Source organism: Polypterus senegalus, chromosome 10 (assembly GCF_016835505.1).
Source record: "Polypterus senegalus isolate Bchr_013 chromosome 10, ASM1683550v1, whole genome shotgun sequence".
NCBI classification, from domain to species: Eukaryota; Metazoa; Chordata; class Cladistia; order Polypteriformes; family Polypteridae; genus Polypterus; species Polypterus senegalus.
In genome coordinates this window covers 129,200,692-129,318,163 of record NC_053163.1, presented here as the reverse complement: position 1 = coordinate 129,318,163, position 117,472 = coordinate 129,200,692, and the positions used below count along the sequence as shown (strand labels likewise).

Below are 117,472 nucleotides of genomic sequence, written 5' to 3'. Positions count from 1 at the left end.
TGGCGGTGTGGTTCCTTATTTACCTGACGAGGTAAGAAGACGATATCGGGGCAGCCGAGCCGGCGCAAAGATAAAAGATAAGATTAAATCAAGACAACTTGAGAGAAAATGGCGTTATAAACCGTTGGTGCCTTCTGTGATCCTGGGAAATGTAAACTCACTACCAAATAAGATCGACGAACTGGCTGTGCTGGTGAAAAATGTCAGAACCTACAGAGAATGCAGCTTGCTGTGTTTTAGTGAAACGTGGCTAATGTCTATCTTCCCAGATGCTAACGTGGAGCTACCTGGGTTTAACACAGTTAGAGCGGACAGAGACGCAAGTACCTGTGGAAAGAAGAAAGGAGGAGGACTCGCTCTCTATGTCAATACAAAGTGGTGCAACTCAGGACATGTAAACGTTAAAATCTCCACTTGCTGCAAGGACATCGAACTGTTGGCCGTAAGTCTGCGCCTATTACTTGCCCAGAGAGTTTGGACACGTGATTGCTGTTATTGTTTACATCCCCCCCTCAAGCGAACGCGGAGATGGCGAGTGACATCATCCATTCCGCAGTTGCTAAATTACAAACGCAGCACCCTGAGGCTCTTGTGCTAATCGCTGGAGACTTTAACCATGTAACCCTGGACAAAACATTACCTGCCTTCTCCCAGTATGTGGATTGTAACACTCGGGGAAACAGGACTATTGACCTACTATATGCAAACGTTAAAGACGCATACAGTGCCACCCCACTGCCTGCGCTTGGGAAAGCAGATCATAACCTGGTTCTGCTTCAGCCTCAATACAAACCAAGAGTGAGGGCGCTACCTACAACTACACGCTCATTCAGGAAGTGGTCCCTGAGGCAGAGCAGGCTCTGAGAGACTGCTTTGGAACTACAGACTGGGATATATTGCTTGGGTCACATAGTGAGAACATTGAAGAGGCTGTTGAATGCACAACTGATTACATCAACTTCTGTATGGACATTGTAGTTCCAGTAAGAACAGTACGCTGCTATGCTAACAACAAGCCATGGGTTACAAGTGACATCGAGGGCCTTTTGAACCAGAAGAAGAGGGCTTTTAAAGGTGGTGATAAGCATGAGCTCAAGTGCGTGCAGAAGGAACTCCGAGTCCAGCTCAGGGCGGCGAAAGAGCAGTACAGGAGAAAGCTGGAGCAGAAGTTGCAGAACAACAGCATGAAGGAAGTGTGGGATGGGATGAAGATTATCACTGGCTGCAGCTCGAAGCGGGTGCCATCATCGAGACAGACGTGGAGAGAGCAAACCAAATGAACAACTTCTTTAATAGGTTTGATCACAGTAACCCACTCTTACCTCGGAGTACTGCATCCTCCAACCATCCTTCTGCTGATACCAGCATAGGTGAGACATCCCCACTCACAATTACAGCAGCCCAGGGGCCTCATGTATAAACGGTGCGTACGCACAGAAATGTTGCGTAAGAACTTTTCCACGTTCAAATCGCGATGTATAAAACCTACACTTGGCGTAAAGCCACGCACTTTTCCACGGTACCTCATGTCTTGTACACAAGTTCTCCGCTCGGTTTTGCAAACTGGCGGCACCCAGCGTCAAAGCAGTGCTACTGTTCTTGTGTGATTACTCATTATTTTCATGACGCGGCTTTATAAATACACAGAAACTAACCGCATATTGTTTATTAGTGTAATGCATCTGATTGTAATTAACTCGTAACAATATAATGGTCCAGGGAATAGCCATAGTATTCCAAATACCATAACTGCTTTAGCGTTGTTACTCTAACTTCTTCTTCTTCTTCTTCTTCTTCTTCTTCTTCTTCTTCTTCTTCTTCTTCTTCTTCTTCTTCTTCTTTCAGCTCCTCCCGTTAGGAGTTGCCACAGCGGATCATCTTTTTCCATATTTCTCTCACTGCACCACTCTGAGTATTTATATCACTGTATCTGAGTGTGAATCACAGCAGCAGCTGATCGGAAAGAGAATTATCGGTATACGGCATTAAGCACACGCTGTCTCTGCCACCGCAAAACGTTTCAAAGCCTTTCCTGTACGGACCTCGCGGTTCAAAACAGTTTAATCCCAAGAACTTTAAATACAGCCAATCAAGTGCTCCTTATAGAACTGTGTGTACTTATAAGTACAATCACCCCACTGTAAACTTGCACTATAGTTATAATATCGCACAACCTGAGCCACTTTATAAAGCGCGTATTTACATATGATGACGATATCATTTTTAAGGTGAAATGCAGCAAAATATGTTTGTTAAATTATACAGATAAAACTTTAACTTCATTTAAATAATCTATATTCTTCACTGGGAGTGTCTTTAAGGATAGAACAATTAAAAATGTACTACGAAGATATTTCAATGTTCTTTAAACGTTTTGAAGAATCGGCGCTAAACTTACACATGGCTTAACGTCTATTACAGAGATGATTGTATGGCGATCGGTTACTTGGGGAAAGAACAGCACTGACTGCAGTGACGGCTACGCCAATATATATTGAATATAAAACAGAAAGATAAAATAACAACACAGCTCAAAACGCAGCAACAAATTTCGGCAAAAGTTAAATGCTTGTGTCATGAGCACGAGGTGGCTAGTGTCTGCAACATACATGGCCATCCAACGTGCATAACATACTTTACTGACATTGGCGGGCGAAGGAGCCAGCCACCGATTCTTCCTCTGCCCAGTGCCACCACAAGCTTAGAGCCGCCCCTGAGTACTGCTGCAATAAATTATTTCATCGAAGTGAAACATGTTTAATAACGTGCTTTAACTCCTATCATCATGAAAATGACATCACGTATACATCTCAGTATTTTAGTTATTCAGAGAGCTGTAATATCACGAATGTCATGGATTCTGTGTCCAGTTGGAGGAAGAGAGCCAGTTTAAGAAGCAAGTAGTGATTCACACACATAGATCACATATGAGTAGAAGATCAAATACAAAACAAAGCATTTAACGTGCTACTTTAATTACGATGTGATTTTAGAAACTGGTTAATTAAACGATTTTAAGATGAAGTTTTTGATGTTCTACTTTAATGACAAAATAAACTACGTGATTAAAGTGGAAATGTCGAGATTGAAGTTGACATTTCGTGCTTTTTCCCCACCGTGTGGCTTTTTTCTCTAAACCCTAATAAGCTTTCATATGACACTCAGACAGTGGGCTTACAACTCGGCTTTCCACGGCGACTTTGATATGTGACTTCTTTTTTTATTTCCGGCACTGTGCGATTTTGTGAATGTGAGCTTTCAAGTTTCTCCAACACGCTATATCACTCGATCAACTTCATTTTGTTGATTATACCACGGTTTATTTGAACAAATAGTATGTTTTTCCTTTGCCTCCACTTGGTATTCGCTGAAATTCTTATGTTTCCCCCCGTGCTTTTCCCATTGTCTTTTCACAGAAGGCTGCGCTTAAGGGCGATTTATATTGATTTGCATATTCAAATAGGCATAATTCTGGGAGGATTTGGGGCGTTACATAATGCGCGTGCACGAGCGTTAGTTTTCACGCTGATCGGGATTTATGTAGCGGAAGGACGTGGAAGTTGGAGTACGCACAGATTTCTGCATCTGAATTTTTCTGTGCGGAAGCACATTTCGGCTTTTGTGCTTACGCCATGTTATAGTGCGAGTTCTACGCACGGCGTTATACATGAGGCCCCAGGTGAGCAGAGAGCTAAAAAGACTTTGTGCCAGCAAAGCAGCGGGTCCAGATGGTGTATCGCCACGATTGCTGAAGGCCTGTGCGTTGGAACTGGGGAGTCCTCTACAGCGCCTCTTCAACCTGAGCCTGGAACAGGAGAGAGTCCCAAGGCTTTGGAAAACATCTTGTATCACTCCTGTCCCAAAGGTATCACGTCCTAGTGAGCTGAATGACTTCCGGCCTGTTGCTCTGACGTCACATCTGATGAAGACCATGGAGCGGCTGCTGCTTCACCACCTGAGGCCACAGGTCCGCCACGCCCTCGACCCTCTGCAGTTCGCATACCAGGAGAAGGTGGGAGCGGAGGATGCCATCATCTATATGCTTCATCGATCCCTCTCCCACCTGGACAGAGGCAGTGGTGCTGTAAGAATTATGTTTTTGGACTTCTCTAGCGCCTTCAACACCATCCAACCTCTGCTCCTTAGGGATAAGCTGACTGAGATGGGAGTAGATTCACACCTTGTGGCATGGATTGTGGACTATCTTACAGACATACCTCAATATGTGCATCTTGGGAACTGCAGGTCTGACATTGTGTGCAGCAATACAGGGCGCCGAGGGGACTGTACTTTCTCCGGTCCTGTTCAATCTATATACATCAGACTTCCAATATGACTCGGAGTCCTGCCACATGCAAAAGTTCGCTGATGACACTGCTATTGTGGGCTGCATCAGGAGTGGGCAGGAGGAGGAGTACAGAAAGTTAATCAAAGACTTTGTTAAATGGTGCGACTCAAACCACATACACCTTAACACCAGCAAGACCAAGGAGCTGGTGGTGGATTATAGGAGGCCCAGGCCCCTCATGGAGCCTGTGATCATCAGAGGAGACTGTGTGCAGAGGGTGCAGACCTTTAAATATCTGGGAGTGCAGCTGGATGACAAATTGGACTGGACTGCCAATACTGATCCTCTGTGTAAGAAAGGTCAGAGCCGACTATACTTTCTGAGAAGGTTGGCATCCTTCAACATCTGCAGTAAGACGCTGCAGATGTTCTACCAGACGGTTGTGGCGAGTGCCCTCTTCTATGCGGTGGTGTGCTGGGGTGGCAGCATAAAGATGAAAGACGCCTCACGCCTGGACAAACTTGTTAAGAATGCAGGCTCCATTGTAGGATTAAAGTTGGACAGTTTAACATCTGTGGCAGAGCGACGGGCACTAAGCAAACTCCTGTCAATCATGAATAATCCACTGCATCCACTGAACAGTGTCATCTGCAGACAGAGGAGTAGCTTCAGTGACACTTTTATCACCGTTCTGCTCCACTGACAGACTGAGGAGATCGTTTCTCCCCCACACTATGCGACTCTTCAATTCCACCCGGGGGAGTAAATGCGAACATTAATTTTGTTTTAATTTTTTTTTTTTTTTCATTTTTATTACTATTTAATTTAATATTGTTTCTTTGTATCAGTATACTGCTGCTGGATTATGTGAATTTCCCCTTGGGATTAATAAAGTATCTATCTATCTATCTATCTATCTATCTCTCTCTCTCTCTCTCTCTCTCTCTCTCTCTCTCTCTCTCTACTCAGATGTTCCTAGGAAATGAAAGACATACTGCTGTTATCTTTTTTGTTGAAAGTACAGTAAATTATTATGCAGGCTGAGAGGGTTTCCAAACTTTTTCATATGACTGTATGCTAGTTTGGTGTATTATGAGGCTATCCATACACATGAATGTAATCACTGGTACATCCTTAAAGTAAATGTGACCTGAAATGGATTTAAATGGGTAGTGTAGTCAGGTGATTTTAAAGTTTAAAGAGCTAGGGGGATACCCAATACCCCGGATAAAATTCCTTTAGACTGTTCAGGACAAAAGATGTGCCAAGAATATCTATGTTGATTTACTGTGAATGTTGTACCTGTCCAGATGAGTATCTTCATGAGATCTGGTGAGTATATTCATAAAAAAAAAAAAAAAAGCACCAACATGTTGGTTAATAGTCGTTTATTGTATTTAAAGGATTTTTAATTGTCTGCTTGGTCCAGAAGAAGTACATGAAATTCATAAGTGTAATTACCCTGGTTTGTGCATATTTCTTCTGTATTCCTTTTACTTTTGTTTATTTTGAGTTTCCATCATTTGTTATTCATTCTGTTTTTAGTTTTGTTTTGCCTTTATGTAAACTTATGTTTTTTTTTTTTTTAGATGTTGAGCTGTTTAATCATTTCATTTGTAAGTATTGTGTTTTATTTGCTTTACTTTAATTCCTTATGTTTTGTGTGTAGAACCCCTAAAGGTAGTGCCACCCAGACGTCACTGTTGCTAGGACCACCCTCAGCGTTAATTTTGAAATGGCAAAGAGAAGGTCCCAGAATGGGTTTCTTGAAGTTTGGATCATGTGGTGTTGTAAGTGTTGTTTTCATGTGATTTTATTTTATTTTTTCTTTGTGGATTTTTGTTTCTGTTCTTGGGTTTTCCTCTGTTTCTCCTTGGAGTTCCATTTTAGGTAAATCCTTTTGACTTCTTTTTTTCCTTTTTCCAATGTCTTCAATTTCTATGCTGCTTTGTTGCTTACATTTAATTAAAATTGAGAAATTATAACGGTCTTTCTGTTGGTGTTTACCTCAAGCCAGCTATTATATGGCTGTCCTCTCCCTTCAGGGGTATTTTTGGTGCATTTTTGGACCATCTAAAAGTATATCTGAATTTCAAAAGCCAAGGGTCCATTTTAGGCATTTGTAGGATGAACCCTGCTTATTTCTTTGAGAAATGGCTGCCAGGGGTAAGAAAATATTTGGGCAGACCTGTGGAAGTCCTGGCCTGTTTTGTGGACCAGATGCCTTACGCCCCATGTTTGTGCCAACTTTCCACAAAACAGTTGTGTCAACTGAAGACAATTTGTTTGAAGACTGCACTTTATATTTGCTTATTTTAGTTAAGCATCTATGCACATGTCTTAAGCATGTCATTCTTTACAGAAATAAGAATACTCAATGCAAATATGCTGTATTTCCTGACCTGAGAACACTTAGGATACATCAAAATATTTTTAAACATAAAATTTAATATGAGTATTTCAATCAGCACTTTTTTCTAGTTCTAACACAGATTTGTTTGTTCTATAACAAATTAATTATTTAATTAAAAAATGTAAAACAAACTCAATTCTTACCTTTGTGACACCCCAAGATTTTGTGAAACCCAGTTTGAAAGCTCTTCTCTGTTTGCTTGGAAATGGACACCCTTTCCCCTGGACGTTCTCCTCAAGTGGTCCGTTTCTAGACTAATTAAAGAATTGCACATATTTATTAGATTTGCCAATTATAGAAAAATTAATGAGAATTATACATTTTCCTGTCAATGTATCAACTAGGATATTTTTCAGCTAATGCACAGCAACCTTTGAGTCCAATATGAAATTATGGTATAAGAATCAGATGAAGGTGCTGGTGAAGTTTTGTCAGAGAGACTTTCAGATTTCAAAACAGGTCAGCTTGATGCCTTGTTGTCTACAGAATTATCTTCAGCAGAAGGACATTGCAGTATAGATGACTTCAACCTTTTCACAACTAAACGTACTATAGTTTGGCATTGCTTAGAAGGTATTATCATTCAATGCTTATAAACCATCAAAATCTTTGGACTCTGAATTCTGCAAAGTTATCCTGTTTTTACCATTATGGATTACTTTTCATGTTTACCCAAATAAAAGATTTCTAAAGCAGTCCATTATGTTATCAACTGACAATGCACAGCTTGAACTCACATGGAGGGCCCTGTCACATGACAACAAAGTAAGAGAGCCACAATCTTAAACATCTCTGCTGCATTTAATGATTAGGATAAAATGAGCCCTCTTCCAGTTTTGCTGTTGAGTCCCCAAAAAATATTTTTCTTATCTTAACCTGTAAATTTGCTAATTACTGAATCAACTAAGAAAACGTACAGCATGCACAACATCCTTTAGTACAATTTGAAAGTGAGGATAATACACCATATGCATGTGTTTGTAAAGTTTTGTCACAGTGTGTTTGAAATTCCAATGTAGGTTACCACGTGCCCTGTTATTTTCACACTCATGTATGTTGTGATCCTACCACTTAAATGTCATAAAAAAACTGAATGCAAACCTCCAAAACAACCATAAAAATCCAGATTCGCTCCCTTTGTAGGTCTGGACCCTATGAAGATAACCAATGATACTCCTGACACCCTAACACCTAACTCACCTAACTACCTCCTCCTGGGCACTCTACAGTAAAGTAATACAATAAGTGTAATATAACAGCAGAATACTTTCATCTCTCAGACATCATTCAAATGGACAGGAAAACAGCGTGGCAGTAAAGCAGTGTCTGTTTCATAGGAGCCACTAAGAAGAAATAAAATAGACGAGGGTTAGTAATAGTACATAATTATTGTCTTTATTATATTTTGTACAACTGACTTTAAAACAGAGATACAATATGTACTGTTAATCAGGATATGCCATACTAGAGCTATGAGTCTTCAGACTGATTTAAAAGCCAACACTAAAAGGACATCTCCTATGTACATATTCTAGCTTGTTCCACAGCTTTGGGTGAAATTATACATTTTATAATGATAAAATTCATTATTTGGTGTACTGTAGTCAATGATTAGAAAGCTTGTCCATAATTATGTTTCAATCCAGACACCAATGATGCAATTTTTTGCAGGATGTTATTCAGCACATTTTAGCAGTTATTAGCATTAATCTTACCTTCAAAATCCATGACCACACTATGACAAAGGAAAATGTGTATCATGTGCACTTATCTACTTGTGGAGAACTCAATGAAGGACAGTTCATCTGACAAATCACATTCTGTTCCCGGGTCCACTGATTGTGCCGTTTGTGCCACTGTACTCCAAAATCACTTCATACAGTATGGTGTCCTTCTCTGTTGGGACATGGATGTACAGTTCTTCTTGAAACACTCTAAACAGAAAAATAATAGTTAGTTCATGTTAGTTTTGCACAGAGACATGAGAATGACTTTTTCTGTCCAAGATTCACATGGTGTGCCCCCTTAGGCACCGTTCCTCATTAAATAAAATGTAAACACAATATGTTGTTAGCAAATGGGCTTGAAATAAATCCTCTGAAGTCTCATCTTCTTACCAGACTAACAATCATCATTGATCTATCCAGCATTTCCATGCATACTTGGCGTTAGCCTCCACTGGGACTTAAGTTAGGGACATATGATGTCTGGGTGGCATATTTAGAATTACACAAATCAGCAGATGTACTTTACAGTACATGTGAAATCCTGAAGGGTGTCTTTACTTTGAAAGGTTGCATAAGAAATAAAGGTTGTTGAGCTTTTAAATCATAGCCATATCTTAAAGAGATTTTATGAGGAGAAGGAAACAATCTCAGTGCCAATGCAGAAGGCCTCCAATGGTGCAAAACTTACTCATAAATTGTTAAATTGATGTTCAGTCCTTCCATATTCTGATCACAGAATGTACATTACAAGATCATAGAGAAAAAAAAGCTTGTCTTGGCAGCAGGGCCGTCTTAACATATGAGCACAATGGGCACTGGCCGGGAGCCCCAGAAGCACTGGAGCCCATGATGTTTCTGATGCCTATGTACAGTATGTTTCTGTTTTGCTACCAGTGAACTACTTCACTCAGGGGCATATGATGCTGTTAAGACGGCCCTGGGAACATGCCCACACTGGGTCCTCAAATAACCTAACCTGCATAAGGGAATATGCACCTTCTACACATGCCACAGCTGAGCCAAGGTCCCTGGACCTCTGAGACATCAGTAATAAAGACTGTGTTATTCAGCATTTTATAATATCCATTTGAAGAAAAAAAAAAGCTGCTTGTCCTTGAGAGTTAAGACAATAAAAATTCACTAGGCGTGTAAAGTGAGCCAGTGTTCAGCAGAATGTCAGATGCGTGGGTTTCGAGGTCATACCTAAGTGCTAAGTGCCTGTGGTGCTAATCAATGACAGGCTGGACTGGACTCGTAACACAGAGGAGCTATAAAAGAAAAGTCAAAGAAGTCTCTTTTTATCTCAGGAGATTGTGCTCATTTAATGTGAGCAATGACATCCTTTACTTGTCGAGAGTACACCTTATGAGAAGGATTTAGAAGTTGTTGTGGACTCTACGCTGTCAACTTCCCGGCAGTGTTCAGAAGCCATTAAGAAGGCTAACATGATGTCAGGTTATATCACACAATACAAAAAGCACCAGAGCAGGCTATTGTTTGAAAGATGCTCAGGTCATTTAGGACAGATGAACCTGTTGAGCTGCATGGCCTAGTCTCTTCATAATTTGCCTAATGTTCAAGCAACTGGGTATGTTCTACCAGACCATAGTGACACAGTTCTACACTGTGGCTTACTGGGAGCAGGGGGTAATGCCTGCTAAGGGGATACCAATAAGCTGGTCAGGAAGGCCAGCTCTATTAAAGGACTGACCATGGACTAACTGGAGACAGAGGTGGAAAAGAGGATGATGACAAATTTAGATGCTATCTCCACTGATGCCATCAATCATCTCTTGGCACAGGAATATTTCCTTATACAGTATTGCGTGTTGTAATGACATACATTGGATTTTCTTTACTGTTTTGTGTGATGTTCTGTGTTGCTGTTTTACCAAGTGGATTTCCCTTTGGGGGGCTAATAAAGAATTATCCGTATGAGACACATTCCAGCACCACACAGAAGGGCATTATGCTCTCTTGCACATGCAACTTAAACTAGTTTGGGTTCTTCATAAATGACACTCACATGACAAGTCTGCTTTAAAATGCTTTTAATCACACAAATAAAGCTCAATATACAAAGTGAAGTTCATACGCACACCACAGAAAACAACATCTTAAATTACAAACACCCAAAAATTAAATACAGTCCATCACCACATTATGCTAGACACTGTCATTTGGTAAGATTACAAATATTTTATATAAATAAATACACTTGAATAAATGAGTTAACAGAACGAATGTTATCACTACAGTAAATATATTTCTCAAGATGAAATCATTCCTGAGGCACTTTTTTGGTTAGACTTCTAAAGCATTGGGTTTGAATCTCAACTAAAGGTCTGTGGAGAATGAGAAACTTTTGTTGGATTTTTAAAACTAAATCTGTCAGGCTAAGCCATGCCAGTAGGGTATGGGACTTGTTAAGGCTTTAAACCTCAAACCCTGAGGTTGTGGGTTCAGATCTCACTACTGACACTGTGTGACCAGAGGTCTGCGCTCCAACTGGAAAACCAAAAGAAATGTAACCATTTGTGCCATAGATGTTGTAAGGTGCTTTGGTTAAAGGCATCAGCCAAATAAATAAATAAATGTATCCCTTCCAGACAGCTCTTAAATGCCATCCTGGGCTGTGCTTAAACAACACCATTTTGTTTCAGATTCTCATAATCTTTGTACGAAGAGGTTCTTCTGGGTTTCCAACATGATCAAACTCTTTCATTGTCCCCTATACACATAAATATAATGCACATGATATACATAAAGGAATTACATGAATAAAAAGCACTTACTGTGTAACTAATACCTCCTAATGAACTACCTTCTCAGAATTCACCTATGTTAAAGTTTAACTTCCAATTCAATATCAATTCATTTTGCACCCTGCTGCTGCTCTAATTTAACTGGTAATGACTAATACAGTTCCCTGTAACTCTGAATTAATGGCAGGCTTCTGTAAATTCCCTTTATCAAATTCTTGGAAGTGCCCTTTAACTAGGGACACAAAGCACTGCGTGAACGTCATCCACCATAAAACAAAGAGACGTCTACTCGGATGGTTATGCGCAGTGGCACTTGGTGACAATGAGGTCATTGAAAGGTGTGAGCGTGAGCTTGCCATCGCTATTGTAGTGCATGAGCACCATGGGTTCATACTCAGCTGGCACACAGCATGGGGATGGTGTGGCACCATTGGAAATCAAGCTCAGCATGGACTTGATTTGAGTGTGCATGGCAGCCAGTTTGTAATTCTGAGGGCAGGATCCATCACAGTAGTACATGGTGTATGTCTCGGGGGCCACCACCCAGTCTGACCAACCGATTTCCTTGAATGATACCGTTAGAGATTTGCGGCAGCAGTTTCTCTCACTTTTCCAGCATTCTTCCTTGGATGAGGAAGACCTCTTAGTGCGCTGCCTCTTTCCGTGTAGCATTTCAATTTCAAGAGTAACCTGATCGTCCATCAGTGAAACTACAGGCATTTCAGGAAATACAGTTGAAACAAATTCGACCGTCAACCGTAATTCCTCTTCTGAACCTGCCAGCCACTCTTTTACAGTGTCCAGCAGATCCACTTTCAAAGTGCCTGAGTCTAAGACTGTAGAGATGATGAGTGCCAGAGGCTGCCCATTCTCCATAATGGACTGATTTACATAATAAATGTTAGTGAGGACAGCAGAAGACAGACCAGACCCCAAGTGTGCATCGAGTGACAGCTGTGCCCCCTTGATGATCAACGCCTTCTTCATGAGCTCAGTCTTCTTGAAGATGATTAAAAATTTCCAAGAAGCCTTCTGGTCACTTGGGCTTCGGGTGATGTTTTCCACTCTAACTGGAGCAACTAAAGATAGTAAAAATATTTCAAATTAGTTTGTGACTATAAACCTAGAATATAGGATTCTTAAAACACAGATGAATATACTAACTCATGACAATAAGCCTAGTCAGTTAAACTCCAACAAGGTCAAGAACGGCTCGCCTTTGTCCTGTTGGCCTCGTGACTGGCAGATAAGACAGGCCTCCACACTTTCAATTACACTCCCAAGAGGGGTTTGCTGCCATCAAAATACAATCAAATCCACACTGGGTTAGATTTAACTTCCCACACTTTAAAGAACTTAAACTATTATCATACACAGACTGATAAAATGCCAACATTTTTAAATCACTCCTGCTTTCTATATTTTTGTTTCATTCCAACAGATGATTAGCAATGACAATGAAGAGTCATCCTCACCTAGAGTCTTAAGTAGCCTTTCTTAGACCCTTGACAGTAAACCTTTCCAGGGACCCTTTCATTCTCTGTGCAGTTTGGGGGGCCCTCACTGGCCACAGAGACCCCCCCAATGTTCACATGTTAGAAAATGGTCATAGTTTTAATTAAGAATCACATGGACAATTAAAATATAAAATGTAATGATCACAGAACTGTTATTAGTTAATAAACTATACATAATACACTGTCATAAATATATCTCTTATTTAAGACCCTTATTGTACTTTGGAACAATAGTAATTCAAATCCATTCCATCCATTTTCCTAACCCACATATCCAGGGCTCAGTCACAGGGCAGCTGGGGCCTACCCAGCAAACATCGGGCACAAGGCTGGAACAATCCCTGGGCAAGACACTTAAAACTTTTAATTACTGAAAATGAGTGTGGGGCATGTCCTATAATGCATATCAAACCTCAAAGTATTCTTATGGTTATTCATATTAACATTTTTGTAATAAATAATGATACACTTTTATATTTTATCCATCTAATAACCCAAACACCATATTATATCTGCATCTTAAAACTAAAGGATATACAGTGGCATTTACTGGGTTGTGTGGTTCGTCATTGAACTCTTGCTTGACAAAGAACCATTTCATACATTGTTAAGGGGTCTCTGTGTATGAGCTTTGAAAAGGTTCATAGTTTGTGGACAAAACACAAAGTCTTTAATGTCAAATAGGATATTAGCAGATCAAGAAGACCTGAACTTAGCCTCTGTTACTAAAGCAAGAGTCCTTTTAAAGTCATGAACCCAATGGTATATTTCTGAAACCTGTTAACGATCTATTCATGGTTATTTATTGAAACTGTTATGGATCTAAATAAATAAAGGTTAATTTGGGAAACAAACATGGTTTCCCTATGGCACTGCAGTGAAGAACCACTTTGACACCTTTATTTTTAAGAGTGTAGAGAAAAGGCATATACATATGGTGAGCACTGGACACCTTTCTATTTAATTAATCCTTAACATGTTATTTTAGCATAGAATAATATTAAACATTGCATAAAATGTTTAGTAAATATTTGTGCCTTTGTATTTTTCATCATTTTAATCTTTCTCCATCTCAAATCGAATGCTAATTAGTAGTTTATGGTGAGGTAGGATAGAATCGGACGCGCTTTACCTTTTTGCACCTTGGTGTCTGCCGGAACTCCCAGATCCCGCACTTGGCGCTCGTAAAGCCGGTTAAGATGGTGCCGCTGAAGCTCGTCAAGTGGCCTGCTGGGTGTAGGTGGTCTCTCTAGTCCCAGGGTCCCAAGGATGCTTCTCTTCAGAGTCTGCACTGCGACTGTGTCCTGGGTCCACCTGACGGAGGCCTTGCTTCAACCGCCCAAAAGCACAAGGTGTAGATGGCCAGAGCCCTGATTTGAGGACACATGTTGAGAGATTTGGTTGGGACAGGTGGGATGGGACCCGATGGAGGATCAGCTGAATCTCATGGATGAAAGGACGCCCGCTGCTTTATAGGGTTGAGGGGCCACACCCAGTGGGCAAAAAACGAGCATCCGCTTTCTCTAAAGCCTCTATAAACGTTATCTGGAGCGGCAAGAAAAGTGATAAGAGACAGAGGTATGGCGCAACTCCTGAGCCACTAACACGTCACTCGACACGTGTACATAAACACAGATCAGCCTGACATTGAGATTAAAAGCTAGAATTACCTGATGCTTATCTCTGATTGTAAATGCTAGATTTTCAGTCTACCGAAAGTGCCGGACCTTTGCCGTGTTTTCACCTCACAATGTGCGAAGGCAACATAGCGCTATACACTTAACATTACGCTATACGGTATACACATTGACAGGTTTGTAATGTATACAAGCACCATTAACTGGTTGTGTACACTGATTTGTGTTGGCGGAATTTATTCATTTAGGCGTGGGTACAACTAGGATTCCAGCTTCCTCTACAATCCAAATTGTGAGCGCCTTCAATCTAATCAGATAGCGCCATCAGATACGATAGAGTCAACTGTGTGCGGAATACGTGATGCAAGTCAGAGGCAATAACAGAGCGCACGGAGGCACTTTACTTCCTTTTCCCTTTACCATGCTATATGCAATGAAAAAATTACAATTTCATAAATGTAATCTACCTGGTAATAAACACGGGGTTGCGGGGGAAAAAAGCAAAGATAAAACTTGCCTGAAGAAGGGGCCTGAGTTGCCTCGAAAGCTTGCATATTGTAGTCTTTTTAGTTAGCCAATAAAAGGCGTCATTTTGCTTGACTTCTCACTGCATGTAAAACTTAAAATCCTTCTGATAATTTTTACTGTACACACCTATTAGTTTACTGCTTGCCATAAGGGTGTAATCTCCGGCAAGAAATATGGCCCAAAAACGGCCTACAAGATGGGGTTTTCTGGTTTAGAAGATTAGAAATATGGGGGACCCCAAAAATTTCGACGGTCTTGCAAAACATCAAGAGAAGTCGAGCAGAATATAATATGTCGGGGTTTCTTCTACCCGCTAGTCAGGAGGCTCCAGGTGCTTTCAAAGCGTTCGTAATTGTTGCGAATAAAACAGTAAATGAGCCAGAATGAATGGTAAATCTACTGTGGCTTATACCGAGAGCCATCGGCCCAATTACGGAAAAACGCACCGGAACGTACTTGCTCTGTTTACTCAGATGTCAGATAAAACAGCCGAACTTCATTATTTATTTTTTTAGTACCTCGCAAATGATTACAAAGACCCCCAACGAAACGCAAAAGGCCCCCTCCACCAGACATACGCATATGAACATCCCATATGTCAATAATAAATTAAGTACAGGCACTGACATAGAAAACAATATATGTATTTTATTTATAGTCAGTTTCCCTTTTGTTCAAATTACTGATGAGTGTATCTTCGCATCTACCGGAAGTCAACTTTAACCGATATCGCGATTTGGTAACAACACTTCATTTTCCAAAAGCTTATGCCATTTCGTAGCAAACAGGTAATACAGTATTTAACTAGGCATTTTTGGTTCGCATATTTCCACTAAATAAAATTAAAGACCAAACAGGGGACTCCTTCGTTTGTTTTGGTGTTGATTAGTGCGTCTCGTCTCCTTCATGGTTGGGTGAGCTGTACATTGATCCTTAAGCTGACAGATGTGGGGACAGCAGTTTCCTGGCTATTTTGAAGCTGCAAATATCAGCAATTTTAAGGAAAACATCGTCTTTTGCTTCTCTATCATGATTTTTTGGTGCGTTCGCACATAATGTATGAAGCAGCTGTCTGTCTGTCCGCCTGAAACAACTCGGAGCCCCGAGTACCAATTTTGTTGAGATGTGGCACACTTATTCTACAAAGACATTTGTCGACACTACAGTATTCAACTTTTGTTCGCATACATCGAACATATCGCGCTGTAAGAAGTTGTGAAATGTCAAAATCCCCGTTAGAAAAGCATTGGAGAATTTGCGAACTCGTCCATCTTAAAACTGAGAAACCTTCCGTGCGGCGTCGACTACGAATTAGTTTACTGCTTCAATTTCACCTTCAGAGTGATTGCTTGAACTTTTATATTCTGTGTATTTTGTACGTTTACTCGTCTGGCAGCCTCTCGGATGCCCAATACAAATCAATCTGACGCCGTACAGCGCGTGCAAACAGATCACTCCTGCTGCTTTAGGCCAGTTAACCATTAGACTATAAAAGTCACTTCTCTGGAATTTAATTGAAAGAGAAAGCAATTGTGTAAGCATACTTAAGACGGAAGTGAACGTATCTACATATTGTTAGTGTAAAGAACCGTCTTGTCGCTTAAATTGTGTTTGAACTGATCCACACGGTGCAGCTGTTCTACCTGATGTACGCATGCGTGTTCTGAAATGGACAGTAGCGTCGGGAGGTGGGAGGCTAACAGTGGCTTAAGCCCCTGATCTCTGGCGTTCAGACTCTGATATTGCAGTCTCAGCTATACATCGGCAATTGCGCAAGCTCTCGATCTTCTTGCCCTTCGTGTCCCAAATCACCCCTGGTCAGTGTTAAACGTTTAATTTAACGTACTCTTACTACTCGCGCGAAACCCCAACGCAGAACTCAGATTTGTAACAGTAACAGTGTGTAACACTGCGCGACAGTCACATTGGGGGCTAAGATCATAACCCCCTTCAAATCCTACAGGAACCCCTCGAAATGGAACGGCCAATGCTCGCCGCTATTAAAGTAGCGACTGACAAGGACTGCAGTTTTCACGGCGCCGACTTGTAGGTGCAACACACAATGGACAGAGCGCATGATATTCGAAAAGCCGCGTTTGCTTCCGTGTATCTTCACACTGGGATTCAAATCTTTAAAGATTACCGTCACCTTTCCTATTACTGTTATTCAAAAAAATCAGACCCTTTCCAAGTTCTTACTTGTTTGTATAATAACGAATGTATTTTAATGTTAATAGACGGGGAAAATATTTTAGTTCCTTTTCTCCTTAAGGGTAATATCGATACTGATTTTATTCCAGTAATTGGTCAATTTGTATTACAATTTTTTCAATTGCTAATTATTGGATACTACTCTATCTGCTATATTTGATTTAAAAAAATGCTGTGTTTAAGAAACTTAATTAGTCGCAGACCCTCCATCACTAACACACATCAATTAATGCCATTTTTGCATCAGTTAAATTGGAAGTGTAAATGTACGATCTCCTAAAACTTGCCTATTAGCCGCCTGCTCTGTTTGCACCCTAGCCTCTCACATTTTTCTTTTTAAGGTGTTGGTTTTACACGTTTATCATTGTGAGGATTGCAGTGTGTTAGGGGTGTGCACTGCAGGATAGCGGATTGCGGCGAGCAGCTGTAATGTCGATGAAAGCTTTGACGTTTCTTGTTATTAGGCATTTTCGCCTCGCATGTGCTAAGGCGCACTCACCCAAGTCGTGCCCATGTTAGAGCCAGTAATGCTGAACTGGATTAGACAGGTTTAAGAATGCCGTGTGTCATATTAGTTTTTGTTACGATTTTTCGAAATCGCTTCAGCAGAGGAGTTCACCTGAGATTGTTGCCAGCATGCCTCTTGCACTATTAAACTGCACAGGCAGTTCAATTCTGGACAGAATCAAAATGCATTACTTTAACGTGTCTTCTACCTAAACGTCTTTTTTTCTTTCTCGTATACGAAGTACAGGGAAAATATCGTAATCGTACAAAGATTCGATGTCGAGATTTTGATTAATCTCGATGTTTTAGACCTACCTGAGTCCAAAAATAAAATTTCTGGAATTATGTCTGTGTGTACGTCTGCCTGTGTGTCTGTGTGTGTGTGTGTGTGTGTGTGTGTGTGTGTGCGCGTGTGTATGGGTGTGTGTGTGTAAACACGATAACTTATAACATAGCAAAGCTTTTCTTTGTTTACAATGTAAATAAAAATATTCTTTCTGGACATTGCACTGACGTATTTATTGGTAATAAAAATGACTAAATAATAAATCACTTGATACTCATTTGAGTTCTCAAAAAAATGTGTTCTGAGCCTTGGAAAATTAAGGAGGTAATCATCAACGAGCCAATAAATAGAGAAATGAAATTAATGTATGAATAATTGCGCATGTGATTCAACATTGATGTCGTTGTGGAGAAGCTGAAGTAATGAAGTTCCGTCTGTTTAGTTTACATATAAGTGTAGGTAATTGCTTTGTTTATATAAATCAAGTAACTAAAACCCAAAGCTTTCCTTTTATTCCATTAGATTTGCTGTATTTTAAAAGTGTTTATGACTAATACTGCGCTTTTGTTAGTTCTTTATTGTTTCTTTACATTCTGTGCCCCCAGACTTCATCTTTTCATTATCTAACTCTCTTGTAGAGTTCTGAGGGGTCGGAGCCCAAAGCTGGCATCATCGGGCACCTATAGGAACGGACCTCACACACGGTGCAGACCCTCGAACGAAACGGCGCTACCCGTGCTCGAGACTGATAAAGTGCTGCACTTTACACTTCGTCAATGCTCCCTCATTCGTTTAGGAAGTATGAACATTCGTGAAAGTCATTAAATGGCTGATAACGAACCTCCACACCTCTCTGGTAGAGTTACTAGATACGTACTGGCTCATTCAAATCAAGCAGAAACCGATAACCCTCTGTCGCAGATAACCTGCAATAACAAAAGTAGGTGACATAAGATAGTTGTGTACAAATAATCACAGTGATGTATTTACGATCCTATGCAACATCAACATTGTGAGTACCCAGACAAGCATACCTGTGACAGCACAGTATAAAAGTGAAGCTTATAGAGATCTGACCTGCTTAAAAGTCTGGGAACCCCTCTTAATTATTTGGATTTTTGTATTTCATTGGCTGAGCATTCAAAGCAGCAACTTCCTTTTAATATATGACGTGTCTTATGGAAACAGTATAGTATTCTAGCAGTGACATTACGTTTATTGGATTAACAGAAAATATGCAATATGCATCATAACAAAATTACACAGGTGAATAAATGTAGGCACCCCAACAGAGATATTTCATCAATACTTAGTTGAGCCTCCTTTTGCAAATAGTGGAACTGGTGAACTGGTGGTGGATTTTAAGAGGCCCAGTCCCCTCATGGACCCCATGATCATCAGATGTGACTGTGTGCAGAGGGTACAGACCTATAAATACCTGGGAGTGCAGCTGGATGATAAATTGGACTGGATTGCCAATACTGATGCTCTGTGTAAGAAAGGACAGAGCCGACTATACTTTCTTAGAAGGTTGGTGTCCTTCAACATCTACAATAAGATGCTGCAGATGTTCTACCAGATGGTTGTGGTGAGTGCCCTGTTCTATGCGGTGTTGTGCTGGGGAGGCAGCATAAAGATGAAGGATGTCTCACGCCTGGACAAACTTGTTAAGAAGGCAGGCTGTAAGGCAGGCATTAAGCAAACTCCTGTCAATCATGAAGAATCCACTGCATCCACTTAACAGTGTCATCTCCAGGCATAGGAGCAGCTTCAGTGACAGACTTCTGTCACTGTCTTGCTCCACTGACAGACTGAGGAGATCGTTCCTCCCCCACACTATGCGACTCTTCAATTCCACCCGGGGGGGTAAACATTAATATTATACAAAATTATTGTCTGTTTTTTACATGCATTTTTATTACTCTTTAATTTAATATTGCTTTTTTTACATCAGTATACTGCTGCTGGATTATGTGAATTTCCCCTTGGGATTAATAAAGTATCTATCTATCTATCTATCTATCTATCTATCTATCTATCTATCTATCTATCTATCTATCTATCTATCTATCTATCTATCTATCTATCTATCTATCTATCTATCTATAACAGCCTCTAGACGCCTCCAATAGCCTTTGATGAGTGTCTGGATTCTGGATGGAGGTATTTTTGACAATTCTTCCATACAAAATCTCTCCAGTTCAATTCAATTTGATGGCTGCCGAGCATGGACAACCTTCTTCAAATCATCCCACAGATTTTCGATAATATCCAAGTAAGGGGACAGTGATGGCCATTCCAGAAAATTGTACTTTCCATCTTCACGAATGCCTCTGTAGATTTCAAACTGTGTTTTGGGTCATTGTCTTGTTGGAATATCCAAACCCTGTGTAATTTCAACTTTGTGAGTGATGCTTGAACATTATCCTAAAGAATTTGTTGATATTGGGTTGAATTCATCTGACTCTCGACTTTAACAAGGGCCCCAGTCCCTGAACTAGCCACACAGCCCCACAGCATGATAGAATCTCCACCAAATTTGACAGTAGGTAGCAGGTGTTTTTCTTGGAATGTGGTGTTCTTCTTCGGCCATGCAAAGAGCTTTTTGTTATGACCAAATAATTCCACTTTGTTCCAAAATGAATCTGGTTTGTCTAAATGAGCATTTGCATACAACAAGCGACTCTCTTTGTGGCGTGAGTGCAGAAAGGGCTTCTTTCTCATCACCCTGCCATACAGATGCACTGAATTGTAGAACAATGTACAGATACACCATCTGCAGCAAGATTTTCTTGCAGGTCTTGGTTATGACCAAATAACTCAATTTTTGTCTCATCAGTCCAAAGCACTTTGTTCCAAAATGAATCTGGCTTGTCTAAATGAGCATTTGCATACAACAAACGACTCTGTTTGTGGCGTGAGTGCAGAAAGGGCTTCTTTCTCATCACCTTGCCATACAGATGTTCTTTGTGCAAATTGCACTGAATTGTAGAATGATGTACAGATACACCATCTGCAGTACGATGTTCTTGCAGGTCTTTGGAGGTGATCTGTAGGTTGTCTGTAACCATTCTCACAATCCTGCACATATGTCGCTCCTGAATTTTTCTTGGCCTGCCAGACCTGGGTTTAACAGCAACTGTGCCTTTGGCCTTCCACTTCCCAATTACATTCCTTACAGTTGAAACTGACAGTTTAAACCTCTGAGATGGCTTTTTTTAGCCTTCCCCTAAACCATGATACTGAACAATCTTTGTTTTCAGATCTTTTGAGAGTTGCTTTGAGGACCCCATGCTGTCACTCTTCAAAGGAGAGTCAAAAAGAAGCACAACTTGCAATCGACCACCTTAAATACCTTTTCTCATCATTGGACACACCTGTTTATGAATTTAAAGGCTTAATGTGCTAATCCAACAAGTGTTGCAAGTAATCAGTATTGAGCAGTGACATGCATTCAAATCAGTAAAACTACAAGGGGACCCAAATTTGTGCACAGCCAGTTTTTCAGATTTGATTTAATTTTATACAACTAAATACTGCTTCACTAAAAATCAGTACTCAGATGTTCCTAGGAAATGAAAGACATACTGCTGTTATTTTTTTTGTTGAAAGTACAGTAAATTATTAAGCAGGCTGAGAGGGGTTCCAAACTTTTTCATATGACTGTATGCTAGTTTGGTGTAGTATGAGGCTATCCATACACATGAATGTAATCACTGGTACATCCTTTAAAGTAAATGTGACCTGAAATGGATTTAAATGATGTAAAAGAGAAATCAGACACACGCATAAAGGTTTTGGGTTTCCGGCCCCGTATACTGAAAAAGTATCCACAGTATGAAAAACTACGGTCAAAAAATACATGAAAATAATCAGTATAGGCTTGACAGTCAAAGATGGCGTCGGCGGAGTATTTAAGTAGGAGGGGCCGGAAGTGGAGGAATGCTGGGTAGGAGCCATGGTGGATGATGGGATTGATGACGTCATGGTTAGTGGACAGAGGAAGGGCGTAAATAGCGTACTGCGGGAAGCTGTAGGAGGTAGGCTCATGGCAGCGGTGCGTCTTTTCTTCTGTAAGAAACAAAGAGAGAAAGGTTAGTACCCCGCCACTCCCTCCTGGCGTATGTCTTCCCGATCGTATTAAGGTCCGTCCATGGCGAACATACAAGTGACGGCGAACTTGTATGGCTGCAAATCCAGAAACCACCTGGTGACTCGGGGATTCGACTCCTTGTGCAGTGACATCCACTGAAGAGCAGCGTGATCAGTCACCAGAGTAACCTAAATGTGTCACCGCCCATTTAATGGCCAAGGCTATCCTCTCCACTGCCGCATACCTGGTCTCCCGGTCCAGCGGTTTCCGGCTCAGGTACATTACGGGGTGCTCGACACCATCAATACTTTGGCTCAACACGGCGCCCAGGCCTATGTCCGAAGCATCGGTCTGGAGAAGAAAAGGAAGAGCAAAACCAGAGGTTCTCAATACTTGTGCCGATGTCAGGGCCTTTTTTAAGTCACTGAATGCTTGTTCCGCCTTGTCGTTCCATACCACGTATAAGGGAGCGCCTTTTTTCGTTAAATCAGTCAAGGGTGCTGCTCTTTCAGAGAAGCGGGGCTCGAACCAGCGGTAGTACCCTGCTAACCCCAAGAAAGCTTGCACCTGTCTCTTGGTATTCGGACGGGGCCATTCCAGGATGTCTTTTATTTTGGAACATTGTGGTTTCACCTGTCCTCGTCCCACTACGTAGCTTAAATACTTGGCCTCCTTTAGCCCAAAGAAACACTTACCGGGGTTTATGCGAAGGCCAGCCTTCGCTAGTGTTGTGAGGACAGTGGATACCTGCAATAGATGCTCTTTCCAGGTGCCAGAATAGATGACTACGTCATCCAGGTAGGCGGCACTATAGGACTGGTGGGGCTTTAGCACTCTATCCACCAGATGCTGAAAGGTCGCTGTGGCCCCGTGCAGTCCAAATGGGAGGACCTTATATTGCCAATGTCCACTTGGGGTTCTGAAAGCGGTTTTCTCCTTGGCAGATGCCGCTAAGGGAATTTGCCAGTACCCTTTTGTCATGTCAAGAGTAGTCAGATATCGAGCCGTACCCAAGCGTTCAATAAGGTCATCTATCCATGGCATCGGGTAGGCATCGAACTTGGAGACTTGGTTTAGATGTCTGAAGTCATTACAAAATCTCCAGGAGCCGTCGGGCTTAGAAACAAGTACAATAGGACTGGACCAGGGACTATGGCTCTCTTCAATAATATCCATGTCCAACATCCATTGAACCTCAAGTTCCACCTCGGCGCATTTTGCTTCCGGGAGTCTATAGGGTCTCTCTCAGACTACAACTCCGGGCGCCGTGACAATGTCGTGCTCAATCAGTGAAGTCTGGCCCGGTGACTCGCTCACTACTTCGGGAACGGCCAGGATTGCCTGGGTTAATTCCTGCCGCTGTAAGGGTGTCAGCTCGTCACCGAGGTTAAGGGCAGGTGTGCATGCGAATAGGGAGAGGGATCTACGAGTGTCGGGGACTCTTCCCTGTCTTTCCAAGGCTTTAATAAATTTACATGGTAGATCCTCTCGCTCGGCCGACGATTTTGTTGTTTAACCAAATAATCAACGAGCCCCTTTCTTTCTTTAACCTCGTATGGTCCTTGCCAGTGAGCCAATAATTTAGAGTGGGAGGTAGGAACGAGCACCATCACTCAATCCCCCGGGTGGAACTCTTGGAGTACCGAGTTACGATTGTAACACCGAGCTTGCGCACAAGTCACGTGTTCCTTTAGGAGTGGCCTAATTTTATTGAGCCTGTCGCACAGTTGCGCCACATACTCTAATATACTGATGGAGGGTAGGGCATCTGCTTCCCAACCTTCTTTTATTATATCCAATAGTCCTCGGGGTTGTCGTCCATATAATAACTCAAAAGGGGAGAAACTTGTGGAGGCCTGGGGTACTTCCCGGTAAGCAAAAAGCACAAGTGGTAAGAGCTGGTCCCAGTTTCTACCGTCCGCGTTGACTACCTTGCGTAGCATCTGTTTAAGAGTCTGGTTAAAGCGTTCCACCAACCCGTCCATTTGCGGGTGATAGACAGACGTCTTCAGGTGCTTAATACGGAGTAACCTGGCAACCTCCCTGAATGTATCCGAGGTAAAGGGCGTACCCTGGTCCGTGAGGACTTCTTTGGGTATGCACACTCTAGAGAACTGGTTGGCCAATTCCCGTGCGATATTTTTTGTATTAGCGGAGCGCAGGGGAACCGCCTCTGGATACCGGGTTGTGTAGTCAACCATGACCAATATATATTTATGGCCACGATTATAGGTTCCAGGGGTCCTACCAAATCCACCCCTATTCTGTCAAAGGGAACATCAATTAGCGGAATGGGAACGAGAGGAGCACGGTCCCTCCTAGGTATCTGGCAAATCTGACACTCTGGGCAGGACTGGCAGAAACGCCGGACCTCCTCATTAATCCCGGGCCGGTAAAAGCGGAGCTTTATTCTCTCCAAGGTTTTCTCGGCCCCGAGGTGGGCGCCTAAGAGGTGAGCATGAGCTAATTCGCATATCTCCCGCCGGAAGGTATGCGGGACTAGCAGCAACTTCCACACCTCACCCTCGTGGGTCACAACTCGATATAGCAGATCATTCTCCATCATAAAAAAGGGCTTGCGTGGTATGGAATCGTCAGCCTGTTGACTGCTGGGGACAATGATAGCATTCCGGGCAAATCTCAGGGAATCATCATTCCACTGTTCTCTTTTGAATGACGCAGGTGTGGATCAAAACTGATGATCCAGGCTATTCAGAGGTACTTGTGTGTCAGTGACCAGAAGAGTTCCCTGGCTTGTGCCCTCCCCGGCGGATATTTCCGGGTCATGGTCCGTCGCCGGGGAAGCGTCCCTCAGAGGGCCTGAGTCATTAGTGTCTGCCCTAGAGCACGGCGTGAGGACCGCGGGAAGGGAGCCCCGCCCCTTCATAACCAGACCCAATGAGGCCCCGGGAGCGATGTATTTTTTACCACAGATTCTGTGCGACCAGTCCTGTCCCAAAATCACTGGAAAGGGGGGTTCAGGTAACACAGTGACCGGCAAGCGAGTCAGGTCCCCTTTCCAGGGGATGTTGCACTCCGCAGAACGATAAGACCTGGTCTTCCCATGTACACAAGTGACTTGTAGATGTTGGGTTAGCCACTGTCATGGTAAAATATAACGGCGAGCGACAATGGTTATGTTGCTGCCGGAATCAAACAAAGCCATCACCGAGTGCCCATTTACTAACACCACTCCCGTATTAGGACTTGCCAGGGGATGCGACAGGGCACAGTACCTCTCTGTTGTAGCCCAAGTGCAGTCCATAGGCTCCGTGTTTAGCGGGCACGTAGGTAGCAGGTGGCCGACCTCACCACAATTGAAACAGAGTGGGGAGGCCGGCTTCTCTTTGGGTTTCGGCGGCGCTTCCGCAGCGCGTCGAGTGGGCTCCGGGGTGGCGACACATCCCTGTCAGTTCCCGCGAGCTTGCCTTTCTTACCCCCCAGCTCAGAGGACTGCGAGCTGATGCTCGAGGACTTCCAGGAGACCCTGCATATCTTTAAAAGGATGGCGCTGGACCTGCTGGGCGAGGTAACTTGGCATCGCGTTGACCAGGCCCTCACAGGCCACCTGTTCTACCACCTTCTGGGCTTGGGGACCTTCGGGCCATAACCAACGCCCCATCTTGCCCCAGAAGTCGAATGCCTGACCTCGGGCCGGTTTGTCAGGGTCAAACTGCCAGTTCCTCCATTCGCTTGCCTGCTGGCCCGGCGTAATGCCGTAGCGTGCCAGGATCTCCTGTTTTAGGAGGTCATAGTCCGTGGCCTCCTCCTCAGGGAGGTTGTAATAAGCACGCTGCGCGGGTCCCTTCAGGTAGGGTGCCAGGATGGACGCCCACTCGGACCGCTGCCACTGGTTCCGGGTGGCCATCCTTTCAAAGATGCCCAAATACGACTCGATGTCATCAGCTTCCGACAGGGGAACAAGCGGAGGAGGTATCGGTCGAGGCGGATCTGGTCTTACCATCTGCGCGGTGGCCAACCTGGACTTTGTCTCCTCTAGTTCCCGGTTCGTTGCGGCTTGCGCTCTCTGTAGGGACTGGATCTGTGCTGACAGTCCTTGCAGTACGGAGTTCAGGTCCTGTCCTTCTGACATTCTTTTCGGACACTCAATCCAGCCGGCAACGCCACTGTAAAAGAGAAATCAGACACACGCATAAAGGTTTGGGGTTTCCGGTCCCGTATACTGAAAAATTATCCACAGTATGAAAAACTACGGTCAAAAAATACATGAAAATAATCAGTATAGGCTTGACAGTCAAAGATGGCGTCGGCAGAGTATTTATGTAGGAGGGGCCGGAAGTGGAGGAATGCTGGGTAGGAGCCGTGGTGGATGATGGGATTGATGACGTCATGGGTAGTGGACAGAGGAAGGGCAGAAGTAGCGTACTGCGGGAAGCTGTAGGAGGTAGGCTCATGGCGGCGGTGCATCTTTTCTTCTGTAAGAAACAAAGAGAGAAAGGTTAGTACCCCGCCACTCCCTCCTGGCATTCCCGATCGTATTAAGGTCCGTCCGCGGCCCCCTACTCGCGCGTGCATGACAATGGGTAGTGTAGTCAGGTGATTTTTAAGTTTAAAGAGCTAGGGGGATACCCAATACACCAGACACAATTCCTTCAGACTGTTCAGGACGAAGGATGTGCCAAGAATATCTATGTTGATTTACTGTGAATGTTGTACCTGTCCAGATGAGTATCTTCATGAGATGTGGTGAGTATATTCGTAAAAAAAAAAAAAGAACCAACATGTTGGTTAATAGTCATTTATTGTATTTAAAGGATTTTTAATTGTCTGCTTGGTCCAGAAGAAGTATATGAAATTCATAAGTGTAATTACTCTGGCTTCTGCATATTTCTTCTGTATTTCTTTTACATTTGTTGAATTTGAGTTTCCATCATTTGTTATTAATTCTGTTTTTAGTTTTGTTCTGCCTTTATGTAAAATTATGTTTTGGGGTTTTTTTTTAGATGTTGAGCTATTTAATCATTTCATTTGTAAGTATTGTGTTTTATTTGCTTTACTTTAATTCCTTATGTTTTGTGTGTAGAACCCCTAAAGGTAGTGCCACCCAGACGTCACTGCTGCTGGGACCACCCTCAACCTTGATTTTGAAATGGTAAAGAGAAGGTCCCAGAATGGGTTTCTTGAAGTTTGGATCATATGGTGTTGTAAGTGTTGTTTTCATGTGATTTTATTTTATTTTTTCTTTGTGGATTTTTGTTTCTGTTCTTGGGTTTTCCTCTGTTTCTCCTTGGAGTTCCATTTTAGGCAAATCCTTTTGACTTCTTTCTTCCTTTTTCCAATGTCTTCAATTTATATGCTGCTTTGTTGCTTATATTTAATTAAAATTGAGAATTTACAACGGTCTTTCTGTTGGTGTTCACCTCAAGCCAGCGTTATATGGCTGTCCTCTCCCTTTTTGGTGCATTTTTGGACCTTCTAAAAGTATATCTGAATTTCAAAAGCCAAGGGTCCATTTTAGGCCTTTGCAGGATGCAGCCTGCTTATTTGTTTGAGAAATTGCTGCCTGGGGTAAGAAAATATTTGGGCAGACCTGTGGAAGTCCTGGCCTGTTTTGTGGACCTTGTCAGATGCCTTACGCCCCATGTTTGTGCCAACTTTCCACAAAACAGTTGTGTCAACTGAAGACAATTTGTTTGAAGACTGCACTTTACATTTGCTTATTTTAGTTAAGCATCTATGCACATGTCTTAAGCATGTCATTCTTTACAGAAATAAGAATACTCAATGCAAGTATGCTGTATTTCCTGGCCTGAGAATACTTAGGATACATCAAAATATTTTTAAACATAAAATGTAATATGAGTATTTGAATCAGCACTTTTTTCTAGCTCTAACACAGATTTGTTTGTTCTATAACAAATTAATTATTTAATTAAAAATGTAAAACAAACTCAATCAGATGAAGGTGCTGGTGAAGTTTTGTCAGAGAGACTTTCAGATTTCAAAAAAGGTCAGCTTGATGCCTTGTTGTCTACAGAATTATCTTCAGCAGAAGGACATTGCAGTATAGATGACTTCAACCTTTTCACAACTAAACGTACTATAGTTTGGCATTGCTTAGAAGGTATTATCATTCAATGCTTATAAAACATCAAAATCTTTGGACTCTGAATTCTGCAAAGTTATCCTGTTTTTACCATTATGGATTACTTTTCATGTTTACCCAAATAAAAGATTTCTAAAGCAGTCCATTATGTTATCAACTGACAATGCACAGCTTGAACTCACATGGAGGGCCCTGTCACATGACAACAAAGTAAGAGAGCCACAATCTTAAACATCTCTGCTGCATTTAATGATTAGGATAAAATGAGCCCTCTTCCAGTTTTGCTGTTGAGTCCCCAAAAAATATTTTTCTTATCTTAACCTGTAAATTTGCTAATTACTGAATCAACTAAGAAAACGTACAGCATGCACAACATCCTTTAGTACAATTTGAAAGTGAGGATAATACACCATATGCATGTGTTTGTAAAGTTTTGTCACAGTGCATTTGAAATTCCAATGTAGGTTACCACGTGCCCTGTTATTTTCACACTCATCTATGTTGTGATCCTACCACTTAAATGTCATAAAAAAACTGGATGCAAACCTCCAAAACAACCATAAAAATGCAGACTCGCTCTCTTCATAGGTCTGGACCCTATGAAGATAACCAATGATACTCCTGACACCCTAACACCTAACTCAAATCACAGGTTTCTACCTTGCACAGGCCCATATATAGAGCAAAGACTTTTAAAGTTTGAAATATCAAAAAAGTCTTCAAAAGGAGCTGAAGAAAACTATTGCAAACCATTGGTCAAGTACAAACAATAAAAGGTTTCTTCATTTTAACATAATTTATTTATATATTCCAAAAAGAACACGGAAAAACAAGACCAGAACAAAATTAGGAAAAATAGGTTTAAGACAAAACCTAAAAGCAAAAAAAATCAAAATCAAATCAAAATTGAGAAACAGTAACTTAAAGAATAATGTAGGTCCAAAGTCAGCAAATCATATCTTAAAACAAAAATAAGAATCATACATCAGAAATACAGTGGTGTGAAAAACTATTTGCCCCCTTCCTGATTTCTTATTCTTTTGCATGTTTGTCACACAAAATGTTTCTCATCATCAAACACATTTAACCATTAGTCAAATATAACACAAGTAAACACAAAATGCAGTTTTTAAATGATGGTTTTTATTATTTAGGGAGAAAAAATCCAAACCTACATGGCCCTGTGTGAAAAAGTAATTGCCCCCTTGTTCAAAAATAACCTAACTGTGGTGTATTACACCTGAGTTCAATTTCCGTAGCCACCCCCAGGCCTCATTACTGCTACACCTGTTTCAATCAAGAAATCACTTAAATAGGAGCTGCCTGACACAGAGAAGTAGACCAAAAGCACCTCAAAAGCTAGACATCATGCCAAGATCCAAAGAAATTCAGGAACAAATGAGAACAGAAGTAATTGAGATCTATCAGTCTGGTAAAGGTTATAAAGCCATTTCTAAAGCTTTGGGACTCCAGCGAACCACAGTGAGAACCATTATCCACAAATGGCAAAAACATGGAACAGTGGTGAACCTTCCCAGGAGTGGCCAGCCGACCAAAATTACCCCAAGAGCGCAGAGACGACTCATCCGAGAGGTCACAAAAGACCCCAGGACAACGTCTAAAGAACTGCAGGCCTCACTTGCCTCAATTAAGGTCAGTGTTCACGACTCCACCATAAGAAAGAGACTGGGCAAAAATGGCCTGCATGGCAGATTTCCAAGACACAAACCACTGTTAAGCAAAAGAACATTAGGGCTCCTCTCAATTTTGCTAAGAAACATCTCAATGATTGCCAAGACTTTTGGGAAAATACCTTGTGGACTGATGAGACAAAAGGTGAACTTTTTGGAAGGCAAATGTCCCGTTATATCTGGTGTAAAAGGAACACAGCATTTCAGAAAAAGAACATCATACCAACAGTAAAATATGGTGGTGGTAGTGAGATGGTCTGGGGTTGTTTTGCTGCTTCAGGACCTGGAAGGCTTGCTGTGATAGATGGAACCATGAATTCTACTGTCTACCCAAAAATCCTGAAGGAGAATGTCCGCCATCTGTTCGTCAACTCAAGCTGAAGCGATCTTGGGTGCTGCAACAGGACAATGACCCAAAACACACCAGCAAATCCACCTCTGAATGGCTGAAGAAAAACAAAATGAAGACTTTGGAGTGGCCTAGTCAAAGTCCTGACCTGAATCCAACTGAGATGCTATGGCATGACCTTAAAAAGGCGGTTCATGCTAGAAAACCCTCAAATAAAGCTGAATTACAACAATTCTGCAAAGATGAGTGGGCCAAAATTCCTCCAGAGCGCTGTAAAAGACTCATTGCAAGTTATGGCAAACGCTTGATTGCAGTTATTGCTGCTAAGGGCGGCCCAACCAGTTATTAGGTTCAGGGGGCAATTACTTTTTCACACAGGGCCATGTAGGTTTGGATTTTTTTCTCCCTAAATAATAAAAACCATCATTTAAAAACTGCATTTTGTGTTTACTTGTGTTATATTTGACTAATGGTTAAATGTGTTTGATGATGAGAAACATTTTGTGTGACAAACATGCAAAAGAATAAGAAATCAGGAAGGGGGCAAATAGTTTTTCACACCACTGTATAAATAAAAACACAACCAATGCCAAAGCTGCAGTGTTAACTACAGCTTCTACATTTATATTGCTATGTCATCAGGTGGTCCTGCCCCCTTAGTGTTACAAGACATGTAGAATGTCTGAGGGTTGTTGGGAGTAACAATTGAGTAGAAGATTATTTTCTTAGACAAAGACACAATCAGTGACAGCGAAGGGTCAAAATTGGAAGATTAGATTTGATCAGGAAACCAATTGCAAGATTATTGTGCCCAAGCTCTTAACGCACCACAAAATGTTAAAACAGGAGGAAACACAAAAACAGGTCAGAATCCTCTTTGGCCTGCTCCAATATTAGACTCACCCAGAACAGCCTGAACCTATGCAACTGGGTCAGATAGCTCTAAAAATGTCTCACTAGAGGGAGAACATCAAACTTTGGCTTATATAGAGACAAGTCCCACAGGAAACTTATTAAAAATCAGAAATCTGTTGATAAAATAGAAAAATACAAGAAAATGCTGAAAAGTGCAAAAAGGAGTTTCCTGAAAGGCAATACTAAGGTAAACTCCCAATATACTATCCAGAAATCAAAATCCAAAATCAGAAGCAAAATTCATAAACAAAACAAAATAGCAAAACTCATTAAACCACTAAGGGACTCACATTCCCTGCAGCCTGCTTGTTAAGACTGCGGGTGGTCACTTAACTGTGATGTAATGGTGGTCCTGTCCCTTTTGGTTCCACCTACAAAAAAAGAAACATAAGAGTATAATGTCACACACACTATAAAATAAGTGAATAGAACAAAATGAACAGAAAATACATAATTACAATAAAAATTACAATTAACTAACAACAAAAATGAAAATAAAACAGAAAATAAATATAACAAAGGTATTAGAAATCCAGAAAACAATCCTAACACTAGGGCCTACTTGGTAAATAAGGTAACTGCACTAAAGAGAAATGAAGCCTAGAGCATCTACTGAGGGGTGAAATCAATTAAAGATGTAGCATATTAATAATGTCACATTCGTGACATCACAAACACACTGATCAAGGTCACATGACATATCCCATCATTGTCACATAAACAAAAGCAAAACAGTAGTAAAATTAAACATTTCCATACTAAGTCTAAATAAGAAATAAACCTCAAAAATAGCCAAAAAACATAAAGTACAAAAATGCATATACAAGTATCATTTAATACAACACTTAGACTAAGTCCAGATCCCTACATTCTCATTTAAAAATACAGGAGGACTAAAGTACGTGCCCAGCCCTCTGCCAGGTAAGAGTGGTTTGCCCATTTTCCTTCCTCAGAAGAACTGAACACGTCAATCCCTTTTTTTCGCTTTTCATCTCACTCTGTCTCTCTGGCTGTTCTGGCCTCTCTTCCTTCTGCAGATCACCTTTGACCCAAGTCATCTTTCTACTCTTTACTCAATTTCCCTCCTCAGCTTGAGATGCCATTATTCTCCATCAAATTCTACAGTTACTTCCCTGGTCAAAAGTGGCACTACTTTGGCCACAAGGTCATCAAGAATTATGATCTAGTTTTCTTTGCATTTTTTTCTTGCTCCATTTTATTTTGTTTCTTGTATTTGTTCTTCCCATTCTGGATTTTGATTAACTCTGAATCCTAAATTCTAATTCTTAATTTTATGCTTTTGATTTAAATTTGAAATAGTTTAATTATTATCACATCTTCCATGGCAGCATTGTGTACCTGGTATGGGTGCCACCCTTTTCTGGACCCCACCGTGTTGTATTGATGATTGTGAGTGTGTGGCACATGACATCACCATTCCGTCAGTACAAAGGTCAGCACTGTGCTCTTCCTGGTTACTCAAGACTACAGATAAGAACTTGAACTGGAGTGCTTGGGAACTGATCCTTTGCTTTAAAATTCAACTATAACTTAGTCTAGTGTTTTGGCTTAGATGTTTTATAGTACTGACCTCATGGAAATGAACTTTAGCCTAGTATTTCAACAGCGTCTCATTTTTTGGTCCCATATTCTTTAACCTGCCATGAATCACCACCTTGGCAGAACATCAAGCTAACACTAGTTATGGTATTGTTACTTGTACAGAACTCCCTGTAAAGGCTGTGGCACATTGCCGGGGTCATTACTTGGCCAGGATGCCTGGAGGGACTGGAAAAGGACAATAATAGCTTCCTGGTCACGAGAGCGCAAACGCCCTGGACTAGGAGAGGACCACAGGAAAGGAGAAAAAGGGTTCTGGCCTGTTTGGACCCATGGCCACCACCAGGGGGCACCTCAAGCCTCATAGGACCTGGAGAATCGTCACTTCCACCACACCAGGTAAGATGGCGGATGAACCTGCCAGGGATGCCTGGAGTGCTTTGGGGCAAAGGGTAGCACTTCCGCCACACCAGGAAGTGCTGCCGGAAGATCGTCACCAGCCACCTGGAGCATATCTGGGCGGGAATATAAGGCACCGCCTCCTTGCAGTCTGGGAGCTAGAGTCGTCAGTGGGAGCAGGACGAAGCTCCCAGGAGGAAATTGGCGGCTAAGGACTGAGTTAAAGAAGAGTTCATTGTGGGAGATTATTGCTCTGTGCTTTGTGTGGTGTTGGGGACTGAAGCCTGTGTTTATTTGTGGATGAATAAACGTGTGACTTTTATAAAGATGTGGTTTCTGACTGGTGGTGCCTGGGCAAATATCACATGGCCCATTGCATACCTCCAACACTGAATCTTCTTTTAGCTTAACATGACCACATCTACTGGTCAGCCCCCCTGCTGACAGTCCTCTTAAAAGTTCAAAGCACTCTCTGATCTTCCAGCTAGGGATAATGTGCAGCCCTCTCTTGGCCTACAGATTTTCCATCCTAGTTCAAACCATTAATTGTTTTCTTTCCATGTTTATTACTCGAGTCAGCCATCTTTGGCTTGCCCTTAAGCACTCTTCTAGCTGTACTAGTTACGCCACAGAACCTCTGGTGCCACCTGTCCTCTTGTACAACATGGCAATGGACATTGTCACTGTCAGCGCATGCTTCTTTCATTTAAGAGTTTTTTTTAGTGTCTTATACTACCATGTGATGCTTTCCTGCCTGTGTTGCATTTTTTCCACTGACCACCATTCAGAAGTAGAAATACTGTTATCTTCCAATGCATTTGAGAGGTGTTGAAATTTACAATCACTTAGTTCAAAATCTTTAAAAATGACTAGCAAACGTTGGTAGTACAATATTCTAAATTTTAGATCAGTGTCTTAAATAATAAATATTGTTATATTCCCAATTGTATTGAGTTTTCAGAAAATGGAGGCTCTGGCCTCTCTGGACAATGAAGAATTTACTTTCCGAACACCTTTTGCCGTATTTCATGATTTTTTGGACTGGAAAACCACCTTTGAAGTTTCCTATCAAATACCATTTTATTGTAATTTTTGATTTCCTCGTCTATTAGAATTACTGTATACGTATGCAGTACAACAACTGCAACTAGAACATCTGTGGTGGCCTACAAGTAGTGATAATGCTAGGAATGCGGCTCAGATACGGCAAGTCCTGTTGTGTCATTTGTGCCTGTGGACAGCCATGCCGTCATTACAAGGAACTGACCGCTCTGTAAGAATTTGGGTTCAGGGCAGAAAATTCTTGTCCACTCAACAAGAATATTTTAAAATTTTGTGAAAGTGATGGACAAGGAAGGTGAAGGAGTTTGATATTTGAGACTGATACTTTCACATGTACTGTATGAGATGATTAAGGAAGCCTTTTTTGTTAGTCCACAAATCAGACATGTCAACAGTGGCCAGTGGTTTAGAGATCTGCTGGTGAGGCTGGAGGAAATCACACGGAAGGCATGCAAGGGTGCTGTTTAGTTTAGAATAGGCATTTAAATTGAGGAAGCTCCCCTCTTTTACTCCATTTATCTTTATTCATTTATTATTTTATCTATTCATTTATTATTTTATTTATTCATTTGTCTTTACTAACATAAAGCTCTCTTTCTCAGGGGTGGGGATTGATTTGCTTCTAACCTTTTTCTTCTTTGTTTCTTTTTGTAAAACTCGAGTTATGTGTATGGAGTGTTTTTTGATTTAAAAAAAAATCAATAAAATTAAAATATACTTCAAAAAAAAAAAGGATGTTGTTTAAAATTTTGTTGGCAACTACAGAGCACCAAACTATATATAGCTCATTGACACCATGCAGAATGCAAAACCGTGAAGATCAACAAGTCACTAACGATTCAGTTTCTGCATTCACACTTGGACTTCTTCCCTTGGTGCAGTCCATGATGAACATGGTGAAAGGTTTCTCCAGGAAGGAACATTGCAACAATGAAAAAGCAGTATCAGGGCAACTGGAATCCATCAGTGCTGGCTAACTATTGAAACGAGATGCTGAGCAGAAATTAAAAACAGCAGCAAAACATTTTTAGCTCCACTCAACTAATGCAATGTGTCAACATCATTAAGCATGCTAAATTCAATACAAGTTCATTTCATATTTTTCCAGATCTCTAAGTAATACAGTCAATATGATGTTATAATTTTTCAGACTGAAGCTCTCTATCATAATTAGCAATTTTTTTTTTCAGTAAGCAAAACTTTTGAAATGTTTGTTACTCAATGAACAGGCGGGCATGAAGATCACCATGTCCACCTGTGCTCAGACTTCAGTGCATTGTTAGTTGGAACCTCTCAAATAAAATGACTTTTGATTTTGTTTTAAATCTGCGTAACATTAATTGTATTCGCCTCTCCCTCATTCCCCATACAACTGCTCTCCTTGTTCATAGCCTTGTCACCGCTCGTTTCGATTACTGCAATTCCCTTTTCTTTGGTCTTTCTCGCAAATCTCTTTATAAGCTTCAACTGGTTCAGAATTGCATCATTACTAGAACCCCCGCTATTCACCATATCCCTCTTGCAGCAGCTTCACTGGTTTCCGGTTAAGTTCCATATTGGCTTCCAAATTCTCCTGTTAACATTTAAGGCTCTCCACAACCTTGCCCCTCCATATCTGTCCTCCTGTTTGCCATTCCCTCCCGCACCCTTAGATCCTCTTCTTCCATCCACTTGACTGCCCCCTTCGTCCATCTTACCACCATGGGGAGCAGAGCAACTGTGCCAGCTTTGAAACTCATTACCATCCAAGCTTAGAAATATTGATTCATTCTCACTTTTCAAATCTAAACTTAAAACTCATCTGTTTAAGACTGCTTTTTCTCTTTGATTAAAATCGCTCTGTCTGATTTTAATTTTTGTATTTTTAGTTTTGTTTATAATGTGTGTTTTATCTATTGTTCGGTGTCCTTGAGTGTTTAGAAAGGTGCCTACGAAAAAATAAAATGTAATATCCATCCATCCATCCATTTCCTAACCCGCTGAATCCGAATACAGGGTCACGGGGGTCTGCTGGAGCCAATCCCAGCCAACACAGGGCGCAGGGCTGGAAACAAACCCCGGGCAGGGCGCCAGCCCACCACAGAAAATGTATTATTATTAAAGAAAATATTTTTGTGATTCACAGAAGACCTGGGGAGAAATGGGAGAGTTATGTGCATACAGACAGTGGAGACAATTAACAAGCAGTGCATTTATATCAGTTCTATTTAACCGGTTTTATCCATTTTAACTGTAATCGTTTCTGTAGGTTTAAGGCTATTAGTCACTGAAGAAGAGCAGTGCTTCTGCAGTATGATTTTTCTTGCCTTCATCATGTGTTTTGTGTTGTCTTTTAATTATCTGTTAAGGAATTCTCCGCCTGCAGGCGGCAGTATCATAAAGCGACAAATAAATTAGAAGCAGCTAGGGAGACCTGAAAGAAGCAATCTACGAAAAGTAGATGCCAGCTTGTACTTCGCTGTGAGTCGAGCTCCCAAAATAATTCTGATATGGGTTTTAAAACGAGTAAAATGAAGAAGTACACAAAGTAGTGACCATCAAGAAGAGTGGAGAAAAGGGAAAGTCTTTTGAAAAGCGATGCATATATATGACATACATGTCACGTAAAAGGACAGGTGACAGAGAGGTGCAGTGGTTACAGTTTCTGTCACACAGATCCCAGCCTGCATGTTCACGTTGTGTCTCAGAGGGGTTTCTACATGTTTATCAGTTTTTGTTCCATGTTGAGAAGGGTCTGGCTGCAAATATCCATCAGCAGACTCCTTCATGGCTGCATCGACCACAGGACCTTGTGACATCATCCAGGGGCCTGTGGCTGGAGGTGTGAAATGGAGAAGCTTGGCACAGGGCAATGTGTGCACATAAAGGCAGATATGGATGTTGATTATAAATAAATAAACATTTGCCTAAAAAAATCCTAATTTAATAGATTAACAAGTGTACAAATTTAATAACAAACAATAATTTATTATTTCTGCATGTGCACCATACTGGAAATCTCCTTCAAAATAGTTACAATTCTGTGTACATTTAATCAGCTAATATCTAAAAGTACTCGTTAAAGGTTTGGAGCATATACTGATAGCGCATTGACGCACCCACCACTTGATAAACCTCCTGGATTGGGACCCGAGTGCAGGGGGTGACACCTCAGCACCACACTGAAGAGTGTGACTTGTTTTATGGTGGCTGGAGTGCCACTCCTGCCACCAACCCTCACATTTTCCCTGTAAGCTGGAGGACCTGCTTGCAGGGCTGGATGCCAATTAATGTCGTACCCAGGAGCAAAGCAATTGCAGGTTAAGGGCCTCACTCAAGGGCCCAACAGAGTAGAGTCACTTCTGGTGTTTACGGGATTCGAACCAGCAACCTTCTGATTGCCAGCACAGATCCCTACTTAAATATACTGTGTTATTTCTGGGAGATGATAGCACAATTTAATACATACTGTATACTATAATACAGTATATCCATTAAATGATGATCCAGTTTAATACGTGCTTGAGGTATGTAGCCAAGCTCAATTGGGGCCCATATCTCAAAGACATCTGTCTTATTTTAATTAGAATTTTGAAACTGTCTCCTTGTGGGTGTTTCATGTGGTCCTTGCGGTGGACTGGTGTCCAGTCTAGGGATGGTTCTTGATTTACAACCAGTTCTGCTGGGATAGGTGCTGGCCTGGTGGGAAGAGAATGTGATACTGTGGTAACGTCACAACAGTACATGAATGGCAAAAAAGAAGGCCATTACTAATTTTATTTTAAAGTTTTATATAAGAAACGGTGCTTGTTTGATACTTTGCATTCTTCAATTTAAGTTAAGCTTAAATAGCCAGACAACCTAAGCCTTTATTTTCAGTTACACTGCACACAAGAAATGATATTTAGCCACTTTGTCAGGAGCCATTAGAATGAGATGGTGACTAGAGAACTGGAACTTTAACTACAAGGGTTACTGGTTCAACCTCCACCACTGACACACTGTGTAACCTGAAGCAAGTCATTATGTATGTGCTTAAAATGAAAACAAAACACAGATTACGGAAAGAACTCTGATTTTAATCTAATGCAATGCTCCCTTCACAGAAGTACAATATTGATTAATGATTACACTTGATGTCAAATTTTGGCCTTATCTAATGACACCATTCATTATTTTTAATTCTATAGCACCTCCGCCTGTGTGTGGACTAACTTGTTTAAGGAGATGTCGCCACCTGCTGGCAGAGTGACAAAACCTCAAGACAGCAATGACGGGCCAACATGTGGCTCAGTGTCAGGGCCGGATTTCCCTATAGGCTAACTAGGCTTCAGCCTAGGGCCTCAAGATCAAGAGGGGCCTACATTCAAATTGTTAGCAATTTGAACAAACTTAAAAATGGGAGGTGAAAGGGCCTCATAAGTGGAATAGCCTAGGGCCTCTTTTCATCTAAATCCGGCCCTGCTCGGTGTGCTTCATTTTAGGTACACCTAAAATATTTTATTAGATAGTATAGCAGTGTTATGAATCAACACCATATGGTGAGATTTGCAAAAGTATCAGATTAAAAGTGGCACCTTATTATGTGTAGAGTATTTTTGATGAGGGGTGTTCTGAACTATTTATTTATTCCACAAATCCACTTCTACAAAGCCACTTTAGCCAGCCCCCGAAATGAGTAAATCCTTATTCCCTCAAAGTGAAAAAGCATGGGATAACCACCTGTCTTTATTTCACTACTCAAAAATAGCTCTCAGGTGAAGATGGGGCCTGGGAAACATTCTAACTTTATTGTGTATACTGACCTGGTCAAAATCCCCATTTATATTTTTGATTTCATTCTTGAAGATTCAAGTCATATTGCTGCACATGTGAACTACAATATATCATTTTAAAGTAGGATTAATGTAACTATCAGTCATTAAAACCTATTTTTTTATTAGCAATTAATTAACTTTATCCTTTAACTTTTCACACATATTTTCTAATGTTTTTGTAGATGGCACTTGGTTGACTTACAAAAGTTCTTGTATTTTCCGGAGGTAAGTAGGCCAAACCAACAGCCTTCAGAATCCGACCTCAAAGAAGCAAACAAACGGCTGGGTTTTCTACGAAAGTAAAAGGATGTGAAGCTCACACTGTTGAGGGCATGCCAGTCAGCAGGTTCATTCTCTGCTGCACAGCTTTGTTTTGTTTTTTTAGCCTTATATATATACTGTATATATATATATATATATATATATATATATATATATATATATATATATATATATATATATATATATATATATTTTACACTATTTATATATATGCAGTGGTGTGAAAAACTATTTGCCCCCGTCCTGATTTCTTATTCTTTTGCATGTTTGTCACACAAAATGTTTCTGATCATCAAACACATTGAACCAATACTCAAATATAACACAAGTAAACACAAAATGCAGTTTTTAAATGATGGTTTTTATTATTTAGGGAGAAAAAATCCAAACCTGCATGGCCCTGTGTGAAAAAGTAATTGCCCCTTGTTCAAAAATAACCTAACTGTGGTGTATCACACCTGAGTTCAATTTCCGTAGCCACCCCAGGCCTGATTACTGCCACACCTGTTTCAATCAAGAAATCACTTAAATAGGAGCTGCCTGACACAGAGAAGTAGACCAAAAGCACCTCAAAAGCTAGACATCATGCCAAGATCCAAAGAAATTCAGAAACAAATGAGAACAGAAGTAATTGAGATCTATCAGTCTGGTAAAGGTTATAAAGCCATTTCTAAAGCTTTGGGACTCCAGCGAACCACAGTGAGAGCCATTATCCACAAATGGCAAAAACATGGAACAGTGGTGAACCTTCCCAGGAGTGGCGGCCAACCAAAATTACCCCAAGAGCGCAGAGACGACTCATCCGAGAGGTCACAAAGACCCCAGGACAACGTCTAAAGAACTGCAGGCCTCACTTGCCTCAATTAAGGTCAGTGTTCACGACTCCACCATAAGAAAGAGACTGGGCAAAAACGGCCTGCATGGCAGATTTCCAAGACGCAAACCACTGTTAAGCAAAAGAACATTAGGGCTCGTCACAATTTTGCTAAGAAACATCTCAATGATTGCCAAGACTTTTGGGAAAATACCTTGTGGACTGATGAGACAAAAGTTGAACTTTTTGGAAGGCAAATGTCCTGTTACATCTGGCGTAAAAGGAACACAGCATTTCAGAAAAGAAGATCATACCAACAGTAAAATATGGTGGTGGTAGTGTGATGGTCTGGGGTTGTTTTGCTGCTTCAGGACCTGGAAGGCTTGCTGTGATAGATGGAACCATGAATTCTACTGTCTACCAAAAAATCCTGAAGGAGAATGTCCGGCCATCTGTTCGTCAACTCAAGCTGAAGCGATCTTGGGTGCTGCAACAGGACAATGACCCAAAACACACCAGCAAATCCACCTCTGAATGGCTGAAGAAAACCAAAATGAAGACTTTGGAGTGGCCTAGTCAAAGTCCTGACCTGAATCCAATTGAGATGCTATGGCATGACCTTAAAAAGGAGGTTCATGCTAGAAAACCCTCAAATAAAGCTGAATTACAACAATTCTGCAAAGATGAGTGGGCCAAAATTCCTCCAGAGCGCTGTAAAAGACTCATTGCAAGTTATCACAAACGCTTGATTGCAGTTATTGCTGCTAAGGGTGGCCCAACCAGTTATTAGGTTCAGGGGGCAATTACTTTTTCACACAGGGCCATGTAGGTTTGGATTTTTTTCTCCCTAAATAATAAAAAGCATAATTTAAAAACTGCATTTTGTGTTTACTTGTGTTATATTTGACTAATGGTTAAATGTGTTTGATGATCAGAAACATTTTGTGTGACAAACATGCAAAAGAATAAGAAATCAGGAAGGGGGCAAATAGTTTTTCACACCACTGTATATATATACAGTATATACACAAAGTATATTTTCAAACATGTTGAATCTGGTGTTATTGCACTGGTGAAGTTTACAGGGCTTAGCCATTTGAGTGACTGGAGACATGAACAGCAAACACATCATACAATGGACTTTAGAATAAACTCATTATAACTGCAAATTTCAGTATGAAAAGGAGTCTCACAGTCAAATAAACACAATGTTGCACATCAATGTCTTCAGGTTTAAAATATGGAATTACTAGGGGGCTTTGCCCCCTGTTCGTTTTGCTTGCCAACCCCCAGTCCGGTGCTACGCCCTAGCCACTTTGCGGTTCTGCCGCTTACGTATGGGGATGCGGAGGTACAATTTAAACAGATTGTTATTTTCATCTGAATTTTTGCATATGCATAATAGAACTAACTATTTTACATTCTTCTACACATTCACCACCAACTGTTTCAGCATAGTATATTGATACATATTTAACCAATTTGCTGTGTAACCGATCGTCATTTTTGGTGTTAATTTGTTAAAATCGTTTCTTGGTTTCTAGGATTGCCCGTGCACTCATTTTTTCTGTTGATAACCCATGAAATTCTTCAATAAGATTTGGACATAATAAGTCTTCTTTAATTGGGAGCTTAAAATGAGGAAAACATTAAAATTTATAGGAGAGTGCAGGAACTGTGTCTGTCAAAAGTATTCACACGAATGAGAGGCGAGAGGACTGTGGGCGTAGTTGAATATGGTTGAGAGGAGGCCGGGACTTGAAAAAATCTCATTGCCAAAGTCTCATCTCGCGGGATTTGAAACAATTTCTTAAAAAAAGTCTTGTCTTGTCCCAGGATTTTTTTTTTATATAACAGATAATAGATCATGTAAATTTTTAGAAAAAACACTCTATTTTCTATTTCTGTCACTCATCTTCTTATATGATCTTGGAGTAAATTTGGTGGCAAATGTTCAATGTAAAATACTAACGGTGCATTTTAGGTTTTAAACATTAAATATTTTATAGACAGGAGAACACTGAATTAACCTTATCATGGTACACTTCTTGTCACTTTGGATGTGATAGTCCTTAGAAACAGACAATTGGTAGGGAAGATTTTGTGCCAATATTACAACAACAAATCTGACAATCAATATTTGATAATAGAATATTGTAAAAACATTACTGTGGTTGCCAGTAAACAGCAATAAAATATATTTTTATATATACATCTGTTGGGGAAACTAGTATTTTAAATAAAGAAAAGTCAAGATAACTTTACAAATGGCTCCACTTTTATTACAAAAAGCCAAGTAACATACAAGTGCATACATTTTCATAACAGAGTCACATTAGTCTGCACTAATCACTATGCAGATAAATGATATAATCTTTTAACACACATATGTCTTAATATTATCTAAAGGTACTAGAATAGTTAAACAGATTAAAAGCCTTTGGCATTTACTGAATATGATTTCTCATACAAATTTTTATAGAGCAGTGTTTCTTAATCTATGGGTCACTGGATGTCCTATATGGTTCATCAGCCTAAGTTTACAAAAAAAAAAAAAATACACAATATCAGCCATCACTTTAATATTTTTAGGGCGCTACTGATTACAGATTTCAGTTCTCCAAAGGGACATTCTCATTCTGCATGTTGGAGAATTGAAACAACTGACATAAGTCCAGTTATGAGCAGATGACAACCTGTTTTATGCCACACTGCATGCTTCATTAAGAAAGTCAATGAACATGGACAGGTTCTTCAATGCCCCAGCCATAGCATCACTTACTCTCAACTCTACCAATTTTGTTTAAGTCTCACCTGAACCAAGCAGTAATGTTAAAAGAATGTAGAACCCTGATTTTGTGAGGTAAAGGTTTACTTTTACCATAAAGTGTGGCAAGGAATTGTTAAGGTGTGGTATCTGCAGTGTGGTATTACCAAATGAAAACATGTAGCCTTCAGCTATAAATACATTTGGAAACAAAGCCTGCTACTTACAGAAGTTAATCCTACTACTTTTTTTTAAATGAAGCAATGAAAATGCTGAGGCTTCTCAAAACGCATTCTAGTATGTTTGTTTAACAACAATGCAGTCCCTCAAGGCATCATCTTATTGCACATCAAACTGCCAAATATAAGAAAGCATTCACTATTGCAGAACAACTCATCTTACCTCGTGCAATAGGTGTGTGTACTGAAATTCTAGAGGAGTCAGACGCCTAGAAACTAAAACATATTCGTTTTTGTGCTCTCTTCAATTATGGTTGATTTCAGCAACTTTTGAAAATTAGACAAGCCTAGGTTTCATTTTAAATAGACAAATTAAAACTAAATTTGACTCAGTATTAAGGGACCATGTTTTGAGTCTTGAATGAAAACAGTGAATATTTTATCCATTATGTAGCTGTATTTAAATGTTGAAATTATGGGTAATAAAGTGTCATCACTTATCAAAAATAGAAAAAATTGGGTCCCAAATCCAAAAAAAGGTTGTGAACCACTATTATAGAGAAGCGATAAAGAAGTATTAATAGTCATTCTCCCATCATTTCTTTGGTAATGTGCTGGGTACAGTTGTTATAGAATGTCTTAGTTAAACATATGAAAAAGTTTGGAAACCCCTCTTAATTCTTTGGATTTTTGTTTATCATTGGCTGAGCTTTCAAAGTAGCAACTTTCTTTTAATATACGACATGCCTTATGGAAACAGTAGTATTTCAGCAGTGACATTACGTTTATTGTATTAACAGAAAATATGCAATATGCATCATAACAAAATTAGACAAATTAGATAAAGACAGATTAGATAAATATAACAGCCTGTAGACGCCTCCAATAGCCTTTGATGAGTATCTGGATTCTGGATGGAGGTATTTTTGACCATTCTTCCATACAAAATCTCTCCAGTTCAGTTAAATTTGATGGCTGCCGAGCATGGACAGCCTGCTTCAAATCATCCCATAGATTTTCGATGATATTCAAGTCAGGGGACTGTGACGGCCATTCCAGAATATTGTTCTTCTCCCTCTGCATGAATGCCTTTGTAGATTTTGAACTGTGTTTTTGGTTCATTGTCTTGTTGGAATATCCAACCCCTGCGTAACTTCAACTTTGTGACTGATGCTTGAACATTATCCTGAAGAATTTGTTGATATTGGGTTGAATTCATCCGACCCTCGACTTTAACAAAAGCCCCAGTCCCTGAACTAGCCACACAGCCCCACAGCATGATGGACCCTCCACCAAATTTGACAGTAGGTAGCAGGTGTTTTTCTTGGAATGCGATGTTCTTCTTCCGCCATGCAAAGAGCTTTTTGTTATGACCAAATAATTCCACTTTGTTCCAAAATGAATCTGGCTTGTCTAAATGAGCATTTGCATACAACAAGTGACTCTGTTTGTGACGTGAGTGGAGAAAGAGTTTCTTTCTCATCACCCTGCCATACAGATGTGCTGAACTATAGAACAATGTACAGATACATCATCTGCAGCAAGATGTTCTTGCAGATCTTTGGAGGTGATCTGTGGTTTGTCTGTAACCATTCTCACAATCCTGCTCATATGCCACTCCTGTTTTTTTCTTTTCCTGCCGGACCTGTTGAGTTTAACAGCAACTGTGCCTGTGGCCTTCCATTTCCTGATTATATTCCTTACAGTTGAAACTGACAGTTTAAACCTCTGAGATAGCTTTTTGTAGCCTTCCCCTAAACCATGATACTAAACAATCTTTGTTTTCAGATCTTTTGAGAGTTGCTTTGAGGATCTTATGCTGTCACTCTTCAGAGGAGAGTCAAAGGGATGCAAAATTTGCAATCAACCACCTTAAATACCTTTTCTCGTGATTGGACACACCTGTCTATGAAGTTCAAGGCTTAACGAGCTAATCCAACCAATTTGGTGTTGCAAGTAATCAGTATTGAGCAGTGACATGCATTCAAATCAGCAAAATTACAAGGGGACCCACATTTTTGCACAGCCAGTTTTTCACATTTGATTTAATTTCATACAACTAAATACTGCTTCACTAAAAATCAGTACTCAGATGTTCCTAGGAAATGAAAGACATACTACTGTTATCTTTTTTGTTGAAAGTAGAGTAAATTATTATGCAGGCTGAGAGGGGTTCCAAAACTTTTCATATGACTGTATAGTCTAAAACACTTTACAAATTCATACAAAAAGTTTTATACCCTAATAGGTCTTTGTTTTCAAACAAATTAATGAAAAGGAGACCCAGTAATACTGAAATGTGATTGATGAAGATCTGATCGGTAAATCTGAGACACCTGGTCAAAGCTGTAACTGCCGCATAGAGGATTGTGGGGCAAGCGGGAGACACAAGCAGACTGAGATGTTGTTGTTTGTCCAAGACGGCTTTTGAGCTTGTAAAAATGGACTGCTGTAGCAAGCTGCAAACACCTTTATGATAATTTGGTTTAATTTAGTGTGTGTAAAATATATACAACTATTGTTCTCTTTTTAAAGCTCTTCTTTTATAAAAAGAAATCTATTTGATAGTAATGTGTCTTACCTTCAGGCACCATTATACCTGTCATGGCTCAGAATAGAACTGTCTGAATGAGCCTCTCCTCAGCCTCAGCCTCACAACATTATGGCCATTTATCATAACAGATACCAAGAGGACATCAGTATAAACACATGTTGTATAACAATTCAAGCCACATGCAAAAGATTATTAGAGCATATTCTGTAACACTGCAAACCAAGTGCAACAAAATCTCTCTTTCATATCATGTGAAACAATTACAGTAAATAATGGGTCACACAGTATTTTGATGGGTTTGTGAAATCGTTAATAATATCTATAAAATTCACTTGATGCTGAAGCTCATATTAAAACAGCTATTATCACAAAGGTGTTTAGTCTTCTTTGGTATGCTATTTAGCATAAGTCATTATTAGTCAATTTGAATTCAATTAGAATATTATGTCATGGAAGTATTACCACATGATTCATTTTAAATGGGGAATTACAACAGCCTGTCTTTTTGTTCCAATCTCATCCACCTATGGCATCTTAAATAATTAATTGAAGTAAAAAAAAAAAAGAGTACAAGTGCTGATATTTAGGAGACTTAAGATGCTGGGCTGTGTAAGGAAGGTGCCATACTGTATATAACAAATCAGTGTTCCTTTTTGCTTTATGTGTTAGGGAAACTGGTGGATCTGAGGATTGCAGTCTTTTTTCACTGAAAATAAAAATGCTGAGTAAACAAGAACACAAAGAACAATGGCAGGAAACCACGAGAAAATATATCCGAGCCACAAACTAGTGGCTTTATATTTTCATTTGATAAAAAAAATAATCAAAATCTTGTCTACCTCTAAATGAAGAAGTACATATTTACAGTATATTTGTACAGGAGTAGAACTTTAAAAAGATGTTAAAAGGGAAGAACAGTGCAGAGTTATCATCTAAATTGGGCAATGTTATAAGAAATGTTGATCAGGGATCAGTGGTGGAGCAGCTGATCTTTATAATATAAAGAATATAAATAACCAGGAAAAGAATAAAAAAGACAAGCCAGTTAACTTGATGTATGACACTAAAGCAAGTGGAGTTCAGCCAATCTACTGTAGAATCAGTTCAATCATAACAAGAGGACCTGCAGATAGTACAGGTTAAGGCAGATTTGGGGCAGATGAAGTTTAATACACATAGGAAGTAAAATGTTAGGTGTGAATACATAATGAGAGTCTAAAACTCAAGGTACACCTGTGAAATGGACTTAGGAGTTCTAATGGAGTCATCACTGTCCACAGCCTGGCAGCATTTAAAATCAATTGAGAAAACCAATAGGGTGTTAGGTTATAGAACCAATGTGTGGAGTACAAGTCAAGGGAGGTTGTACTAAAGCAACATAATGCAATAGTGAAGGACTCATCTGGAATATTTCATGAAGTACAGGTCTCCATATTATAAAAAGACATAGCAGCACTAGAAGAAGGTCCAGAGAAGAACAAATAGGCTTATTCCAGGCCTGTAGGGTATGAGTCATGAGGAAAGACTGAAATGGTTTAATTTTTTCAGTTTAAGCAAATAGAGATTAAGAGGGAACATGAGTGAAGTTTTCATGGTCTGAAGGGATTAATGCAGTGGAATCTAGATGTTAATTTATAACAAGTTTGTTATGATTAAGAGTCAGAAACCTGGTGAAAATGGGTGTGAGGCTTCTAAAATGCTCCACAAAAAGGCAGGTCAGGACCTTCACCTTCCTTCTCAGAAGAGGCCATTTATAATCCAGCTTACTTCAAACTACTAACTGCTGCATTACAGCCTACCTGCTTTTAAAAATGGAAAACAGGATTAAAAGTTAAAAATGTAAGGAATCCCTGCAAAAATACATCAAGAGCCCCACAAGGAGAAGGATGACCATAAACCCCTATCTTGTGAACAGCAGCAATCAAAGGATCTTTATAAATAGATTTATCAAACCACAAAATATAACAAGAATGCTCAAAACAGCAAAACTAGTTGACTAAACCATTCCCACCCATACAAATTCCACAATGCAATCCAATAACACAGCAGAAATATATATCAAAAACAAGTAAATGCACGAGAAAATATTACTTACAAATAACTCCAAACAACTTCAAAACTCGACTGTTGGGACTAAGATCTGATTAGAAAAAATGGTCTGAAAGAGGACTTAGAAGTCACAGCATCAAGGAGGCCCCACCTCCTGGGGATCCAGTCATAAAAACACTTAATGGGACACAACACAAAGTGAATCTAACAGAAATAATGTAAAAACGTGAAAAATAATAACTCAAAAACAACAATAAAACACAACATACCTAGAAATGAATACTGACACATAGCAAAGTTCCTTAACAAGAACATAGTAAATGGAAGCTGGATAAGGATACAGTTTGCCCAAAAGATAAAAAAGTCTTAACATAGCGAACCATAGAAGTGTGGAATATATTACAAAGCAGTGTGATTGGACAATAGTACCTTGGGAGTCTTCAAATCTCAATTAGATCATATTGTACAAAAGGTAACTGAATAGAGATTGATTGGACATATTGGGTTGAATGGCTTATTCTCACCACATTGTTCCTATGGTCTGATAAAAATGAAAATGAGCCTTGGCAAGAATTTACTTTTAACCAATAACATCTACAAGCAAACAAGATTTTCAGGTGGTTGTCAACACCCTAATGTGTTAAACACTTGCCATGATTAAAGCACTCCACAAGCTACAGGAAGCAGCAGTGGGACTGCCCCTCCAGTAGCACTGCGGGGACTTTTACAACTCTTTGACGAACAGAAAGCCCACCCCAGCAACAGTGAGGAAACCACAGAGCCTGCGATACTGTCACCAGAGTGACAATGTCTGGTTTGAAAGAGCTTTTCTGCCAGTTAAACTCTTTTCTTCTACAGACAGGTTATTGAACACTTAACAGGAATGATTTTAAGTGAATCCAGTCAGCAGCAGGTACCTGATTGATCCTGCACCTCAATGAAGGATTGCTTTCTATTCTAAGATTTATTCATCGTCCAGTCTTTTCAGTAACTGTGACTTGTGAGACAGCCAATTCTGTGTGTATTTGCCATAACAATAGTGGATGACTTTACCACATTTGTATATTGTATGGCCGGGCAGTCTTTTGCAGTTGAAGCCCCTGCAGGTTTACTTTCTCCAGGATGTGCGTTGGCTGGATTTTTGTTTTTTCTCTCCTCCTTGACCATCTGACCAGAGCACTGGGCTCAGACCTTTACTATTATAACTATTAGACATCTAAAAAACTGCATATTGTTATCAGCAGCTTGTGCAATGATTGATCCCGCTAGACTGTATTACTGTGAGTGACTGGGGCTCACAAAGGTAATTTTTGGCTTGTTTTGCTCTTTCCCCCTAAACTTAACATACACCCACAAAGACACCCATATTCCTTATCCAATTAAACACTATGGTGCCTGCACAGTCTGTCACTTCTTAACATGCCACCTAGTAACACACTAACCTCAGCATAAACAACACACAGGTTTCCTCAGATACAACCTAAACCTAAAGGCTTCCTTGGTCCCTGAGATTAACTTAGACCAGGGGTCTCCAACACATCTGGTAGCTCACAACCCCTTTCCAAGTAGTTTGCCAAAGGGTTAATGAATCCTACACAAATTTGAAAACTTGATTAGTCAAATTAGGGGTGAGCGATCTTTCCATAAAATCATATTATGATCCTTTTAACACAAAATCATGATCCACAATCTGAATTGCAATCTATCTTTTCAATGTGACATACACTTAAAACAGTGATGGCAAACCTTTTAGAAACTGAGTGCCCAAACTGCAACCCAAAACCCACTTATTTATCGCAAAGTGCCAACATGGCAATTTAACCTGAATACTGTACTGAGGTTTTATTACAATTACAACAGGAACAATAATTTATTACAATTACAACAGGAACAATAATTTGATTGCCTTGCTAATTTAACACAACAGTAAACTTTACATAAATTACCCACAATGCATCATGCCGCCAGCACTGGCTGCCGGGTCACTACAATATTTAGATATGCTTACATTTAAAATCCGCGATGGAGTGAAGCCACGAAAGTCGAAGCGCGATATAGCGAGGGATTACTGTATATCTTGACATTTTCAGGGACTTTGATGATAATTAGACAATATTTTGCATGCTTTAAAAACATGTTTGTAAAAGTCATTACTATAGCTTGGTCTTGATAATAGGATATTAATTATAGTTTAGATTAATGGAAACAACTGTTAAGGAAAACAGGTCTTATTTATTTACTTAAAACTGAAGTAAAATAACACAAAATATTAAAATCACCAGTCAGAGTACTACTGCGATCAAACACTGTAAGTAGGAGTAAAACATATCAGAGTGGCCTCCAGGATTTACACAAAAAATTACATTAAGGCAAACTATTATAATGAGAGTGTTTTAAAACAGACACAAATACAGTATGTAATATTCGATCATTTTCCTTAATAAATAAATGACCAAGTATAATAATTTTGTCTCATTTGTTTAACTGGTTTCTCTTCATCTATTTTTAGAACTTGAGTAAAAATCTGATGATGTTTTAGGTCATATTTATGCAGAAATATAGAAAATTCTAAAGGGTTCACAAACTTTCAAGCACAACTGTAAATACACTGAAATTTGCCTCATATTGTTTATAAGTGTAATGCCTCTGATTGTAAATAATCAGTAACAATATAATGGTCCTGGGAATGGTCAAACTATTCCAAATACCACTGCACCTTATTTTATTTCTTTCAGCTGCTCCCGTTAGGGGTTGCCACAGCAGATCATCTTTTTCCATATTACTCTCATTGCACCACTCGGAGCAGCTGATCAGAAAGAGAATTATCAGTACACAGCATCAAGCACATGCTGCCTCAGCCATGCTTCCTATTTGTACTGTTTCTCACATGACAAACGCTTCAAACCTTTCCTGTACGGACCTCGTAGTTCAGAAAGAGTTTCATCCCAAGAGCTCTAAACGCACTCAATCAATTGATCCTTGTAGAACTATCTGTACTTATAAGTAGAATTACTTCATTGTAAACTTGCACTACAGTTATAATATTGCACAACCTGAACCACTTTATAAAGCGTGTATTTACATATGATGATGATATATCATTTTTAAGATGAAATGCAGCAAAATATGTTTATTATATTATACAGATAAAACTTTAACTTCATTTAAATAATCTATATTGTTAATAATTAAAGGTTGTTCCTGCTGCACACTGTATGCTTCACTGGGACTGGCGTGAAGGATAGAATAATTAAACATGTACTACGAAAATATTTCAATGTTCCTTAAAAGTTTTGAAGAATCGGCGCTAAGCTTACAGATGGCTTAACGTCTATTACAGAGCTGATTGTGTGGCGATCGGTTAATTGGAGAAAGAAAAGGAAGGACAGGAATTGGAGGTTAGTACGTTTGAAAGAGACAGTACTGCAGGGGCGGACACGCCAATATATATTGAATATAAAACAGAAAGAGAAAATAACGACACAGCTAAAAACACAGCGGCAAATTTTCGACAAATGTTAAACACTTGTGTCATGAGCACGAGGGGGCTATGCAGTGTCCGCGGTGGATGTGGCCATCCGCCATGTATAAGATACCATATAGACATTGGCGGGCGAAGGGGCCACCGATTCTTTCTCTGCCCAGCGCCACCACGAGCCTAGAGCCGTCCCTGAGTACGGCTGCAATAAATTATTTCATCGAAGGTCGCGCACAATCACTGTGCCACCGTGTTGCCATGTGTAATAACATGCTTTAACTCCTTTCATCATGAAAATGATATCGTGTATACATCTCAGTATTTTAGTTATTCAAAGAGCTGTAATATCACGAATGTAATGGATTCTGTGTCCTGTTGGAGGAAGAGAAATCCCGGAAGCACATAGTGATTCACACATATAGAGCACATAGAAGAACACATAGAAAACAAAGCATTTAACGTACTACTTTACTTATGATGTGATTTGAGAAACTAGTTAATTAAACGATTTTAAGATGAAGTTTATGATGTTCTACTTTAATGACAAAAAAAAACTACGTGATTAAAGTGGAAATTTCGAGATTGAAGTTGACATTTTGTGCTTTTTCCCCACTGTGTGCCTTTTTTTTTTCTCTGTACCCTAATAAGCTTTCATATGACACTCGCCTTTTCACGGCGACTTTGATATGTGACAAGTTCTTTTTTATTTCGGGCACTGTGCGACTTTGTGAACTTGAGCTTTCGAGTTTCACCGACACGCTATGTCAGTTGATCAACTTCCTTTTGTTGTTTATACAACTGTTTAAACCAACAAATAGTACATTTTTCCTTCCCTCCACTTGGTATTCGCTGAAATTCTTCCATTTTCCCTTTTGCGTTTCCCATTGTCTTTTCACAGAACGCTGAGCTTAAGGGCTATTTATATTATTATTTATTCTGGGAGGAGTTGGGGTGGGACAGCAGGCATGTGCACGAGCGTTACTTTTCACGCTGACCGGGATTTATGTAGTAGAAGAACGCGGAAGCTGGCGAACGGACAGATTCCTGCATCTGGATTTTTCTGTGCGTAAGCACATTTCGGCTTTTGTGCTTACATCATGTTATAGTGCAAATTCTATGCAGGGCATTATGCATGAGGCCCCGGGTGAATTTATCGCTACTTCATTCCCTACTGTGTGAATTCCAGCTTTTCACACTTCAGTGTAAATAAAACTGAAGTGATGTGCATTGGCTCCAGAATTAATCTTAGTGTCTTTTCAGTCACTTATGAAAGCAATACTCGCCGTGTCCATTCCTGTTTCTGACACCTTGGAGTTGCATTTGTTTAATCCTGAACTATCATTTCAAACTCATTTAAAAGCTGCCTGTAAATCTTCCTATTTTGGAATACCTCTTCAATGGATGATTCAAATTCAACAGCTCATTCATTAACACACATATGACTGTGAGAGAGTGTTACTGTCACATTTTCACTGGCTCCCTCTTAATCAATGCCATTTTAAAATAGCCAGATTCAATTTCTTGACCTGCTTAGTGGACAAGCATGTAACTGTGCTCTGTCACCATACTGAATCTGCAAATTTGTATTAATCTCTGTCTATTTATAATGGTTGTTTATTCCAGTTCTTTGCATGCAAATTGCTCCTAGCTGTGCTTGTTTGTTCTTTTTATTGAAGCTACTCTTTTTATATTTTGGATATAATGACTTATTGTAAAATACCTGCATATTTGTGTAAATGTGCACCCATACAACAACCTTGGCTCGACAAGTGTGGGTGTGTGCACAAGATGTCTTCCCTGTTTAGGACTGCTAGGATAAACGCTAACTCGGAATTTTAATTTGACAAATAAACAAATAGATGGAAAATCTCCCTTCTTAAATGGTGTTTACCTGATGGTGACATTTAGAGGCTGACCATAATTGCTGCCCACCTCCCCTCTTTCTTTTGGAGGAGTGTGCTCAAAGGGTGAAACGGATCTCATTTGGCGTTCCTGAGATGAGACATCAAACTAAACCGAAAAGAAACAAAGAGGCTCTTCATCTGTGCCTGGGCAAGTAAGTCTCTGTCTGGTGAGATTAAGATGAAAGATTCCATGTTGTACAAATCACCAGCCACTGCGTTCTCTTATCACATGAACTGAGAAAACAGTGATGTTAAATGAATCTCGACTTAATAAAGAGTCCCAAAAGGCAACACAGCAGCCTCCCAGGATATTAGGTTGTGCTTCAGAATATTAGCATCTTAACAGAAGAACATAAATGTGAAGAAAACCTTTATCAATTCCCAATCAAGAATCCCGTGGTCACAATATTAAACACTTACCACCATCAATGTCCTGCATTGAATCACACCGCTACTTTGGGCCACAGATCTTCATTGCTGAATTTGTAACATTTGTTCAGGCATATTTTACATCCTAATGCCTTTCACAGCTTTGGAAACCTGGTGGGCTTCATCCAGGGATGGCGCTACAGTGGGTGCAAGTTTAGTTTTTTATGTATTTATTTTTTCAAATGCGACCAGGAGAGAGACTGAGAGAAAGAGACAAGAAGAACGAATAATCATTACCAGTACATTGCCATTGGGGTTTTTCCCGTTCTTTTATATCTAATAGTTATTATAGCTTGGTATGTTTTAAAAAATAAACAGCAGTGTTCTTTTGAAAAGCGCCAGTGTACTCATTTAGGCACACTCCATGAGAATCATGTAACTGCTGTAATGAACTTGCTGATGTGGCAGATAAATGGATCGATTAATTGGAGTAATCATGATGCCACTTGCTGAACGTGAATATGTAAGGCGCGGGTTGCAAGCGCTGACGGGGCCGGATTAAGGTGGGTGCTATTGATGCTGCAGCATTAGGCCCATTCCTGAAATAGGCCCAGATAAAAACTGACGTGAATTTTCCGGAAGCTGAACAGTTTTCCTTTGCTATATTAACCTCAAAATAATTCATTGAGTGTCAACTTCAGCATAAAATATTTTGAAAACTAGAAACAATATCAAAAAAAGTTTCAGATAAAACAATTTCTACATACATTTTTCTACAACTTTCTCGCTTTGACATTTTATGAATCCAAATAAAACGTAGACCTCTCCACTGGTCGAAAATGTTGATATTAATTGCTGATTTGGTGTCATATAGTTTTATATATTCTTTATTTATAAATATTATAAACAATAAACTTAAACAAATTATACATAGTTTTAAACACAATTAAATAAGAAATACTACACAAAAAAATTAAACATTTACGTCACTTATTTCTGCAGATATAAAGAGTTAAAGTTAAAATTTCGATTTTTTTCAAAATTGCCGCCATTTTCAAAAAGATCTCATTTCCAGCTTTTGCAAGAAAATTGAGGCCTGCGACAACCGCTATTATTTTAGTCGGTAAATTTCCTATAGGAAATCCTACATTAGAAAAGTATACCAAAAATGCAGGTGTACATGAAAAACTAAGCGTCATAGAACTGTACGGATCTTCAACTAAGTTGTATACCTACATTTAAAGCAAAAAACGCAATTTTATTTATAATCAAAATTAGTTTATAAGAAGTCTGTTCTAATTCTTTAAAAGGCAAAACAAGAAACAAGTAGTATTATTTAATTTGTATGAGTAGTCAACTATTGCAGATAAATAAATTATAATTTATAAAAAATAATAGAATTTGCTTAGCTGCACAGATCCATTGAGGATTTGTTAGCCTGTTATCAAGAAATTAAAATTCAGCTAATTTTGCTACCCACTACATGCTTGGAAGTAAGTACCTATTAAATACTTTTATATAGTTACAGTATGTGTGTAATTTAAAAACTTTGTAAGTAATTCATTTCCATGAATATTCAAATTCTACATGTATTTTTAAAAAGTCAACTTACCCTTCTTTATTCTCATATATACAGGGTGTTGGTTGAATTGCAAAATCGAACAGAGCAATATACAATATACATGCTATTTTTTAAATTTGTTTTCATTTGTTCTCCAGTATGAAATTTTTGCAATATAACATGTGTGATATATTACACACAAATATCTAAATGTTAATGGCAAAAATATTACTAAAATATCGAAAATATAGTTTAAAATTAATTTTTAAAAATAAATGTTCTACAAATCTAACACTCATTGGAAATTTTAGGTACCTAAGTGACAAAATTTAAAATCAAATTTGGTGTTGAAAAAAGCCCAATTAGAATTTTGAACACAATTTACGAAAAAAAACTTCAAGGTATATTTGCCAATATCTGTCTCGCTATTAAATTGTTTTGTACAGTCCCAGTTACTGTTTCGTCAGCAGAAAGATCGTTTAGCAGATTGGCAAATTCATTAAAAACATGGAAAAGAAGTACAACTAGTCAAAAACGACTTCATCATCTAGCAGTTCTGTGTATCGAAAATGATTGAGCTAAACATCAAAGAAAGTTAGAAAACAGATTTTGCAATAATTTTTGATACTATTGTAAGTTTTTCAGTAGAATATTTACTTTATAAACATATTCAATAAATGTGCATAATACTTCTTGTGTTTTCACATCATTAACCTCGCTTATTTTATTTTAAATCCTATTGGTTATCACTTTTTCTTTAACCCTAGGTGAAGGGCCTGCCAGATTTCTTGGCCTAGGGGCCTGTATTAGAATCTGGGTTTCATGCCCATCACATAGGGCCAATGGCCTTTTGCTGGTAAGCTACAATGGTTTTATTACTCATATCTTTTTCGTTTTTTTTAAATTGTTCATAAATATTACACATGCATTTTCTAATTCTTGGCTAAAAAAGTTTGAGAACTGCTACCCTATAGTTGCTATTCTGGTTTTCCTTTTTTGCAAGTTATTTGGGACAGAAAACATGTTTTTCCCAAAAGTGTGATGATTCAGCTTGTAAAGGTATGCCTGTTCGTTTCGCTTTTCAATAACCAAATAAGTATCAGGTTCCTCTATTATCACTTACACCAGGGGTGCCCATAATTTTTCGGCTTGCGAGCTACTTTTAAAATGACCAGGTCGAAATGATCTACCTACATTAAAAATGCTATATACACTCTATATATATATATATATATATATATATATATATATATATATATATATATATATATATATATATATCTGAACCAATGCATATATTTACGAACCAATCTTATATACTGAGTATACTTTATACATAAAATGTATGTTGTCGTACCTTGCATAACTTAATAACCTTTTATGGCACAATAACAATTCAATACATTTATGGTCACTACAGTATTTGGATAAATAATCTTCATGTGGGAAAAGGCTGACTTGCATTAACAAGTAGAGCCGAATAATGCAGTCAAGGAGCTTTTGAATTCACCTGAGTGAAAAATGACAGCTGTCCGATTAACTGTGATTTTAGTTCCCTCTCCTGTCTCTTTCTCAGATCGCTTTTTGGAAGGAAGTCAGTTTCATAGTTTTTATGAACAGTTCGAAATTGCCTTTCCACATTTTCCTTCTTTGGAATAGCAATGATAGATTGACAGATCAGACAAACGCACTTCGATTGTGACATTGTGAGAAAAAAATCCTCTTCCAATTCCACATCCAGCCCATACCCTCCCCAAACAATTTTTTTTTAATCCCTTCTTCAGTCGACATAATTTGGAAGGCTAAGTAGATCACAGCCGGAGTTTTGCAGTAGCTCGCGCGTTTGATCGTGCGTGTGGGATGACCAGTGGGTTAGAAGAAAAGAGATCTCAGACTGGCCGTCCTGTATGTGAATCAAGTGGCAAATGCCATAGGGAGGATATGCAGTATGATAGACTAACGTTTAAAAAAAAATTTTTTTGAATGCAACTTGATCTACCTGCACTACCTTTGCGATCTACCGGTCGATCGCGATCGACTCATTGGACACCCTTGACTTACACAGTTTATTACTTCAGGTGTGTATGGGCTTCCTGGTAGGCGGAGTTAGGGGGAGACTTTTCTGTTACCTTGCTCCTGGGCCAATGGGCTGGGCAGACACCGCGGTGCGTCAGCTTTCACTTATAGAGGGCTAGTGGAGTGAGGGCCGTTATTTTACATTTATAGGTTTACTAGCAAAATACCCGCGCTTTGCAGCGGCGAAGTACTGTCTCAAAATTTTTATTAAGAAGAAAATTAAACCTTTTTAAACTGAGGGAAAATATAGCCATAATTATTTGTTAATGATCTCTTTGTATACCACATTGTGAGTTCGGCCCTCTGGTTGTAATATGACCAAGCTGTGCGCTGAGCTTACACTTGAGCATGCAACGTACAGTTGGCCATGTGAACAGTAATCTTGTTTCAAATCTCACAGCTTGGATTGCTGCTGTCATAATCGGTTTGAGTTTCATGGTTTGTTTCAATTACGACAGTATTTGTAGGACTTGTGTTGAAGAGACATTCGGCATCTGTCAAGCGTTGTAAGTATACAACCGGTTTCATTGATAACTTCACATCCATTTTTTTTTTAGTTTAAACATTTATACACATCAAAGTGTCCACTACTGAAATCGTCACCTGTGAATCTAAGATGTTTAAGAGGCATTAGCAGTTGTCCAAAGGTGTAAAATATTAGGACATTTCGGTACACTTGAAAGCGACAACCGAACAATTCAGCGACAGCCATCAACTCACATGCAGATCCATAGGTGAAGGGCTTAAGCATTTCACTCTTATAGTGCTCCTGTGTAGTATAATTATCTACTGTACCGTCAGCAGTCCACATCGTGAACCTGTCCCAGCCATTCAATACATAAGACACAATGTTCCTCCAGATATCAAGAGTGAGCCTGATATGGCCGTGCAATATGTAACACTCGGTAAGTGACAGTTCTTTGATCGATGGTGATCACCTCGATAGACATGTTAATGGGGGTACGGTTGGAATGATAAAGGAAATGGGTACCTGAACAATGCAAACTAAGCCTAAAATACCTACACAATAACTATAATCGTAATAAATGAACAATAAAACAGCAGAGAAGCCGTGGAATAAATAAAAAGGCTGTAGTTATCAGCAGGGAGACGTGAATCCCGTGGCGAAGCAAGGAATGTAGAGACTGGAGCGACGGACGGCCTTATATAGGAAGGCAGCCAACAACGTGGGAGGCATTGGGATGGGAGACCCAATGCCGCCTCACACGGTGACCGAGCTGCAGGCTATGGACGTACTGTATATATGTACGTAAGTAGGATTCAGTTAGCATTGGGAACCCGCATACCAATTTTCTTGAAGATGGGCCCATAAGTAACAAAGACCGTTGAAAGGTTCAATATGGCGGCCGACAGTGGCATCATACCACCAAAATAAGTACGTACATTGGTTTTGGTTAGCGCAGGGAAGCCGCCTACCAAATTTCGTGAAGATGGGGCCATAAATAAGAAAGTTCAACATCGCAGACATTGTTGACCGTTATGACCGTTACACGTAGAATTTTGAAATGAAACCTGCTTAACTTTTGTAAGTAAGCTGTAAGGAATAAGTCTGACAAATTTCAGCCTTCTACCTACACGGGAAGCTGGAGAATTAGTGATGAGTCAGTGAGTGAGTCAGTGAGTGAGTGAGGGCTTTGCCTTTTATTAGTATAGATAGGGTCAATACTGTGACAGGTACAGAGCACGGTGAAATTCTTGCTGTACTAATCGACACTCAACTGGTCACCATCCTATATCTTGATTAGAGAGTCTTACTACTTAACCTCAAACTTCTGCCTTCATCATCAAAAATAACTTACCTCAACGTTAGAATTCTAGCTAAAGAAGACCCACCAATCCTTGTTTTACCCAGTTTAGACTGTTCTGATGGCTAACTGGGAAATAATAGTGTTTGGGATATGGAAAGAAAATCAAAGGAGAAAAAGCATAGTGAAACAAGTAGAATATGCAAATATAATGGAGGTTAAATATATCTTCATTTACAGCCATTCAGATGTTTGCAAAATAATGTTTTTATTGTTTAATAATAATTTATAACATTTAAACATAGGAATGAATTCTTCATTCAGTTTAAAGTGAGGCTATATTGTTCTGAAAGGTATATGGTTAGCTAATCCGTCTATGGAACATTTTAATGGGAGTGTCCATGCAATTTGAATATACTTAAAATACATTTTTAAAAAAGTTATGTTTTCTTACAACCAAGTAAACTGCTTTCGGTAGAGCAAAATCTTTTGTGGCCTCTAATATTCCCAATATATTCTCTTAAGGGAGAAACTCTAAAGTCCTAGGCATGCCATCCAGTGTCCTTACACTCAATTTGAAGACCCCCAGTTGCCCACTGAGGCAAACTGCATTTACAGTAGACGGTGCCCAGCCTGTATTTTGGACACAGGAGTCTGACACTGTACGGCAGCAGCATGAACCCATGAGCCACCTTAACTTTGAAAACATATACAAAACAAACTCTTAACCAACTGTCATTGTGGATTTTTGAGAATAGAAGGACAAATTGTGATCCTTAGGAAAACTCCAATTAATGTGGACAGGGTGTGCAGACTGAACTGAGAATGATCCAGCCTAAAATTGAAGTCAGATCTATGGAGCTGAGAGGTAGAAACATTAACCACAGTGCCACCAAGTCGGTCTCTTTTTTAAATTCATTTACAGTATGTGTCACACCTGCTAGTCAAGACAACCAACCAGTATCATTTTTTTTTTAATATTTTAATGGCTAAGGCATCAGACAGAAAAAAAATATGATGTTGACTGTTTAGTCTGTTCAGTCACTTAATCTGCTTGGGCTCCAAATTAAAAAAAAACACTTAACTGTAAACAATTGTGCTGTAGTTTAGATTCTTTACAACATATACTGTAGATTTCTCATTTTTACAACATAGAACCACTGTCTGAAACATGTGTACTTCAATTCAGAAGATCAGATCTGTCAAAATGTAGGAACCAATTCAAGAGTGCTGGTCTTCTGCAGGGCCCTGTCATGTAGACACCTTAATGCAGGGCCAGTTTTGAGTCATTAGTTAACCTAGCATACATGTCTTCTGAATGATGGAAGAAAGCTGGGGTACCCAGAGAAAAATCCACACAGATGCACATATCATGTCCAAACTCCACACAGACACACACTGACCTTGGCAATCACAACCAGGATTTTGGCTCTGAGGTAACTGTGCTGACCACCATGTAACCTCTCTGCCCTGCTTTCATTTATATCATGAATATGTAAGATACGTCCTTTAGAGTCTACTATAACTGTAGTGATCTCTGTGAAATTGATGGAGTTGTGGTTAAAGAGAAATAAAGAACCTATAAAACAATTCATGCAGCCTTCCAGAGCATGAGAAGTTTTTCAAAGAAGAATGAAGAAAAAGTGCAATGTCCACATGTGCAAAGCTGATGGAGACAGACCTGTGCACACAGACTCAAGGCTGTCAGGGCTGCCAAAGGTGCATCTACTAAATAGTGACTTGAAAGGGAAGAATACTAATGTGATTAATTAGTTTGTGTTTTATATATGTAATGAATGTAGACCACTTTACAGAGATCTGTTTTCACTTTGACATTAGCAAGTCTTTTTCTGTTGATCAGTGTCAAAAAAGCCAAATTAAATCGACATGTGATTCAATGTTTTAGAACAATAAAATGAGAAAATTTCCAATGGGGTGAAAACTTTTTATAGGCACTCCAAGAGACACATACATTACCTATAACAATAACAAGCTTTACCTTCTTCTTATTTTAATAACTACTCCGCATACAGTACAGTACGGTAACCACCGAGTTTGGCATTTGGGTTTTCTGACTTTCAAATGGGAATTCTGACTGATGTTTTTTAGATTTGGCAAGGACCCAGTGAAAGGATTTCAGTGAGGGGCTACAGACTGGGCAGTGGGGCTGCGGGATCAATCTGTTGGCCATGTAAGGTGTGCTGAACCGTCCATCCTGGTGTGCAAAGTAAAGAAGCAAAGTCTAATCACTTACCTAACACAAAGGATTCTGATACTGAAATGTAACACCTAAAGCCTAAAGTGAACAATTAATTCTCCTCATGAGCACATCACACTCTTCATGAATGCTTTTACCAGTAAATAACAATTTATATTCTGCTAGTGAAACCACACAAAGAGCTGAAGGTGTGTTTAGTGCTCACAAGGGTGTAGGACTAGGAGGTTGGGAGAGCACTTGACTCTGCAGTATACTCTTGCTGGCCCTATTGAGCACCTTGTGTTGATGCATACATTGAATGGCACTATAAACTTAACTTTATTTGATAGATTAATACCTTCATCTGTTTAATTATGTTGTTCAGATAATCAGTAAAATCCAAAAAGACATTTCCAAACATCTCTGTTCTTCAGTGCTGAACGGTGCCTGTATTGTTGTTATGTCCCCCTCTTCTATCCACATCATCACATATAGTCCTCCTTTGTGAGATGTTTCCTTTTCTGTCCCATTAAACTTTTACTGGACAGCCATTAGTTCAGGTAGGGGGTCTTTAATGCTTTTTTTTTATGTGGAGGGGTGGTACCAAGCTTTTCTGTCCCTTTGGCGTTACTAGTTTCCACACTACTTGATCCTCATCATCCTGTGTTTGTGGTACAGTGACAGCCTTTTGAGGAGTGGAGACATCCACCTGATTTGTTGTCAGCCTGTCCAGCCAAGCCAAGAAGACCTTCCATTAATTTTTCACATGACACAATTCAAGCACCAGGCCCTTTTTGTAGATGGTTGTAGCTGCTCCATCACTTGGTTCTTCACTAACTGGCTCTTCTTCAAACTCAGCATCTTCACTTTGCTCCCAATTCTCTTGGTTCACTGACTGCATGGCATAGTGCTGGCTCACAACTAGTACTGATTCAGACAGGCTTCCCTGGTCTGAAAGCAGATCCTCACTTTCATTGTCTTTAGTCAAAGTCTGGGTAGCATCCACTGACAGCAGGGACATAGCTTCTACCTCTGGTATGACCATAATGTCAGATGTGGCTTCTTCTGATGCAGATACGGCCTGCTGTGGGGGAAGCACCTATAAAGGGTAGCAAGAACAGACAAGATAGAAATTAGGATACTAATTAATGATAAAGACCATTTTAACTAAGTTAATGTAAGTGTATTTGCACAATATTAGTATGTACAATAGCATCTGTTTCAGAAGCAGAAGTGGAAGAGTTGCTTGTGTTCCAAATAGTGTAATTATGCAAGTAGTGTCATTTTAAAGAAATACACCACCCAAAAATGATGTTTTTCTATATGTTACCTTCCCCGTGTACTTTTAAGTTGTGGCCAAGATAAAGTTTTAAGAAGTTTATGACATAATATAAGCCAATAGCAACCAATGCTGCACAATTGCAAATAATGAGATTGATTTTTTTTAATTGAAGATCTTATTCATTCAGTGGTCAGGTGTCCTGTCTTCAATTCAAAAAGTAACTCCCATGAGGCTTTAGGTTTCTTGATTATGTTTACTAAGGATTCCGGAATTAACTTTTTAACAATATTTAAACAAAAAGCATGTGTTTTGCATGTTTTAAGCATGCGTCTGAATAACAGACATGTGAATTTTGCAATGCAAATTGTTTTCCAGTTTTAACTGTAATAATGCACCCTTTTTCTGTTTTATTTTAGCTTCTTCCAGTTGAGCAAGATGAGATGATATACTATCGGTGTTACTACCAGAGAAAGTTAAGGAAAAATAAAAGTGAGAGCTATGCCAGATTATTTCATTAATTACCAGCACATCCAAAAGCAAAACTGATATTAATTTATTGATCAAGTCATCTTTCCTATAGTACCATATTCTAAAAGAATGCTAAGTCACTCAATTCCAAGTGCGTTGGCTGTCATTACTAGCGCTTTGTGCATAGAGTAAAGCTTACAGGGAGAATCTCTTTTCCATGGCTAGCTACGTGAATCCACACTCTTTTCTCTCTGACTCCTTCCATAGCCTCATAGTGCAGATATTCACAGCACAATAGTAGAACTAATAGACAATGAAATACCCCTTCTACATTAGATCTTCAAGAATTAAGTTTTTTTTTTTTTTATCCATGGCCCTTGTGTTCCAAATAAATCAAGTTACAACTGTGTTCAGTGTTTTTGAAATAAAAATATATGTTGATATTTGAATGCAATTGAAAAGCTATTGAAATTTTAAAAGAATATTCTTTTAACAATATTCATTCTCCCTACATAATACAAGGCAAAGAAGACCTGACTAACTGATTAGGACTTCTTTAACATAGCCTAAAAATGCATCAAATTTATATTTGAGTAGGTCTTTCAGTGTTGTCATTGGGGTTCCGAGGTATGTGAAATGCTATGAGACAGCTAGTAAGAACTGGTCAAATTTAAACTAGCAAGCCAATCTGTTTACATGGAAGAATATGCTCTTATTTAAATTAACCTTGAACCCTGAAATTTAAGACAATTATTACAAAGTATTTAGTGTATATAAAATAAATGAGTATATGTGATTAATATGAAGTACCATGTTTTCTTCATAAGAGATATATTTTATTGTAGTTCAGTCCTTAAAATAACCTAACTCTCTGGTCATTTACACAAGTAGACGGCTAGTGGTTCAAAAGCAATGGCAAAAAAAGCTAGTGAAAGAGGGCAACCCTACTCTCGCATTTGTATTCCGAGTTCTCACTTTGTGCGTGCCTCTGCTGTTTCTTAATAAATGAAGCAAGACCTTGTTTTGTTCTGTGACATTAATCCAGGTGATGTGGGATACCAGCATTTTAAGTACATACATGTCTATTTCTGTGTGCATAATGCTTGATACAACATTACTAGGTTCTCAGTTTTATAAGACAGCTGAAATTGGCTGGAGTGTAATATGATCTTAATTCATTTTGGTACAGTGTTTTCAGTTTGAATATTAAGAATGAGCTCTCATGTGCTATAGTAATCCATGCACGAAAGTTTCTTGCATTTTCATTAGTTAAATTCCTGTAGATTTTTTTCTCTGACAAGGGAAGGTACCTTTTAACAAAGCACTTCTGACATTTAAAACGGGGAAAAGGGCATTACAGGATACTCAGTGTTAGTACATGAAAGAGAGAAGATGTGAAGCACTCACCTGTGACTTTCTGCTCACAGAGAAACTCATGGCTGAGGTATTTTCAGGACTGGGGACCTCTGAATTACAGAATGCAATAAGTCTGTAGGATAACAACAACAACAACAACATTTATTTATATAGCACATTTTCATACAAACAGTAGCTCAAAGTGCTTTACATATTAAAGAATAGAAAAATGAAAGACATAATTATAAAAAATAAATCAACATTAACATCGAATAAGAGTAAGGTTCAATGGCCAGGGGGGACAGAAAAAACAAAAAAACTCCAGACGGCTGGAAAAAATTTAATCTGTAGGGATTCCAGACCATGATACCGCCCAGTCCCCTCTGGGACTGGGATAGATCCAATGTTTAGGTGGTTGCCATTTGCAAAAAGCAGACAATTTAACTACTGATCTCTTCAAACATCTGCATGCCTAGCCATATTAAATCTGATAACTGAGGAGGTGCACGTCCATACTGCCTAATTCCCTAAATTGTGCCACCTTGAGGTTATTTTTCTTTGTGCTCTCTTTAAAGATAACATTTGATGACCTCTAAAATTGCATAACAAGTTGCTTATGGCTGGAATATTGCATAATATGGCAAGTTGCCACAAATTATCATAACTACTGGTATATAATATTGGACTGGACCAGACAAGACCAGGCCAGGGAGATCAATTTTGTACACAACAGTTGGGTAATTTCTGTTTTTAGCGAAGTACAGTAGAATTTGGCATAGACTCCTCCTAGGTGGCCCACAATTACCATATCTACTAGCGAATAATATGGAACTAGAAATTAAGTGAAATGTAATGACTATTGCATGTCAAAGATATGTGCCTTTCTAAGTTTCTTTACAAAGTAAATAACACTCTAATCTTTGCTGAGCCCACTCCTAGTAATTAAATGGTATAACTTTAATGTACACTTTTAATCTCCTGATATAATGGGGACATGACAAGTTCATTCACTTTCGCAGCTGAATGTGATGTTAGCGAAAACTGAAAAGACCACAATCACCCATCTGACCTTGCCTACTTTCTTTAAATGGCGTTGTGTGTAAATACTGTATGATGTTGACTGTGACTGAGCAGTCAGCTGGAAGCAGTCAAGTGAGCAAATGTTTTTAATGGCTAAGATACTGACAGACTATTTAAGCCTTTATATAAAAGTAGAGGCCAAGTCAAGAAGGACACAGTGCCATGCTGGGCAGACAAGAAGAGGCCTTCTTGCAATGCTATCTTTTTCTAAGATACTCTGTTTTATGATATAAGCTGGTGTATGAAGTGATAATAAAGGCTTCATGATTTTCATTGATTCATTTATCAATCCTTGTTTAGAATGATACAAATTTAGTGACGCCCCCCTCCATATCAATTGTTCTGGTTTCAATTTACCAAAGAGGACAACAAGATAGACTCTGGAGCTATGAGGCAGTTATGATAACCACTGTCATTGCTCTGCTTCCAGCATCATTTGAGTTAAAAAAGAGGTAGAATTAAACATGAACTTACTTCTTAATGGCTGCACAACAAAGGCCTGCAACCAGGAGTGTCGATAAACTGATTGCTGCTATAATCCCAGCCAGCTCTCCTGGATCTGAAAAAGAATAGCTTGGTTATTACAGTTTTCCTGAGGCAAAGGGTTTATGAAACAGGAGCTGACTAATGGATCCACTTTTTATGCTAAGTCTGAATTTTTTAAAAGATCAATCAACAGTGGATAACATTTGTTGAGCCTTTAGAAAACCCTCTGTTTTGCACAAAATGCAGTAACTTTTATTCACTCCTCCTGAAACGTTAACTCATACGTCTTTTTTTATGAGCTGGCTTATTCCATTACATGACCACCCAGAGAAACCCCATTGTGAACATGGTGAGAACACACTCACATATACAACGACCTGGGCTGCAGTTTTAGCCTAGGTCGAGGAGGCTCTGAGGCAGCACAACGTTGTACCACCATGTTACTTCTTCAAAAAACATCATATAATTAGTTACATAGACATACATGGAGATATACATAACTGAGCCTCCCCTTAGCGTTTAGTTTAACTCAATATGGTACCTTTTTGGCAAAACGGAATGATGAGTGCAAGAGCAGAGTTACAAGAAATTGCCCCTAAAATTTGCTTTGCATGTCATTCGTAATTCATAAAGGTGAAATTTTGTGAGTTTTTGAAACTTTTTGGGTTGAAAAGTAGAAAATATTGCTCCCTAAAGGTAATTCCACAGCCAAAAATCTCCCTCACTTCCCTCCAGTGTTGCCCCAAAGTTCCATAGCTCCTTTTTGCAGCTCTACACAGTATCATTGGACCTCCCGACAACCTCTCAACACACAGTTAAGTGCAGAGGTAACACCATGGGTGACACCATCTGTGTTCAGTTTCCTCAACTCCATAAGCCAATCACCGGCAGCCATACACTCAGGCCAGGGGGCTTTAGCAGCAGCGAAGTGCTTGTTGTTTGGTATTGGCTCTCTAGACCCTCTTTCCTTACTCTGCACCTTAATAAACTGTGCCATGCTGGATGAGATGAGAAAATACTGTATGTGGAAAAGTATTGTCATTTAATTCTGCATTATTCTAAAATTATTAGTCCTACCCCTTCCTGCTGTAAGTTCACAGTTAAATCTAACAAGAAAAACATTTTGAGTTAATTCAACCTCAGCATTAAGACTGAAAATACTCATTTACGGTATGGTATATAATATGCATATTAATACATGCCAAAGTGTCCACACTTTGGTCTGGTTGGTCTTCTGAGATGAGTCATTATGTTTGTAGTGTTAATAGAATACTCGATTTTTATACAGTATACTAATTCTTGCATATTGCATATTACAAATTACATTTCCTTTCCTCTGTAACATAATGAAAACCAAACTGAGCTTAAATACTCTGTGGGAAATAATCGCTTAAGCTGCTACTCCAAAGACAGAAGGGATAAATACCAAACTGCAGTGTTTTGAACTCCGTGGAGTGCTTGGGTCCTTCTCCTTCAGAGGTCCGAGCTGCAACATCCAGCAAGTAAATGGTGTTCGGCTTCAGGTTTTCCAGTTTCCATTCAGACAAACTGCTGTTCACATTAGTAACTATATAAAGGAAAGAAAATAAGAATATATGAAAATACTGTTTCTGTAAATATTAAAAGGAAGAAGATGTCAATAGGGAATCAAAAAAAGTCCAGTCACACATAGATAGTTAAGAATCCTACTGGACTTGAATTGCAGCCTCAGTCTTAGACAAGTAAAGATGCTGTCTTCTTTATGATTTCTGAAGGAGTCTTGTGTGATCAAAGAATCCAGGGAATGGTTAAAGGAAAAGTTTTAAAGACAGTCATAAGACCACCAATGATGCATGGAGCTGAGACATGGGCAGTAAAGAGAGCACAGGAGAAGAAGTTGAATGTAATAGACATGAGAATGTTGAGATGGATTTGTGGAGTTACATAAAATGACATGGAAGAAGAAGAGCAGCAAAGTATTTCAAAGAAGAAAATAAAAATTTCCATTTTTCCATTACTGTTTTAAAACAAATCTGTGAAAATGCTACACACTCTCTTTGATGGAAGAAAGGGGTCCTCAAAAAAGTGACTAGGCTAGTGGAGTGATGTGACTTTTAAAGATTTGATATTTTTTCCCATAAAGGTAGTATTTTGGGAATTTTTTCTCATGTTTAACTTGCAGGATTACCAAAAACAATTTTGATTTTTTTAGGTTCAGTTTCTGGCATTTCACGCTTAAATCTCTGTTGCTGCTTTTCCACTGACATCAAGAGCTACCAGGATCCAGATACAGGTTGCTGGCCTGACTACAAGTGTTTTTTCAATAGAAGCAAGAACAAAAAAGTTATTTATTTAAGATGCATTGTTATTGACACAACACCAGGTTATCTTACTCCAGTGCACTTCATAGAGCAGTGGGCTTTATTAGTATGTGTGAATGAAATATATGAATGTCCAGAAGGAGGATGGCAGCCAGTTGGTTTAGATTACTAAAAATTCTATTTTTCCTAATATACACAGCCATGAATCCCACAGAAATGCTGTTGGCTTGAGTTTGCACTCTTCTTGACACCATTGTGATCTCACCATCCTTAAGCTTACATCAGCAGAAATGTACATTAATATAGCTTTGTTTAGCTGATGTCTAATCCAGGATCATTCTAGGCTTTTGTCCATTGTTGCCAAAGTAGGCTTCAGCTTGAGACATTATAAGCTGGTTAGACAGTGGATGGATGGAACGCTTTGTTAATAGTCCACCCATAAAAATGATTTGTATTTTGATATTTGTTTATCTTGATGTGCGTGTTAATGTTTTTATTTGTTGTAAGGTTAGGCAATGATTGTTTGAAATGACTAACAACTGATGTTTGATCTGCAATATGGAATAGCATACTCTATTAGCATGAACAGTTGCCCTGAAGAAAAGGTAAAGCTGGTATAAAGACTGGCATCCACCACACACAAAGTAGTAGAAGAACCAACAGAAGGGAAGCAACAACCACAATTTTGCTGTCCACTCCTAAACCACATAAATAGGAACAGGAAACATTATGATCCATCATGGCAGGAGTTTGGGATTGCTGCAAGACCCCCAAACCCTGAGAGGTGCCTAAGACATATTTTCTGTGTTTTTTAAGACAAAGTATTCTGTTTCTTGTGGGAAATCTTAAATATAAAATCCTATAGCTTGGGAACTGCCTGACACGTAAGAAGTTATAGGACAGTTCAAGCAACATTTGATGTAACATTTCCATTTTTTAATTAAAGTCAATGTCACCAGGGGGCTTTGGCCTACCTTGGCAACATTGTGCACAAAGGAAACAACACTGGACAGGATACCGGCATATCACAAAGCACACCACATGTGTACCAAAATTGGACCAATTTTGCATTTCCACTTAAACTAACACATATCTTCATGTTGAGGATCACCTGAGTACCCAAATAAAAAAAGTCACTCAGACATGGGAAGAATGTGCAGACTCAGTGCAGTCAGTGACTGGGTATGGGATTCCACCTCACTGCTCCAAAACCACTCTCAAACATGACATGGGGAAGCATGTACAGTGTCCAAGCTTCATTTGTTTCTAAGCTTTAATATGACATGACTGTTACCTGTGGTGACATTCTGTGAGTCAACGAGGTAAATGACATATGCTTCCAAAAAGCCTCGGCAGTCTTTTAAAGGTAATGGGCTCCACTTGACCAAGGCCGACGTCTTTCTGACTTCTGACATTCTGATTTCTCTTGGACTGTGAAGAGGTTCTGTAGTAAAATGAAGAGAATGAGACGAAACTGAGGCTGCCTGCTCCACAAAACTTTACAGTCATTTAAAACATAGATTCTTATGGATGAAGTCACAGTTAACAACTGAGTATCAGTTTATGTTATACATTTTCTGCAGCTGGCCTTCATTTGCAAAGCAAAGAAAGGCTGGACAAGGGTTAAGTGAAGTGGCTCGATTTACAGATAAATGCACTCTTGTCTCACAACTTTAGTCCTAATCTTTAAGAGTCTTAGGTTTTAGTCACTGACTTAGTATCAAATTAAGGGAAAGGAAGAGTACCTCTACTGAGGAGATGGAGGTCCATGTAGGATCAGGACATTAGAATCTGATATATAACCCAAGAAAGCAATTTTCTCAGATTTGGACCCTCATGTTTTCCTGAAGGAAGTTAGTCATTGGCAGTATTCATCTAATTTACGAGACAGAAACCATTCCCACCTCATTAACCCTAATGTGTTGATGTCTTTATGTCACACATTATTCAGGGTCTGATTGCATATCTAGTAAATGGCCTGGCTCATCTTAGGAAACTTTTGAGACTGCAATGTGATGTGGCAATATATGATAAATTGATGAGGCCACATAGTTTGAAATATTAGCAAACCATATAGTGTAACCAAAAGAGTAGAAAAACGGTCAATCCAAAATGGCCAATTAAATATAAGGGTCCTCGAATCTTTGAGAACCGTGACCTCAAGAACAACATCAAGATCATGGTCTACAAGACTGTCTATGTCACTGTTTTTCTGTGTGTCACTGCTATCACCTAAAAACTCTGGACAGATTCCACCAGTGCTGCCCCTAAAAGATTCTTCATATCAACCACACCAATGCCAGCTTCCTCACTGAGGCAAAGACGACCAGCATTGAATGCATAATTCTTTAGAACCAGCTCCACTGGACAGGAATTAGAATACCTGACACCCGTCCCCCCAAATATGTCCTCTACTCACAACTGAGCTGAGGCCAGAGAACTCATGGTAGCCAGTTAAAATGTGTCAAAGATACACTGTAGACCTACCTTCAAAATGGCAACTTCAGCAAAACTAGTTGGGAAGGCCCTGCCAAAGAATGTCCACTTTGGCACCACATGGTCCACCAGGCAGCAGCCCAATTTGAGGCCAAACGTCAAATTAGACAAAAGACAACAAACGGAAAGACAAGGGGAACCTAGTTTTGCAGAGGCCACCTCTCAATGAAGTGTCCTGTCCCCTCTGTTCCAAGGTTTGAAGCTGGAGAATTGGGATCCTCAGTCATCTATGAATGGATGATGAATGTCATACTCATTTTGAGTGACCACTTCCAATAATGACCACATGGATAAATCATGAGTTCATATTTCTGTGTGGATGTACATGCTTCCGTTGTCAATAACACATACTGCACATTTATTACTTGATAATTTCAGTTTTCTTGGAATTTTCTATTGGCTGATCTTTTGAAAGTCTCTATAGATACTATGAGCCAGCACTGTTTTTGAAATACACAATATAAAAATAATTATAGGGGCTTCAACTTACTGTTCTCTTTAAGATATGTCTCAAGTGCCAATGCAGTCCAGTAATCCTTATTCCTGTTCAGACAATGAAAGATGATGTGGTAGCGGGTAAAATTGTTCAGTTTTCCTAAGAAAATAAAGGAGTCAGAAGTGATGTGAATTTACAGGTCAAAACCCCAGGACTAACTGCATGATAATTTTTTGTATCTTTTAAGTATATTTTGTGTGGCACACATCATTTTATGTGCATATAAGTTAATGTATTTTTTAAAACTATATACTATAAACAGGTAGGTTTTTTTTGCCATTAACTACTGCTCAAAAAGCTGACCTGGCATCAGCCCCTCCAACACCAAGTGCAAGTGTAGCCCAGAGGCTAAGAGGTTGGATTGGAAACATCAAGGCCACAGTTTCAACCCCACTACTAACTTGATGTGTGATCCTTTGATGCATGGGCATCAAAATAAGCAGATGAGGGAAGTTTTTAAGGTATATGTCAGACAGTTTAACATCCAAGAACAGAACAGATGCATTGTTAGAATAAAATATGCTAAACACTTCTTAGATTGGCAGATATCTGAATGAAAGGATGTTGAAGTTTGCTGCAAACTGTGTAACACTGGCTGAAATAGAAAAGAAACACAACAAAAACAATGCATTGCCACTTAGACTACTGAACAAGCCATTCAAATACAGCAACCTACCATATTAATATTATTATTAATGTAAGCACGTACAGTAAGAGAAAAGGTTTTTCAAAATGCCTGCCTTTACATTTTTAGCAGCACATTCAAATTAGAAAATAAGATCATATATAACATTTAACTTTAGATTTTTCTCTTTTTTAACAATTGAACCAGGTATCACCCATGACTTTTAATGATTAACTGTTTTTTTGACTTTGCATAATACTTAATAACAAAGGTGCGTTTCTGGACCATACCATTTATCTATGTGCTGATTGGTGAAAATTAAAATATATTCAAATGTGTCAAGTAAATGCACCTACATGAAAGGACAAAATGAAAAGCGCTCTGTAAGATTTCTTCAGTCTGCCATGATGCATTGAACAGACAGATGTGGGGATTCCACCTATAGGAATAAATAAAGGATGACCTTGTTTGGAGTTCATCTTATATAAAAACTAGGGGGCTTTGCCCCCTACTTGCTTTGCTCGCCAACCCCTATGTTAATCAGATATACAATTTTAACTTTCTTTGGAATTGTTTCAATTTCATTATTTGCACTTTTACTTTAAAGCCAAAATATTTTTTGGAAACACATTGTGACAACGCAACGTATAACTGCCCGTGAGTGAATATTGTTTCTGTTTCTCTAATAAATAATCTGAATTTTTCTAATGTTTGTCCCTGTGATTTATTGATTATCATAGCAAAAGCTATTCTCACAGTAAACTGTCAATATTTTAATACAAATGGTATGTCACAATCTCCTTTGGTGTGTAATGTTATTCGCGGAATATATACATTACCTTTTTTTTGCCTGTTAAAATTTGCAACACTTCTCCGTGATCATAAATATACACCTGACTGAATTGTGTATTCTTTGAAATTCAACTTGTTGTTGCTTTAACTGTTCCGGGACCACAGATTCTCATAGCGTATGGTCTATTATTGTGTAAATCCACGTTTTGTGCATTGAATGATGCGAAAGCGAAAAGACTTTGTTGTCTACTCTTTGCCTTTCATTTCTGACCTCGATTTCTCCTGCTCTTTTTTCAATTACACCTAATTCTGATGATTAATCACCGTTTGTTTTGCGGTAATGCAATCTTTTCTATCTTTTCTTTGATACTGTAGCGACTGACATGATAAAGTATCACAAAAGTTTTACTTGAACAATCGCTGACTTTGTTACCCCAAACACAACTTTCTAGCACCTTCTCCAACCCCTCATTCCCCACGTCCCGCACTCCCCTTACCACATCAATCAATACCCCGCTATCAGTCTTCCGTGCTGTACTACACTCTCCCTCAATCGGACCGAACAGTCACTTAAAACCAAAAAGGCCACAACCTGGCTGGGATGCTGCAATACTTTCGAATTTTACTTGTTTCATAATCTCTTATCTGCCCTTTTTCTCTCCAACACTGTGACAATGCGGGTTCGGCTCCATGCTCCCATCACAGTTTGGAAGCGCTTGAACCCAACACCGTCGGTAATGTCACCGATGAGCTAGTCAGTGAAGGCAACAATTAAGCAAGTGGATGGTAAAAAAGTGCAAAAGTGCTTTTATTAAAATAGTCAACAAAACAAAGTGTTCAACAAGTGCAGTGCTTCAAAAATAGTTCCATAAATAAATAATCCTTAAAAGAAATGTGGAGGTTAAAAAATCAATAAATAGAAAAAACAATCCTTAAAACCAGAGGTTAAAACGTTCATACAGGAAACAGTCTTTAAAATCAATAACAAGCCCGGTTTCTTTCACTCCAGCATCTCTCCTGCTTCACCCATCTGAGCCTCGCAATAAGTTAGACGCTCTCACTGCAGCTGACCTGTATACCTGCTTCTGCTACTACTACTACTGCCAGTCGCCTTCCCGATCCTTGGCTCCGGTCGGCTCCCCCTGACAGTGACTTGGGAATTCCACTGTGACCAAGGCTCTCACACAGGGAACACCATGTCCCAAGTCCCGACTCCCGCTACCTTCTGTGGAGAGTCCTGCACCTTCCGATCACTCCCGCCCTTCAAACCAAACTCTACAGGAGCGACCACAGCTTCTCCCAGGTGTTGGCCAAACACCCAGGCTTCCTTCAGCTGCCTGCGAGCGTTTGCTTGCCTGCTTCCTGCTGCACCGACTTGCTCTCTCCCTCCTCACTGCTTCCTGCTCCAACCTCCGTTTACTTCTGTTCTTTTACTTTCCTTTTCTGATCGATCTTTCTATTTTTCGATCTCCTCTCCAACCGACTCGCACTTCTTATATTGCGAGGGGCCATAGCAGCTGCAGCACATTAGCCACGGGAATAATCACGGATGTGGGCAGTTCCTCACCTGTGCACTCGGTGAGAAACGCCCACACCGCAGATCACCGGGCGGCTTGCTACAACCACTACGCCCCCTCACGAAGCCGCCTCGAGTGCGGTGATTATTTATTTAAAAAAAAAAAAACTGGCCTTTGCACAACGAGCTGTGGACCCATAACACCACAAACGCCTTTAGGTCTCTATTCTCCATATTGCCCTTATACACTTATGTGTTGAGAGCATAGGATCGATGTGAACTATGTGCTTTTACACGACTGACTGTTTTTTGATGGATTTGCACTTTTATGATATTCTTTGGTAAGTAGGGCGTGTCTTGCAAGACTCTCATCTTCCATGTCCCCGCGAGACGGCCCTGGCACAGTCTCTTGGCACCAAGTCTCATGTTTACGGTCCCCGCGAGATGCTCTGTGGCAAGTGTCTTTTGTCTCGTGGGTCTTTTAAATGTCTTTCGAGAACTTCCGAGAAGATCACGTATCGTCGCCTTGCTTTTGCTTTCCAGGATTTCTTTTTATAATAGAGAGACATCTACACATGGAAGTGTGTGTCTGTCTGCCTGTCTGGCCCAGAAGTGCGATGTTACAGCATGAAGCTCAAAGAGCCAGCAAGGTGGCCCCAAGGTAACGAGTTGGAAGAAGAAAGAAGTGCGAGGCTATGGCATGAAGCTGAAAGAAAGTGACTCCATCACTAAAGTTAAACTGCCGAGGAAAGACAAACTCATTTTGCCGCTAATACACAAGCGAGGCGAGCACATTGGCAAAACAAAACCTCCAATGAGAGACAAACTCACTTAGCCGCTGACAGACAAGGGGGGCGAGCATGTCCGCAAAATGAAATCGTTAACTCTGCATTTCAATTTGTTTTGACAATTTCAACAGTTTTTATGAGCCTAGGCTTTTTACAGCAAAGGCTTACACAGCTAGTATATTGTTGTGATGTGAGATTTTGCATATAACTTGATAAATGTTTTGTACGTCTTTATTTATAATTTAGGCAAAGCAATGTAATTTAGTGTTACTTTGGTGAGAGGCATTCGTGTTTAACTTTACAACTGTCTCTTTGTAATTTTATGACAGGATTTGGGGATGTGACTTAAACCACTTTGGCAAGTGTTTCTTTGCTAAAGTCTTTCCCTCATCCCCCACATAAAGCCAGGTTAGCTTATTGGCTGTAGAGGTTGGACAGAAATCCTAAAAATTTGCTCAACCACATTCTCTCTCTTACTAACCAACATATGATGAAAGAAGCATCTCTCTTGCTAACCTGTGATGATGTAGAAATATCTTTCTCTTGTTAACAAATGATGAAGACCATCACACCATGAACTGACAAAAGAACAGCACAATGAAGAGCACAGCTTCAGCCATATTGAGACAGGCTTGAGGCCTGTTCTGAAAAAAGCTGAGCACCAACGATGCCTTAACTAGAGACATTTTAAGTAACTACAAGTCTGTGTGCTACCTGAGTTACACATCACCATTTTATCAGGTTGTATGGTTGCCAATATTCAAATGTACTTTGCATTTTGTTATTATTTATGAATATTATCAGTAACACATTATTTTATGTGTAACTTAACTCCTGCTTTTATTTTTACTACATCTAATTGCCTGAGGTTATAGATATAGAAGGGAAGGTGGGGTTAAGTTATATACAATAATACCTTATAAACAGTGGTAAGTCTGTGAGATTAGGCATTCTAATACAATAGGGGAAAGTAGAGCAAAATATATTACTCTACCAAGATAAAACATATATAATAATGGCTCAAGGCTCTTCTTTATTTACTGCATATTTTCCATGACATAGGAGGAAAAAGCTCTGCTGACCAACAGTCAAACAAATGACACAAAGGGTGTGTACAATGATTGAACAGGACATGTTACCAATCGATGTGGTTGACAGCAAATGCTTTTGCCAGCTAATCTATTGTCTTCAGACATTTTACCAAGACAATGCAACAGCTAAAAACTCAGAGAGTCACAATCAATAAGCTAACACTCACAACTGATTTTTAAACTGCAACAACAACCCAGTATTATATAACAATAATATGTCACTGCATAGATGAAGACTGTACTACAGAAACAAAATGGTCCTAAGTGCTGAAAGCCTTGCTGAGAATGTGGGCAAAGTGGTTCTGCATGTTCATATTAATGTATTAAACATTGTTTAAACTAATTCACTCATCACTCATCATTTCCCTACAGATTTTATTTTTTCTCCAGCCGTCTGGAGTTTTTTTGTTTTTTCTGTCCCCCCTGGCCATTGAACCTTACTCTTATTCGATGTTAATGTTGATTTATTTTGTTTTATAATCGTGTCTTTCATTTTTCTATTCTTTAATATGTAAAGCACTTTAAGCTACTGTTTGTATGAAAATGTGCTATATAAATAAATGTTGTTGTTGTTGTTGTTGTTGTTGTATCACCATGATCAGGATCTCGATTGAATCTTTTGGTCATCCACTGCTAGTCTCAGAAAATGACAGAATTAAAGTCTATGGTGAGGGGAAACCTAAGCCCACCCAGATAACTGGTCCTGGGGTCATCAGCAGAGTCCTTCGGGGGTCTGTCCTCAGTCTGTTACTTTTTCTTGTTTATACTGATGATACAGATTTTGGTATAGTTCGTAAACTTGTGAAATTTGCAGATGACACAAAAATTGGAGGAATGTCTGATAATGAGGAGGCAGTAAAAACAATTCAAGAAGATTTGGACAAGCTTTAGAACTGGACAAACAATTGGAAAATATAGCTTATTGTAGAAAGGTGGAAAGTGCTATATGTTAGCAAGCAGAATGTCAATTACAGGTACAAGATGGAGACAATGCCCTGCTGGAAGCAGCCTCTGAAAAGGATTTCAGGTTTTATGTTGACGCATTTTCATCATCTATGCAATGTGCAAAAGCCATTAAAAAGGCAAATGTTAGGTTATATCATAAACACTGTTCCATATAAATCAAAGGACATTATGCTCGACAATATGATGCTCTAGTGAGACCATCCATCCATCCATTATCCAACCCGCTGAATCTGAACACAGGGTCACGGGGGTCTGCTGGAGCCAATCCCAGCCAACACAGGGCACAAGGCAGGAACCAATCCCAGGCAGGGTGCCAACCCACCGCACTCTAGTGAGACCACATCTGGAGTATTGTATGCAGTTCTTGTCACCACAGTACAAAAAACACATAGCAGCACTTGAAGTTGTGCAGAGGGTACCAGCAAAGTGCATCCCAGAATTTAAGGTCATGTCGTACTCTGACAGACTCGGAGAATTAAACCTGTTGAGTGTTGAGCAGTGGAGACTGCATGGAGACCTCATCTCCAGAATTCTCAGAGGTTTTGATAAAGTAGATTTAGCAGGATTCTTTCTACTTAATAGTGAACCAAAGACTAAAGGACACAGGTAAATGTTAAGGGGAAGTGCATTTAGGCCTGAAACCAGGAAGCACTTCTTTATGCAAAAAGTTGTGGGAATCTGGAACAAACTACCAAATTATGTAGATGAAGCAGAAACCTTGACAAGCTTTAAGAAGTTGTGGATGAGATATTGAGACAGCTTAGCTATTAGCTAAAAAAACTGAGCCTGACAGACTAAATGGTCTTCTCTAGTTTGTCAGATTTTCTTATGTTTTTTTTCAAGGTTAATGAATGTGACCTCCACTATGAAATGAGCTCAAAGTTTTCACCCACCATGACAATCTAATCTTTTCACGTAATATTCTGAAAGTTTTCAATTGAAATCATTTCAATGGAATTATTCAAAGTAAAGATTAAATCACAGACTCAAGGACATCTGTGGAAATTGCACTTTAGACAGAAGCAATTCTTCACACAAAGGTTTGTGGTAATTTGACAAACTATTGCGCCACAGAGTAGAGACAGAAACCCTGACAACCTTCCACATTCATGTGGCTAAGATATTGGATGGCTTCGCTATGAGCTACACAAATGAGACGGATGTACTGAATGATCATCTGCCATTTTTCAGTCTATTTATATTTAAATATTACAATAAAAATAACATTACTGTCGCCATCCACCAGATCAATTCTTTCAACCAACCGCATTTTTTTTCAAACTGAGTAACACAAACCATGAAAACAACATGAAGAAATTAAAGAGCGCACCTTCTAGCATTTGTATGTGGAATTCACCATTCTTTATTTTCAAGTGTGATGAGTTCCAAACATCTGCAGCCACATCTCGCCATTCAACACAATATTTTTTACAGGAACTCTGAAGCCGGAAAGCACTGGAACGAACAATTTTGATGGCTTGAAGACAAGAATAAGAGGTAAAAGATAAGTCAGGGTGATAAATCCCAATGAGATGTAGAAATAGTAATGGGCAGCCTGACAAGTGCAAGAAGAATTCCTCTGTAGAACAGTCATGAAAGAGCAGTTTGTTGATTAGTCAATCAGAAATTAGTCACAAATCGGCATAGGTGGGTCTAAAAATCAGTGGATGGATGTGAGACATTGGGCTTCTTTCTTAAGCAAACATACTCATCTTTAGTAAGAAATTAAAACGTATGTGAAATATGAACTCTGAGGGGGTCAGTAGCCTCCAAGTCATTTATCAATTTAAATTTATGAAATTACAGTATAAAAATAATTATTCACAGGCAGTAAAGAGTACTGATTATGGCAATGAACGTGAAACAACAAATGTGCTGATTCATTTCGACACTCCAATGCACTTTTTGACCCTGAGCAAGTCACTTAATCTGCCTGTGCTTCTGACTGAAGAAAATGTATATGCAAGAAATTTAGAAGGTCATTATGCATTTATAATAAAATAATAATAATAGTTATAACAGAATAAAAAAAAACCCAATATCAATCTACCACTCCAAACTCTAGTCTTCATCTACAGCCCTGTGTCTCAAACCTTTACGTATGTCCTTCCTTCACTTCACTTAACCCAAGGTGAGATCATAGAAATCATAATATACAAAACATTGTCAAATCCTTTTATTCCATCTCAGTGTCAGGAAGGGCCATAATCAGTCGATTGAAGGGCAAACCCAAAAACACACCCAGACTCCCAGCAACACACAGTTAACATACATGTCTGGTAATGAATGTGGAAAACCACATTTACTGAAGTCAAAGGTAGACACGAAGACCATGCATACTTCACACAGATCGTAAATTTCCCCTTCGGATTAATTATCTATCTATCTATCTATCTATCTATCTATCTATCTATCTATCTATCTATCTATCTATCTATCTATCTATCTAACTTAATGGACTGAGAAACGAACCAAGGCAAACAGGTGATGAAGAAAAAGACCATTTTCTTTTGCAGTTGAAAGTCTCCCCATAATATCCTGAAGTTTATCAAGCTGATAGTATGTTCAGAGCATTACAATGTCATAATCCCGTAAAATCGATCAGAAATAATTGACAATATGTTTCAAAAGCTGTTCTTACCTTTTATGTTTGCCTGTGGGATTTGAAGAGTTTTTACTGGGGATTGCCCAACTTTGTTAGTAGCTATGATGGACACTTCATGTTCTGCTGCTGAAATGTTAAAGGCATACCATGTGTGTCTTGTTTCCTTCTGCAAATGATATTGTTGGCAGTTCTTTATGTAGATCTTAACAATGTAGCTCAGGTCTCCCAGAGAAGCTGAAAGGTTTTCACTGGCCTACAGGAAATAATATTAATTCAGTACACAAGCCCAGAATGTCCATCAGATTCATCCATCCATCCAATCTTTTAACAAGTTTAGCATTATGAGGAGCCACTACCTATTGAGCAGCACTAGACACAAGCGAGCAACCTGCAGTAAACAGGATGCCAGCCCATTAGCAGGCATACAGTAACTCATAGGGTCAAACACAGAGTCAGCAGTTAATATAACACACTGGTTTTTAGGATGAAGTAAGGAAAAATGGAATACCCAGGGAAAAGCCCTAATAGTGTTAAGGCCAACACCACTGTCTTACTTTATAGAAGTATGGCTTGTCATAAAGATGGGTAGGTGGACTTAAGCAGGGCTGCAGTTTTGGAAATTCGTCATCTTTAAATCATAACACATGAACAATAAGCCCTGGCACCACTTTCAGAACTGTCAGAATAGGATCAAGCCCCAATTGACCATTTAACAGAATAAATGAGTTCAGAACGTATGTTTAAATAGAGGGGTTCATAAAATAAATATATAGATAGGTTGAATTATTAAAAGCACTTTGCTCCTCAAAGAATTCTTTTTTTCCATTTATGGATTGAACTCCTTATGAAAACAAATTGGCACTTATACTATACCTTGAATGTAAGGTTAAGAAGCCGTTTGCCATCCTCAGTCAGATCACTCAGGCTCTCGATGTCAGCCTCTGGCTCAGACTGCAGCTCTGCAACGCAAGTCATAAACTGGTAACATTTGTGAACATCATACATTCTTTATAAAAATGACAGAAAATTAAATATACAGTAATAGCCATGTGGTAATAGAACAAATTGAAAAATATTTCATGTCTCTTGCTCTACGTTTATCCTCATTTTTCCTCCTACACCTTTCCTTGGTATCTTCATGAGTCTCAGCCTCTCTTGCAGGATGATCCCTCTAACTAGTGCATCACTATAAAGCCAATTTCTCAGACCCTGCCATTTTGGGAAACCTTCCTCGCCTCTTATCCACTTTTTTGACGACCACAAATGGCAGACGGGCCACCTCCTGTACTTTTACATTTCATTGAGTGTCTCAGCCTCTCTTGCCCAGTGATCCATCTCTCAAGTGCCTTTCCAGAAAGCTGGCTTCTCAGACTCTGTCATTTCGAGGCACCTTTAAGCCTATGTCCACTTTATGACTACCACTAACGGTAGACAGGCCACCTCCTATGCCTTTACTCTTCCTCATATGTCTCAATTGTTCTGGCATGGCACTTTCTCTCTCAAATGCATCTGACAAATCAGATAGCCCAGTGGGACCAGACACACACATGCATCGTAGCATTTTATTATATAGTAGCTATTAGTGTAAATGTACACTAGGCAGCCACTCTCAGTTTTTAATACTTTGATAAATGAAGGTCTGAAATTGAGGTTTTTTATATAATCTTGCTTGAATGAATCATTTTGCCTGGTATCCTATCTGAATCACTTTGCACATGGTAATCAAGACAAGCTAGATTACAGATAGACGCAAGAGCCTCACACAGTTCAGTCTCTGAGAATGGCTAACCAGGATGTGGCTTCAGCTGACTAATGCTGCAAGTGATGTGTCAGAATCTGGTCCAATTCTCTGCTCCTAACAGAAAGACTTGGTGTTGTAGTGATGTTCTGGCTGCATCTCTTGAGCCCTGTCCCCTATTTAGTGAGCAGAAAGAGTAATGGCCTGAAGTGGCAGTGACTATGGAAGCTGAATTAGAGCAAGCAGAAGCTCAGCTGATGATGGAAGTGGCACACTGAAACACAACACAAGGTGTTAACTCCTTGGAAAGACCAGGTTCAATTTGGGAATCACACCATGGAAAGGTCATTTTGTTTACAGAGTCACTTCAAGACCACAAGATAAATATACCACTATAATAAAAAGTAATCATGACAGAAATATTAATTTTATAAATGGCTTCTACAGTATAAAAGAATCCTTCAGCATACAAATCCATAATAGGAATCTCCCTGGAGACCCACAATAAAAGTCAACAGAAATGAACAGAGCAGTTAGCCAGCTACTTCAGTGCCCAGGCTGTTGTCTTCTCCAGATGTTATCAAAGAGTGCAGAACTTTGAAATGTGGAAAGTTATGGAGAACCATCCTTCAAAAGTCCAAGAGTTGAACAGGTCAGTATCTGTGATGCTCCAGTATGTTTGGGATTCAGCAGTTGTGGGTTCTCAGATGCCACTGTGTATTAATAACTGTATGTAACTTTACAATAATGTTCAGTTATTGCAAATCAATCAGTTTAACCAGACGTTTTGCTTTCTCGTACTAGAAAATCTCTAGGAAAAAAGGACCTTATCATTGTTTCTTCTGTCAAAACTCAAGAAATATTTTTTCCCTGATACAGCATAATAAAAACCAAAGCAAGAATCTATAAAAAAAAAAAAGGCAGAGTACGCAACATAACATAATTCTAATAAAAGGTACAAATTGAACATGAAAGAACTATATTTCATAAGCAAGTTAGTGGAGTTCAAAATTTATTATACTCTGACCACAGTGACACACTGAATTTCATTTGAATTTCATGGTTGTCTACATACATGTAAATATCTAATTTTACAGCATTCTGCAGCTTCAAAGAGAAAAGACTGTAATATATAAGTCACAAATATGCATAGAAAGTTACCTGTTGGAACAAAAACTGTCTGGCTCCATTCACTCCACACTCCCTTGCTTTCATTTTGGGGTCTACGCCTTACTCTAATCCGGTAGGCCTCCTTAGGGTCAAGAACCACAGAACAGTTGTCTGATTGCAGCAGAAAAGATTAGAGAGGATTTAGTAAAAGACATAAGAGTGAGCAACATTTGGCAGAGACATTAGGGTCACTGGCTCAGCAGGCAGGCACAGACATTTGGCCTTCACAGACCACACATTTAATGGAAAAAGGACAGGGTAACTAAAAAGGACAAGAGACAAAAAGAGGAATAACTCAGAGCCTTTATTTTTTCAGGACAACATTATATCCATCCATTTTCTACACTCTTCAGTCAGTTCAAGTTTGCATGAAGCTTATGCCTGCCTCTAATTGAGTGAGTCCGATTTAAAGTTGAGCAGAAATTTAGCAGCGCTCCTTCACAACTATTGGCATCCCTAGGGTTGGCATCACACAGTGTGGTAACCAAGCCCAGATTAAGACCATCACAGGTCGCAGGGTGACTTGATGAATAGAGTCCCTTAACAGAGAGCTGATCGTACTTTAAACAATGCACTATGCAGACACCCAGCCATTTAATACAGCGTGGTAATTGCCCCTATTAGTAATGCACAGAGATTTGATCATTGCATTGGTGGGGTCACCCCCATTTTTGATTTCAGCCTACTCATCTATTTCAATGAGTTCCCTCTCACGAGATCCAACTGATCCCTTCAGTGGTAGAGAGAGTCACCCTTGGTGATTACAGCCAAAACCACTGCACATAAATTATATAGATAGGGTTTAACCCTTCTAATGGTGTCACCCAGTGCAGTCTACACCCCCTAAAAACTCCTAATGACCCCACTGCTCACAGTCACCATCTGTGTAGAGCTGGACTATTCTTCATATTGATTTCATCTCCAAATCTGGTTTACTCCAAAATTAGGTTGAATGGCATAAATGTGAGTGTACGAGTTTGTGTGTAATGCACTGGACTACCAACCCTTCCAGACCTGTTTTCAATATGAGTGAAGTGAATCAAAAGATGAGACCTGAACCAGAAACTTTGTGCTTTGTGTATATATATATATATATATATATATATATATTGTGGCGAATCGCTGGAGCTGCGACCCGGCCGGGACACCTGGAAGGACCGGGAGGTGGCATGTACATCCTCCGGGCCACGAGAGGGCAACTGCCCTGGATCAGAGGAGGACCACGGGAGAAGAACAAGGAGGCTCACACCTATTGGGACCCGTGGCCACAGCCAGGGGGCGCCCTGAGTCTCAGAGGGCCCGGGACTGATTTACTTCTGCCACACCCGGGAAGATGGAGGAGGATCCCTCCAGAGACGCCCAGACTGCTTCCGAGTGTTCTTCCACCACACCAGGAAGTGTCGTCAGAGGGAGCTCCTGGAGCCTACAGTCTGGGAGCTAGAGTCGGGAGTGGGAGTGGGACAAGGCTCCCGTGGAGAGAGGAAAAGCGGTCCAAGGACAGAGAGGAGGAAGACAAGCCCGGAGGACTGGTGATTGGTGTGAGGAGCACAATGTGTTGTGCGGGACTGTATGATGGAGGAGAAAATAAATGTGCTTTTTATAAAGATGCGCTGTCTGTCTGATGATGTTCGGGCATGTCTCACACTATATATATATATATATATGTTACATGATTACTTGCAAACTACTGGGGCTAGAATCTTTATGTTGGTTTAAATCATAAACTTCTGACCTGACATGCTCTGGAAATTCAAAAAATTTAAGATAGTGGCAACCTCAGCAAAATGACCTCTGCTCGCATGTTTCTTATAGGAAAGTGACTGAGATAGTGGCATGACAGAAATATATGCAGAGAGTCAAGCAAATTGCAGAGACTAAGTCCATGATGACGAACACTGTAATAAGAAGAGAAGAATAAGAACAGCACTATTTGCTGAGCACCAGACATCAAGCACATCACATAATACAATTAAGTGACGAAGACCAAGAAAGAATAAGCAGACAAGATGCTTAGACACACAGATAAGCAACAAGTAATCCTGAATATCACCTGGTATGTTCTGAAAAATCAAACAAATTTAGGTAACAGTAACATGGTTACAGTTATATTGGTAAGCAGAAATATTTACAGTAATAACAGCACAAGTCCACCTATTGATAATCACCGAGGGCATAGTACATACATGTTCAGAATTCATAATCATGTGTACTGTAAATATTGTGTTGATTGATCATCCAATGTGATGAAGAACTCCATAATAAGAAGGAAAAAACAGAACAAAATCTGCAGAACATCAAGCACATCACAGCGAATGCTTAAGACAGAACAACTAAGAAGCAGGTAGACACAAAAGAAAGGCAAGACACAATCCAAGATACGTAAGAATGAGAACAAGACAGACGTACTGACAAACACCACCAATGCCTATGAAGCACCATGGTCAAAACTAAATAATGTGTTGCTAAAATGGAAAAGTTCAGCTTGCTCTATATCAGGGGTGCCCACACTTTTTTGGCTTGTGAGCTACTTCTAAAATGACCAGTATATATATACTGAGTATACTTTATACATAAAATGTATGTTGTCGTACCTTGCATAACTGAATAACCTTTATGGCAAAATAACAATTCAATACATTTATGGTCACTACAGTATTTGGATTTAATAATCGTCATGTGGGAAAAGGCTGATTCACATAAATAAGTACAGCCAAATAATGCAGTCAAGGAGCTTTTGAATTCAGCCGAGTGAAAAATGACGGCTGTCCGATTAACTGCGATTTTAGTTCCCTCTCCTTTCTCAGATCACTTTTTGGAAGGATGTCAGTTTCGTAGTTTTTATGAACGGTTCGAAAGTGCCTTTCCACATTTTCCTTCTTTGGAATAGCAATGATAGATTGACAGATTAGACAAACGCACTTCGATTGTGACATTGTGAGAGAAAAAATCCTCTTCCAATTCCACATCCAGCCCATACCCTCCCCAAACATTTTTTTTTAAATCCCTTCTTTAGTCTATAGCCGGAGTTTTGCAGTAGTTTGCGCATTTCTTTGTGCGTGCGGGATAACCAGTGTGTTAGAAGAAAAGCGATCTCAGACTGGCCACCCTGTATGTCAATCAAGTGGCAAATGTCATAAGAAGGATATATGATAGACTAACGTTTAAAAAAAAAAAATTTTAATGCAATGCGATCTACCGGTCGATTGTGATTGGCGCATTGGGCATCCCTGCTCTGTATGAACTGCTCTTTAGTTAGGACTGTATGTCTGCATTCTTCACTAGTTTATAATATAATATAACTAGGGGGCTCAGCCCCCTGCTCGTTTCGCTTGCCAACCCCGAGGTTTGATTAACCAGATATACAATTTAAAGTGATTGTTATTTTCATGGGAATTGTTACATATGCATTATTTTCACTTTAACTTCAGTTAAAACAGTATTTGGAATTAAAATTTCTTCAAGATCACATTAAATTTTGATTCTGTGTTTGGATTTACATTGTGACAACACAATGTATAACTGCTCATTAGTGAATATTGTTTCTTTCTCTCTAATAAATAAATCAACTTTTTCCAATGTTTGTCCCTATGATTTGTTAATTGTCATAGCAAAATCTATTGTCACGGGAAACTGTAAATGTTATTAATGGCATATCAAGATCTCCTTTTGTGTCTAATGTTATTCACATAAAATATACTACATTACCTTTCTTGTCGCCTGTTAAAAGTTTACGTTACAATTGTTGGACCAATTTTTAATACAACTAATCTTGTTCCATTGCATAGTCCATCACTCACACATAAATAACGCAATAACATTACAAAACATTCTTCTTTCAACAGTAATTCGGCCGGTGACTGACTAGACAGTGTTAACGCTTGTAGATATTCTATGGGACATTGTAATTGATGTTTTCATCTTCTGCACGATCACCACCAACTGCTTCAGCACAGTCTATTGATGCACATTTAATCAATTTGTCGTGTAACCAATCGACAATTTTCGCGTTAATTAATTTGACTTCATTGTTTCTCACTGCCATATTTAGATGAATGGGTGATTCTAAACTGGATCTTCGTAAGTGTGTGTGTGTGTGTGTGTTCATAAGTAAGCCCTTTAATGGATTGGTGTCTGTCCAGGTTAATTGCCGGAATGCATCTGATGACTGTGGTCTTGTTTGAAAATAGTGGGTGTGACTTGAAAGAATCTCATGGTAAAAGTTTCCATCTCGTGGGACTTCCTTCCAAAAACTCTCTTCAAAAAGTCATGTCTCGTCACAGGATTAGTCTCACCCCAAGATTTATTTATTATATTATATATTACATTATATTATATAATATGAAGTGATTCACTGTTCACTGCTCCTGCCTCGTCTTTCCAGCGTCCCATTTTCCTATTGTTGTTTGTGTGGAGTTTGCATGTTCTTCCTATACTGTATCGACATGAGTTTTGGAAAGGATCCTCTTGTTTTCCACGCACATTCCAAAAGTTATGTCATAATACAGTATAACTAGCAGAGTCACCCAATGTTGCATGTCTACTGTTATTACTGGAAAGCTTCTTTCTGTTCTTGTTTTTTTCTTCTGGTGCAAAAAACAAATTTCAATAAATATGGCCTGTGACAACATGGCCCCCACCCAGTTGGCCAGGGGACGTGACATAAATAGTGAGGAGGAAAATGGTTGATAAAGATGCATGTACTGGGCAGTAAAAAAACAGGAATTTCTTGGCTGAACGGCATGTGTGGTAGTATTGTTCCATCATTAGAATCTTTGTATTTCTAGTTCTCTGTCAATAGATCATAATGTAGTTTTTCTTCTCCCTTGGTTTGACCCGTAAGCCACCCCTGCTATCTCCAGATGGAAAAGATTGAAAGATTTATGCAAAGAACTTGACTTCTGGTAAGAAGCACTTGTGTGTTAAATTTCAAGTATATGCTATGAACAACAAGGATGTACATAAAGAACAAACAGAGACTGTGCTTTATGAATAAAATCTAGAAATAGAATAGAATCAAATAGAAACATGTAGTTTAAACAGATTTATGAAGGAATCTTCTAACATAATGACATTTTCAAACCTATTTCATGGTCAAGGGTGCCAGAACCTGTCCTGGCAGCACTGGGTACAAGTTTGGAACCAATACCTGAATATTATCGATTTTGTCTCAAAGCCCAATCACACACATATACACTGACTGGGCCAAGTTAGAGATACAACTTAACCTAACCTACACATGTTTGGAAACAAGGGATCAAAATCTGAGTATCTGTGGGAAAAACCACATGATTATGAATGATGAGAACATGACAATGCCGCTTAGACATTGGCACAGGATTCAATTCCATGACACTAACCACTGTGATATAATATAATATAATATAATATAATATAATATAATATAATATAATATAATATAATAATGTTGGACAGTCAGTTCAAACTTGTCTCCTGCTTTATGACCAGTGCTGCCAAGATAAGGTCCAGCTGCATAATGCATAACTCTGCACTGAATTAAGATTTAGAAAATGGATGGAATAATATAATATATGTATTGTTTTTACTTATAGCTTCTTTTCACAGAAGCTATGAATGATAATTATACAGGTAAGGTCTTTTTTACAATTGTGATCCTTAGAACTTATTTGATGTTGGCAATGTGCACAGCAAAAGCTTTTTGCAAAAGCAGTCAAACATTTATTTAAAATAAATAAATAAATCAAAGCATCACTGCTGCCCTTTTAGTTGCTTACAGACTGAGCTGTGCCTTCTTACCATTCTTTGTGCCACCTCCTGATTTACATTTCACATCTTTCTCCAAAACATTATTCTGGGTGACAGAGAAATTATTTGAGAATTACAATATGCACTACATTGTTAAAATTCCATGATGTAAAAGCAGCACAAAGACACAGCAGTTGCATGTAAAGGGGATTCTATCTCTGAAACTGAAGTGGTGCCAACTCTTATACCAACTCTCTGTGCTGACCCATTCATACCAGGATGATTTCTGTGTAGGTTGACTTGACTTTTGAGAATGTGAGAGTTTCTCCAGATGGTACAGAGGACTGGTGCTGCTAAGTGGCAGTGCGGTGGTGAGGTTTGATTTTTGAAGTCATCCTATAACGCATGTTGAAGGTCTTTCTGACACTCACAGAACTAAATGATCAATGGTTGAAAGCACTATAAATAAACTGATATTTTTATAGCACAAACCATCTACTTATTTAACCTACTTGACATTTAAAGTCTTTTGGGTTTACCTTAATTTCCCAGGCCCCTTCTGAATTCATTTCTGTTTTAGTCATCACACAAGAATTTATTGTTGGCTGTTGCAAAATAAAAAAGATAAAGATAAATTATAAAAATAGTTCCTCAGATTGAACTCACCAAAACTTCTCAGGTTCATTCTAAAATGTTTTTGAAAATGATATTAGGCTAGTTAGACTACCCAAGAGTTATCTGTGTCATTATGGTGCCCTATTTCCAATAATGAATCTCTTTGTCTGTATCTCTAAATTACATGGATGAAGTGCATCCTAATTAGTCTGTTTTGTTTTTAATCTCTTGAGTCCCAGGATGCACTGCCATTGAAATTTCAAATTCATATTACTGTCTATGTAGATAAGAAATATATAGCCAGCCAGCCATCAATTTTCTAAAGCTGTTAATCCAAAATGAAAACAGCCATTCATGGACACTGGCACCTGCTGCACCACAAAGAACATGTGGTATATTATATTATCCATCCATTTTCTAACCCGCAGAATCCAAACACAGGGTCACGCCAGAGCCAATCCCAGCCAACAAGGCAGGAACCAATCCTGGGCAGGGTGCCAACCCACCGCAGGACACACACAAACCAAGCACACACTAGGGCCAATTTAGAATCGCCAATCCACCTAACCTGCATGTCTTTTGGATTGTGGGAGGAAACCGGAGCACCCGGAGGAAACCCACACAGACACGGGGAGAACATGCAAACTCCATGCAGGGAGGACCTGGGAAGCGAACCCGGGTCTCCTAACTGTGAGGCAGCAGCGCTACCACTGCACCACCGTGCCGCCTATATTATATTATATTATATTATCCATCCATCCATTTTCTAACCCGCTGAATCCGAATACAGGGTCACGGGGGTCTGCTGGAGCCAATCCCAGCCAACACAGGGCACAAGGCAGGAACCAATCCTGGGCAGGGTGCCAACCCACTGCAGATATTATATTATATTATATTATATTATATTATATTATATTATATTATATTATATTATATTATATTATATTATATTATATTATATTAACTGAATATAAGATATGCATGAATAATCTTTCTAAATCAGCTTTAGTTTCCTCATCAGGCAAATTGCTCAGTAATTTTAATTCTGAGGTTTTCTTTGTACAATTCACTCTCAAGAGACTAGTAAAAGTATTACACTCTGCTGCCAGAGTCTTCCTTCTGACAGAACAACATGAGCACTTGGCCCCTCATGTAGAGAGACTTTTTTTGCTTCCTGTCTGCTTCTGAAACCCCGTTAAGACAAAGCTGCTCACCTTCAGAGCTCTGAAGTTTACTTTCCCAACCTACGCTTCTTACCCCAAATAAAACTTTGAGACTTGAGGTTTCTAGTGGCAACTTTATTGCCATCCCAAAGCCTCACTATATCACTGCCATTTATCTTTGCAACAATTGAACGCCTAAATTTGCATGTGAAGCTCAATTTGTCTTGAAATATCCTATATAAGTGATTAGATACAAATGTATTTATGTAGAAAGAACAGCAGATAATCCTGTAAACTTGTAAAATGAACCTCATACCAGATGCTTCTGTTGAACGTCACATCTTCTGTACTGAATCTCATTCAGTGAGCCATGCGCCTCCTTGGACGGGCTTTCCCAGATTAACGTCAAATTGCTGGCTGATCTGGACATATTTATGTTTGTAGGAGGAATAAACTTGGCTGCCAGTAAAGAAAGAAGATAGATAAAACTTAAAGAAATGTTTTCAAATGTACAAATCTATCAAAAACTGTTTTGGGTCTACAAATTGTTCACAAATTCCTCGTGCTTTGACAATGTAGCATTAAAGGATTATGACCCCTGGAACTCAAATGCTAACACAAGGTGAAATGTAAAGTCTCCTTATACATGAAGTACAGCGACTTCAGGTCAGATATTCCCTCATGACTGAACGTACATAAAGGTGAGTGAGGCAAACACACATTTATTTGGAATGGTTTGTAATATGTCGATGAATATAAAAGATGAGCCCAGGTGATCTCTTGGAATGAAAAAAGACAGATGTTCAGTTACAGTGGAGTGTAGGAGTCAACAGGCAAATTGTTGATATTCACTCAGACTTGACCCAAAAGGAAAGTTAGCTTTTGACAGAACCTCAAGAAGTACAGAAAAATAATAAAGAAGAACAACCTCACTGAAACACAAAAAAGAATATATAAAAAAAAAGGAAGGCGCCCCAGTAGTGTTTCCTGACACACATCTGTTGAATAAATTGTTGGCTAAAAGTACTCAGTGCAAGAGGATGTGCAGCAGCATTGTTCATAATGGCCCTCAATTTTGTTTCCATCCTCTCCTCCTCTTCTACCGCCAGGGGGTCCAGAGTGCATCCCAAAGCTGAGGCCATCTTTTTAATCAGCTTGTTGACTTAGGGCCCTCTCTTGTAGGTGATGTTATTGACCCAGCACATCACACTTAAATAAAAAAATCACACTTCCCATCACAGAGCTGTAGAAAATATAAAAGGATTTTCACTACCCATATTGAAGAATTGCTGCATCCTAAGTAAAAATGTCTTTTCTTATACAGTTGCTCTGTGTTACCAGAGTAGTCCAGCCTGACACTGATGTAGAACCCCAAGTACTTGTAGCAGCGCACCACCTCTCCTTCCACTCCAGGAATAATGAGGGTCTTTGTTGTCGCAAAAGTCAATAACCAATTCCTTGGTGTTGTTGATGTCAATTTGTAGACAATTGTCTTCCCTTAAGAAACAAAGTTCTCCCTATGATTCCTACTCTGTCTCCTCCTTATTAATAAACCACATCAGTGCAAAATTATTTGAGAGTTACTGCACGTGATACGACTTGATGTTATATTTATACAGAGTAAAGAGAAAAGTGTCAGAACTGCTCCTTGTGGTGCTCCAGCATCACTCATACAGTCTTGGAGCCTCACAAACTATCTGTCAGGCACACCACAGTTTTTTATCCAGGACGCCATAAGTTAATCCCCCTACATAGCCATGAGCTTACCCTTTAACAGGGGTGGCCGGATGGTATTAAGGCAATGGAAAAATCAGAAAACGCAAGCCAAGTAATCTTTTACAAGAGGACTCATATAGTTCAGGACCTGCTTCTCGAAGGTATTCAAGATGTGGGACATTAAAAAGAGTGGAGAACACTCTGATACCCAATGAAGGTAACACAAAAAAGCTTTAAAAAGCTGAATGAAAATTAAGAGCAACAAGCCAAACTCAGAAATTCATTTAAAGTTGAGTGACATATGAGCATGAATGCAACAGATGAGTAGATTGTATTGTTATTATATGAGCCAATTTATTTATATAATGCCTTAGTTGTCCAAGGATGAATGAAAGGAAAGGTAAACAAATAAAACCCATGTTCTCATTTAAGATGGAGGGTAAGGCAAGAAGGGAAATAAAGGACAGTAAACCTAGAGCAGCCTGTGGATGAATGAAGATAAACAGCACCAAGCTGAGCTCAGATAATGACTCAAAATGGAATGTCATATAAGAGTGAAGATAATGGATGAAAAGATGAGCTAAGATACTATCATAGGATGAAACATAATCCTATTTCAAAGTAAAGGTCATCCAGGTGAAAACAGATATTCATGTAAGGTGGAAGGTGGTGGACACACACAACAACAAGCTGAACTGAAATGCTTGCATGGGGTTAATGTGAACGGCTCTGATTCAGTAAAAAAGTAGAGATTTCACAATGTCTAGTATTATGTCACTTTGACCTTCTAATAGTTATTATGAAAGCTTGTGGTTAGGTCTTCAAAGCGGAAAAAAAACAGCTTTTGCACCTTATTCTCGTATAGAAAAGAAACCTGGCATGATACATAATCTGCTTCATTTTATATAGTTTTACCGATTCACATAATGACATTAGCTAAAGCTACTCACTGCTGTTTTCCAAGGTGAACTTGTAGATAGTAGATGTAAAATTCTTTTTCCCATTTGAGGCATTCACCCAGAATGTGACTAGATGGCCTTTAAGCAAGTCTTTTCTGTAAATGTGACAGGATGTGGAGTTCATGGGGTTTGATTTGTAGCACTCATAATTCTCTATACTGAGAAAGGAAAGAAAAAAAAGGTGATTTATTCTGAATTGAAATCATAATAGTAATGCTGCTACATTAGTTACATTTAAAATAGGGATTTCATACATTTTTACACTGACAATGAAAACATTACATTAATTGCCAGAACCACAAATGTTCCCATAAGTACTGAACCTGTATAGATAGATAGATAGATAGATAGATAGATAGATAGATAGATAGATAGATAGATAGATAGATAGATAGATAGATAGATAGAAGTGATTAAAGTAGGACCACATTGCTGGTGGTACTCTTTTTAGGACGATACAGTGATATTTGATTGGAGGGTGGTGGGGCTTATTCCCTGATGAAGCTTTGAGCACCAGGATACGTCAACACTCAATTGAAGATCAGGAGGTTGGAGGTTCCTCCACTAAGAAAATGTGCTGGTATGCATTCTGGCCAAAGACCGGAGGATGGCCATAAGATAAAACACAGTCAAAACCAGAAACAAGTTGAAACGATGATGACAAATCCTTTTGCACCAAAGCCTGATTGCTAATCGGAATTCAAAGTCAGAGGGAAAATCAACAGTTCAGAAACCAGAAATTCGAGAAAGTAATTCACACTACAGTATGTTCATTTGAGTTTTCTATCCAAGTCATGGATATGAATGAACCATCGCACAGGTATTTAAGAGGTCGCAATGATGAGGTTACATGCTGCACCTTCTGAAACCACATTCTTTGGCAATCAGGAGCAGCGAACCAGTAACAGGAATGATAACATGGCAGCATCCATATGCAAAACAAAATAGCGATATGGTACCATAAGAAGAGTGACTTGACTGGGCCTAAAGGGGATGAATTATGCAGAAAGATTAAAAGAGCTGAGCCTTTTTAATATAAGCAAAAGAAGATTATGAGGTGACATGATTGGAGTGTTTAAAATTATGAAGGGAATTAGTCCACAGGGTCAAGACTGTTATTTTAAAATGAGCTCATCAAGAACACGGGGACACAGTTGGAAAGTTGATCAGGGTAAATTTCGCAGAAACATTAGGAGCTTTTTCTTTACACAGAGAACCATAGACACTTGGACTAAGTGACCAAGTAGCATGGTATACAGTAAGACTTTCGAGTCTTTCAAAACTCGACTTGATGCTTTTTTAAAAGAATTAAGTGGATAGGACTCGTGAGCTTAGTTGGGCTGAATGGCCCGTTCTCGTCTAGATTCTTCTAATGAAATAAATAATCACTATGATCAGAACAGTATGCTGCATAGTGCACTGCAAACATTACACTGAGGTGTGTGTTGACTACTTAGATTTCAAACCATCTTAGAGGGGTAGCACAGCTAGTTTGGAAATATTCGCATGTGTACCTCCTGCTGTTTATTTGTTTTTTCATTAAACTAGTGACAGGTCCAGAAATTGTTGCAAAAAGCCCCACAAGTGAAAGGATCTGTCAGCCTTCACCTTGTAAAACATAAAGGGCAGAAAAAGAATCTTTATAAAATAAAAGATTTATTTAAAAAAAATGTTCAAAACAAGGATGCTCTGATGAGCACAAAATGTACAAAAAGAGTTGCCATAAACAACAAAGGCAATCCAAGACAAACAAGTCTAAAAACACAAATCCAGAAGGCAAATTTAAAAAGCAGAGCATGAAGTTAAACAAAATCTTGAGAACTAACAAAATATAATAATCAGAAGAGAACTCACCAACTCCACTAATTGCATTCAATGAACCGTAAGGGACTGCTTGTTTCCTCAGCCCTTAATGAGTAATCCTATGGCAATGATAGGCAGGTAGCCCTGCCTCTTCGAAAACCACCCACAGAATTAATGAAATATAGCAGGACAAGCAAAGATAAATAGACTTTAAACCGTTGCCAAAACTGATAAATGCATAGTAACAAAAATAATAAACATTAGTAATAACATTGACATAATCAAAAGAATCAAAAATGAACAAAAAAGACAATTAACATACAACAGAAAAGAAGCCAGTGTCTCAAAAGAGAGAGATGTGGTGAAGACAATAATTTGAGCTGGACTGGTGTGCATGCAGATTTCATCTAACAAACATATTTTACCATGTTTATTTTGTACTTCTTAACTTCTTGTGTTTTTATATTATTTATTTATTTATTTTTGTATATTCTGGCCTCATTTCCATGGTTCTAACAGGAGAGTGCCCTCTACTGCTGAAATCTGTCTGAAAACATTTGAGTAAATGATATGTTTCAGGAAGGCCAGTACAGCACTGTATCCCATCCTTAGATGTTCAGATGTGCCTGGTCTGGGGACTCTTTATTTCACCCATATGCTAAACAAATGCCGTTAGGTTTGTCAGCGACTTCAAGTGCGACTACTTGTAAGTGTGTGTGCTCTGTGAAAGGCCAGCATTCCATCCAGGGTGGCTTCCCTTCCTTAAGATCGTCAGTGCTGATGGAGGGTCCAGATGTCCTGAATGCTGTAGTGGATCAGAGGCTTAGCAAACGGACAAATGAACTTACATAGACCACTCATTTTGACTTACCAGTAGTGTGTTGTGTACATGATACCAGGGTGTTCCAAGTTTGGTTCCCAGCCACATAGAAACTTATCATTGATATCTGTTGTCTTCTTATAGCACCCAGCATTTAAAAATACTTCTGAAATATATTCTTAAACAAACAAACAAAAAAATTAACATTCAAAGACTGAAAAAAAACAGACCTCTAGTGTGCCTTTGCATATTTTGAATGACAATTTCCTTGATACACTCTTTCTAAACTGATTAGTTTTGGAACATATTAATATGCAAATCCTGGGCCATTTTGTCCCTTGTGGTGCCATTACCTCACTGCTACAGCATTACATCCTGTAAGCTTTCTTTTTATTAATGTGTACTTTTTAAGAGCAAATTCACTCTAATAAGGTATAATTGAGGGAGAAGCCCTTGGGTGCAAAAAGAAAACCAACCATGGATGGGATACTCATCCATTGCAGCATCTCATTAAGCAAGATTACTTACAAGTCTATCATGAGCCACAGTTGCGCTAACACTCTGAATTAATCAGACAACGACAACTTAGACTGGCCAGTTAATTGAAAACGAAAAAAATAAGAGAAAGCTTGGATTTAAACCAAGAAGTCTGTGAGGCCTCTGTACCCCCATTGTAGGCATAAACAGGGGCTTTTCTAGGATTTGTAGAACAGCAAAGGATGGTCATGTGATGTCTTACACAAATATAAATTAGAAGACTTGATAAGGGTGATCCCCCTCTGCTTATTTTTTAAGTAGTTGTGGAAGTAGATAAAATTGAGGAGTAAGGTGTGAGATAAAATTGAGGAGTAAGGTGTGCAAGTCAATCATGTATATACAACTAAGGAACTCTATCTTTGGGGTTTCATGTAAGTAAATTGTGTATATTAATTTGACGAGCTCAGGGGTTGTGGGAGGATAGAAGTCCTCTTGGGGTTTCATGTATATTCAAGTAATGGTGGTAAACTGAACATATATGTGATGGGCAAAATGATCAGGAGCATATCACTATTGATTGTGTATATCAGGAACTAAAAAATCAGAGGCTTCACACCATAGTTCTAAGGTTTAAGTCCCTGCAACCCACCCCCACAACACCTCTGAACATGAGCGTCATCATCATTAACATTTTCCTTTCGCTCTTCCTGATTACATTCATAATGGCTATGGGCTGAGATGGGATAACCAGGACTTCCTATCATCAGCAACTTCTTTCAGCTTCTCCAGTGGAATTCCTAGATGTACCCAGGCCAGTCAAGAGATATAATCCATCCAGCTGGTCCTGGGCTAGCCGCTCAGTCTTGAATCCATTTCTGGACCCAGGTCAGGGATTAATGTGCATCAGCATATACTTGCCCAAAAAAGCTTCCCTGCTGTGATAAGGTGAAAATAGAGGGTCTGGTGCAAGACCAATCGGTCATAAATAAGTGTTCTCTTAAATCATAACTGAATTAAAATTACATTTACCTTTAGTGTCAGAGGGGTCTGCAGAAGGATGCTGGCAATCAGGTATGTTAATTTGATCTTGTCCTAAAATGAAACAACCACTGTCAGATTTATGGAATACAGTAAGAAGTACCCTGGTTTTATGAATTTATGCACACAACAGGGCTGAATGGGACAGAATAAGAACTGTGGAAGCCAGCCCTGGACACAGACAGACAGACACCTCCATGTCTACAAAATGCATGTTTAATTGCCAATAAAGTCCACACACAGCACACAGTGCCCTTGCACCAATCACCCTCTTGAGTCCTTCACAAGGTCCTTCATCGCCTCCACTCCTCTCCACCGAGCTCTGTCCTCTTCCTCCCGGCTACAGCCCCTGAAGGGAGTGAGGCGGCCCCTTTTATTTAGCCCCGGATGTGCTCCAGGTGTCTGATTAACGACTTCCGGCAGCACTCCCCAGCGTGGTGGAAGTGCTGTCCTTGCACCCGGAAGCACTCCGGGCATAAACCACATAGACATATATAGCTAGAAGCTGCATTCACTGTGTTGCCTAGTAGACACGATACGTCACCGTATCCGCCATATTGCGAGTGGCAAAAGTGCCATTTAAACTAATACAGGTAGACGTGGAAACCGGGTTTTCTGATGAAAAAAACAATAACGTTTAAAACAGTAACGTTTACATACAACAGATTTTGGTGAATCCTTTAAATGCAATTATTTATATCCATTTATACACTAATAATGGCAATTATTAAATAATAATAATTATTATTATTATTAAATAATTCCTCCCATATAAGTAACATTTCTCAGACTGCCTTCTTCCATCTCCGAAACATTTCTAGACTTCGTCCTGTTCTTACGCAACACAGTACTGAAGTATTGGTTAATGCCCGAGTCACCTCATGTATAGATTACTGTAATGCTATTCTATCTGGCATCCCACAAAAACGTATCCATCGCTTACAACTTCTTCAAAATTCTGCTGCCAGGATAATAACCTGCTGTTCTAAATCCACTGAACATACTACACCTATTCTCTCTCAACTTCACTGGCTCCCTGTTAACTACAGAATATGATACAAAATACAGCACTGAACATTTAAAGCCCCACCACCTCACTGATCTCCTACAGACTGACACTCCTCTCGCTCACTCAGATTCTCATCTGCAGCTCCACTTTCTGTACCACACATCAATCTCTGTGTTATGGGAGCTCGAGAGTCTCTCCTAGTGCTCCTCAACTCGGGAATTCTCTTCCCTCTCATATCTGTCAGCTCGATTCAACACATTTTCAAACTGGCATACCAATTGTGAATTTTGCACTGTTACTGCCAGTTATCTTTGTTTGTTTGCTAATCATTGCTTTTTGATTTATCATTCTCTTGTTTTAATTTTACTAATGTTGTGACCTTGAGTGCTAAGATTATAAAACAGGATTTTCTAATAACCAAATATAACCAAAACAATTGTTCAGCTTTACCTATGAAATGTAATCCCTCGGGATCTGGCTTGGAGCGTACAGCAGTTTGTACAATCCCAAGCAGCACATGCGTGAGGCACCTTTATCCATTACTTCACTCCACAGCAGTACCACTCACAATATGGCGGCGAAGTTGATGTACAATGCTGCTGGTCATGCGACGTCTAGTAATTCTATGTCTATGATAAACCATCCCTGGTTTGTCAGCACTTCCTGGCGTACTGGAAGTGCTGTCCCCCAAGGATTAAGGATTGGCTGGGTACCCAGGGAAAAGAAGTGCCGCTCTCCCGGTTCCTCCTTCCTCCAGGCATCCCGGCGTGGCAGGGCTCCTGGCCGTCTATCACAGAACGAAGGAACAAACTATATCTTAGGTATGAAAGATGAAAGAATAGGGGCAGCTGTTGTCAGTTACCAGCTGAACAGTGCTAGGCAGGAGTACAGTAAATTAACAGGACATGAGTGTCAGTCTCTGCCTGGTGACAAAAGCGACCAGTCATCTGATGAACAAACAGAAGAGAAAATAAAGTGATAGGAGACACTGAACTTTAAAATAAAAATCAATTGAAGAGTTTAATGGTCTGTAATTTGAGTGGTAGTATAGCTGCACACCATTATCTATACTAATAAAAGGCAAAGCCCTGACTGACTGACTGACTGACTGACTCACTCATCACTAATTCTCCAACTTCCCGTGTAGGTAGAAGGCTGAAATTTGGCAGGCTCATTCATTATAGCTTACTTACAAAAGTTAAACAGGTTTCATTTCAAAATTCTACCGTCATAACTGAATCCTACTTACGTACATATATACGTCCATAGCCTGCAGCTCGGTCGCCGTGTGAGGCAGAGTTGTGTCCCCGATCACCACGCCTCCCACGTAATTGACTGCCTGCCTATATTGTGCCCCTATACCCACGCCTCCCACGTAATTGACTGCCTGCCCATATAAGGCCATCCGTTAGAGAGAGATAATTATATTACACAGGGGCACTATAAGAGTGAAATGCTTAAGCCCTTCACCTATGCTTCTACATGTGAGTTGATGGCTGCCTTTGAATTGTTCGTTTGTCGCTTTCAACTGTACCAAAATGGTCAAATATTTTACACCTTTGGAGAAGCGCCAATGCCTCTTAAACATCTTAGATTCACACGTGACAATTTGAGTAGGGGACACTTTGATTTTTATGAATGTTTCAACTCTCAAAAGCTGGATGCATAGTTATCAATGAAGCCAGTTATATGCTTACAACGCTTGACAGATGCTGAATGTCACTTCAACACAACAAGTCCAGCAAATATTAACGTAATTGAAACAAACCATGAAACTCAAACCGATTATGACAGCAGCAATCCAAGCTGTGAGAAAACAGTAAAAAAGGAGGCGTGACAGACGTCGTGCTACATTTTCTGATGCAGCTAGATGAAAACAACTTCGTGACGCTGCCACCAAATACTCTCAGAAAAATCCACAAGTTCATAGACACGCTGCCGCTAAATACTTGCAGGCAAATCCACAACTTAATACCGGGAATGCCTGTTAAACATCTTAGATTCACGAGTACCGATTTGGGTAGTGAACACTCCGATGAATGAAACCTGTTATCTTTACAACGGTTGACAAACACGGAATGTAACTTGAACACAACACATCCTCCAAATACAAACCTGATTGAAAGAAATAATGATAATCAAATTCTTGATGACAGCAACACTCATAACAGTGACAAAACAATTACATTGACAATCATGTTACGTTATTTTTAAAATGTTTCCTTTTCTTTTTCATAACTTCTTTTACACACTACTTCTCCGCTGCGAAGCGTGGGTATTTTGCTAGTATTATATAATGACATTGTTATCAAAAGTAAAAAAAAAATCAAATATTGGTCTCCATCAAAGTGCCACACACATATATTAAGAACACAAAGGGTAGGATGACAAGCAGTCAGTAGTCAACGACTCTTTCTGTGTTAGTTGCCATCTGGGTACAAGTGGAGCACTACTAGCAAATCGAAAGAAGGACTTTTTTGAAGCTCTGGATGCCTCAAGTCTTCTCAGCCTCTTAATGGATCCATACACTAAGAATATCTGGACATAAAAGGTTACCACTTGCATTTCTGTGACTACAACCACAGCTCTGCAGAGCTTCCTGTTTACATCAACGGACCAAGTGATGCCAATAAGCCAATAAAGGCCAAAAGAACTTTAGTTTGTTTTTTTTTTGTTTTGTTTTTTTAATCAATGGAGAAAAAGGAGTTGAAATCCTTTCCTGGCTGAGAATAACTCTGGCCATACCAGAAAGGGCATACTTGAAGTCCTCTACTGGAAACAAAGGCTCCATTTTCATGTGCCATTATAGAAAGTATTCCAATGTCTTGATCTGACATTTTTTTTTTGGATGTATTTTTATTTTTTTTATAAACTCTGTGGGGTTTTGCTTTCTTTAATTCTTTTATAGTTTCTCCTAGATCTCTAAAAACATTTAAAACTTTGTTTTAAAGGTTTTATTGTTTTAGAGTACTGTATTTAATAGTGTTTAAAATTAAATGTTGTTCCGCAGCACCATCTTGTTTTTGTGATGGCCTCTGATCTTTTGAGCACTAATAATTAGAGACACATTCACAAGTTGTAGGGCAACATCTTTCACTTCATAAATTTACTAGCTGTGATACTCGTCTAAAATGGGCTGAAACCTCAGCTTTAATGTTTGCAGTGTGTTGTTCAATGTATATGTCTCTGTTACATGCCATGTGGGATTGGATTTGAAAAAGCAGGGTTGGTGTTTGTGAGGAACCATCTGTTGGAATGATAAATGCAACATATTTTATTTCTAAAAATGCTTGTGGTGCCCCATGTTTCGGAATGACAGACATAGAAACCAGACGGAAACACAGACAGTCACACAGACACATATCCTTATATCAAGATGGATTTCTCTTATAAAAACACTTTTAAGTAAAAGTAAACAAGGAAATATGTTTTTTTTTTAATTTTTAAGTGGTTACTTTTGCATTATAATGTTTTCTAATCATAGTGATTATTTATTTCACATTGCCGCAATGGTATTTTGTTTTGCACATGGGTGTCACCATGTTATGATTACAGGCTCGCTTCTCCTGGTTGTCAAGAAATGCAGTTTCAGGCAACAGTATGTAGAACCTCATTAGCATGATCCCTTATATACTTGAGCGATGAAGGAATATGATGAAACATTAAACCAAACGCTTGAAGTACTGTGTGTTACAACAGTGTTTGTCTTGTGTAAAAGCATTGAGGAAGTACTTCTGAACTTGTGGAAGCTTTATAATGTCTACCAGTTCTTGTAGTTTGAATTGTGATTTAACTTTTATTCTCTTAGTAAACAAAGAGCAACATAAAGTGTCTACAGTAGAGGGCCTAGTATAGGGTATCACCAATAGTAGTATATTGTCAAAAATGTCATAAAGGAGATTTGAGGTTGATTCACTGAAAACAAAAAACTGCTTAAGAAAATGGTAGACTCTCTACTGGTAGGTGCCCCTTAAAATCATACAAATGACATCTCCAGTTGATTCAAAACTCAGCTGCAAGAGTCCTAACACAGACAAGCAACAGCGAGCACATAACACCCACCCTGCTTCAGCTTCACTGGCTCCCAGTGTCTTACATGATTGAGTATAAAATACTATTAATGCCTTATAAAACTTTAAATGGCCTTCACCAGACTACATCAGTGACCTTCTCCATCATTATGCTTTCCACTAAGGTCCTCTGATTCTAGCAATCTTGTTGTACCCCACGCTTAACTGCACTCTATGGGTGACAGGGTCTTCAGCTGTATAGCAACCAAACATTGGAATGACCCCCTAAATGAATTAGATCAGCTGACTCAGTTAATTCTATTAAAATAAATCATCTGTTCAGGAAGGCTTTTACCTTAAACTGCCCCTTATTTCAGTTTACCTCTCTGTCCAGGGGCTCAGGGTAATTTGTGTGCGTGTTATATCATAATTTAGGTGATTTTTTTGGGCATTTCTTTTAGTACTGAATGTAGTATTATTACTCTGGTTTATTCATTCTTTTATTCTGTTTAATGCTTTTGTATATCCTGTGTTTATTTGTTTATTATTCTATGCAGAAACTATGTATAGCATTTTGTTTTAAGCACCTTGATCATGGAAAAGGTGTTATATACTGTAAATATATTGTTATTATATTTTTTTGGTTTCACATGTTCACATTACATCAGAGTTCTTTTTCCATTCCCTTTGAGCTGAAGACCAAACACATCGACCATCACATTTTATCAACAACCCCTTCCCTTTGCCCCCCATGGTGGCCTTTATTGATATTCCCCCAGGACATGGTGCCTACTATTTGGAAATTCATTTTCAGCTTTGTCATTATATTGGTGGGCTTTACACCTTTCAGTTCTCTTTTATTTGAGTGTTCCACTAGTTAAACATAGCTGGATGACACAGAGTTTAATACACTTCCCACTGAGCTCCAGGACCCAGACTGGTCATTTCCCACATCCACATGGATTTTTCTCTAGATTAGTGCAGTTTTCCTCTCATGTCCCAAAGACGTGCAGGTTAGGTTAACTGACGATACTCAAATTGCCCCTGTCTAAGGGTGAGTGTGTGAGTTAACTATGAGTGTGTGTGAGTGTGCCGCCAGCATAGGCCAAGCTGGATGGAGCAGGTCCAAAACTGAATGCATGGCTGGAATGATGACGATAATGTGCATGCTAGTGCACTGAATGTCTGCTTACACTTTGTGCCAATTTCTTATTATTATGTTTGATTTTTTTTTTTTTTAATCTATCTTTTCATCCCTCTTTTGGGCTCTAATTAATTTAATTTGGTATTGTACAGAGTCACTGCCTTTTGGGTACAAGCCTGGAAATTTAAACCTGAATGGGGCACCAACACATCACGGGACGCTCACAAGCATTAGCAGACATAAACCTTGCAACCCCCTTACATTGCAGAATTTGCCATTTTTTATGATTTAATATTATTGATTTTAAAAAGTGAGATGATGGTCATCTATACAATACATGTAAATCTAAAATGGGAATTACAACAAAGGACTGCCCCTACCACTGTACATTTTGGTTCAGACTCCTTGTACAGCTTTAAATATGAACAGTCTAAAGTCACTCTGAATCACAAGTGTGAGTGAGCTGTTGAGAGAATCTCCAGAAGAAGGTCAGAAATCAATGAGGTGAGCTTTTGTTTTTAGTCGACCAGATTACTGTAACGCACTCCTCTCAGGACCACCCAAAAAAGACATCAATCGTTTGCAACTAGTGCAGAATGGGGCTGCTAGAATCTTAACTAGGAAAAGAAAATCCGAGCACATCTCTCCAGTTTTGATGTCACTACACTGGTTACCTGTGTCATTTAGAATTGACTTTAAAATACTGCTTATGGTTTACAAAGCCTTAAATAATCTCGCTCCATCTTATATTTGAGAATGCCTTTCACTTTACACTCCAAATTGTAACCTTAGATCTTCAAATGAGCGTCTGCTTAGAATTCCAAGAGCTAAACTTAAAAGAAGTGGTGAGGCGGCCTTCTGCTGTTATGCACCTAAAATCTGGAATAGCTTGCCAATAGAAATCTGCCAGGCTAATATGGTGGAGCACTTTTAAAAAACTAATTTAATTATCAATACCATTCCTGGTGGCTCCAAAATCCGTACTAACCCCTACTTTCTCTTCTGTTCTTTTTCCACTTTACTGTGTTGGCGATCTGCGCCACCACCACCTGATCAAAGCACCGTGATGTTCCTACATTGATGAATTGAAGGCCAGAAGATCACATGACCATCATCGTCTAGTTCTTCCATGTGAACCCTGAATATAATGAAGACTGATTGTGAGGTCATTTATGTTAGGTGGAATGCCTAGAGGGGGCTGGGTGGTCTTGTGGCCTAGAACCCCTGCAGATTTTATTTTTTTCTCCAGCTGTCTGGAGTTTCTTTGTTTTTTTCTGTCCTCCCTGGCCATCAGACCTTACTTTTACTCTATGTTAGTGTTCCAGAATTCTATTTTCTTATTCATTTTGTCTTTTTCTCTTTCTTCATCATGTAAAGCACTTTGAGCTACATCATTTGTATGAAAATGTGCTATAGAGTTAAATGTTGTTGTTGTGAGGTCCAGAGTGGAACCAGCCGATGGACATTTACTTACTGTGGACAAACTAAGCGATTGTGCTTTGCTGCTCAATCTGCAGACACATGTCGGCAACATGAAATTGAACCTGAAAAATAATGCAAGAATCATTTTCTGCCCACAAGATTCTATCTTCTACCAACAACTTGTTATCATGTGCACATCACCCGTCTGGGGTTTTAGAGAGTGAGACTCATGTTGATCAGATCAGTGTGATATTTCAGGTACTGAGGCTCACCGCTTTGTCACTTGGCACACTCTCAGTTTGCATTAGGATGTTTAGTTTTTTGTTTAACCCCTTCATGTTACAGGAAATTATACCAACTGGGCGACTAGAAATGATTGTGACACTGATCAGGAAACCACAGGGTACTGCATTCAATCATCTGTGTCTTGGTTTCCTTATTCTCTCAGTACATTGCCTCAATACACTGGATCATGTTGTTCCTTTCGGCCTAAAGCTACTAAGTGGGGGGTCAGCTGTACTTCAAACTGCCAAATGTCTTTCTTCTGTCACTTTTGTATTATTTTGCTGATGGCCTTTGTTCTCAACAGGGACATTCTTAGGCATACGCGAACTACGCATCCGTGAAGGGCCCCGACGTACAATTTTTTTTTTGTTGGGCTGTAGGCCTGGGGCCCCTGTCATGCCCCTGGCACTGCAACCATCTGTGCCAGTCGCTCATGTCGTGTGTCACGATTCCCTCCTCATCCTAAATTTTATCGTCCTGAGAAGGGTTGGAGCAGGGGGCAGCAGTCAGGGAATCGGGGGCATGGCCGTGGGACTGGGAATGTATAAATAGCAATCGCTCAGTCTGGATAAACCATTGCACAGCGTGGATCGGTGGTGGATGGTGAGTTTTGAGACTATCATATATTATTATTTGGATTATTAGTTAAACATAAAGCTAATATATCACATAGGCCCTACATCCTAATCCTCGTTCCTCCAGGGTCCAGTATTAGTTAATCTCTACCAAACTTGGTTTGGTCTTTGGTCGTCGGTTCCTGTAAGCTTACATACTTGGTACTGGTAGGCTATTTTGATTTTCTGTTTACAGGAACAGTTTACCGCTTACAGTTTAGTTATCCATTCCGTACGCATCTATTCTGGTCGACGTAGTTCACACAGATGAACTGAGATAAAGTGTACATTTACTTACTGAGTTACTCGATCGGTACTGTGTAGAAATAATGTCAGGAACGAAACAAAGCTATGACTCCAAGTGTACTAAAAGGAAGAAAAGAGCAGCCCAAGAAGCTTTTATTGCTTCACAAAAAGGAGCTTTGTTGAACTTTGTTGAGAGGTCTAGTACAACTGCCAGTAGAAATGCGCCATCCCAAAACGCAAATGATGCAGCTAGTATCGGCACTGGCAGTGGCTGCACTACCCATGCTGGTCTTTCCCAAAATCAAACTTTGGTAGAGATAGAAAGTGATTCTGGCGACACCGCCCGCCTTGGAGAACAATCAAAAAGCCTGGAAGCACAAGATGATGTAGAGGTCGATGAGGAGAATTCCAAACTCCAGACTGATCACTCAGAGTCACAACAGTCAAGTTTACTAAAGGTTGGTGAACATGAAGACATGGCTGTGTCAGATTCTGAAAATACTGCTTCTGAAGTCCGCGAACTATCACCAGCAGATAATCAGGAAGACACATGTGTTCATGTGATGGTTGAAAATAACGACACTGACACGGGTGCACGGAATATTTCTTTTCATTGGAAAGATCCAGGGTTGTGGCCTTTATCCATTAGCGCGTGTGAACGCTTGTTCTTAGTTGAGAAAGGTCCCTTCAGAGATGACGAACAGGAAAAATACCCCCCAAATGAATATTCTTCAGACGGACGTCACTTTTGTGTAAATTTTTTCTCACACAAACTACAGAACGGCAAGACAGTGAATCGTACCTGGCTTATTTATTCGAAACACAAAACTGCAGTATTCTGTTTCTGCTGTAAGCTTTTTTCTGACTTGAAAATAAAACTCACCAGTGACAGAAATAGCGACTGGATAAACATCAGTCGGATTCTAAGAGAACATGAGTCTTCACCAAAGCACATGAACGCTGTTAGAGCATGGCATGAACTGGCAGTGAGGCTGAAACGGGGAGAAACAATTGACAGTGAATATCAGAAGTTAATGCAGCGAGAATGTGATCTCTGGAACAAGTTCCTACAAAGAATCATGTCCGTTGCGCAGTTCCTTGGACAAAGAAACTTGGCTTTTTGTGGTACCAGTAGCCGTCTCTGGGACTCTAATAATGGTAATTTTTTAGGACTCATTGAACTTCTAGCTAAATATGACCCAGGCTTACAGGAACACCTACGACATATAAAAAATAAGGAAATACAAGATCACTATCTGGGCAATCATATCCAAAATTAGTTGATACATCTAATAGGCAAGGCAATTCTGAAGAAGATCATTGCATGGCCAAATACTATTCAATCATACTGGATTGTACTGGATGATACCAGTCATCAGGAGCAGATGACTATGATAATACCATTTGTTAACACTGAAGCGAGACCAGTCGAAATTTGTGAACACTTTGTGGGCTTTTTGCCAGTAGAAAGTAGCACAGGAATGAGTCTCACGGAAACATGTCTGAAGAAACTGGAAGAACTGCACCTGGAATTGCAAAACTGCAGAAGGCAGGGATGTGATAACGGAGCTAATATGAAGGGACGTAACAGCGGAGTGCAGAAACGCATCCTTGAGCTGAATCCCAAAGCGTTTTACATTCCATGTGGCTGTCACAGCCTGAATTTGGTTCTAAGCAAATTGCAAAGTCCTCGACAATCGCAATTACGCTCTTCGGGATTTTGCATCAGATATCCAGATTATTTACTGCGTCAACTCAACGCTGGCAAATGCTGAAACATCATGTGGAAAAATTCACAGTGAAGCCAATCTCAGAAACACATTGGGAGTGCCGCATCAATTCGGTTCAAGCTGTCCGTTTTCAAATATGATCGATTTATGATGCTCTGGTTGAGGTAAAGGTATTGTAAATTACCCAAAAGCAAGAACTGAGGCTGCCTCTTTGGCAAAACAAGTGATCTGGCATGATTTCCTAGCGCAAATTAATGTCGTGAGCAAAATGTTACTATCGAAGGACATGCAGTTTGATGTTGCTTTGTAGAACGTAGAAAACACAATAGACTTCTTGAAATCCTATAAGGACATGTGCTTTGAAGCTGCCCAAAATGCAGCTAAAGGACTTGCTGTGGAACTCGAACTTGAGGAAAATGAAATACAGTTTCCACCACCCAAGAACATGCGTAGAAGGGGAGTACGCAGACAATTTGAGTATGAAGCTCATGATGAGGCGACACATGACAAGAAAGAAAAATTCCACATCAAGTTCTTCAACGTATTGCTAGATCAAGCCATAGTATCAATGACAGAATGGTTCAAGCAGATGAAACCTCATTACGATTATTTTGGATTCCTACATGATTTCCAACGCATGACACATATGAGTGAAAGTGATTTGAGAAACTGTTGTCAAGCTGTCAGCAAGGTCTTAACAGATGCAGTTAGTGGGTCCGATGTTGACACTCTTGATTTGTGTATAGAGTTGCACATTCTAGCACATTTGGTTCCACCAAAAGCTTCTGCTCTGCAAAGTTTGAAATTTATATACGAGAATAGCTTGCAAGATTCTTTCCCTAACATCATGGTAGCACTACGCATTGCTTTGACCATCCCTGTAACAGTCACGTCTGCTGAGCACAGCTTTTCCAAGCTCAAGCTAATTAAGGATAATTTCAGGACCAGCGTGACCAAGAGCGACTGAATGGTTTGGCATTAATATCAACTGAGCAAGATGTTGGCCAAACCCTTGATTATTTGGAAATGATAAAGGATTTCGCCAGGATGAAAGTGCAGAAAGTAGATTTCCTACGTTAATTAAAGTCTTCAGGAAATTCAGCTTAGTGCATCTCTTAAGTGTTATTAACAATGGTAATTTATTATCCAAATTGCAATCTTCACGTAAATCCCTAATAATATTGTCACACCGCTGTAACATTGCCAAATGCACTATAGCAAACGTTAATTTTAGAGATTTGTTTCGGATTCATTCAGAGAGATCCCCATAAAATCATAATCATCTATATTACCAGCCTTTACCAGATCCAGAACAAAATCAATATTTTACCACTCTGCATACAAACAAGCGTACATGTGGGCCTCCTGGTCATCTAAGGCCTTTTCCAGATGTTTTATTAGAACACCTTCCTGAGCTCAGGGGGGTTTCCGCCACCCCCCAATTCGGGGCCTGCACATTTCTGAACCGCGTAGGGCCCCCAAACTGCTAAGAACGGCCCTGCTTTCAATATAATTAATGGGAAAACAATTGTGGAAAAGAGACCAAAAAATGACATGGCACAATTACAGTAGAGGCTAAAGCCAAAAGCTTACATTGTTAGTTAAGATTAGGGTAGGGGATCTTGGCTACGAATAGCCGTACGCAGGTACACTAATCCAAAAAATTAATTATTAATTTAAATTTGTCCTTAATCAATCGCCTGAGAATAAACTAATCAACAATAAACAACACTTAACACTTCTCATTAAGACCGTTAGGACATATCGTCCCCAAGGCTTTTATCCATTCCATCTCTCTCTTTAATCTGTATGTTCTGGTCCAATAAGATTGTTGTTCAAGACCAAAAAATATCGGTCCATGATCATCCTGCTGGAAATGTCTATATAACTCTACCTTCTTTGTTTGATTTTCCATTAACCTTAAGTGTTGAACACACCTTGCACCAATAGAGTTTTTAGTTTCACCTATCTAAATCTTCCCACATTTTCTGCATTGTATTCTGTATATACAATTTACTGAGGTCTTTTGAAGGTCCTGGAAAATGGGCAATTCTACACCTGTATAGGGATTCTTAATGATTTAGTTAAGTTCATGTTTATTGTCATTATAACTTGTATCTGTTCTCAAACCCCTTTGGAGGTCATAGGAATTATACACTAAAGCAGTGCCTCCCAAACTCCGTCCTGGGGACCTCTTGTGGCTGCAGGTTTTTGTTCCAACTGGATTCACAATCGGTGATAATCTCATTTAATCACATAGTTTTGTGTTTCTCTTTTCTTATTATGCATTCAGAAAAGCACAGCAGTATGATTTTCACATTTAGAAATATTTCTGCTACTAAAAGCTTTCAACTCTCTGATGTGGTTTTCCTGTTATTTTATCCTGCAACTACCCAACAATTAGTAAAAGCGGAATTAAATGACCAGAACACATGGAAATGCAGAATGAGAATACTGCTAAATAGTAAAAAAGCAAACAACATGATCCCTATATAACTACTTTAACAAACTTAGTTTTGTTTTTTCATTGTTCCCAAAACAAAGAAACTGGGAAATAACAACTAACTTGATTAGGCTAAGTGTCCAATTCAAAAGAGATGCTGGTTGGAACAAAAACTCGTAGCCACAGGGGATCCCTGGGACCACAGGTGGGAAATACCAGGCTAAAATATAAGGAGAGTACTTATTGCACAGAAAAATGAAAAATACAGGAACAATCCTAATATTCTGTATAGCACCATTTTGTAATATAAACAAATTACTAAATAAAATAATTACAAAAAACAGCATCAATAAACATTGATAAATACGCCACAGTCTTAAATTGTGGTAAATATCAGGTGTAGAGCTCACTTTGTACCAGTCCACCAGATAATTTAAGTACAATAACAGACCTGTACACACACACACACACACACACATATATGTGTGTGTGTGTGTGTCAATGTCAATTCATTTATAGAGCTTTACAATAAAACATACTTAAACATAAAGAAATACATAGGATAAAATACAACAAAAAAACACAATACAACCAGAAATGACTGAAAGGAGGAAACCATCAGCATCACTGAAGGTCACGGAAAGCGAGAAAATAGAAATGCGTCTCCAATCTCGTTTTAAACAGTTCAGTTGAAGGTGACTCTTTAACCTAATTAGGTAAAGAATTCACAGATGAGGTGCAGCAGATGCAAAAGCCCTATCCTCTTTAGTTTTGCACTTACCGTAGTACGAGGGGCAACAAGAGACAACTGAGCGGTACATCTGAACTCTTGGAGAGGCTGGTATATAACGTACAATTCGGATAAATAGACAGGAGCCTACCCATATAGTGATTTAAAAACCAGCAGCAAAATTTTTAAATGAATTCTAAAGCTAACAGACAGCCAGTATAAAGAGGCTAAATTTAAAGATACAGAGGCAAATTTGAACCAACTGCAATCTGAGTATCAGGGATTTGCTAATCCCATAATACAATGAGTTACAGTAATCAAGCCAAGAAAAAATAAAAGTATGAGGAACTTTCTCAAGATCCTTAGGAGAGTAAAAAAAAAGGGTTAACCTTGGCGAAAAGACAAAGCTAGAAAAAGCAACTCTTGACCACAGAATTAATCTGTTTCTCAAAATGATAACCCCCAGATTGTGAACTTGAGGTCTGCAAAAGTCCACGAGCGAGCCAAGAAGTTCAAAACCAGTTTGAGCTTTGGCTGCAGGACCAGCTATCAGCACTTCTGTTTTATTTGGAATTTGATCAAGAAAACTGTCAGCAATGCAGGATCTTGGTTCTATAAGACAACTTCACAATTCATTGCAGAGTTGCACTCCAGAATATAAACCTGTGTGTCATCAACATAACAGTAATATAACAGTGATATAATATATGGAGTTAAAAAAAAAAGTTGAAAGCAACTGCCATCAGATGCAAAATGTTAAAATTAAAGTGTATGTTTCTGTGATATATAAACACAATTAGGTATTTTTCAATATAAAGCTTACTGAACGCGTTATCAACTGAAAAATGTTAATCAAAAAGTGACTAGTAGCAAACATGACACTGAAATTAAACTCCACTGATTTTCCAAAAATGTAGAAAAAAAGTTAACAATACACTCTAATGACCTCCTGAGAAGGCAGCCATTTGATCTTTAAGCCTCATGCACAGACTATGCTAGTTTTCCACACAGTAACCGGAATGAACTTTTGTGCCAGGACACCATTATGATGCGGACATTAAAAGAACTTGAAGTCAGTTTGTCAAAGAAAGCTAAACACTCCAATCTGATTACATGACACTCAAAGATACACACATCTACCTTAACACACATTACAAACTCCAAAGTTTAGGAATGTCTTTACATTTTTCTTACTGGTTTCCAAATTTTCTGCAGCCATAAACGCCAAGGTCAAATAAAATCTTTTACAACCATTGGAACAACAGGACAATCACACAGTTTATATCATCATTGTAGTGTACAGTACAATAAAAGTAACAAGGCTGTAGGTGTAGTAAGCTGAAGGAGAAAGGTCAAAGGCCATTTACTCCATGCAAGGGATTTTGGGGCATTTGGGAGAACCGAGCTTCACTGTGCATGTAGTTTGAAGGAGGAGGATACCTTTGGGAAAGTTCGGTTTAATTGAAATTTGTGTGTTACTAAAAATGTAAGATTTTTTATTATTATTGTTCTTTTTTTTCTTGATGTTTGATAATGGTTAGCATTAATATATTACATGTATTGGCTGTGTTGTATGCTAATGCCAGATGGGCCTCTGTTGAGTTTCTGAGTATTCATTAAACAAAAGTGACAATCTTGACTCCTATAAAGCATTTTAACTGATACTCCATTGTCAGTGTGAGGCCTGGGTCTGTGGAAATAACACTCTGCTTATTTTAAAGAATTTTAAACACTCCTACAGTTATGTTTTTTCTAATACTGTTAGAAATTAAAGCTGTTGTTCAGAGTTTAACCAAAGCATATGGATTTCTATATATTTAACTACATACAGTAGGTGTACTTGTGTATGAAAAAGTTATATATTTATTTTCTTTTAGGTTGCTGTTTTATATGAATTCCATGCCTGTCCCCAGTGAAGGATACCATATAAAACCAAACAGAAACGAAATAAACTGAACTGAACCCGCGTGAGTGCCAGTGCGCTCCTGAATCCACTATGCCTCATTACTTCAGCGTAAACTTCACAAAACACACACTGATAAATTCACTTACTGAACATGATGTAATATAGAAATAAAGAGGGAAAAAATGGTATCATTCTGTGACAATGTGGCCAAGGTGTTAGACTGTAAAATGCAAAAGTTGATAATTCCACTTATGACTCACAAAGACCTAACCAAACACTGCTGACATGGCAGAAATGTAAAAAAATGTCAGCTAAATAAATATAGAAATCGAGAGGAAATTCCTGTAATTGTTAAGACTGACAGATTCTTGTATTTCTAATGAGAATAGATTAATACGTTTTCAAACATTGTCATTCTCACATTTAAGAATACCAGCCAATATATTAATAATATTATCATTAGAAAGGGTAAAAAAAGAATTCACATCGCTAGATATCAAGATGCACTTTTATTTTACTTTCTCTTATAATGTATTCAGCTTTGAATATACACTTTTGAGCTCAGAATTTTTTATGATGTCTACATCATTACAATTTGTCATGAAACTGGAGACAATGTGCTTTTATTTTAAAGCATGAGGCCTCGTCCATCCTGATTTCTTGGTTCAAATCCAATTCCCAGTCACTGTCTGTTTTGACGTTGCTTGTTCTCCCCGTGTCCGTGTGGGCTTTCTCTCTGATCACCAGTTTTTAGTCCAAGTCACCATTGATGTGTGTGTTTGGTTAAAAAGAGGAATTCTAACTTGAACCCATGTTGGAGTGTGCATGAGGGGGTCCTGTAATGGTCGACTGTAGCCTAGCCTTGCACCCTGCGTTGCTAAAACAAGCTTCAGCTTTCCACAAGTCAGACGTAAGAGGTTTTGTTACGAAGTTACTGAACATTCATTTAAGATCTCCATCTAATCTAACAGCGTTGTGTAGAGCCAGCAACTAAGCTGCTTCATGGAAATTTTTAATGTGGCCTCCTTCTCGTATCTTGTGCACACCTCTTCATAATGTTTCCATTTCTTGTATTTTATGATTGGCACCTCCTAATGTTCTGACACTGGCATTTTTAAGTCACCGTATTCTCTGGCCCATAAAAAGAGAGTCAGTTGTGAAATTAGCTGGAAATACAACAGCCAGTTTGATCTCTTTATGCAGTATGGGGTTACAAAAATCTGGATACAGCAAAATGTATTATTATTATTATTATTATTATAATATTATTACGATCACTCATCGAGTCAGAGACAGGAATTGACCTGACAGTCTTGCAGTTTAAGGTCCACTGCCATTGTCACTACCCCTTCTCTGCTTGTTGATTTACTGGGCAATGTTAAAAAGGTAACACTCAAATAATGACAAGAGAAGACTGGGCCCCAGCACATGCCCTTAAAGGATATGCGGTCCCCAAGAATCAAACTGAGCATCCCAGCCTTCTGTCACCCTGAGCCCAGATAATGTTTTACTCTTTTGTGTATACAATGGGTGGCAGGTGGCACAGTGGTAGAGCACTGTTACCTCACAATTGGCTCCTGATGCGTGTGCATGGCGGGGGGTATGTGTGTTCACCCAGTCCAGGTGTTGCTCCTGCCCTGTGCCCGATGATTGCTGAGATTAAATCCAGCAGCAATGTGACCCTGCCCTGGATAAATGGGTTAAGAAAATGGATTCCTGTCTATACACTTACAGTATGTGCTTAACTCCAAAGCTATTATAAATCCTTCAGAGTTTATCATATGCATGGCTAATTAATCTAAATTTGGTAAATTATATTTTTTACAAATCTGTTTGACACAAGTTCATTGTCTGCCAGAGCTGTGTCTGCTGCCAAGACTTTTTTTATTTCAGATGATGGCATGACTACTAGCATTGGTTTAATGAATTACACAGTAATAGTGACAGATCCTCTCATTGCATTTGTATTTGATTCCTTTTCTTTTATAATATGTAAAGTTCTCTGTTACTATATGTAAATATATAAAATATATTCTGCAGATAGATTGACCAACAGCCATGCCCATTGACCGATTCTGGAAACTACAAAACACAGAGTTTGGTGCCAACCTCGGCTCACCGAGTGACCTACATCAGGTGTTGTAAAACATCCTAAAAGATTTTCAGAAGCTGTTCTCAGTAAGAAGTGGTGCTTTACTTTTGAAGTACATGTGTGTGGGTGTCTGCCAGAAGACTTTCCAGTTTGACTTTCTTTAGTTAGTTTTATTCCTTTGAAGAATGTAATTAACTTGTTTGGAAAATTATCTTTCCACACTGCCCATAATTAACAGTAGCATTAACAGTGTGGGTCAAAACGCAGAAAGGAAGAATATTTAAATACAGATTGATTGACTGAGCAGTCATTAAAAAGTGCTATATATTGTTTCTATTGAAAATTGTGTTAAAGATTAATTTAGTTTATAGTCCTAAGAAAAATAAGCCTAAACATCAGTTCAGGGTACAACACAAATAAACCCTGAATCTGACGGTAACTTGTTTGTTTTCTGAAAAAGCATTTCTATTAGGGGCCGGGTGGGCTTATTTTGTTAGCAGGGTTCTCAGTGCAGGATTCTGCACTAGATGGAATGGCGTGACTTCAGAGCACACACGCATACACACACTCACTCACAAGTAATAAGGTTTAAGGCTGCAAATTACCCTCGAGACACGTATGGACCCCTGAAATTGAGATGCTGAAGCGCATACGTTATAATGCAATCTTCTAACATTTGAAGTCATCTGTTACAATGTTAAACATCGATCCTGCAAAAGTGAACTATCATAAATAAATAAACTCTTTGGTCCAGACCTGCAGTTTATGATAGATAGATAGATAGATAGATAGATAGATAGATAGATAGATAGATAGATAGATAGATAGATAGATAGATAGATATCATTGTAAAACACTACAATTTTAAACAGACCTTTATTAACAATTATAACATAATTATAGTCAAATTAACAGCCAAAATTAAACAAGATTTAATTAAAAAAGTTTTTCTACTCATACTTTAGTACTAGACATTCATTTTCCATGGAACATAAAACATCATTTACAGCCCAGATTTCTCTAAATACATCTAATTGATTAATTTGTTTAAAATATGCAGATTCAATCTTCAATCTCCTTTGAAGGAGGACCTTAAAAATTAACAGAGCATCAGTGGTATCTCTATTTCTTCTTGTTTTTAAGGTTGCCATCTTGGCCTGGCCTAACAAAAAATTGCAAAGTAAACATTCTCTTTTACAAACTCTTAACACGGACATTCCAAAAATATAAATGAGTTCATTAAATACAATTCCCAAATCCTTTAACAATAAAGCAAGGAAATGCAGCGGTGGTTGTAATCTGGTACAACAGAGAAATAAATGATAATTTTTTTCTTTCTGAAGGCAAAATGGACACTGATCTGTTGTGCTGGCACCAATGGTTTTTAAGAATGAATTGGTTGCTACTGCTACACGTAGAATCCTCCACTGCAGGTCCTCAACACTTTTCTCAATGGTCAGTTTATATAAAGTCCTCCATGCTGGAGATGCTGTGTCATGCAGATAGATAGATAGATAGATAGATAGATAGATAGATAGATAGATAGATAGATAGATAAGAAGGACATTATGTAATACATTGATAGATAGATAGATAGATAGATAGATAGATAGATAGATAGATAGATAGATAGATAGATAGATAGATAGATAGATAAGAAGGACACTATGTAATAGATAGATAGATAGATAGATAGATAGATAGATAGATAGATAGAGGCACTATATAATGTATACATTGATAGATAGATAGATAGATAGATAGATAGATAGATAGATAGATAGATAGATAGATAGATAGTGTTCATTTGTGGTTCTGTAGCTTCACTTTTCAGTATTCCTAACGTTTTGATCGGTTGCCTCACGTATCCGGGTCCTCATTGGAACACTGGGTCCGATGAGCGACTCTACGGAATGTGGACGTTCTCTCCATGTCTGGATGGGTTCAGCTGCAAGTTATCTAGTTTTTCTTCACCCCAAATGTGTGCTTTTTACATGCATTTGCCTTTCTGGTGTAGTGTGTTTGTGTGAGTGCCTCTGTACTTGAATGCGAAGTCGACTGACATTTCTTACAGGGACTTTTTGTCTCATGTTACCGAGACAGGGTTCACTTTCAGAACCTCAATCGTATTTAAAGAGACGGACCATATAAGATCGTGTATTTCACTATTACGTAATTTCTTAACGTCACTGTCGGCTTATTTTGCTTTTATAAACCGACTTTTATTTTTTGCTCGTATTTTGCTCTAGAACAGTAATTTACAGTATGTGCGAGGCGGTATGTAAAAATTTAAATTTATGAATTAAAAAGACGGTCTTCATGTTAGCAATGACATCGGCTGAAGTAGCATGCTTATATTTTTTTCTTTCACGTAAAATTAATTCAGTGAAATCAAAATAACTGAGAGAAAAGTAGTTGTTCAAAAAGTGGAAGTTGCCCTTTACAGTTTGTGGAAGAACAAAAACAGGTTGCTTTTTAGAGTTAAAATGACACCTCAGTTAATATTGTCATTAGAACTGTATTCATTACTCGTGCATCAATGAAGTATAGGCTACCGTGGAATAATAAAGAACACTACAATTAACACGAAGTAGTTCGTGGCCCGTTCAACAGCAAATCTGTAATGGCAAATAGAATAAAATGAGGACTGAATCAAAGGTAAAGAAATAATAGGGAAAGACAATGTAATTCTCCGCTCAGTCAGACAGACGGACGGACGGCAAGCTAGAGACAGATATATGAAAAATCTTATACTAAACAAATAGAAGTCGCCAGCTCCGTTTAAATGACAGCCTGGCGACAGATAACCTGGCACCATGGCTCTCTCTCCAACCCCTCTCTGCGCATCGCCTTCAAATGCCACATCCGAGTTGCCCACTTACCTTGTGTTATCACTAGAAGAACGAGGACAATGGACGTCTTCAACATGATGGACAAAGCCTCCCTTGTCCCTTTCATTTACTCGGCGAGGATAACTGCACTTCTCCGCTAAACATCCGTCAGAATTTTTTTAAAACAAGAATAAAAGTTATTGCATGCCGTTGCCGGAGCGCTTTCGTCATGCTCGTTGTGTCCGTGGGTTTTCTAGTGAAAAGCAGCGCCAGTCAGCGATGACACAATGCGGTAGCAACCATCAAAAGCACACGTCACCTGTGGGGTGTGTGAGAGAGGTAAGTATAGCGACAACGTTGAGAGCAGCTATAAAAACACTAAAAACGAGAAAGGAGTTGTAGTGATAACTAGAGGAGTTAGAAAGTACCTCGTAAAAAAAAAACTGACAACGAGCAAATCAACCGGAATATTTCTTATACATCAAGTCATACGCTATATGGCATATTTCATAAACGACATGTTCATAAAGTGTTTTAAAAAGCAATTCACAACACTGCAGTAAGAAGCCTTGCGTCTGATAATTAACCATCTAAACGATCAAATGTGATGTCAGTTGTCTTGCCTTCTTAGTT

At 39.1% G+C, this 117,472-nt stretch overlaps 2 protein-coding genes across 4 annotated transcripts; both read right to left on the bottom strand.

The window, feature by feature from the left end:
- Window positions 1-10,537: 10,537 nt before the first annotated feature.
- LOC120538247 (dauer larva development regulatory growth factor daf-7-like) lies at window positions 10,538-26,065 on the bottom strand. Its single transcript, XM_039767699.1, has 3 exons — window positions 25,809-26,065; window positions 13,843-14,039; window positions 10,538-12,272 (listed from the first exon to the last, which is right to left on the bottom strand). The coding sequence occupies exons 1-3, from the start codon at window positions 26,063-26,065 to the stop codon at window positions 11,491-11,493; spliced, it is 1,236 nt and encodes a 411-aa protein (XP_039623633.1). The 3' UTR covers window positions 10,538-11,490.
- Window positions 26,066-60,509: 34,444 nt separating this feature from the next.
- il12rb1 (interleukin 12 receptor subunit beta 1) lies at window positions 60,510-117,069 on the bottom strand. 3 transcript variants are annotated; one of them, XM_039766617.1, is made up of 17 exons: window positions 116,891-117,069; window positions 96,369-96,431; window positions 94,914-95,040; window positions 92,231-92,397; window positions 89,881-90,023; window positions 88,326-88,391; window positions 87,838-87,892; window positions 82,054-82,173; window positions 80,028-80,113; window positions 79,191-79,407; window positions 77,880-78,026; window positions 70,766-70,870; window positions 69,074-69,223; window positions 66,906-67,046; window positions 65,468-65,552; window positions 63,965-64,046; window positions 60,510-61,906 (listed from the first exon to the last, which is right to left on the bottom strand). In XM_039766617.1, exons 1-17 carry the CDS (start codon window positions 116,964-116,966, stop codon window positions 61,562-61,564), a joined length of 2,175 nt encoding a protein of 724 aa, XP_039622551.1. In that variant the 5' UTR covers window positions 116,967-117,069; the 3' UTR covers window positions 60,510-61,561. The 3 variants fall into 3 exon arrangements, with proteins under 3 accessions (XP_039622551.1, XP_039622552.1, XP_039622553.1); XM_039766618.1 differs by lacking the exons at window positions 94,914-95,040; window positions 96,369-96,431; window positions 116,891-117,069 and adding an exon at window positions 94,094-94,213; XM_039766619.1 differs by lacking the exons at window positions 94,914-95,040; window positions 96,369-96,431; window positions 116,891-117,069 and having other exon boundaries at window positions 89,881-90,027; window positions 92,231-92,386.
- Window positions 117,070-117,472: the final 403 nt, after the last annotated feature.

Bases quoted from the DNA above. Each gene is read 5' to 3' on its own strand.
- il12rb1 (XM_039766617.1), bottom strand. From the start codon at position 116,966: ATGAAAGGGACAAGGGAGGCTTTGTCCATCATGTTGAAGACGTCCATT. The intron at 88,392-89,880 runs GTATGAGGTTCA...ATTTTGCAACAG, and splicing joins ACGTTCAACAGAAGCATCTG to CCAACAATAAATTCTTGTGT. The intron at 69,224-70,765 runs GTAAGTTGAAGC...ATTTTACTACAG, and splicing joins GACATATCTTAAAGAGAACA to AACCTCTTCACAGTCCAAGA.
- LOC120538247 (XM_039767699.1), bottom strand. From the start codon at position 26,065: ATGTCAGAAGGACAGGACCTGAACTCCGTACTGCAAGGACTGTCAGCA. The intron at 14,040-25,808 runs GTGGGCGTCCAT...GGGCGGTTGAAG, and splicing joins AACCAGTGGCAGCGGTCCGA to CAAGGCCTCCGTCAGGTGGA. The intron at 12,273-13,842 runs GTAAAGCGCGTC...TACTATCTTTAG, and splicing joins AGACACCAAGGTGCAAAAAG to TTGCTCCAGTTAGAGTGGAA.